Raw genomic sequence first — 137,521 nt, 5'->3', positions numbered from 1 at the left:
AGGAGAACATCCTAATACCTGAGCACTGCTGTCATGATATAAGGTACACCTATGGGCTCTTACTGTAAATCTTTGGATTTGAGAATCCCTGGGAGCCTTTGATTGTGTTGTTCTAATTTAATAATATAAATATGTAATAAAAAATAATATAAACAGTGTACTGTACTGTAAGAGTAATTATATATTTTTAACCCTTTTCATATAGTCGATGGTTTAGCTATACTGTATAACATAACGCTAACATGATAAACTCAAATAAGCAACCTTATTATTTATTTATTTATTTATTTATTTATTTGCAGACGCCCTTATCCAGGGTGACTTACAGTTGCTACAAAGTATCACATTGCAAAACATCACATTACACAATATCACCTAACAGATAAGAGCAGTTATAAAGTACAGTAAAATCAGTAGAAAATAAGGTCAAATTCAAATAATAGCAAAATAAAGAATACAGTAAACAGTTACCTTTAAGAGCGAATTCGACTAAGCAGTTAATAAAAACACAAACGTCACAACATCCTCACTCACATAGCTTGTAAATAGACTCGGATAACTCACAAGTAATTGGACACTATAAATCAACCGACACTTAATGACAACATTGCTACCACTGAGGTGACTAGGCTATCTTTAAATGGTAACACTTTATATAATTACCACTGTACGGTGCTGTGATGTCTAGTTAAGAAACTTTTAGAAGTGTTGTGTTTGTTAATGGTCACCTTTTATGTTCGCACTACTACTACAGGAGTTTACTGCTCAGTGACACCTGTGTCATGTCATTCAACATAACGACATATAATGAAGTAAGTTCCCGAAATGAACCAAAAACGCACACCATTAATGGTGATGTGGAGAAGGTACAGTATTACACTGCGAGAATGATATCATTTCAATGATGTATGGTCGCCGATTAAAAAAATTAAGACTTGCTGGAAAACATACAGATTTACATTGTTTGTGTTTTCTGGAAACAATTTTCAAAAATTGAAAAAGTTAGAACAGTGCCCCCAACTGAGCCACTTCATGGACTGCATGTCACAGACTCAAAGCTTCGGAGAACTGGCAACATCACTTCAGTCAAGTCAATTAGCTATGCATCATACCTTAGGAGAAAGAATTGGCTGGCATGGAAAAAAAGAGAGCACACCTGGATCATGAAGGAGGCGACTCGCTGAGACAGATGGATTCCTGATCTCTGGAGTCCAGATTGCTGTGCAGGCTTTGTTGAATATCACTGTTAAATATCTGGTAATTAAAAGAAAATAATAAATGGAGAACCCCCAGCTGTCTGCATTTCATTTCAGTCTGTTTAAATGTTTACATGCTTGATGATTGATTAAGTGCAAGAGGCTCCCCCACACTTGACTTCCATTCCATATGTCGCAGTACAACTTGGTAAGATTGATTGCAAGGTCTGGTGTCAAATTAAAGTCATTTCGTAGTGAGCAGACAAAGTCTGAGACCTATGCAGTGTACATGGCAGATTACCCACCAGATTCAACTTTAGTTCCTGGCACAAACATAAACTATTGTGGATAATTTATTCAGGCTATAAAAACTATTTTTTGCAGCTCCCCAATGATCATCATTATTATAAAACTAGCAAAAAAGGGCAGTTGAATTGTTATTCTGCGCTGTTTATGACTAGTTCTTGAAACATTCACATTGTTTTAAAGGCATTGAGCATTTTCCAAATGTGAAGGTGTTTATTTAATCTTTTTGTGCAGATCACAGCTCAATTTACTGAAGCTTCTTAACATTTGTAGTTTTAAATTACTACAGAAATTTAGTACAGTACAAACATATTTTCCAGCCATTGCATTTTCCTCTTACTGAACTGACTCCTAAAGTACAGAAGAAAAAAGCACCTGCAGCATGGCATCAATACTATACATTTGGAATTCAATGCTTTGTTGGCACTTTGGCATTCACAGAACAGCAGACATGAATGGATACCAGGATACATACGACACACTTGGCAGACAGACTATCACAGGATGAATATCTTATCTGGTACAATCTAAGAAGGAATGCATGGAGCAGATGTGAAAGAATAAAAACATTTGAGATGTAAAATCATTTTGCAAATTCTTCAAACGCAAAAGTTATTTGAGACGCGTCCGTGCTTGTAGACAACCTATCTTCAGCCCCTTGATTCCCATTTCACTGTGGGATAGATTTTCAGATCGGTCTAAAGTTTGATTCTGTTCCTTGCACATTTCTTGTGTTGGCGGTGTTGCTCTCTTGTAGAGCTGCTTGTCATGCAGTCTGCAGATGTCTTCATGGTCCTCCCATGCAGGATCCGCTTTGCATGCCCGTCTCCATGGAAATTCATTGGCCAGGCTTTTGTGTGTGTTATTTCATCGTCACGCTTAAGTAAGCCTACAGTTTTCACATCATACCACACTGACATCAAAATTAATTATCCAAATAAAGAGAACTCTACTAAAAACACACAGGTCCTCCTCAGGCCAAATGCCCTTTTCAAACTTATTTCCATATGTTTTTAGAGTCAGATTTTAGGTCCAGTGCTAATACCAATAGGCACCTGCTTGTAACAGTTTTTTGTTGCTGTTCTTCTTCTTCTATGTAGTATTCTGTTCCAGATGTGACTGTGAGGATTCTTCGTTAATGAAATTCTGCAGTATGAATGTGTTATGCCAAGGGTGTATGCAGTGGAGCACCTGTAATATGTAGCACCTTATCTGTTCTACACCTTGTTGGGTCTCTGAACCAAAGCGGGGTCTGGACTTTACTTCACCAGACAATCGGGCAGGATTGGCAGTCTCTGCTTGAGATGTCAGAATAGAATGGCAGTGGATGCACAGTACAGGGCAGAACCGAGGGGTGCTTGGAGAGCTGCAAGAGGAAGATCTCATGCCACCTGGCAGCATGGTGCATTGTCCCTCACCTCTTTCATGAGCATAAAGTTCACCAAAATGAACCAAAATTGCCTTGTAAGACGCTGTTTAAAATAACATAACACAGCACAGCTGCAGCAAACAATCGACATAGTGTTGTGTCCCAGCAATGTGGATAGAGAAGATGATACAGTGTGTGTTTGTAATAGAAGCAAATACAGAATACACGTGGACACATGCCACACTGTACATATGGACGCCATTGTACTGCGAATGTGCCATACTTTATGATAGTATTAAGCTAGTATGTCCATTCCAATATGCTGCATGTTGGTGATGTGGTTGGCATCACTGCTGACATCTGGCTGATTTTACAATTTGTAACTATTTCAATCCTATTTAACTGGCAGTACTGTATGTAGTGAGTGTCTAAGCTACTTGGGCATAAAAGCAATGATTTTTTATCACTGCAGACAAGCACTACCAAAGATATGTAAGCATGCATGTGTAGAGAAACTGTCTTCTAATAGGATTCAACTGCCCAACCACTCATCCATCCCACCAAAATGCACAAGCTGTATACACTTTCAGTGCCAGAGTGTATTTTAAAATGTCACACCGCTGAGTTAGTGGCACTTGCTGCGTTTCAGTTTGCTTTTACCCCTTGGCTGTTTAATGTACTGAACCACTACTATAGCTTGAGTTTAAAACAACCGTCAGGTGTTTGACACATGACAGCACTGAATTGCTGGGGAAGTGCAAATGGAATGCAGTCATTTCATACAGTAAATAGCATGATGTTCAATTTTTCGTTATTCATGTTTGTATTCATGTTGCTCCTTGTTTTTGATTATTGCAGACTTCCAGGGGTTTTGGCCTGTACAAAGTGTACTCATTATTCTTTAACCATGAAAAGCTCTAATGAGGCTGGACATTATTAGTTCCAGGCAAATGCAAAAACCTTGACCAGTCAAATGTACTTCCGAAAAGGGGCTGTACCCTTAAAGAAAAGTTTGAAGAATGCAATATGTTACCATAATAATACCAGTGTATTACCCTAAAGAAACCTTAGCAGGACCATACACAGACCACAGCATTACCAGCAATGGCCACATAGTCCAAAGCAGGGTTTAGCAGCACACTGGTAAAGAGTATGAGTGTAAGTCTGAACTGACCTATAATTGAAAATGCATCTTTTTTTTGTTTTTTTTTTGGTTCAAATATAGCATTGTAAACCTTTGTAAAAGATGCGTCTAACTATAATGGTCTAAGTGACGGAAATGGACTTCAACATATACAGTATACTTATGTGAGCCAAGAGTTTTACTTTTGCTTGTGTTAGCTACTCACTTGTTCGTTTTTTTTAATGTATGTATTTATTTTTAATTCCGGGAATGCAAATATTTCAAATACAAAGGTAGAACTGCAACACATAATAAATCAAATAAATAAAAACAAAAAGAACCAACACATCTTCACTGGAAAAAAACTAAGGGACCAGTGATAATATTGGAACACTTGGTGTGCAGTACTTGAAGCTTCATAACAAACCCGTTAAAATGAGTTAGCCTGGTTGATGTTTCGCTGGTACAGTGTGCTGTTGTTTATCATTCAAAGTGAGAAAACCCCCACTGGAAAAGAAATTCCACGAAACCCTTGCAGGCAGATTGTGCTACCTCTGTAGGGGAGCAGAGGAGAAATAGGAGCCAAGTGTTCATCATCAATCAGAGCTGTCAAATTTTAATTAGCTGGAAAGCAACCCAGAATCTGACCTTTTGAATTCTGTTTCTGCACCATGACGGAAAAGGCACCAGAGTGTATGGCAGGATGAGGGAGCTGCCCTCTGACAGTACAGAAAGGGAACATGTTATACCCACTGATTAAGTGCAGTTGCACAATTTAATATAAACCAATTCGTTAGTGGAACATTGGGGCTAGACAAGCTGTATACAAACTAAATAAGGCATGCTGAACTGTGCTGGAATGTTTTACAAAGAAATGATGGCATAACAGTGAATTTCTGCAAATTAACCTCTCACAGACCACCATTAGGTAAAGTAATCTATGATTTGTGAAAATCTGGGTCTGTGAAACCATCCTCAATTAATTTTTTACTTTATTTGGTAGTCCAAGATCAGCGCCATCCGTGTCTGTGAAACTAGCCTTAAAAACCATACAGGCAAGACCTTATTACAAGAGTTCCTCTTGTCAATATTGGAATGTTGGAATGACAGTTTGGTGTCCTTTCCTGGTTTTTTTTTTGTAAGTTTTGTAACATTTTCATATTTTGACATACAATACCAAAATGTATGATAGTAATATTAACCTAAATGCATCAGTTCCAGTAATACGGCCACTGTGAAATATGTGTTTCAAATCCAAAGCTGTTGTCTGCTGGGTTTTTTTGTTTGTTTTTTTGAGGGTTTGCAATGCACTGGTATGTAATGGTAACACAATGGTTTTGTTTCAAACTTTTTTTTGTAAGGGCTGACTGTGAATGAAAGCTGTTTTCATTTGTATGGACAGCAAGGTATTGGAAACAGAGCCAGCAACAGTACCCACCAATGATTAATACATTTTTCCCATGTTCATCCTTAAAAGAAAAACTTTACTACAACAAATAATAACATGAATAGAATACACTTGTATGCCTGCAGCAACTATAACTTGGACTGAACTATAATGTTGGACTGAAATCATTCCTGTTAATGTTGTATTGAACAATAACATGAGTAGGAATGATTATAGGATACTGAGAACATTTGACACAATATTACAGTTCTGCCTTGTTTGTGTTAATTAAATATACAGTCACAGCATTAAATTAATACAAATTAAAGCTAATTTATATAACAATTTGTATTACAACAAAAGTGTTCTTTCACGTTATAATGTATATACAATATTTTCATTTAGAAAAGCGTTATAGTGATATGAAAAGAAATGTAGCTACATAGGTAGACGCTGATTAAGATCAAAACGTTTTTATTTTCCTACTAAGATAGTGGATTACGATCACAAAGCACTTACCACATTTTATTTGTACAAGTAACAAGCTAGAAACAGCCATAGCAGAGGCTCTTAAATTAGCATCCTGACTTAATTTTTTTAAGCTTTGTAACACCAACATTTTGTTTTCTTTTTTAGAAAAATAAAACACGTGTTATTGAAGCACGATGGAAGATGCTTTGTGAATATGGGCCAAAGTACTTCTGAATCAGGTTTTGGTTGGGTGAAGACATCTGCAGTATATGTACCAAATACCCCTGGAGATAAACATAGCTGACTTTGATGTACACCAAATCCAATTTAGCACAGGGCAAAGCATTGAATACCAACTTAGATTTGGACGAAATCACAATAACTTAGCAATGGCCTTTTAATATATAGTATAAGATGTAGGACCAGGATATTAGAAATGGCATGCAATACTAGACATAGACTAAGTACGTTTGTAGAATGGTGTACACAATACTGGACTTTTCTATTGCCTTTTAATGTTTCTTTTTTTAATGAATCTACTCCAAAGTACTTCAATACTAATGCTGAATTTGTATTTCTTTTTTACTTTGCAGTAATGCTCAATGGTCATGTTGCTCATGCAGGACTGCAGCTATAGTACCCCGTGATCTGTTCAGTACTCAATTGTTCTACTGAAACGTATGCATAGCATTCTGAATGATCATGTTTTACAAGTGTTTTTCCAATGACACAAATAATTAAAGTCGTGCCTTGTCACCGGAGTATATTTATTTTAGGAGGGGTTACCTGATAGAATGTGCTCAGATAGCAGTAAACGGTAAATTCGTATTTCAGATAGTAACTTGCATGCATATTACAGATAAACTCAGCCAAACAAAGGGCTGCATTAAGCACATCTCTAACTTTTAACACAAGAAAAAAAAAACTGGCTGCAGCACAATAAATAACTTGTTTCTTCTTTTTAGTATGACATCAGGTGCATAAGGGTTAAAGCAAACACTTTAGCTAAGGTGCAGAATAACAACATTTTACCTTCAAGAAAGTCTTATTCTGGCATTGAACCTAGAGATAGAGCAGAAGATTGCAATATAGCAACCGTACACTACTTTTGACAGACGCATAAAGGGACTAAGCATTGATGTTAAATGTTTTCTATACCAATGTTGCAACACTTTTGCATGCATTCATGCTTAGACGCATGCTTAGCACCTGTGTTATTTTGCACATGTGTATTATATTATCATGTCGTTAAGAAAGCTCTTTCACATACTCGTTTTTGAGTCTGCTTAACCTTGTCCCGTGGCTCCTTATGATCAAAGAGAGGAGCTCATGTTTATCCTTTAACCCGACTGACGTATCCAATGTGCCTGACAGGACGCCGCGGGTGTGCACTATCATGTCCAAAAAGTCATCGTTGATGCGATGCTCCTCTTTCAGCTCGTTCTCCTGGCTCTGTTTGAACTTCACTTCCAGTTCGATTAAAGATTTCTCGGAATTGGTAAATGCTTCCCCGATCTGTGACATCTCCCTCCTCAGGTAATTGCTGTAGCTCTCTTCCCCGTCCAAATCGTACGAGATGCTCTTTCCGACTCCCTCCAGCACCCGCCCGGCATCCTCAATCTGCCGCTTTATGATTGTAAAGTCGTCTAGGATCACCGAGTCCTGGTCTTGCTCCATTCCACACTTTCTGTGGTCGGTCATTTTAAAAAGCATCTGGCAGGTCTCCGGGTCGTCGTTTTCCTCATAATTTCCATCTGGGACGAAGTAGTGGTGCAGAGTCCCGTTTGACATTTCTGGGAAGAGTGGGCCATTGTAAAAATCACAGCATACGGGCAACAGAAAAACACCAGCAGCCAACAACAACTTAAAGCCAAGCATTTTTGTAATTATCTAAATATCAAAAGTTTTAGTTTGTGTGTGTGTGTTATTTCTTTTATATGTTAAAACGCGTATAATCCTTATCAGGGTTTTAGTTTCAATAAACACACCGTTTCGAAATATTTAATAACGATTTGCTTGCAAAATACCAATAGGCTTTCCAGTAAAGTTTGCAAAAAAAAAAAAAAAACCCAAAAAACAAAAAAAAAAAAACGAAACGCGTAAAACAAACGGAAACAGGGTTTTAAGGTTTTAAGATGATTTCCCCCTTGATGCCCTCTGTGATAAGAATAATTCCTCTGGATAACAAGAAGAAGAAGAACAGCTATGGTTGCAGGATGAAATGTCTGTGTGTTGTTTTTTTCGTTTTTTTTTTCTTGGCTGTTGAATTTACCGAGGATGTTTTCAGCCTTGAAGGAGTAGAGAGTTGGATTGGGGAACGGTTTTGTAGTGTCTTTGGCCGTCTCTTCTGCTACTTCAACATCTGGATAGCGAAGGCATGCTGTCTTTGGTTGGCTAATGATATCCCTTGGATATGTCTGCTCTCAAATTACAGCACAGCTCCGTCACTTAAAAGGAAAAGAGCAATTTCTGAAAGAATCCTTTAAGTAGGACCCTCTTATTAAAGCTGTACCACATTTCTTCCCTCAAGGACATTACATTACTCAGTGTAAACGTTATAGCTCCTATATACACCTTTAGTTGTTCCTTGCTTGTTTCATCTTACATAAAAGGGGTGCGATTTTACATAGGATATGCCATTATGTAGGTTGATATAATTGCATTAATTTTCAATCAAAGACAAAACTAAATACAGTATCTATATAGCATTATACATTTAAGTATGTTTAAATATGTATGTAAAACACAGTATCACATGTCTCATTGGGGACCATATTTATAATATTATAATGAAACATGTGTTTATACCAGCATTATGAATACAGCTTTATGAATACTGCTGTGGGAGGCAAACAGTAAATGACTAATCTTTGTCCTACATAATGTCAAGCCAGGTCACATCTCTCAGCACGCCTCTACAGATTCAATCCTTTGTGTTTGTTCTTTTTTCAGAGAAACCGCATTCTTGAGCAGTGGCGGTGGCTAGTTCTCTGCCTGTAGCCCCAGTTTATCAGTGTATGCTCCTGGGTCAGCTTATACTGGTGTCTTAACCTGCAGTGGAAATCTAATAGGATCTCAGAGACTGCAGTGTGCCTGACCGGCAACACAGATACAGGATGCTTTTAAAAGAGTATTACAAACCTTTACATAAACAACTTTATATTCATATGGCCGCCTCATATCAGAGGTGCTACATCAGTTGAAGACTTTAACTCAAAACTGAAAAGGTACTTTAACTTTTCTTTTATTTCTATACCAATGTATTATATTTAGATGTTCTCTGTTTTGTCCTGCACAGCCCTTTCGATACACTTTTTGTATGAAAGGTGCTATATATTAAGTATTGATGGATTAATTTATATCAATCAATCAATCAATCTTTATTCCTTATACAGTGTCTTTCATGATACATTGCTTCAGAGCACTTTACAAATAAAAGTAGCACAACATTAATAATACCTTAATAATTTACCCTACTTGCCTTTACTGCAATATGCTTTCAGTATACTGTGGTGAACTTTTATAAAGGTTTAGCAGATCAAGCATCTTCTTCAGAGCCTTTTGTTTAGAGCTGTTAATCACACCTCAGAGATCATGTAGTCCCAGCACCTCATTTTGGGGAACAGCCCGTTTTCTTTAGTCCCAGTTTCTGACTATTTGTTTTTATTGGATCATCTTTTGGAAATTATCATTTAGCTTGCTTCACATTTTTTGGAAACCTGTAAATGGGTTGTATAGAAATCTGCAAAGTAATTGCTGTTGACCTGGGATGATGTATTCAGAAACAGCCTTGTTTTTGTCTCTCTTCAAATTTTTGGCATTATCTAATGGTGCTATAATTCAGCTAAACCATGCAATTGTGTGTGTGTGTGTGTGTGTTTGTGTGTGCGCAAATGCATTATACCTAGGGCTTCTGTTTTTCGGTGTTTATTAAATTGATTTTTCAGCGCTTATTTTTAGCTATTTTCGAGTTTTACGTAAATCACTTTTTTTCCGGGAGTTTCGCCTGTCTGTCTCTCTCTCATCATCCAGTCAACTAATGATTTAGCATGGAATTAAGAGCATTCTGCATTATTATTATTATTATTATTATTATTATTATTATTATTATTATTATTATTATTATTATTATTATTATTATTTGACACCAGTCACAATGCAATTTAATGACACACGTTACAAACATTTTTGGTTTTGTTTAGTATTTCAGCACTATTGAGTTTAGTATTTCTTTACATGCATATTCTTTTCAAGCTTTCTGTTCTGTTCTCAAACTATACACTTTTATGCAGTAGCACTGGGTTGTTAAATATTTTGCTGAATATACTTTATTAGTGTAATCTTGAAAATTTCTCATCATTTTTGTATGGACATCAGTACAGCTATCATTACCTAATTCTTTCCCATTATCGTAGAACCCCTTTAATCCAAACTACCCTTTTGCCACCTTTTCCAACCAGGTTTGGAGCAGAAGTTTCTAATTTAATCAGAATTATTATTATTATTTTCTTAAATATCAAAAGACAGGCCTTAACACAGAACAGATACCAAAATTAAACAGAGGTTCAATTGAGCCACCATAGCTATACTTTCATAATGTCTATGGTGGCGCTATTATTTTGATTGCATCCAGGCATGAGTGGTTCTGTGGACAGCATATAGCACAGGTTATAATGAAGGCATTCACTCAGCTGATCTGCACACTACAGCTAAGACAATGCTGATAGGGCCCTTGCAGTTCTGCAGTTATTAAAACACACACCTTCCTATGCTGCAGACACTCTTTCTTTTGTGTATTACTCGGCAGGCAAGGGCCTCTTTAATGGTTTAAACAGTAGAATGTGCTGCCAAAACCATTTGTGTGTGTGTGCAGAGGAGGGAGGGGGGAGCTGCAGAGGAGAGGAGAGCTCTAGAGGAGGGGGGGGGGGCTGCAGAGGAGGGGGGAGCTGCAGAGGAGTGGGGTCTGCAGAGGTTTTTGTTTTCATGTCTCCTTTTATTTATATAGAAAAGCTCTTGTCTGCTGTCTGTGCGCATTAGGAAGCTTCATTCCATTCCAACAGGACGCAGCTCCGTTAAATTAGTTAACATAATAAAAAAAAGGTCACAGGGCCGATGTCACCTGGGGATGAGGTGACTCTGGGCCCTTGTTAGGCCAAGTTGTCTGTGAACTGTTTGACACACTATACAAGCCACTGTATGATTCATACGCAAACCCCAGCCTAATTTTTCAAATTAACCTAACACTGGTTCCAAACAAGTCAATCCCGACTGTAGAAATCATGAGCTTCACTGAGCGTGCTGATGCAGTCCTGTGTAGGATTAATATTTGTAATGCACATGTGTGCTCTTTGTGCTTTTAGTTAAATATATGTATTATATGATGTATGGGTTAAACTGCATGTTACACCATGCCTACACTATATACTTGTCATCTTCATTATTTATAGTCGACCATGTAATTTGGGCACAGTTTAGACCTGGTTTTCACATGTCAATTGAAACGCAAATGCTAACACTTTGTATGTAAATGAGGACACTTCCCTAAAGTTCAGCCCATGGCTAGCACAAACGCTGACTTGCCGGGTGGGCTCTAAAACACGGTTGCTAAATCACATAGGTGGGCGAAGTCTGTTTGCCAACACGTGTGCCTGATTTTGGTGCGCTAACTTTCTATTTTGCGATTGCCTTAGGGGTTTGTGAATGTTGCTAAATAAGGCTTAAACAGTGTAATCCGGACATCGTCTCATTTAAATCAGACATGATCTCAACAAAAACAGGACCAGCTTTAATAAAACAGCTGTTCATAAAGTCCAGTATACCTGCTTATTTAAGTGAAATGAAAACACAGTAGAAAGGATGTCTCTCTTGCCAAGGGGTTTGAAGTGTGAAAAACTAGAAAGGTGGTTCCTGTTCTGTGTTGCATTCCGTCATGTACATTTTCTCTGAACAGAGGCCGTGAGCTTGGGCCAGATAATATCAACTTCCATTTTTTAATTCCTTTGATCCTGACGGAAGACTGACGGAACAAACATTGTTTGTACTTGTTAAAACATTTGTTTCTGACACTCGTTTTGTGCTTGTGACAAACTCTTCCAGAATTACAAAAGATATTGCAGGGATCTCGACATTTCAAACCGTTGTCAAGATCGCAAGCTAAATGATCTCGTGAACTAGAATAATATTTTGTGAATAATACTAGAATATTTTTTTGTGACAGTTTTTATTTTCCTTTCACAAAAATGGATGTAAATTCCTCATTTGAAAGATTTGTTTGTGTGCTGTGTGGAGTGACTATATGAAATCAGTTGCTATGATGTTATATAGCATTAGAAGGGTGTTCTGTGTGGTGACATCACTTATCTAGCCTTTACTTCAAAAAGTGTGCTGCGTTAGAAGCTCATTTTCAGGTTCAAAATGACTATAAAAGTTAGATGAGTTCAGCCAGCTTGATGTGTTATTTGATTTGTAATGGATTGCGCTGTGTAAATGCTCTCTGCTCAATATCAAAATATACGTTTTATTTCCACTGTTCTTTTATCAACACACTTACTTACCCATGGGTTCATGCTCCTTACCCAAGGAGCATGAACCTGTATACTTTGGTATCCCCAGCTCCTATAACACAACGATCACAGTAAGGCAAGAGCAGACATTTAGCTGGATGGATCATGCAATGACAAGAGGGAATACGTTGGGTGTGTCAGCAGCCAGGAAAGTGTCAGTAAATGAGGAGGCCAGATTTTCAACAGCACTTCAATAATTCCCTCAGCTTTCCATTGCTTCAGCTCCACTCCTTACAGGGGGTCTTGTGGTTCCATAGCTTCTCCTACTGTTAGACTCCACACTCAATCAATTTGCAAGCAGGAATTATTTTTCATTGGCATTGCTGGCCATTTCGGTCAAGCGAAAACGGATTTCGTTTTTTCAGTATTCCAGACCTGAATCCTTTACTGTATGTTGAAAAATTCTATCAAAAACGCAACAGGAATTCTATATTACATTATGCACATCCACACATGGAATGACAATTATTATTCTGCTGTCTTGAAACCCTGTAATATAGACATCTATATTATTATCATGCTACTCACTGTATAATGGAATATTTTTAACAGTATATCAGTATCTGAAATGAAATGGCAAATAACAAATTAGTGGATTCTGGGTTTGAAAATCTCCTTGGTCCCTAATTTAATACACACAGAGGATAATTAGGAGTGCTAAGATAGCAAACACTGATTGATGAAGGACATCATGTGGGATTGTCTTATGATTTAGCTTTGCATTGCCTACACAGAATCATCACGTTTTTTGTTTTTTTCCATCTCATTTTAAATAAATACCTCTTCTGTTTTGTTTAAAAAGGGACCTGATTTCTCACTTGTATTGTGTTGTGTATTGTTTCAACACCAGCACGCATACATAACTGTCCCTAAAATTCTTCTTCAGGATTTGCTCCAACCAAACATGCTATTTAAAGTAGAAACAGTATGAACACAAAGCTGTAAAGCTGTCATGGCGTTATTTATTGCTTTCAGCTTATCTCCTAGAAATGACAGAGAAACCCTGCACACGTTAATAATTTCAACTATATCAGCACTGGTGGTGTGCTGGCACCGTTTTGACGATATAGCTCTGACATGTACAGATTAAGTACTGCAAACAGTCAATTTCAAGCCATTTGTGTAATCAGATACCTTAACTTGCTATCTGCTTCAAATGTAATATAAAATATTCAAAGGCTATATTTAAGCAGCACATTCCTTAACCCTGGATCCTTATTTTAAGTGCGTGTCTTCATCAACATGGAATCTCTGAACTTTGTCCAATTGAGCAATTCTAGCTGAGAATGTTGGAGCACACATGTTTACTGGCTCCCTACTAGTGCACCAGCTTCATTATAAAGAGTATATTATCATCTGGCACTGGCTACCTTTGTGACACATTACCTTCTCATTGTCCCTGACTGACACATGACAAAGTGAAAGATCAAGAGCAGTGAGCTAGTTACACAGAAGAGTATAGTTCGTGTAAAATGACTGTCAAAAATGCCTGACCAAATTTGTGATAATGATGAAGAAGATAGAGTCATGCGTTATAGACTGCATGAATGCTCATAGGTGTCATATGGCAACATTGATATATCTTTGCACAAGACCAGGTGGGAGGGTGTGTGTGGGTGTGTGCATGTTTTAATATTGTTATTGTAATGACATTACCACATTCTAACCGTTACGCCACAGCTGTATTTAATATGAGAAAAGTGTTGGAAATGTGTTCCAGAATGATTTAGTGTACACATAGAGTACACCTGGACTGAACCTGAGTACAATAAGGATCAGCAACAAAATAAAACTACAATCATACAGTTTTTGTTTTGTTTTGTTTTTTTGGAGGTTTTCAGAGAACATGTCAATTTCACAAAGGAGAACAAAGCTTCCAGCAGACGACTTTAGCAGTGATGTATTGACCTGTTCAAGAACCTGCTATCTCCATGTGTTTGAGCGTTCAACAGCTTGGAAGAGCTTCACAGAGTATCCTGCGTTTTAATGATGTACGAGTTTTAAGGTCAAGTGACGTTAGAAGAAAAAAAAAAACAGTTTGTTCTTTTTGTATCTTGTAAAACTTCAGCTCCTACACAGAGTAATTGATGCATTTGGAAGCCATAACTCACAATGCTTTGGCTTGGTCCTATAATCTTGTGTATGAGCAAGCGAGGAAACAATGCACGCTTGGAATGGGGTCTCCATGCTGGCACAGCCGACCTGTGACCAGTGAGATCTTCAACTACCAAAACTTGTGTTTCTGCTCTGAGAATGGTGATGCTGTTCATTGATAATTCGGTTCTACTGCTTTGATCTTGGATTTCTGACAAATATTTTTTTTTATAGGTTCCAAAAATAAATGTAGCCAGGTTTGGTCATGTGACCAGGCCTGAACTACCCTTTAAAGAAAAACAAAGTTTAAACTGAAGTCAAAGTTATTGTTGTTTTTATACATGAGGTGGAAAATGGGCACTTTTAAAAAGGCGGTGAGTGGATGATATTGTACCGGTACATTCAATAAAGAAAACAAAATAAGAATTTCTAAATTAAGTGATTTAACTTACACGTAAGTGTGAAAAAAATTTAATTTTGCTAAAAGATTATTTTTTAGACAACCTCAATAAATGAGAAGATAGGATATTATTTTACCTTTCTTCAATGGCATATAGATTTCTCTTTATTCTGTAATCTAAAATAGAAATTGTCAGTAAAAAAAATAAAAATTAATAAGAATAAAGTGGAGTGTTTTGGAAAGATGCTTGAATCAAGTAAATAAGTAACTATGTGATTTGGGTACCAGCCAAGACAAATAATTGCTTTCCCTCTGCAGAAAAAAAATCTCAGGTTTCTGTGAGAAGCTACAGTAGGTCTCCTCATTTTGTAGCTTTTATCATTTAATCTCAGGAATATTTCATAGGAGGACTTTGGCAGGATTAAAGTGATCTGTTCATATTGCAACTCAAATCATATAGTGAAGCACCATAAACCTTACCAAAAATCAACGTGTCACAGCAATAACTGTTCAATTCCCAAGGGGAAGAGGAGGTTTGGCATGATGTCATTGGCTGCTCCGCAGTCACATAGCTGTCGAAGTGATTACTCAGCCTTGACAATACCACAGTGCTTGCAATGCTGTTTGCTACAGTGGAAACAAGTTGGAAAAGATCTGTGTTTTCCAATGCCATTCTAAATCAACTCCAAATGAACATCTGAAAACATGACATTGAATTCATGGTGATTTTTTTCCATAACAATATTTCCAAAGAAGCAGAAGGTTTTTTTTTTTTTTTCAGAGCAATAATATTGAGATCAGCTATTTCACGCAACTCATTTGGGTCTGATTATTTGTTTCACTATAGCTTTTCAATCACTGCATGGTAGCAGGCTTGATTGTTCAAAAGGCCTGACCATCACCTTTGAAACCAGTTGGTTAAGTCTTACTGTTTAAAAAGCAATCGCTTTTATGGTTCTTGCTTTTCAGACTCTAAAACCATGCACAATGTTATAAATTGCTGTACTAACCAAATAACACGAGCTGCTATCACAATGAGGCTGTTGTATTTTGAGATATGTTTGTACTGTATCTTGAACACATTTTGCTTTGAGTATCTACAGCACGTCTGGATTCTATCATGCACTGTTTGCATTTTGCCAGTTTCTAGCTTTTGCTCTCCATGGACACTATAAGAACTGAAACAAGCTGCTTTTTCAAGGATTTCTAACATATTTCAAGATAGAGAGTTTGGAATCTCAAAGTCAACAGACAAATAACCTGTCAAAGATTAAGTAGAGGAAAAAAAAAACAATGACAGCCTCATGCTTTGGTTAAGTTTTGTTTATAAAATAGAAATATTAAATGGAAGAAATCTACAGTAATTAGTTAACTAACTGGAATATTGCCAACAGGTTTTCTGACACTCACAAATGTGTTGTCTATGGATGAAACTCATACAGATTAAACTGCTTGTTTCCATAGAAACACCTGCGAAAATGAAAGGTCGAATCAACTGGATATTCTAATTGAATATAATTGGAGGGGGTCTGGTGGGATTGAGCACGATTTTATCGGAAAACAAAGAACGGCCAGGGCAATAATCCTCTTTCATTTGTAATGATCAGTTTAAAACCTTTCTGCAGTGGCTATATTAGATAATTGGTACCAAACTATTTGTATGGTTTCAAGGCTGAATTTGTTTCACAGTTATCACAGATTTCTGTGAAATGTACCCATTGCCGTGTAATATGTAATTCACTGTGAAAATTCCCATTTCTGTTAGAATAGTGTAATATATATTTTTATCTCTTAAAAATAAACACATCAAGTGTTTGCCTTACTGACAAACTACCCGTAACACTGCATTAGGAACCTGACAGACGCTTTAGTTTCATGGCCTTTTCCGTGAAACAGAAGTCTTACGCTTACAACTTGCTTCTTCAATAGCAAACAGGATATGGAAGGTATCAGAAATGTATTATTATTTTTGTTTAGCTTTTTGGGCATATTGATAGCAGAATGGCAGTTTATCATGCCTGTGTGCAATTAGGAACCACATGGCTAGGCTGGAGGGCTGTATGTCTACACTGAGGGCTTCGTGTTTTTAAGATTCCCTCTTACGATTCATTAAGCAGTTTTATTCATTTTATTTGCGCGGTTTTCAAGTCTTTAATTGAAGCCAGCTCAACCTGGTCCTTTACTTGAGCTTTTGTTTAAAAACACTGCAAACAAACAAAACAAAAAAATAAAAAATAAAAACCTTAGAAACACTTGGCAGAAACTGAATCATTTACTTCCCACTGCTGTGGCTGCAGTAATATGATAAATATTGCCACTAAGTTAAACGTAACGTTCTTAATGAGGAATCCAGAGATGATTTATAGCTCTTAATTATCTTATTTACTGAAAACATGCACATTTTATATGTTTGAGTAATATTATTTATCTACATTTTTTTTTTTTATAACAGCAAAATCAAAAGAGAATAATACATCAGTCACCAGTCACAGGAGAAAAAGGGGGAAAAAACTCTAGGATTTATTTTAAACTCGCAAACAAATCAATAGCTAGATCAAATAATCTACCACATAAATACATTTTATCTTTTCACCCAGACTGTTAAGTGATTTTGGTCTAATTCAGTAATTCATTTGTCTTCCTGTGTGCAGGACCCCAAAAGACTTTGCAACCAGGAGCTAGTGTGGGACCTTGGTCTGCTTAAAAGCCAAAATTGTTTGTTCCCCATCCAAAACCAACAAAGACAGTATTTATCTGCTACAACCAGATGCCATTAGAAAACTGTTCAACCTAACTACAACTACAACAGAGGAATTTAGATCTGCTTGATTACACAGTAGCGAAGTCAGGGTCTATAAAACGAAAAAAATCTTCACAGTTTGTCTGCTGGTATGCGGTTAAGCAGATTTTCGTTTTTTGTTGATGTTGCAGAGAAAGTGTTAGCTTGTACATTAGGGGGACAATCCAGTACAGGCTTTAGGGTTTGGCCAGCACTAAACATTGTTATTGGCAAGGAGCTGGAGCTAGATTGAAGTTGTATTTTATTTTGTTCTTTCATTTCTTCTGTGAAAAAAATGAGGTGGATTAGGACAACAGGAAATCCTACAGACAGGATGTGTAACTGGTGGTAATAGAAGATAGAGAGGTTTGTCTCAATTTCCTAAATGATGGACCTATCTTGGGTTCTGTGACAAAACTTAACAAGTGCAACCTGCAGCCATACTGGAAATCTAGAACACTTTGGAGCTAACTTCTAAGCAATTCTCAGATAGTAGAGACAGTTGCTTCACCTTGAGCCTTGGTGAAATGTAGAAAACATCTGTGAACTGAATAAATATGGTCATCACTAAGTACAGATGTTAATGCATCTCAAGAACATATAAACGCATTCATGAAATAACATTATGTTATCTGCCAGCATTCTGTTCAAGAAGATGTTTAAGGACACAGTGACTGCAACCAATATCATTAACTAAGTTTGAGAGTTTTGTTGACCTGAGGAATAACCAACAGTCTAGCATCCTGTGATCTCAGAGTGCAGTTTGGAAGATCAGTAACTCCTGCAAATAACTGGATAACTAACCCATTCAGGGCCTTGTAAGTTAACAGCAAAATCTTAAAATCAGTTCTATACTGCACAGGGAGCCAGTGTAAAACAGGGGTAATATGTTCACTTTTCCTGGTTTTAGTCAGAATTCTAGCGACGGTATTCTGAACAAGCTGCAAGAGGGATACCACACGTTTTGGGGCACCAGAAAACAGTGCATTACAATAATCAATTCTAGATGAAACAAAGGCATGCATTAGTCTCTCGGCATCAGATAGAGAAATAATTGGTCTAAGTTTGGCTATATTTCTCAAATGGTAAAACGATACTTTAGTAACTTCCTTAATATGAGAATCAAATGATAGATCAGGATCAAAGATGACCCCCAAACTCTTCATTTCTAGTTTAAGTTTTGATGAGAGACTGCAAGGGTAGAGCTCATGTAGTCCCACATTTCCTTTTAGTTGGTTCTGTGATCCCACTAGCATAACCTCTGTTTTATCGGAATTCAACATTAGAAAATTCTGTGACATCCAATGCTTGATGTCTGTAAGGGAAGTATCTAATAACACCCAGGCAGAAGAAATGTCTGGCTTTAGGGACAAATATAGCTGGGTATCATCAGCATAGCAATGAAAGTTCACTCTGTGTCTGCGGATAATGTCATCTAATGGTAGCATATATAATGAAAACAGCAAGGGACCTAGAATGGAGTCCCGTGGAACACCACAAACAACTACTGATAATGCCGATTTTACATCCCCAATAAAGACAAACTGAAACCTATCACAAAGATAAGATTTGAACCAGGATAGGACAAGGCCAGACAGTCCTATTGTGCTTTCAAGACGATTCAGTAGGATGGAATGGTCTACAGTATGAAAGGCAGCACTTAGATCATGAAGAATTAATACTGATTCTAGCACTTAATCATGCTGTAGCCTATCAAGGTGAAAGATAAAAGGAATACAGTAAAAATAAACAGTTAGGCACCTGTATTTTACTTGGCTTATACAACCACTACATTATGGAAAGCTTTTCCAAAAACACTTAAAAACTGTTTTAAAAGTTATTTTTTTCACGTGTCTCGCTTTTTAACAGTAAACCAATCATGGTCTATTTTCCGCTTGTTAAGTTGTGATTTCATACGAAGTTGTCAGTTCTGCCTCCTCAGCACAGAAAACTAGGAAGAAAGAAAGGAAATGGGTCTTATAATAATAATAATAATAATAATAATAATAATAATAATAATAATAATAATAATAATACTATTATTAGAATTCAAATCTAAATCATTCTGGGGTTGAGAGACAGGTCAGAATTTCAATGTCATTTGAGTATTTTTGTTTTACTTCTCCTTTGAGTTTTGTGTTAATGATTTCCTGTTGTGTTGCCAATGTTCTTGTGTCTAGATTGCCTCTTGCAGCGTCGGTACATGCAGTCTGATGTGCTTGTGCATACTGCTGAGCATGCAAGCCACACACCACACTGGGAGTTTACCATAGTTTAGCTCGGCACTAGCCATTCCTAGCACTTACACATATAAAGGCCCTTTGGCTGATCTAGCTTACATTACCTTTACATTAAGTGTCTCTAATTACTGTGCATTTACATAGTATTTACTTTGTAAATACAAGTATACTTACACATAATTACAATGTTATTATGCATAGTTACAATGTACTTAATGTGTAAATGTTTTTGCACAATATATGTAAGTACTGTACACAATTGTATCAGAAAAGGTTTAGGGTTAGGGTTAGGGGGGTTCAGATTTGGGTTAGGGTTATATTGTGCAAAAAGGTTTGCACATTAAGAACATTGTAACTATGCATAATAACATTGTACTCATATATTTACTAAGCAGCTACTATGTAGAGACAAAATATAAAGTGTACCAAAATAATTAATAATAATAATAATAATAATAATAATAATAATAATAATAATTATTATTATTATTATTATTATTATTATTATTATTATTATTAATAATAATAATAATAATAATAATAATAATAATAATAATAATAATAATAATAATAATAATAAAACCACTTTGAATGATTGCAAACATCACACAAAAGTAAGGGAACAGAAATAATTGAAGTATAAAAATGATATTCGCTACTTACACTTTAATATGGTACACTGGGCTACTGAAGAAAGATTCTGTGATGATGAGCTCTCATAACAAGTCACTTTTTATAAGACAGCTACATTTACAATACACTGCTATAAGTGTCAGTTTATGTGATCTTTATCCCTTTAGACCAAGTTAAACAGATACACACTATGAAATGTTTCTCGTAAAGTGGCTGACCAAAAAAAAAAAAAAAAAAAGAGTGGAAAAAATGACATCTAAAGAGAGAAAATAAATAACTGTTCCATAAAGCCAGTTGCCTGGGGCTGTCTTTTTTTTGTCTGTTTTTTTTTTTTTTTTTTTTTTTTTTAAATACCGCAAAAATATATTACACCGACACACTATTTGCCAATTTTTTTAGTCAGAAAGTATGTAATCTGTGCTGCTGCTTGCCCTAATAAATCATTTCTGATGGTGCTGGAGGAGAATTAGGGCACATATATGTAGGCAACAATAAGCATCTGTCTTTAATTGTATTTATTAAAGTGTATATATATATATATATATATATATATATATATATATATATATATATATATATATATATATATATATAATGTCCTTGGATGGATGCAAACAATTGTTTGTTCCTATGACCATCACACATGGGACAGGTGAGGCTTGGTGATCCAGTGGTTAAAGAAAGGGGCTTGTTACCATGAGGATCCCAGTTCAATCCCAGCTCAGCCACTGACTCACTGTGTGTGAACCTGAGAAAGTCACTTAACCTTCTTGTCATTTGGATGAGACGTAAAACAGAGGTCTTACTGTGAGTGACTCTGCAGCAGCAGTTGTGATGCACAGTTTACCCCTAGTCTCTGTATTATTAGTTTCTTAGCAGATGCCCTTATCCAGGGCGACTTACAAATATTGCAAGATATCACATTATATACATATCACATTATTTGTAAGTCACTTTGGTTAAAAATATCTGCTAAATGGCTAATAATAATTATCTTTAACACTTTAAAGATCTCAAAGCATTTATTTCAAAACAGAGCATAAGGTTTGATCACCCATATCCTCTTTAAATATAAGTAAAACAATTCTGAACAGGTGCTGACAGTAATTGCAGTGTAGTTAATGCCACTTAAATGAATGTGGTCCTACCAACATCTGCAGTGCTTTAATTAGGTTTCCTAATTTGTCAGTAATTTAGCATTACTAGGAATATATTAGACCTGCGTGCCTCCGTCCCCATGCCCTGCCTGCTGTGTAACCTGCAGCCTGGAAGGTTCTTAGGGATCCTATGTTCTTCTCATTGCCTTGTCTGCTTTGAAAGCTAATATATTCCATATGCTGATATTCTCATGCAAGGGTTCCGTGCCAAAGTCAAGAGACGTCTGTCTCCACAGAATATAAGAAGTGTAACAAGGGTTTGGAAACACACTCTATTAATAAGCCTCCTCTGTCAAAGTTTATTTCATCTGAACCAAACCTGATACTGATGTGATCCTTGCATATGGAGCCTATATACTCTTCAAAGCCACTTCAGAGATAATAATGTCTCACTGTATAACAAGGGTTTGAACATGGCTTTGCTATTTTATCTTAAGAGTGTGTTCCACAAGGCTGGTGCTCAACAGCTGAAAGGCCATTGATCCATTAAAACAGGTCAAGCAGACAGAGCCTACTCAGTCTTTTAAGTGCATCATCAGCATGGCATCTATGTACACTGTTAGAACCTGGCCGATAGCAGTCTTCAGTGTGATCCCCAACTTAGTGACTTAACCACTGTACAAAAGGTAGCTATTCTTCTGCCTTTATTTGTAGGATGCATTAGGCTTAGGACATTTTCCAACACATGGGGTTGTGATCTCTAATAATGTTGTACTTGCTCTGCTTACAGTCAGAACATCGAGTCTCTGAGGTTAGCGCTTCTGAGAATAAATATGTTTATTATACTTTGTGACCACAAATAGGCAGGGCCAGTACATATTTTGTGTGTCTTATGTTACCAAATTCAGTAAAAATAAATGGCAGAGGACGTGTCAAAATAGGAAATTTCTAACCCAGTCCCTTTTTCAATTTTCCAGGTTTCCTGTTGAATAATTGCCTTTTTGCAAACCTAAGCATTCTGCTTGCTGTGCTACAACTAGTGTGTGGCAGACATGCCTTTGAAGACATTTTTATTTTCCTATATGGCAGCATTAAGTAAGAACGCTGAGGTGAATTTAATAGCGCAGCAAGCACAAGAAACATGGGAGCACAAGCAGCACTGATGTAACCCTCACCTATTATGCATAGTTACAATGTAATTAATGTGTATATTTTTTTTGCACGATATAACCCTAACCCTTTCCTGATACAATTGTGTGCTTAAATATATCATGCAAAAAAAGATTTATACATTAAGTAACTGTGCATAATAACATTGTAATTATGTGTAAGTACATAAGAATTTACTAAGTAACCACTATGTAAATACACAGTAAATATAGACTAAAAATGTAATAAGGTTTAGAAATGTCGTAAAGGATTTTTTTGCTGCAAGCTAAATGTCCAATATTCTCTTAAAGTAAAAACTGGGCATTAACTGTTGGTAATTAGTTTTACCTGTGCTTTGCCCTTTCACTGCATCTTTGATAAATAAATACTATTGGAATACCAATATATTGCCTGTATGTCATATTGAAGAAAACATTAATTATACACTACTTCTGATGGCACCACATATTTGCCACTGAAGATCATTGGGTAGTCATAAAACAAATCAATGTGTCTGGGCTAGAAGGGAGACCATAGGCTTCAATAAGCGATGTAAAGCCAGCAAGGTCTGCTGTTCATTTTTATTGCTTCTGATCTTTATAATTAACTTCACATTTGATCCAGTACAAAATCAGACTGCCTTACATGTTGCACATGTTAGGCTGTCTGAAACATGTGTAGGAAACTGTTCTAGAACACCCACTATGTCATATACCGTGAACGAAACACTGCTGTGCAACTGATAAGGAAACAGCAACGATAACACAAAACAGTGATTATTAAAAATGATAATTAATGATGATTGATTCTGTCGATTTCTTCTCATTCTTGCGATTTCATTGTTAATCCTTTCAGATTTTTGTATTTGATTTAAATTTTGAATATGCAATGTTAAGAAACCCACTTGCAAGAGCATGCTTTCACAAGTCCAGATTCCACTGGCATGCCAACACTAGTGACAATTTAGGATTTATAGGGCTCTATCAAATGAACTGTGCCTGAAATACAGCCAATTTGATATTTTGCACGAGGGACATCAGTACGAAGCGTAACCCGGTAAACCCTAAAGAGCACAGTGCCCCCAAGGTGGTAGAGGACACAGACCCGTGGTATCCCATTGCAGAAGTTGAACGTAATATTCTGGGCCCTGGATTTGACACTAATGCAGTAATATTTGGATGTAATCGAATCTTACATGTGTTAAATGATACTCAAGCCAGTTCTGTGTTTAAATTTAAGTGGAGCTGTAACTGATCCACCTACTGAGAAACCCACCCTGAGATATTCTGTCAGAGTCAATACAGGGAGCTGCCATTAGGTACCAAGGGCTCTCAAGCTGCAGTTAATCATGTCACATCCCATGCAGGTTAACATGTGCACTGGAAAGGATACAATGCTACAACAGGGCAGATGCAAGTCTGATTACATTTCAACAAGTGCCCTTCATCAACAGAGATCAGAGGAAAATAAAACAGTATATTCAGCAACTATAGGACTGATGAGGGTCAAGACTCCCTAACTCCCTATGAGTCTTGCGCTGTGCATTGTTCTACACCTCAGAATGAGTTGAGATTGTTGATCAGAAATGACAGCAAGCCTAGCATCACATAAGAAACACCTAGATTTATGCTGTAGCCATCGTAGGAATCTAAGGGATGGTGGTGATTTTGTAGTTGATGAACTAACCGACTATAACGATTCAGCTCTGTGAGTTACGCCCACAGTGATTTTCAACTAGAAAGTGAAACTTTGCAGCAATGTTGCCCCATCTCCCTCTTAGTTATGCATAAGACATGCCCATGTAAGCATCCATGCCTCCTCCCTAGCCTGAGACATCGAGTCTCTCCTTCTGATATGTGCAATTGCCCCTGGCAGCCCAGAGGATTTTATCAACCAGGGTTTTATGTGGTACAGAGAAAGCATTATTGAACTAACCCAAACACCAATCAGCCAACACCATTTTAGAATGTTAGTGGTTTGGATCACATACAAACCTTTTTTTTATTGGTTCATTGTGTGCTTGTGTGTCCGCACATCTATTCAGTATTGAAATTGCTCTGAAGATTCCCTTTTGTAGTATTACAGCCAGCCAGGGACCTCTCTGGAATGCCAACTGTTTTCCAGACATTTATTCAAAGATATGAATCCATCCGAAATCGTGCCAAGAATCATAAACACAGTCTGGCAACTTGTCCAATGTAAATACGCATGTTGTCTCTGTTAACTTTCTTTAAGAAATAACTCCTTTTACAAACCTCGCAAATCAGTCTGAGGCAGTCTGGTCCTGAGCAGAGCACTGGATTAAGTAAGCTAGTACAACCCAAACCTCATAAAACTCAACTGAACCCACTATCTATGAATATGGGTTTTGCTATTTGATTTATTAAGCAAATGCTGTTCAGTAGTCTTTAGTGCATCTAAAATGTGAGCGTCCATATTGAATAGTTTATTTGTTGCTGGGTAAAAGACTGTAACAGAGCGGAGGCTGAGTGCAAACCAGAGACTCCGCGCACTGCAAGCGAGCATCTTAGCCACAATGCAAAAGAGCCAGGCTGGTCTGCATTCATGGTTTTAGAGCTTTTATCCTCATCTCAGCTCACCGACACGGGACAAAATCAGTAACGGCAGTGTATCAACACTGCCTGTTACATATGGTGCAGATCCTTGTTCCACAATTTTGACAGGGGTCACTGTATAGTTTATGAGTTGTGTCACTGCTGCCAGATGGTGATGTATTATCGATGTACTTCATTCAGTGATTTGAAATGGAGTGATGTCAAGGAAACTGCCCTTGGCACTGTATTCAGTTTCAGATGTACAGGAAGCAGATGTAGAACAGGGTGAAATAAGGAACTAACATACATAATCAGCAACAACTGGATTGTATCAAACTCCCAGCCATTTCACAAAGTCAAATCATTTATTAGGAAGCACGACTTTGCCAGGATGATGCAACAGTTTCCATTGTTGTATCTATCAGAAGGAACTTGGAAAATGCTTTACCTGTAAAAATACATTTTCGTGAGATGCAGAAGTTGGCGTATATACCCAGTATTGTTACCTGTACCCCTCTCGTGGCTAGGAGTGTTAAAACAGGATAATTGTCAGATTAATTTCCATCAAACTTACCTTGTAAATGTCTGGAACCGAAGATGCAGATATTGGCAATTTTTTTTCCTCGGAAAGGTTTAAACAAGAGTTTTACAAATAGATGTAAAAAAAAAGGAACAATTGTACATAACTTTATTGTTTACAAAAGGTTGTTCAAAAACTTCTAAGCCCACACATTGAATCAGAGTTCCACAACGCAATCCATCCACTGCTTCTGTACTGTGCTGATTGTCTGCTGGAAAGGAAGCTTCTGTCTTTTGATGTAATGGAAATTAATTTCCAAGAGGGGAGAGAAATGGTGTATGGAGACTTGTTTTGGAGAAGCAATGTACCAAATGCAATTGCCCCTCAACTGGTAAATGCATAGGCGAGAACAGAGAGGTACGGTAAAGCTAAAACTGGTAACCTGCTAAACTGCATATTGACTGTGCAAAATTACCATGGTAAACCCTAATATAGGTGAGCTTTTGTGTCAGCCTGGGAAATGATTGAAAAGCTGTTATGGCTGTACAACACTGCCCCCCAAAGGCTAGTGCACACTAACATACTGATAAAGGTGATTATTTTTACAGGATCAGCACAGTTAATAGAATTCAAGCACTAATTATGCAATACTGTTTTCAGCGTGATGTGCTTAATCCACACCACTGAAACAGAACATTCACCAATTCATTAGCATTACGAACAGAGGCTGCATCTGATTTATATAAAGCAAATCTTAAGGGTGGTAAGAATTCCAGAGTATTGTACTCTGACTGTGGGTTCAGGTGCGGTCCTTTGAACTCTAGCACAGGAAGTAAATGGAGAATGAAAACCAAGAACTGCCCTAAGTGAGTAGTTAAAAAAGAGGGGAACAAAGAAGAAAAAGGAAACACTGGAAATTATGCCTCTGTGTAAAATACCTAATCCACATCTGTGAATATTTGAACCTTTGTGAATTTCATTCCTGAGGTGCAATACACAGCTGTTACAGAAGCAGGGGATACAGTCCCATATACTAGATGTTCTATTTATTGAAGCTTGGTATTTTATTCTGCATTATGTGTTGTTGTATATATGTGTATATGTTGTTGTATTTACATGTATGTTGATTTTGAGAAATCTGTTTTACTACAATGGTCCTACTAAAGTATTAATAGTTTCATTATGGCTGCTTTGTGTCAGCTCAATGTTCACTTCTTGCTGACACACATACTGACAGTGCACTGGGGGGGGGGGGGGGGGGGCAGCGGGGGGCAAGTGTACACCACCTTGACTCGTTTCCCACACATTGACCCAATTGGTAATTGACTTTTTCAGAGAATAGCAGTTGACGGTAAGCAAAGTCCACTTTGTCTGCACTCAGCAGTTTAAAAATGGGTTCTGGTGAAGAATAATTAACCAATTGTGACCTACCCATTACTGGTTTAACTGTGTTGATAATTTTTAATTTTATTTTAACCAGGAATGGGTTTTGCTGTGTCTTCTGTACATAACCCAACCCCCACTTTCTTCTGCAATGAGTATAGAAGCATGACATGGGAAAGCCTACAGTATATATCTGCTATAAAATGTCCAGTTTGCATGAAAACAGTCGTATCTAGGCTATCAAGTGCAAATTTGACAATCAATAGCCTTTACCTATTTGAAGCACAAACATAACAATCGAAGAAAAAAAAAGAAAAATTCCAGAGAGCACAGAAAACAAGCCCTTCCTTTCACTGAGTATAATCATTAATGAGGAAGAAAAACTATTATCTCAGTAAGCAGCGTATCACATCATCACACTTTCCATTAACTGTACTATAACTACCAATACCTTATCCATTATGATTGGCACATTGAGCTGCTATATAAAGAAACAGCCTTCTTTTGATTGCTTCCAGTTTATATTAGCTCGGCAGGTGAGATCTTGGAAAAGCACCCTGACAATCTGCAAAGGGTTCTAGGTGCTGTTCACTTTGTCTTTCTGATCTGCGAGCGGCGTGCCCTTCCTACTTTGCACCAAACCCCCAGGAGAGGAGAAGCTGCACTCTGACGAGTCTTGGTTGTCTTGCACCAGGCTGCAGTTGTGAAGCCATCGCATTGTGAGATGCCAGAGTTTGTCAGTCCTGGGGTGGGTGTCTTCAGCACTTGGGATTATGTGGTGTTTGCAGCCCTGTTCGTGGTCTCCTCTGGGATTGGGATCTTCTTTGCAGTGAAGGAGAGGAAGAAGGCCTCCTCCAGGGAGTTCCTGGTAGGAGGGAAGCAGATGAGCTGCGTACCAGTGGCCCTGTCCCTCACCGCCAGCTTCATGTCAGCAGTGACCGTGCTGGGGGCCCCCTCTGAGGTGTACCGTTTCGGGGGGGCCTTCATCCTCTTTGGGTTTTCCTATTCCATGGTAGTCCTTTTCACAGCTGAGCTCTTCGTTCCTGTTTTCTACAGGTCTGGGATTACCAGCACCTATGAGGTAACTACAGCTTTCAAATGCTTCACTTTTTAAAGTGTCACGCAAACGCATTGGTTGAAGAGCTCAAATATGTAATTTCCTGTAATGTGATGCAATGTGACGAGTTCTTGCCATAAAGCTTTTCTTTCACTTTACTTAAATTGAAACTAAATAAATGGAACTCTGACATATGCACACGTGTGTAATATATTCATGAGTTTCATTCCATAAACTTCATGTCCCTCTTTTTTTTTTTTTTATAGTACTTGGAGCTGCGGTTCAATAAGACCGTTCGCATTGCTGCTACCTTAATCTACATCATGCAAACGGTAGGTATTTCAGATATCTGATGCATGTGTGCCCACAATGACCCTCCATTAAACTGTACATGTGGTTCTGCTTGCAGATTGTCTATACAGGAGTTGTGGTGTACGCTCCTGCTCTCGCTCTCAATCAAGGTAAGCTAATTACTGTACTCTGGTGGCTTTCAAGAACACTTAACTCATTTGGATATTAAAATAAAACTGTTTTGTGGCAGCTCTACTCCAGGACATCATAGTCATGTGAAAATATTGCACCTTTAAAGCCAAACTCCAGCGACATTCAGAATGGCTCACAATACTGTACACACTCATTATTTCATTATTTCATAACTTTATTTCTTTGTTCCTTACAGTGACTGGCTTCAATTTGTGGGGCTCCATATTTGCAACTGGCATCGTCTGCACCTTTTACTGTACACTGGTAAGTAAAGCAGTGTAAAGTATAATCAATACTTTACTGGAGATATGAGACAGGCAAATCAAGCCTAACAGTGCTAATCTGTCTCTTCCTAACCATTATGAGCAAAGCAATTAGTCATAGCTGTGCAATGTAGTATCAATGGAAGCTCAATGGACCCTCTCTGCTTACCGTTATGTTAAGTCCTTTATTGACTCTTGTTGTTTGAAAGGAGGCCTTGTCTCTTTGCTAGGACTAGGTGTCGGTAATGCCAGCTAGCACTGATGATGTGTTGTTTTTTAGGGTGGGCTGAAAGCAGTGGTGTGGACAGATGCATTTCAGATGGTTGTGATGGTGCTGGGGTTCCTGACGGTCCTGATTCAAGGAACCATTGTTAACGGAGGGTTGACCAGTGCATGGGAGAAAGCGGAGGCAGGGTCCAGACTGGGGGTCTTTGAGTAAGATACACCACAACATGACACGTCTCAAACCGAATGCCTTCTCTTTGTAAAACTTCTTGATAACTTCAAATCTGCAAAAAATTTTAGCCGATTGCTGAGTAGCTAGTGTCAAGCTATCCTAGTGGACCCACTGTCCCTTTGCAAGTTGCATGGTTTTACTTTGGTAACACTTTACATTAAGTGTGTCTAATAACTGTTTATTTATATAGTTGTTACTTAGTAAATCTTTTTACACTATATATCTAAGTACACAATTGTATCAGAAAAGGGTTAAGGTTAGGTATAGGGATCAGTTTAGCGTTATATCGTGCAAAAAGATTCACACATTAAGCACATTGTAACTGTGCATAAATACATTGTAATGATGTGTAAGCACACATGTATTTACTAAGTAACTACTTTACACAGTAATTAGAGACACTTAATCTAAAGTGTTACCTTCACTTTTAATAATAATAAATAATGTGTTTTTAGAGAAGCATACTGTGTATTTAACAAGTTACTTTTGTCAGTTTTGATCCAGATCCTTTAAGACGGCACACCTTTTGGACAATAACCGTTGGGGGAACCTTCACTTGGCTGGGAATCTATGGGGTCAACCAGTCCACCATCCAACGGTGTATCTCATGCAAATCAGAGAAGCATGCTAAACTGTAAGCGATAAACCTCTAAATAACTGCAGTAAACAAGCTTCTGTGTGCTTTTGTCAAACTCAAACAGGGACTGTAGCTAAGAATTTATAACACAGTGAATGAACGTGAATCGTCAACATACAGAAATAGACAATGCAGTCTAATTGCCTGCTTATCACACGGTGGTCGTGCAGTGTGTACAGTCAGTGTGTATCTGACGTGCCCTGGTTTTGTTCTGTTTCTCAGTGCACTCTATCTCAATCTCATTGGACTGTGGGTGATCCTGGGCTGTGCAGTGTTTTCAGGGCTCCTGATGTTTGCCTACTACAGAAACTGTGATCCCTGGACTGCCGGGTTCGTGTCGGCTCCTGATCAGGTACAGTACAGTGCAGTGGCTTGCGGTTTATAATAAGACCAAAATGCTCTTAATCATTTGGAGAAAGCTTGTGCTAAACATACGGCCTAAACGCTTGTGAGGAAAGACATGGCAAAGAGAATAAGCAGATGAAAAACAGTCGTGCCATTAACACTGATTGGGTTTTTGGAAATTTCTGGTTTTGTGATTTATTGGACCTGCTCTAATTCTTTTTTTTCCTTTCTTTTTTTTTCATTAAAGCTCATGCCCTACTTTGTCATGGACATACTGGGCAGCCTCCCTGGACTTCCGGGGCTGTTTGTTGCCTGTGCTTTTAGTGGCACATTAAGGTATGCATGCCTGCTGTACTCCTGTAATGTTGTATGATAGCAATGGCTCAACTGCAGCATGTTAACAAATATACAAGCAATGAGATACACACAGGAAGTGGATGCACTGCCCATGCATAGTTAGGAGGAGATCACTTTTTTCACCTACTGTGAAAGACCCTACTGCTGTAGTTAACCTATGTTGTCAGTATGCTGACACTTGCAAATCATGCTACTGTGATAAACCAGGTACTGTATTGCTAAACATGCAACTGATATTTCCACAGCACTGTAGCAGCCAGCATCAATGCACTCGCAACCGTGACCTATGAAGATTTAGTGAAGAATTGCTTTAAGAATCTCTCCAACAGACTGGGCACATGGATCAGCAAGGGACTGTGTGAGTACAGCTCTGCACCTGAATCAAGCATCTATTCTGTATCTATTAATGTGAATTGCATTTGGTTCGGGAGGCTCTGGTTTAAACCTCAGGTCAGAACACGTGAACGGGGTGGTGTGTGGTGCATTTGAAAGGGTTACCAGCTCGTTGTTGTCTTGTTTAATCTCCCAGGTATAGTGTTTGGGGTGGCCTGCACCTCAATGGCAGTAGCTGCATCACAGATGGGTGGAGTTGTGCAGGTAAGTGATACGCTTTGGGATGACGTTGTAAGCAGAGGGGCACTTCTCAGACACATTTGAATAAGTTGTTAGCATGCCTTCTTTGACGTTGTGCCGAACATTCCTCCCAGGCTGCACTGAGCATTCACGGGATGTGTGGGGGCCCTATGCTGGGACTGTTCTCTCTGGGCATCTTGTTTCCATGGACAAACTGGAAGGTGAGTCCTTTTTACAACATTAACTTTAACCATAAACCTAATCCTAACTCTATCTCTAGCCCTAGCCCTAACCCTAACCCTAGCCCTAAACCAAATTGCTTGAAAAGCTCAAGATGTTAATGTTTCTGTTCATTCTTTCCTTAGTCTATTCAAGCCCCATGGTTGTCACTGATATCCTGATGTATCTGTCTTTCCAGGGGGCTGCTGGGGGCCTGGTGATGGGAATTGCCATGTCTTTCTGGGTGGGAATTGGAGGATTTGTTTACCCTGCGGGTCCTGACAAAGCATTTCCCTTGCCGCTCAGCACCAACAGCTGCCTCCCACTAAACACCACAGACATCATAAGCACACTGGCACCCACCCCAGCCCCAGAGAGGTCAGTCTCATTTATTACCAGCATTAACAGAGATTCTGAACACCACAGTAAGCCTTGTTTTGGGAAGAATCAGCAGGCTTCTACTGTACTGTTTAATCTCTATTTATGCATTCACATCCCTTATAAAATTTGCATGTTTCCATAATCGTTCCATGGTAATACTATGCGTTTGCCATCATTTTTTAAAATATGCTTTACCATTCTTCACTGGGCTTTACAATGCTGCCTGTGATTTACTGTGCTTTCACTCCGCTTCTCTATGCTTTTACTATAGAAAACTTTTATAAGGGATAACTAATTCTACACATAACATGCCTCACAAAAAAGCAAATATATGTACTGTATGTTTTCTGATTATAAGCTTCTCTTTGTAGACCTGCGCTGGCAGATACCTGGTACTCCATGTCTTACCTTTACTACAGTGCTGTGGGCTGGATTGCGACTGTGATCGCTGGCTTGCTGATAACGTCATTAACAGGTATGCAACAGGATCATGTGTTTGTTACTGGAGAAGAGAGTGCCAGTGTACACTGTAGATAGCTCTGCTTGCCTGGCATGGTTAGCATGTAAAAGATTTTGCACACCCCTAATAAAGCGAATGTGTTTGCTAGGTCCTAACCGTGGTGAAGACGTGAACCCAGTCCTGATACGTCCGGTCTGCAACCTACTCTGTTTCTGGTCTGAGAAATACAAAAAGATGTGCTGGTGTGGGGTTCAGCACGATGCAGACTGCATGGTAAGCCCAACATAGAGAACTGCTGCGTCTGCAAGCGTATTGCACTTATGAACAGCATTTATTGTTAAGGACTTTAGCTCTGAGCTCAAAGCTGTCCAATGAGCACATAATGTCCTGCCTTGCACGATCTCGTGTTTCGATCTTTATTGTCTATATGAATCAGTAGCTGATCATGCAGATAGCACAGGTCTTGGTTGTTGTTACTGAAGCTTATTTTGTTTGACAGGAATTTCACGATAACGGTGCCTTTTCGATGAAACCAGAAACATCTACGAATAAAGAGCCACAGAACGGTTTAAACAAAGACACTGAGAACACCATGTCTGGTTACAACTCAGAAGAGAAGTCCTACAGCAACGCAGGGCTGTCGAAGGACACATATTTCTAATCATCCAACAGTCTACTGGTGACAGTTGACTTTAAAGCAAATCTGTTTCATCAGTGCTAGAAAAATGTTTACTTGGAACACTTTAAAAGGAATGTACTGAGGATATTGCAGTGTTTAACAAGGGATCGCAAACCTTGTACTACTGCTAATTGTTATTGAAATGCAAGCAGTGGATATAGTATTCAGGTTATGTGCGTTAATAGCATTGTAACTCACTAGGATTCACCTATTGTAAACACGATAAAGGTGGCTCAGTTTGGTCTGGACTCTGCACTATTGATTTCCTGTGGTTTGGGCCCATTTCAAACCCAGTTATTAAAAACGCCAATCAACAATATATTAAAAGGTTTTTTTAATAAAGACACTAAAAGAATGTAAGTAAAAGAGGGTACATTTTTATACTTTCTATGGTGCAGCATGCCTAAAGGTTTGATTGTTTTGGTATTTGCTGTTCTTTTTAGTGCTAAACAGACTTGGCAACTAAACAGACTAAATTATTTAATTTGTTAAGCAATCTCTGTGTAATAAAACTTCAAATAAAAACAGACAACAGCTTCCTGTATTTCGTCAATAATCTGTCTGTTATCAATGTCCAATAATAGCCTATATTTCTATTTGAATATCTGTACTGCTAAACATTAACAGTGTTAGATTTAACAGACATTCTCATATACAGATCACATACACATCACAAACACCACACCATAAAGATACAATCATTGCTTTATTACAGAAAAAAAGTGATATCCAAATCTGTATGGTACAGTTAAGTAGTTACAATTTTTACATGTAAACATGAATGAAGTAAACAATGGTCAGTAAATATACATCTTATAAGAACATGCATATAGGCGCCTGATAGTAAAAACCCTAATCCACTGTGCTTATCTACAAAATCTCAATCGGAAAAGCCCTGGAACTTAGAACTCATTGGGGTGTCTTTTGTGTTGGGGGGGGGATCTGGGTCATACCCGCTCAATGTCATCAGCTTCAGTATGTGAAACAGTCCCCCCCCACCCCCCACCTCCACAATGACTGGGGGAGTAGTGAAAACAGTACTCAATAGTGCTAATGGTAATGGCTTTTAAATTGCTAGCAAGGATACACAGGTTTAGAAAAGCACTGTTCAGTAGGATAAGGGCGGGGGCGGGGGGGTTATTTACAGCAGGATGGGGTCAGCTCTTTTGCAGAAATCACATCAAGCAATGCTGTAGTTAAAAGGCTATGTACCACCAATATCTCAAAGTTAATGGAGGGTCATCGTGCAAAAAGCGGGTGAGATTGCAGCACAGCACACCACTAAGCAGCACTGGAACACAGAGAAAGGTAAAATAGCACCCCCTGCTGTTTGGACTTTAAACTTCCATTGAATTGCATAAAACATCAAGGGACTACAGTAGTTTCATTCAGTGAGCACAAAATGATGGGAATTGATCATGCCTGACAACCCCCTTCCCCTCTCCCTGCCAAAAATCTGGATCAATGAAAATTTAATTTTCATTCAAGAGTAGAGGCGTTTTGCATATTTATTACAATTAAATATTTGGTCTGAATACAAAAATATATATTCAATATATGCATTCATTTTTTTTTTTTTTTTAAATATTTTTTTAAATATTTTAATATATATATTTGTATATTGAATTAAATAATTCAAATTATTCTTGTATACTATTTCCTCCTATTCTAGGGCTGCATAATAATCTCTAAATCTGATTTTACTCTAATAAATTAAATAATAATAATAATAATAATAATAATAATAATAATAATAATAATATTTTTTTTTAGTAGGTAGATTTTCCTTTTGGTTGAAGCTTCTTTCAATTTCTGTTTGCACTACTCTTTGCATGCAGTGTACGGTTCAGTTTTCATTTGCAAAAGGGGCTTCCACTAATGTAAACCATTGGGGCATTGACAATAACATGGACTCATTCATAACATGACCGGACATGACCATCTGAATGTTTGCAGTTGTGCTGACCATAGCAAGACTTTTTTTTTTTTTTGCACATGCTTTCTTTTAGTTGAATTATTTTAAGAGAGACGGCATGCTAATAAGGCTTTTTCTTCTGCAGAATTCACATATGCATCTAAGGCATGCAAACGTGGTTTGAAAAAAGGCTAGGTGCTCAATACATTTTGTTTAAGGGTTTAGAAAATACATTTTGCAGCAATCTGTCTTTCTCTCTTTCATTATAATCAGAAAAGCTTGCATGCTGCATGACATGTAAAGTCCATAGCCAGTTTGGAGAAGCCCTGAACCAGTCAAGGCAGATATTTTGTTTTCCACACACAGCAATTAATCTACTACTTATTTGTTTTTGATACAGAAGGCAAACACACGTGCATAGTCATTTATATGAGTGGTCTGTTAAAATGCACCGAATATGACACACCATAGAACTAAAACACCATGTAACGGCAACTTTTAGAAGTCTATTATATGGGCAAACCCCCTGTATGGAAATGGGAAGATCACTCTATGGTGCAGTTTGCTGTGTCTAAGCTTGAGACTTTTTTTGGGGTTGAAACAGGTGTATGTCCTCACTGTGTATTCTCTGGTTACTGATTTTGAGAAAATACAAAGTTTTGAATTGTTTAAAAAAAACCTATTGTCAGTAAGAGTCTAGTACTGTAGACAACAGGAGAAGGCTGAAATATAATAACGTCAGCATTGTTTTTAAGACAGTACAGACATCCCCTCTTCTAATTGTAGCATTGAGGATGCATTATAGAGGCTGCTATTTAACAGTTGCTGCAACGATATGCTTTTCTTAGCGGACGGATCTTTAGTAAGGCAAGACTCATGATTTTCACCCAAAAGAGTAGAAAACCCCAAGCCTGAAGGCAAACAGTGAATCTGACAAATGCATGTACTGTACACCTGAATGACATGCCATCCTGGGAGCAGAGAAAGATTTCTAAGTAATCTTCCCATTCCGACTGTACATCCTTTGAAAAAGACCACCTTCATCGCGCCTTGATTCTGTTTCCGAATGAAACCAGCCAGGAGACTTTCTCGGTCACAGCTGGTAACAAACACTATATAATTGGTTCAGACAAGAAAACAGTATTTAATCAGAATCATTATCAAGCTGAATGCAGGTATAACTTAAACTCAAGAAATATCTGTTGCACATGCATTGGATTTTAACCGACTCAAAGAAAAAAAAAGAACTGTACATCACCACAAAAATAACATATGTGCTTCTTTGTGTTCATATACATATATATATATATATATGCATGTAACAAAAAAACTGATTTCCATTTTTAATCATTACTAAAGCATGTGTTACTGTGTGTGTAATACAAGTCTTTGGGTCTTTTTAAACAGCTGCATTTTTTTTCATGTCGTAAATTAAATGAAAAGGATATAATGGTGATGTACAGTCCTTGATCTGCATAGTATACATTAAGATTGCACTCATTACCCTTCGCAGTGCTCAGATTGCACAAACAGGACAAGTCCTGAGGGACCAAGCTTATGGGAGAGCTAGCATCAAACACCTGGCCATTAGTGCAATGTGAAGTCAAAGCGTCTAAACAGTTTTCAAATGGGTTCTTTTATTATATTATTTTTTTACAAAGTTTGGCTAATTGTCAAACTGCTTCATTTATACCAAGTGACTGTTTCTAACACACTAATGCTCATTACAAGGCATGATTTTCAGTACATACTGTATATATGTTTTGTTTCTCAAAAACACACATCGGCAATAAAATAAAATCCTCCAGTCTCTGTATTGTCTTCCGCGTCATGCTTGGTTAATTATCCCTGTTTTGGATGCACTCTTGATCGGACGTGAATGTGGTTTCCAAGATCAGGTTCTTCCCAGTTGGATTCCAGCTCTTCTTTCTCTTCTCCAATGCTGTTCGAGTCCTGTGCTGTTCACGTGTACAGCTGCTCTGTGGGTGCAATGCTAAGGCCATTCGTGGTTGTAGCGTTTGCCGTTCTTTTTCCTCTCCTTCTGTAGGTGCTCCAGCTCTGCCTCGTACATCATCTCCTGGACCAAGTACTTCTCCCGCCTCATTCGGTCACACAGGTCTTTGGGCATGTCCGGGATTAGGTAGGCAATGAAGGATTTTATCCCAAACACCAGGTGCTAAGGAGAAATAAACATAAGAATACAAAAAATAAACCTTTTCAAAGGGTTGGAATTAAAAAAAAAAAAAAAAAAAAACACGCCATACTGGACAACCAGAAATGTTTTTTAGGGGCTTCTCTTTTTCTGCAACCCATATATGTATATTTGTTGTTGTCATTCTCATATGATTATTTCATGGTATTATTGAAGTAAAATCAGCTGTTTTGTAACCCTGTTAAATAAACAGTAAAAGAACGCAAACAGCCATTAAATGCTGACCTCAAAGACTATAATGAAAGCAAGGCGGGCTGCCAGCACGTGCCAGAACTGCAGAGTGAAATCATAGGGTGGGGAGCCCCAGGGAGGAGCCCGGTAGTCCCGATACCTGCAATGACACATCATGACATCACATTTAACCAATCGCATTGCTCCATTCCAGGACAGCAAGCACTGCAATCATAGATCACATTATGCAAAGTACAGAATGCAAAAATTGAATGTTATCAACCAGTACAAACCAGATGTGGGACCATACATAACACCAGGCAGCAGACATACATACCTGCAATAGCCTGAATTTCCATTGCCCAGCTCTGCCATGTTGAACCATGATAAACTGCTGTTCACATAGCCTCTCAAACACCTGGAAAAATAGCACCAGTGAGATGGGCACAGAGACATCACACACAATAACAGCAGTGAGAAGAATAGGTGTTACAAGAGATTCAATGGGATGGTAGAACTTGTTTTCCTTACTTTTCATGCCTGTAGCCCTGGTCCACACAGGGCCCGTATTTGAATGCATAGACGAATCGAGGGATGTAGTCTGACGTAATGGCTATCACAAATGCATTGGTAATCACAGCGAGGACTCCTATCCCTTCAAGAATTCCATACCAGATACCTGGAAAACAATGGGATCAGGCTTTAGTGGGACCCAAATGTCATGCCTTGGATTGTCAGGGGCTACAGCCCAGGAAGTCAATTTCACTCTAAAAATAGAACTATGCAAAGACAGGCATGATATTCTGGGTAGTTGTCACCCATGTCAAGTCATGATCTCAGTATGCTGGGAGATCTGGGGGGAGGGGGGGGGGGGGGGGTTGGGCTCACCTATGTCCGTAGCCCTGGCTGGCATTGGTCGTCTCCACTGTGTGACGAACTTGTAGGCATCCAGACGGATTTCAATGATGTTGTTGAGCAGAGCCAGCAGAGGCGCCAAGGGGAAGGCTGCCACGAAGATTGTGGTGAAACCGAACTGCAACACTGGAGAAAAAAATACAATTAAAAAGAAATAGTCCGGTTATAAAACATGGAAAATAGTTTTTTAACTGTGTGAAGCTGTGTATTATACAATACATATAGCACTGTGCAATACATCAATATATAGGTCAGATATAGGGCATTTATATATTGCATTTTCTGTATCAGCCAAATAAAAGGAAACAAATAAATAAAAGGTAAAACAGACATTTAGGAAATCAGATTTACAGAAAGCAAGCTGAAGAAAGCAACACCACCTATCCATCTATGTTATTATAGTCTTTCTGGAGTCAGACATTTCTCCTTGATGTATTAAAAGCAGGGTTTATAAAGCGTGATGAGCACCACTTGGTGGCAGAATTTCTGTATCCGTCAGTGTTACTATCAGTTACTATCGGACATGCACACAGAAGTATTGCATCATGTGCCTACAGAGAGACACATGTGTTTGGCAGCACATCAATACAGTGAAAACAGCATTAGCATGTCTTACCCATTTCCAAGTACTCATCCACCAGGCCATGTGGATTCATGGGCAGCAGGTTCCAGTCCTCATCCCACTGCGGTAGAATCCCTTTGTTTTCCATGCTCTGCCTGGGACTCCCCTTCTTAATCTTCCTCCGAGACCACCAGTTCTGCAGCAGCCTAGACCAAAACAAATACATGTCACTTACCTTCCTGTACCTTTTATTTGCCAAGGTGAGCTGTACAGTGTTTCTCAAATGCACCCCTCTCCTAATCAACAGTACAGTGGTGCTGGGAATGGTAACTGCTCTGCAGATTTCATTCAGGCCACTTCACTACTGAAGTCCTGGTTTCGGAAGCTTGAATGCTCTTCTTACTGCTTCCCTTGTGTTTATATTCCCTTCTATTGGCTGGTATACAGTAGTATAGTGTATGCCCCATGGAAAGAGTTGGTAAGTGTTTCACTCAATATATTGGCTTGAGACCCACCATATTAACTCATACAGCATAGATGTCTACTGACCTGCAGAGTTGAACCACTGGATCAGTTACACAGCGGATGATTAGATAGGAATTGAGAAAGTTACATATATTGGGAGTATTATGGAGTGCCTTGATTCCCTCTTCACTTTCCTGAGGCTATACACTCATGCTTGTGTCAGCGTGTGCTGCTCAGGTTCAGACTGGTGCCTCTGTTACTTACGGATAACCGAGCTCCATAAAATTGTTCCAGATTTGCTTTAAAACCATGATGATGCCCATCTGCATACAGAGGTCTATTAAGCAGCCACTAGGATGACACTAAAAACAAAACAAAAACAAACAAAAACCCCACATGCATTAAAAAAAGAAAATCGTATTGAAATGTTTTCAAATGTGTTTTCCGTCCGGCAAAATGATATTAACTATGTTCCAAATGTTACAGTAATGCCACAAACGCCAGAAAATAAATCCACTGGTTACAAGAAAATGGCCTTCTCTTTTTTTTTCAGTGTTTGTTTAATTTCGAACAAGGAAAAGGAAATAAGGCAGGGGTGTCCAAAGCTGGCCCTTCCACTCCTGGTCTTTGTTCCAACCCTGTTCTAAATTGTTTAATTGAACCGATTAAACCTCCATCCAGACCCTGAAGTGGTTCATTATCTCATTCTACCTGTTAAACCTGGACTGGAATAGCTCCCCAGGACCGTGATTGGACAGCCCTGCTCTAAGGAATGGTGCAGGTATTTTGTTGTATGAATTAAATGAAAAACACATCATATGACAAATTGCTTACCTCTTCTAACCTCCATCTCTCAAACAGTTTGTTATATTTCCCCGGCCGACCGGCAAACCTAGGAAACACAAAGCAAGACGAGGACTCATTCTAATATATTGACAAGCATGACTGATTTCATACATTTGTATTTTCCTGTAACTGAATAGCACCTTTCTTGTGTCATCTGTTGTCAGTAAATTGCTCAAAGCACGCTTCTGGTAAGAGTGTGTGGTGTGCAGTGGCTACGAATTACATTTATTTTAATTTATTATTCATTTATTTTCATATTAATGCCCTGTAAGCGGGTACAAATTAATAAAGCAAAGCGGTGGTTCAGACAGGAAACTCATTTTTAACTTGAAATCAAATCACGTACACATCAAGCATATTTTAGCCACTTCCAAATCATCAGTTGAATCGCTAGTATCTTATTTGTCATTCAATAAACAATACGATCGGCAATGAATGGATTTGTATCTTACCTCAATCCATTACGTCCCCCCTTTTTGGCTTCATCTAATGGGGGAGCTATCCTGCCCCCCTGCCCATGGCTTCCCTACAGTCAGCCTCTCCACTTATCTGTGAGCTAATTTAAGGGCAGGGGTACTTTGAAAGGCGAGGCCAAAGACCAATGAATGTAATGTGAAAATATGTATAATGTAGTAGTGTTGTCGAAATCAACAGTCTATCACATGAGTTTTCTGACTGAACTTAAATGATAGGCCACTTTTAACAAAACTCAATGAGGGAATTTTGACAAATCTAGTCTGCTGTGCCTTTTTGCATTCTGCATGCTCCTTCAAAACCATTAACCAATCAGTCAGCAAACTGTCACATTGAATGTTTTTGCAAACATAACTTGCCAATTCAGACTGAAACAGTTTGATATGTTCCAGTTATTACTGTGAGCTTAGCAGGATATACAGAGAAGCTCAAAGCAAAACAAAAAAAAAATGACTTGATTTGTTGCAGCAATTCCTACTGAAGACAGCTTTCACAGTTTTATGCAAATACATAGCAAGTCTATTATATTTTGTTGCTTTATCATTTTTTATGCATGTACAGAAATCAGTAGGAGAAACAACAAACCAAACTGAAATACATTCCCTTTAGGATATTCCGATCAATTTCATTAACTTAGGCATTAAGACTATTACCTACCTTCCCAGGAAGAAAGCAATGTAAAAGATGGAGCTGTTCAAGTTAACAAACTGGAACAAGAACATTTTGAGAGCAAAGCTGTTCTCCCATTCCGATTCTGTACGGGGGTGCTCTGAATAGACAGAACGATGAGTTATTCAATTTCATTTACACTATAAGAAACCTATTACTTGTTTTTGTATTTGTAAAGAAGCAGGTGCCCGCTTACCTAAATTTGTAAGGAGGTATGCAACTTTTTCATATACCTTAAAAAATAATAAAAAGAGAAAAAAAGCCAAGGTGAATAGGAATTCAAGTGAAAAACATATTACTGGAAAGTTCAACAGTTTATATACAGATATTGTACTTGATGTTATTGTCTCTCTTTGATTCCAAATGGACTTAGCTAAAGAGAATATAATGTTTTTTTTTTCTAGTTGCAACAATGCTATGCTTTGCAATAAAGGAAGGTATTAACATTTACTATGATTTACTATGCTTATGTCTGCTTTACCATGCTTTGCCTCTGCTTTATCAGTTATAATTCACTACACTGTTTCAACACACGATTAGTGAGTCTCTCTGAAACAATGCTTTGCTGTGCAATGCACACACACCACCCAGGAGTTCTGCAGTGGAAACACACCACGTTGAGTGACATGATGATCATGAAGTTGATGCAGACTCCGGTTCCTGACGTCGCAAACTGCCAGTTCTTCTTGACAAACTCCCATTTGAAAGAGGCAAACTGCTCCTTGGCGACCAGCCGGTACACAACCACAGCGAACACTGCGGTGAGCACCAGGGAAATCTGCAGACAGACCGACAGAGATTACATTTAACCAGGACATGCTGTGCACCGTCAAACCTGTATCACAGAGACAGAGAAGGACCTGTGTGTGCATGTATGAATCCCTGTGTGTGTGTGTGTGTGTGTGTGTGTGTGTATATCTCTCAATCATTTCATACATTATATAAAAAGTAAAAGCCCCCCCTCCCAACAAAAAAAAAAAAAACATTTCAAGGTCTCCCTAAAATAGCTATTTTAATTAATAAAAACAAAAAAAAAACGAAGCCCTAATATAAGAGCCCCTTTGACCAAGAATCCAGACACTGTACATCCAGACCTTGGGCAAATGAAAACATATAGTGAATGCAGTTATTGAACGGTCCACTAGAGGGAACTATTACTGCATTTACATCAACTGTGCCAGAGGAGATAATATGATGCAATGAAAAAAAATAAATATCATGTTGTGGCACTGCCAAAAAATATTTAAGATGCTGGATTAATATTTGGATCCTGTCTGCTGTCAAGCTGCTGATAGTTTCTGACGCCTCATTCAATTTGCAATGTCACCTTGCAATGTTACATTCAGCCAGCACTTAGCAGCGTGTGCTCCTGGGAGCCTGGTTCCTGGTTCATACCATGAGGAATATTCCTGAGACGGAGACCATGAGGCGGCTCAGCTTGTCTGTGAAGGGCTGGAAGGGCTCTGGCTTCCCGGTGATGGGATTGACTCGCTCCACCTTGGAATACTTGGCTTCAAACTGGGGCCGTAGCTCCTCCTGCCAAAGGACAGCATAGACGAAATCAGTATGCAGCTTTGTGACGGTTCACGGGTCTCCCTAACAGCGGAACATTACGGGATTATTTTAATGCCTTGCTGTGTTGAGCTCAACATTTGGGTATGGTTAACACATTGTGTTTGATAAATTCAACATAGTATGAAACCAACTGCAGTGCTTTTTTTTCTTTTTTCTTTTTTCTTTATAGAATGTCTATATGACTATATTACAATATATTATCACTATTCACCTGGCAGGGAAGCATTGTTCCTGTAATTTTTTTTTTTCCCATTTCCCTGTCACTTTAAGTCGTTTTATTATAGACTTCACACCATTATTGAACTGCAATGCACAGATCAAATCATTTACAAAACGGAACATTTTGCTGTAATTCTTTTCCATTCTTCTTTGCTGCTTATGACCTCTGGCGGATCTAACAGACATGGAGCGGATAATTCCTCTACCCCTTTATAAAGATGTCATTTCGTAAGACATGTTGGATGTGAAATGGCACGCGTTTTTTGGAACTGCTCATTGAGCCGGCTAGGAGTTTGGCCGAACAAGAGGAACATGTTAATTACCGACGTAAAGCGACTTTGTATTAAAATCTGTTTACGGCAGAAGCACTTCACACTATGAAGTGCCAAGCTTTCGAATGCAATTACATTTTAATAACAATTCTTATTAACACCACACTAACGCTTTAGAAATTAAATTGGAAGTCTTACATCACAATAATGGCATGTACATTTTATCAGCTCTTTTGGAACTGAAAACATAACCCCTATGCCCTTTGTCTGTGTCCAGGACTGATAATTGCACCCATTTTATTTACAACATTATCTCTGTATATCACTCAGACTTGCTCAGTCAACAACCATCCCACTCTAATAAGGAATAAGACTATGTTTGCATTCCAAGTACATTTACATCATTGTCATCATCATATAAGGAGCAATATACACATAATGTAATTCTAGTAGGTTTCCTATTGACCTTTTTAAACTACAAGAGTGCTACAGTACATGACTTACTAATGTAATATCACTCATTGCTACTACATTATTGTTATTGTTATCATGCTCCTTATCAAATGCCTCCTCGTCTTCCTCAGAAGAAGAAGAAAAAAGAAATCTTGGGGCCACCTCGACTTTGTGTAACGAAACTGGTTTTAAAAAGCTGACGCCAGAGAATTGAACGTTTACACCCTTAATAACTACAGTCTGCTGTAGGTACTGGATGACTGTAGGGCAGTTTATAGAAAACAGACGATTACCATATACTGTAATAAAATAAACATAATAATAAAACCATCATGCGGTTAGAAATGACCATCTCGTTACAAGCAGAGCTGTAGCCTTGTTATCATTAATATAATGCATTGATCTTGAATGCATCTGCTATAGTTTACATACTGTACAGTGCACTGTACAGGGGCTTGGCTATTAGTCTCAACATCTGATACAAGTAGGGCTTAGTTTGTTGTAGTACAGTGAAACGTTAGTCAAAACATTATGAGAGCTAATTAAGAGAACATATAAAACATCTGACTATTCATGAGGTGATTTATATAAGAGAACAAATTACCTTTTTATAGTACAAGACATTAAATGGCACACGTACAGTGCCCTAATTCTACTGTAGGAGGGCAGGGGACAGTATTTATCATGTTAAGTCACCTGTTATTAAGGACCTCGTTCAGATAATTCCTTGAGTAGTCATTATAACCAAGCTTGACTGTATATTTTCAATTTTCCAAAACGTTAAATCTCTAAACAGAACATTAATCATATAACCTGCCTTTAAAACACCTATGGGCCAAGGCCTTTATGCATGGCAAAGTTCTTCCTTCAATCTTACCTCCTCTTCTTCCCAGTCAATGAGGTCCCAGTCATAAGTGAGTTCTGCCCGTCGCCTTTTCCAAAACTCCAGAAACACGGTGGCTGTAAAACAGAAAGCAGACACTTGTGTCTCACAGATGACATTCTGATGAGAATGGAATCCCTCAAATGCATCATGTAATACATGTTGCAAGTCACTGCACTCACGATGGGCAGCAAGCTACCACTGCCATGTTGAAGCTACAGCAAATCACTGCTTCACGATTGATATATGTATCTTTTAAAATCTTCTTAAAGGCTCAGAGGTAGCTAATACCTTTTTTAATCACTGCGTTACAAATCACACATTTAGACACATCTGGGATTCATAGCTGGGCGTATGCACATTATAAACAGATTACTCAGGTATATTTGTGTTTTTTTGCAGTTTCGTGTAGCATGCATTCATTGAATCCTTTTTTGCTGGTAGGTGTGGGTGCATTCTGTTGGTTTCCAAGCAACTGTCTGTTTCTTAGCTTTAGATATTCCAGTTTGTGACGTAAAGGTATTGACAGTTTCTATAATTGTGTTTTAGGCAAACACCCTGTTTTGTTTCAGTATGTCTCAGATGCTGCTATGAATTGTCTACAGAACAAATCTTAAAGGAATGGATTCTGTCTTGTAGCTTGTGGCAGACTGCTGTTATAGTTGTAGAATGTATTTGTCTTGTGCTGACAGTCATATCCATATTATTTTACCTATTCCAAGATTAGCGCTAATCTAGGTCAGTGGGGATGCCCTTTACTCTACCCTGACAGTCAGTAGCTGGAACGTTTGCCTGTTTGAATGCATTTCGAGGTGAAAGAGTGAATTGTGAATATGCAACAACACTGCTCTTTCCACAGGGCATGTACTTCCCCATCTCTGGCAGGGCATCAGATTTGTATAAAAAAACTTTAAAAGTGAAACAGTAATAATAATAATAATAATAATAATAATAATAATAATAATAATAATAATAATAATAATAATAATAATAATAGCCAACAAGGTAAAGGTAAATATTTGTTTCATAGTGAGATGGGATTTCACGATTTCTGTGACATTTGTTGTATAATAATTGTAGAGAAAAAAGACCAGTTTTGAACGTGGCAACGCTATTTTCTTCTGCTTTAAAAAATATTATGTTTCATTGTGAAATATCTTATTTTTAGACCATGAATATGCATGGTTAAAGCAATTCCTCCCAGTTCTTAAAATCTGAAGCACACAGTGGAGGTGTGCCATTTTCAAGAGGATAGCTGGGAACTAACCAGTTACTAGTGTTGACAAACTCAATACAAAGAAATGAAACAATGCAACACATGAAGGCGTGTCAGGGCTGCGAGACTCTGCTAGTGATCATGTGATCTGATTTGAAAAAAGCCTGAAGGTTCAAATCACACAACAGGAAACTTACTGAATCATAAACTTCAGAGCTATTGTTTCCAAGGCTACAGTAAAGACCTTCAAAGACCCCAAAACACTCCTGATAGCGTACTGTACATACCAAAATGTGTTAAAGGAAGTGTCCTTAATGATTAAAAAATAATAATAATAATAATTTTGCAATATCAGTTTTATAGGCTTTTCAGATTTCTCCTCATAAATATGCCTTAATTATGATCAATCACTTACCTTGATTTATAATACAGAAGATGACTATGATTTTTTTTGTCATCCTTTTTAGTATGCTGGTTTCCTGCTCTTTTATTATTATTATTTATTTCTTAGCAGATGCCCTTATCCAGGGCGACTTACAGTCGTAAACAAAAATACATTTCAAGATATTGCAAGATATTGCAAGAGAGTGGAGGGAAGGAGATGAGTGAAGTTCAAAACAATTACTGCTATTTCTCTTAAAAGGGAAAGGCATGTCTCTTGTAGTCAAATGATGTAAATGAACGATCCTGAGGGTTTTCTTTAGATCTGATATACTGCGTACAACGGGGTTTGAATGAAAAATTGTCACAAAAAGCAACACACCAGCAATCTCACATTCTTAAGGTGCCATTTATGAGGCATCTCCAAGTGAAGTGCAATGCAGTAGTTGCAGACATATAGGTGTGTTTAGTGAGGTTAGGAAGTACAGAATCAGTCTGGGTCTGTCAATGTTACTTGTGCCATTTACACAAACGAGTGTGCTAAATACTGCAGGTGCTTCAATTTTGTCTCCAACCCCTGTTCTGTGCATAGACCCCCACAAAATTTCCTCTTGGATTATGATGTGTAAGCTGTGATGAGCACTATCTAACTGAGAAGTGGCCAATTATTCTCACCAATCACAAGCCCCTAGGGTTTTTGGAGGAAACCCAACCCGTCAGGAAAATACAGGACGTGACATTGTCACCCAGTTCTAGGTTTTCATAAACAGCTATAGAGAAATTAAATTCCACATGACTCCCAAGAGGCAACTCAGGTGGAATATACATTTCCCAGCATGCCCCGAGGCCACCACTCACACATGACCATTGTTTAAAAGACGAAAAAGATACTATGACACAGCAGCAGCAGCCTTAAAAATAGCCATGCAGATTGGGTTTCCAAATATAGCTGTTATGTATTCACACAGGTCACAGAGTGGCCAGGATATGATTTTGCAAAGCTGACAGCAAAGAAATTAGATCCCTGCTCACTGATTAGTGTAGATGCAGCCAGGCTCTGGAGGTAGAGTAGGTAAAGAAAGCAGGTCATTCCAGTTCTCAGACTCTCTCTTACGAATATCAAGCCTCACCTGCTTGTTCTCTCCAGTCTTAATCAAAACAGTTTTGGTTTGACACACTTTCTCTGATGCAACTTTAAGCAGGGCTCCCTGGGAATCAAACTAGATTACAGCTGCCTTTCTACAGATCAGAAGCACAAGGTAGGTGGCCTTTGGCTTCATAAAACAAGTGTTTGCTATTCTGTATGATATGACATAGACATATTCCACACTTTATTCTTATGAAATGCTTGATCAAATTGAATTCATCATGTACTAGACAGTGCAGCGCAGGCACTTGTTTTAAAGGCTGACCAAAACTTTACAACACCATACTGTAGGTGTTACTTTATTTATAGATATGTTAGCAGCAGAGTACCTGGGTGATCTGTATCTCGGCTATTTTTGCTATTTTTTTATTCTGGGTCCATTCATAAAGAAGGATGGTATGACAATATGAGTCATGAATAATAAAGGTGTATAGAATTGTTTCTTTTTTTATAATTTCAATGCAGCTTAAATCCACACTCAGAACTATTAATAAAAAAATGGGCTCTAATCACAAAGCATTTACAATAGCGCAGTGCTAAGTTGGCAGTGTTTTATTTTTATATCACAATTTTTAAATTAACCCAAGTTAATTTAAAACTGTTTTCCTTTCTACTTCAATTGCCTACCACCATTTTCAATATTTATTTCCCTGCCAATCACGTCTTGACTGTCATTTGTGCTTCCTCCCCGTCTCCGCTGCTGACAAAGCTCCTGCCTCACTTAACTTTTGTTTTGTTTCTTTCTTAATCACGACTTGCGAAAGGTTTCATTCCAAATGAAAGGGCCCATGGAGCTATGCAGGCTCTCTGTACAACCGCTATTGTCTCTGTTGAATTGAACAACTCTGACACAACACACTCTGTATAGTAAAATACTCCATGCCATGCGGCAAATATTGTCTTGAGTTCAGCATTGGTAACATTGATGTATTTCCGAGTTTAACAGTTAGACATCGAGAGCTATTTAGATTCTATTATATATATAGGGGTGTCCAGCGCGTTTAAGTGATCAAGCATAATTTGGTCTGGGTTTACTGTACATAACAGCTCATGTTTTAATCAAGGTACTTGGTGAGGTGAGCTCTGGACTTCACTAACAGGTTGAATATCAGACTGAATCGTGTTATTACTTATTTTAGCAAATCTGGTGACGTAAACAAGTCATCTATTTAAGTACACTCATTTTGACAGTCAAGCGAAGCTGACAGTTCAAACAACATGGCTTGCTTTTCCTTTGAACACAAGGTGGGGCAAACCAGAACAGCCAGATTTTCTTGAGTAATTTACAGATTCTGGAAATACAGTGAATGCATTCTCCACCCCAAGCACTGTCTGGCCGTCTCTGGGACCTACGCCCTACTGTACTCTATATGGAATTCAGTAGAGAGGACAAGGGTTAAACCGAGCTGGAAGTCTTTAAATAACTCATTCTGTTTAACAGGTTCTGTGCTGTGAGGGGTTGTGTTAAAAGGTATTGATAAGAGAAAGATACATTTGGATGTGGAGCGAGACTTATATCTGTATTCAAGAGTAACATAGATGGTAGTTTAACCCACCCATGCCCAGTCATCCCCTGGCTTCTCAGTTGAAACTGCAAGGGAAGGTTATAGTTGGGTTATGTTTCAGTAAATGGTGCCCCAACGGTTTCCTGATTACTTTCAATCAATAATTGCCTTTGGTGCATTGACGAGATTCTGTATAATCATTACGCAATGACAAGGACGAGATTCTGTATAATCCTTAGGCATTGACAAGGAAGAGTGCAGAAAAAAAGTTTTGGCAGGTAGCCTCTGATGGATATGAGACAGCAAAAAAAACAAAACAAAACAACTGCTCTTACAATGTGCTCCTACCGCTGAACCTCTTGTTCAGAAATATATTGTTTGATGTATTATTTACAATATGGCATATTCATTATTGTACTGTGTGTTTGTTTTTGTGTTCTTACTGCATGTTTTATTGTAAACTCGCAGTCAACATCCACACATGAACAACATGATGCTGCTAACATATTTCTATTGAGAGCCAATACAGGCCAGGCCCCTTGTTGAATCAAGTATGCACACTCACAGCTAACCTGGAGAAATATAATCAGAATTAGGCTGCGAGCCTGGAAATCAAATCATGCTGTGTTATTGCGACACCAGGTTATATTTTAATCATGATTGATGTTTCTTATTATTTATTAAAGGTCCCTGCAAAAAGATACCTTTAATATATATCATATGACCTACATTCCTGTTTTTCAATTCCAATTTCTTTTTTAAATCAATTCTCAATTCCAATTCCTTTAAAGGAACTGATATTTTAGAGACAACATCATTGAAGTAATGTGTTGACATTTTTGTGTGTTCATTTTTTATGAAGACAAGCTGTGATAATTTCTACAAGAACATTCCCTCAACACACTTGAATTTAATATTTTTGTTTCTTTTTTAGGTTCTTGAAAGAGAGACTATTGCTCCCAGTAAAGATGGCTTTTCCCTTGACACTTACCACTGCAGTGCTTTCGATCTTTGCCCTCCAAGGGGCCACACAATTCCAGAGTTCAACCTCCCCCCCCGTTGGTATATTAACCACCAATCCTGCTATAGCCATAGAAACCTCTTCTACAAAACCACTCCAGGACACAGTCCCACCAGCATCAACAACAGCAGTTGAACCTCAACATGCTTCAACCACGGAGAGAACAACCAGTTCCGAAAATTCATTTTCCACCACAGGATCCACAACAGAGTCAACAACAGCCCTTACTGTAGCCACTGAGATCACAACCCATGCCCCAGCCACGCTTAATCCAACAACTCCAGAAGGCAACTATTCAATCACAGGCGCCGTCTCATTTACCACCCCTAGCAGCAGAAATGACTCTACAACTCCAAGCGGTAACTTCTCCACTTCTACCCCAAGCGGAAACCTCTCAACTTCTACCCCAAGCGGAAACCTCTCTACTTCTACCCCAAGCGGTAACTTCTCAACTTCTACCCCAAGCGGAAACCTCTCCACTTCTACCCCAAGCGGTAACTTCTCAACTTCTACCCCAAGTGGTAACTTCTCAACTTCTACCCCAAGTGGTAACTTCTCAACTTCTACCCCAAGTGGTAACTTCTCAACTTCTACCCCAAGTGGTAACTTCTCAACTTCTACCCCAAGTGGTAACTTCTCAACTTCTACCCCAAGCGGTAACTTCTCAACTTCTACCCCAAGTGGTAACTTCTCAACTTCTACCCCAAGTGGTAACTTCTCAACTTCTACCCCAAGCGGTAACTTCTCAACTTCTACCCTAAGTGGTAACTTCTCAACTTCTATCCCAAGCGGTAACTTCACCACTACTACCCCAAACTTCTCAACAGCAGGTAACTTTTCGACAGCAACAACAACAACAGTGAGTGGTACGACTGTGAACACCACGCCCATGTCTACAGCTTATCCAGGGACCAACGACAGCAGTACAACACTCAATTACATAACTACCACCAACATTCCAAGAACAGGGAACCTATCCTTTCCTTTCAAAGGTAAGCCTTGTGATAATTGTACTTTAATAATAATAATAATAATAATAATAATAATCAATTTTATATAGTGCCTTTCATGTACAAAGATCACAAAGCACTGTACAGTTCAATAAAAAAGACATAGCAGACATTAAAATTTAGGGCTATACTCACATTTGCTAAAAGCTTCATATATGCCACCGGCTATTATCAAAATATGGGGAAAAGATCTAATCTCAGAGGATGGGCCAATTGATTGAGATACAATCTGGCATAATATGAGGGCAGCAGTGTGGAGCAGTGGTTAGGGCTCTGGACTCTTGAGCGGAGGGTTGTGTGTTCAGTCCCTGGTGGGGGACACTGCTGCTGTACCCTTGAGCAAAGTACTTTACCTAGATTGCTCCAGTAAAAACCCAACTGTATAAATGGGTAATTGTATGTAAAAATAATGTGTAAAAAATAATGTAATTGTATTTAAAAATACTGTGATATTTTGTAACAATTGTAAGTCTCCCTGGATAAGGGCGTCTGCTAAGAAATAAATAATAATATGTTTAATGTGTCAAAAAATCATAATCATCAGCTAATTCATTTCAAATTGTGCCACAGGACATACTAGACGCCTTATAAGAGATAACGTGTGGGCATCACCTCATACTCACTTTGTAACCTCTGTTCTCTAAAAACACCTGGCAGTTTAATGCACATGCTTTGAGAATGACTAACATAATTGGGGGAGACTTGCCATTAGATCCAGTTGTACTATTACTTAATGATGATTCAAGACTTCAAATGCTAGAGCACCAGCAGAAAATTTGGCTTGCTGGATTGACAGCAGCAAAGAAACTCACCACTCTACATAGACTACCTTTGCGGTAGTGGTGGTCATGTTTCAATGACATAGTGATGTTGGAGCTATCTACCGCCAGGATAAATATAGCAAAAACTGCCACTTTGGAGACTTGGAGGGGAGCGTTGTCTACCTGATGCCTAGTTCCTGTGTCAAATTACTTTCTTACCATCGTGCACAAGCGCCGAAACTGATAAAACCAGTGGCTTCCGTCTCCTTTATAAAACATCATTATGACTAAAACATAACGTCATGCATAACCTTTAAAAAAACGCACAGTATTATTACCTATCTTATTACCTATTTATCAGCCTTCTTTTTGACTAAAAAGCAGTGAGCAAAAACAGCTCCAATTAACTGCTGCGTTTCACTGAAAGGGGGAAAAAATGGTAAAAGCAAACAGGTGCCAACCTCAGAACACAAGAAGTTGACTTCTGTAGTATCAGACACACCAATGTCTTTGATTTACAAACAATAAAACCTTTTTTTTTATCTAGAGGTAAATACAGAGGGGAAAACAGTGCAGATACTATGAGAAAAAGCTTTGTGAAAGACAAAACAGCAAATTGCTCTGCCGTATCTGAAAACAACAGTTTGGTGTTGCCAATAAAGTGGGTTTCATTCCTTGACCCTTTACCTGAAACTAGATTAGTTTTCCAGTTGGATGTCCCTTGTTACCAGGGACAGGGGGGGAAGTGTGACTGACAAACACAAAGACCGTCGAGTTTCACCAGGCCCAGGGAGGAAGAGCAGCCAAGCTCATTCATGCTGGTTTGATTCTTTTTAATGGCAGAGTTTTATAAAACTGAGTTAATCCGAGGGGGGGGGGGGGGGTTGTCTCCCAATTTAAATTAAATTTTGTACAACAGATTTTTGGTGGTAAAACACAACCTCTAACCTGAAAACTAACGTGAGACCTTATCTATTCCGTTGTGTTTTTCAGATGCCACTCCTCACAGTAAAGAAAATGATGATGGTGTCGCAGTGGGGGCCATTGTTGGAACAGCCCTAGGAATCTCACTAGTGGCTCTGGTCCTCTACTTCATATTTAAGAAGGCAAAATCAGAGTCCTTCAGTCACCGCAGACTCTATGAAGACGTGTCTGCAGATCCAGGTACCGTTAGGAACCCTGATTGGTTGTAACAGTATTTAATACCGATTAGTATACAGGGATTAAACAACACCACACCATTTTACTTTGACAGCAAAGTGTAATTGCTATTCCATTAAGCTCTTCATCTGCTACCAGAGTGGATATAAATACGGGATTGTGCAAGTATTTGTTTATCACTGATGCACTTAGCAGCTCTTTAAGAACCCCACAGTTAGGTTCAAGAAGACTTGCTTCACTTAACTTCTCTAAACAACTAAGAGCTTCGTTCAACAGCTTTCACAAGAGGCAAGGTAAAAAAATAGGCAGCAGCCACGAATAAATGTCCAAATCAGCCATGCATTTTCCACAGCCGTAGAAGTACATTTCAACAGTATTTCAGCATCTGATTCACCTTTTAAAATATGTATTGGGTTACAGCTTGTTTAGCCAATGCATCCCTCAACTGGCTGCATTTTGCACAGAAAGGCTTTAATACATCTAGTGGCCCCATTAAAGCATAGTAATAATAATCTGATTAATTGGGCTGTTAAAGTACTTAGAGACCAATTATTCTTTCAGTTGGGTTGGTTGTTAATAAAAGTTGCTAAGCATTTTGCCAGTAGGAAATACTGGAAATGCACAAATGCGCTCCGACCTCAGTTTTCTCTCTAAGGGGTAGGTATGAAAGCTGCAGGCAATTGCGACACTTGCATCAATTTGTTAAGAACTTTTGAAAGCACGTTTTAAACAGTCGCAATTGTTGCTGGCATTTCCCAGTCAGCTTTTTCTCGTGCGTTGCCAGTTGTGCTCAATGCATTTTTGAGGCGAACAGCCAAATACCTATTTTTCCCTAAAAGCAAGGTGTATCTTTTCATCAGTATGCAGTGTCGTTAATTAGTTTTATCTCTTAGCTGTGCTTCTCCATTGAAACAAGGATCACTGCACTTCCCAGACATGCACACATTCATTTTTTTTTTCTTTTTCTCGCAGTTCTCCGACTGGACAGCTCAGCCGATCAACTTGATCTACGCTATGAGGGATCAGCATACTACAATCCTGGAGTCACTGGGGACTCTATCCAAATGGCCAACATCCACTCACAAGGGCAGGATGCTTAGTGGACCTGGACAAGAATGGGCTTACCTAAAAAAAATGAATGAACACAACCCAGATATTTATACTGCAACTATCTTCTTAGAAATAAATTAATAAACACCAAGTATCTGACAAGTTGGCTCATATTACAGGCTTAAAAACCAACCCCAAAACGTTCAATTAAATTTTCAATTCAATGTTGACTGTCGCGTTAGGAAAGTACAACTTTCCTTTGGCAAGAGAAACTGCCTTTCTGTAAATGTCCAAAGCTACCAGTGAACAGACATCTGCAAGTTTATTTAAAATAGGATTGAAAGCTAGCTTTAGAGAGACTGCTGTAACGTTCCCAGGCAAGAGCACAATATTTACTGTTCCACATTACAGCAGTGAAGTAGGCACTTATTGGAAATACCTGTACAGTAGAAATCAACAGGACTAATGGTTGTTATAAATGTTTGGGGGCATAACAGTCACTGCGTTCACATACCCTGTTTTATTTTAGTTTCATGGTTAAAACCAATTCACTAATTTTTAGCTGTAAAAAAACATTTAGATTTTGTAACTATTCACAATAATAATAATAATAATAATAATAATAATAATAATAATAATAATAATAATAAACACTGAATGCCTGTATTCTGTAATGCTAGCATTATGAAAACCATTTTACTGTAATGCAACACTTACGGTAGTATTAATACTACATGATTTAACTAGTGGTTAAATAGCATATTTTGGGAGCATCTTGCTTTCACACACACACACACACACACACACATTTGTTTGGTGTTTGTGTAACAATGAAATGCATCTGCTTTCTTTAAGGAATAAAATCCAACACTTTTAATGGGAAAGAATGGGGGACGGAACTGGGGTGAAAAATCAAAGAAAGGCTGCCTTACCCCATATCGCCATAAAAATCGCAAAGAAGACAGTTCCTCCGTTATCAAAAAGATGTGTAACCTGGAAGAACATAAATGAAAAATACATCCATTTTTTTTTTAAAGTAGGAAGCAGCTGTGTTCCAAATTTTAGAATTGTGGTTTTAAGATCAACCACTGTCCATATCATTAAAATACATTTTGAGAACTTCATCATCAGACAATGCCCTTGTAACAGGAAGATGCACCTTTTTACATATTTAATAATAGCGAAAGGAAAAGTTGTTAAAACATGATACCAGCACATCCCCAAGAAGTTTTTGTCAGCTCATTTACACACAAATGTGAGCTATTTATTTATTGCAGCCATTTCCATTGTTGTATATACTGTAAACATAGATTCATTTGTTTAGAAAAATATATTTTCTTACAGCAAAATGGAGATGCAAGTTTCTTCCTGGTATTACAAAAAGTTGCTCAGATCTGTACACTCTTTAGGGGGACGTGGGTTAAGAAAGTAATAATAATATAGTGGGCAGCATTAGTTAAAACAATTTCTAAATTAAGAATGAACTATTTTGTATATTTTCACTGTTTAAATAGATCTTAATTTTCCCCTTCTGTGTAAAATATACTATTTGTTGTGAAGCATGTCCCAGCTGAAAGCAGGACTGCATATTCATTAATGTTATCAGGAAGTGTTAAAATTATAAGAGGCTCTGTATTTTTCATTCCACAGCACAACTCATGCAAGCTTTCCCATCTGAAAAAGGTTTTGTATTCTGTTCTACAACATTGTAAAGGTCTCACCACTAGAGGGCATTCTGCAAACACTAGGGCTAGTTTGTACTGTCAAGCAGAAACGGCACAGCCTGCCTTTACAGGAAATGTAAGCCTATAGGAAGATAAATATGTTGCCTACATTTTGGTGTGAATAAAACAATGCTAATCCCAGTTGCTGTGGTTTTGTTTTGTTTTAAAATGATATTACTAAGAAAATGCCAGCTTAATTGTAAATAGAAATAACAACAGGCAGTTTCTATAGAAACCAGATTACTGGTAAACAGAAAGAGATTGAAAATAAATAAATAAATAAAATAAGGCCAGGTTTTACATATTACAGATTTAAAAGATATGACGTTCATAAAACTGTGACTCCATTCATTTCTCCGGAGTGACACTCATCAGTTATGAGGCTATAATTATGCATGTGCTAGTGACTGGGGAGCTTGTAACTGAGTATCTGCATCAACACTACAGCTCCTAATGGAGACTGCATGGCAATGCCCTCTGCAACATGCATCCCATTTCCCAGATCACTCGACACTGTAATGCCTATTTTTAACTTATAACGAGGAATACAAGATGAGTTCTAAATCACAAATCAGATTCAATTTTCACTATATATTTCTTTATCTTTTCTGTACACATAACAACATGCTGGAGTTTGCTTTAATTTAGCTTTCAGTACTTTTTAGAACGGAAGGCAGGAAGCACTTTTTTTATACAGAGAGTTATACAGGCATGGAACAGCCTACCAGGTGACATAGTTAGGATCTAAAACACTGGGAACATTAAAACAACACTAGATTCTGTCCTATTAAATGAGATTCCCCCTAGTAGTGGCGAAGGGAGTGCTAACAAGGGCGAGAGCCTTGATGGGCTGAACAGCCTTTTCTCTTCCCCAAACCTTTCTTACGTTCTTATGTTCATTTATTTATTTAACATAAGATTATACAAATGGCATTATTATTGCTGTAACGTTTATGAAGAAAACATTAAAATGTAACTTCCTGCTGATTAATGTTCACTACTCCTCACTTGCAGTATGAGTTTCACAGGCTTACACAGATGGTGTTTGAGATGCATGGCGCTGAGAGATCAGACTGCTGGCTGGGGTTGTACATTCTTAGAGGATCTGTTCTGCATAACTGATGAGAAGTGTTATTTTATGATGATGTATTTGGATTAAAGCTTCTACACTCACACTCCTTGCTCACTGTCACTGCCAAGCTTAATCATTTTAAACTGTAGTATAGCAGAAATGTTTTTAAATAAATTTCAGGGCTGGAAATAAGACTCCCATTGCATAGCAGTTTCACCCATTCCAGGTTTTACTATGTGCTTGATTAGCCACAGCGTATAGGTAACAAGCTCAGGTGTGTCTTATTAAATTCATAGTAAAACTATGAATGGATCAAACTGCTGTGCAATGGGAGTCTTATTTCCAGCCCTGCATTGTCCTAGTCTTACAGTAATTAGCCTCAGTAATTTTTCCAAAGCCTGTGTGAGTGTGTGCCCAACCCCCTCTTACCATCTCCCCTTGTGGTGCCAATTCAACAGCAAAATATCCCAATCTACAGTAGTAGCTGCAATAAACGAGGCTCGGGCTAGGGTTGCCACCTCTGAGGTACACAAAACCGGGACACTGGAACAGAAGGGTGGTTGTTAAAAGTTTAAACTCTTTAGAATTCCTACAGTCATCCAATAGTTAGTATTGATAATAAGCCTATTACTACAGGACTGACACCCAGTTCATATTGTGCATCTATTGCTTAAATAGTATCTTGATTTATTTAACTTGTGCTCAATTTAGGTTACTGCTGTAGTAATCTACATGGATGTGGATTAAAATATTAGATTAAATATTGGATTAAAAAACAGGATATTTTAGTGTCCCGGGAAAGCATCCTTAAAACCGGGACGATCCCGAGAAAACAAGGACAAGTGGCAACCCTAGCTCAGGCCCTGCATCTGAAGTAATGGCTCACCTTTGCGTACACACAGCTATCACTGAGCTTCCAGAATGAACAGTTGCGTTCACACATGGGGCACATGATAGTGTCGTTCGCTTCACAGATCTCCTTGCTTGAGGAATTAAAACAAACAGAAACAAGATACAGGTCAGGACAGCATGAAGCAGGTCGAAGCGCTTTTATAGCAAAGAAAAAAAAAGGTTTGTTATGCCATCTGTGATCCCTGCGCTAAAATTGAACAGTGTACTTATCCTGTTATCTCAACAAGGAGTCTGAACCTGCTGTTTGTAAAAAAAATAAATAAATAAATAAATAAAAAAAGCAGAACATTTTGCAGCTGGTTCTGTACTCTACTGCTGTCACTATCGTTGATTTTGTTAACATACGGTACTGTAACATGCAGGAACTGGGGATAACCATCCACATGTCTAATTTTCAATTTATGCTGTTCAGATTGTGAAGCTGTTTGGGGGTGATTCTAAAAAGACTATTGTTTCAAATTATATTATAGAAAATTGCCAATCCGATATTGGAGTAATTACAGCATTTTAATTTAAATAAATCCTTATACTAGGATTTGTTAAACCCGGGGGTTTAACACACAAACCATAAAACAAAATAAAAAAATGAATGGTATTGCATTAAAATAATGAAACCAGTCTTGTTTGATTTGACTTGTTACTGATTGTTGTTGTTGTTAATTTGGCTGTAGTGTTGTTGCTGCTTCTGCTACGGCTGCTCCCAACAGGCTCCTCATGAAAACCAAGTAAATAAATATATAGATAATCAACGGGAAGCATTTGGCAGCCAGGAAACAAACCTAAAACAGCACACTGAAACAGCACACATATTTATAGGAAAGGGGTGAAGGGAATAGAATTTGCATTGCTTTTTTAAAAAAAAAACTGTGCAGCTGGTTGATGCTGCTGCTCAATAGAAATTCAAAGATAGAAGTGTCTTAATTAAGAGCTGATGATACCTTTTGGGTCAATTACTTATATACCGTAAAAACTAGTGTATAAGTCGCAGTGCTGTATAAGTCGCCCCCCGCCCCCCCCTTTTTGAGACAACAATTTCAGGAAAATAGTCTATAGGTCACACCGGTGTATAAGTAGATCCTCCCTTTTTAGGACCCCTTAAAAATACCTAGAAAATAGACTTATACAAAGGTTTTTACAGTAAGTATTTTTACAATGGGGTTAATATAGTTAATTGCTTAAGTGCAATACCTCAATGAAAAGCTGTCAACAAATGACAGAACTGTAGCAGTGCTGATAACCTCAAGCACTGCGATGCACCTGTAATTTAACGTTGTTGTTACTTTGGTTTTTAGTGGATTGACAGGGGTCTTGAACTTATGGAAAGTAAGTTTAGGATGCCTAGCAGTTCCCTACTTTACTCCCACAGGGCATTACAGTGAAAGGTGTATCCATGCAATGTCTTACCTGACTTGGCTTGAGTCCATCGTGAAGAGCCCGTAGAGAAAGACAAACAGCCCAACGAGAGCAGCAGGGATCAGCATGCCAGTGTACCACCCCAACCAGGCGAAATACAAGCCGATCTTCTCCCCGAAGTACCGTCTACAGGGAGGTAAACAATAAATACACAGGCAGCGGAAGAGCAGCAGACAAGAAGGTTTTAGGGTCACTGTTTCTAATCTCCATTGACGGATCAAGTGACAATCTTGGAAGAAACATAAATCTTGCAGTTTGGTGAACTGAACAGTGTTTTTTGCTTTGGTATTAGCCGCTGTGTAGTCACCTATACTGGGTCTATGTACAGTATGAGATTATGGTAGAGCTAATCACATGCCATGATTCCATGCACCTCCCTTATAAAAGTCTTCCATGGTATTTTTGCACAGCATTTTTGCACTTTTCCCATGTTTTTCCTATCGTTAGACTATGCATTTACCAAAGTATACCCTGGTTTGCCATGGTTTTAGTATGCTTTACTATACCTTTCAGTGCTTTACAATGCTTTCCTATGCTTTAAAGTTCTTTTACTGTGCTTTATTACACTTTACAGTGCTTTTACTATGTGACATTTTGGGCAAACAAATGGATTTCAGATAATGAGGTCTGTGACCTTTTTTTCTAGTGGCAACAAATATCACTATCAGCAACATCAATGCATGTTGCATATTTATCTGTTGAAAATCTCTATTGAAACACCCCTATCCTATAGTTAAATGGACATGAACATATTGAATACATTTCTTAAAATTTCCTATTTGAATGATCAGTAATCTATCTTTTTTTTAAAAAACATTTAAAATCTTGTGATAAAATATGCATTAAGAAGTGTCTCTAAGGTAAACGAACACGTTGGCTAGCTTGCATGTCAAAGACTCTCCACCCAACCACAACCCAATAATATATTTTGTAATCTGTGCAGTGTGATCCGAGCTCCTATCTTACCTTATTCTTCTTACCTTATTAAATCCAACGGCTGGTACTTGTACCACATGCCCCACCTTGCCCATCTCTCATACAGTAGATGTCTATGATTCTGAGCTCCGTGAGTTTTGATTGGATGTCTGCTTTTGTAGCTGCCCTGCAGGGTTCAAACCACACAACTGTCTATTAGTGTTTTAACAATAAAATTACATTTCATTTGTACAGTTCCTTTCACATCTGTGTCTCATTGCAGTAGTAAAGTTTAAACAACAAGCACAAGAGAAACCAGTCAGAGAATCCACTGAGCGAAATAAATAGGTCTTAACACAGAATAAAAGCTGGCCAAGATTTCAGCACCTTTAATTTGGAAGAGCATTTCTACTCCACGGTTTGAGCAGCGATATGTAGGGGTAAGGAGAAGGATAATAACAGATATTTTCTATTAGATAGAAACCACTAAGCTATTACAGAATGTTACAGATAAGCATGTGTATGGTGAAAAGTGCCATTGGAAAAAAGTGTTCCGATGGATACATTGGGAGTGAGCAAGCCACTCTTTAGGAGAATCTTTTTTTCCAGTGGAAAATCTAAATCAACACACTGGTAAATAAAGTCATGCTTAATATGTAGATCCTTCTGCAAGACCAGTGCTACTGTCAGTATTACAGTGACCTTGAGAGTGATCTAGTGACATTTGAAACTTTTTAACTTTTCAACATAAAAAAGTAGATATTATTATAGATACCTCATGAGGAGGAAAGGCAGCTTCATATGTCCCATTGCCAAGTAATCGGTTTATACCTGAATTGCATACAATAAAAATGACACTTTACTGTAATGGAACTCTGCAAATAACAAAGCCATACAAAGTTATAAAGTTCTACAACACATTGGGTAAGAGGTTCTACTATTTTGACCACTCTATAGAGGAGGCAGCAGGCTGAGAACAACTGCATTGCAGGGATGGGAATAAGACTCTCATTGCATAATCAAGCTCAAATTAACACCTGGAATGGGTGAAACTGTGTGAGTCATATTTCCATCCCTGCATTCAAACATGTTTTAATACTAAGATTCATCCATGATAATGGAAAGTGCTACATCGGATCATATTAACTGAAAATGTATTTAGTGCAGCGTCCCTTGATATTAAAAATGCCATCACAAATGGATAAGCTATAGGTCCATCATACGGTCGGCCACTGCTGATTCAGACAAAGCCATGGTAACAATTTATCAGGCCCCCTTACCCATTTTTGATTTCCCATCTTCATACTTTGTCCTCTGCAGCATGTGATGGACTATCCTACTCCTTGTAGAATTACTGAAGAATGTTTCTTTGTTGTTGATTGTAAAACTAGGGAGAAAGACCAGGCTTTATTGAAACATTCCACTAATGTTAAAATTACCTTTTCTTTACTTATACCCAAGTGACTGTAGAAGTATATTTAACCTTGTAATGCCCAAGCATTTTTTAAATGAGAAAATCTACTTTATTTAAGTAACTAGATTCTGTTTCTTGTACAAAACACATATTTTGGTGCTGTACTGCACACTTTTTTTTTTACCAGGAATAATAATAGCTAGGAATAATATTAAGGCAGATTTTACTATCATCACCAGTACGATTTCTACATACTCTGAATTATTATTATTATTATTATTATTATTATTATTATTATTATTATTATTATTATTATTATTATTATTATTATTATTGCAACACACAAAGAGCTATTTCTAAAGAGGTGACCCCTCTTGTGGTCTCGTACTGGTGCATGCGTGCTCGGCTGAAGGGCGCAGTGTAGCAGTCTGTCTCCTCCAGGTCAGGTAGGGCCTCTTTATCAAGCTTCATAGGGTTCCTCGGCAGCCAGCTCTTCAGCTGTCTCAGGTTGCGCTGAAACCTGGAGGAGGGAGAGGAGAGACAGCATGATAAGCAGCATTACCGGAGCATACTTTAATCACAATCACACTGCATACTGCAGGGAAAAGCAAGAGGTCCAGACAGAAAGATGATATTATTATTATTATTTATTTATTAGCAGATGCCCTTATCCACGGCAACTTACAGTTGTTATGATCTTGAGCTTTAGCATGTACTGTAAGTCTCAGTATTTATTCATGGCATGGCATTTTGTGCTGGGAATGGTGCTAATTTAGCATCACAGGGGACTTATGACCTACATAGCAGGTACGGTTGGTTTGCAAAGGGATGCAGGCACTTCTTAACTAGGCTGTATTATATAAGCACAACAACTTCCTGTACAGTACTCTGCTCACTATGCGCCATTGAATTTGACTCTGACATATAGTTCAGTGAGCTGCAATGTTTTAAGTGTCCAGCATGCAGTGCTAGTGTACAGTGCATGCTGAGAGCTTGGCTGGCTGGATTCTCCATCAGCAAACAGGTAAAGGACTGAGGACTTGGTTTTGCATTGAAACAAAATAGCCAGATTAATGTAATACTTTTGTATCTAATGCACAGGTCAGTCTACCTCTTCTACTGCTCTTGCTCCCAAAATAACCCAATACTTGAAGGAGAGGGGAATCATATACCTGACTCAAGGGAGCCTTCAGCGGTATTGTGAGAATCTAAGTATTGAGTGCATTCTGTCCTATGGGAGTGTAACATCCACACCACCAACAAACTGACTTCATTTTATTTTGTTTGTTTTACAAATCTCAAGCCAACTGTACTCATGCACAGACCCAGATGCCTGCAACCCTTCAACATTTTCAGATTAAAGGGAAAACAAACCAACACAACCCATCATTCTCTCTGTAGTGTCTAATTAGTAAGACGGAAAAAAAAAAACTATAATTACCAGCTTTTGGTAAGATGCTATTAACACTTCAAAGGGGTATTGCAAAGAGAGAGCTGAGATCTCATATTAGTGCTTAAGTACGTGGTTAAGGATTATTTCTGCTATTGTCGGTATGGATTTAGAGGCAGGTAAGGTGCCAATAGGAGAAAAACTATCCACTGGTTTAAAGCAGGAAAGAAAGGACAATACAGCTGGCATGAAAATCTACGCACTGGGTTTCATGGGTCATTGTGCTTGAGAGGCAGCTGGTAAATGCACATTGGCACAGCTCCTAAATCCGCTTAGCGCTGCACGAGGACGCAGAGAGATCAATGCATAAATATGTGTTGCTGAAACAGCCTCTGGTTAGTAGTACAGTGTTACAAAGCTAAAGTACATCCCCTACACCACTACGGTATAAAGCAGCCTTAGCAGGTGGGTGTTAGTGTGGCAGCAGTTACAGCTTTGTAAATGTGGAATGCAATTTAAAAAACAATTCAGACAACATTTACATTTGTAATGTGTGATCTGAAATGCATGCAGGAGAATAGTATTGGTGATGTGGTGGAATGCTTTTTAGAAGAAATTCATAGCAAGTTCAGCAACTGGTGATTGCTGCAGAACCAACCATTTAAATATCATACCAGACATTATTTTATTTTATTACAGTACTACAGCACAATGATTAAGCATACCACACAGGGCAGTACTAATTATCAGTTTATTGTCATATAAATAATGTTCTGGTTTGCTTTAAAACACTAGCCTACCATCTTTGGAGAGACCTAGCTTATTTTAAGGTGAGATCCCCTTTTATTTATTGAATTCAAAGTCACATAATGTTTATGTGCATTACCACTTCATATAAAACATAAATAAGGGGAGCTCCTTGTAGAATTTAAACACAACCCTCTTTATGCATTGCTGCCATTTAAATGATTGACTTTCAAAAGCAAAGCAGCGATTGGCTTGCCAAGCTTGTTCACTGTACCTTCCCTCTGTCTGTGTGGCCTTACATAGAATGGGAAATTGTGGTTGAAGCACACGCACAGATGCTGACATGAAGCCGAGTGTTAGAGGGGGCAAGCACTGAAGGGATACAGTGTCCACGCAAGTCAGCAGTTGTAAAACCACACTTAGTATCCTTACCAAATGGATGCTTTATGGCTAAAGTCCAATTGCATGCCTGGCTGTATGTTATCGGGGCGAATTGTGAGGGCACAGTGGCAGCGCTATTTTTATTTTTTTACCATACATTCCCATGTATTGGCAGAGCTACCATACTAATATAAGGGAGGGGGGCAAGGCAAAAGGAAGCATGCCTAAAGTATAAGGACAAAATGTTTTCAGTTCCAAACTTATTGTCATTAAACATTTACATTTTATTATTTAAGAATACCAGTACCTTAGTACTTTAAAAATATTTTAGTACAAAAGGAGTGTTTCAAGTCAAGAAAAACAAACATTACATTTGTAACTTAAATGTGATTTTTTTTTTTTTTTGTTCATGGTTTTACATCTGCTAACAAGGGGATTTTTGTGCTGAATGGTATCTGGGGTTAAAAAAATTAAATAAAATACAATAAAATAATTGCACAGCACCCACCAACCTGCCCATGGATTTGCTCTTCCAATCAGTGAAATAACATTTTTTCCTGAAAGGACAGCAGAAGTCAGTTAAGTGTATATAAAAAGACCACTGAAAAGTTATATTACACAAACTGGCATTATAGCAGTACACATTCCTGCACTGTCCAAGATGGATTTGGTGTGCAGTATATCAAATAAAAGATGTGACATTGCATCATGTACTGCAGTGTGATTTCATTTATCACTCAGACACATGCTGACATGTTCAGTAAGTAATGAGATCAAAGGAAGAACAAGCACAAAAAAACAGCCCTGTCTACAACACGTCGTATCATTGGAATATGCTTTAAATGTTTGTAGTGTACACAATATATACCAATTCCATCAATTTTGAACCAGTTGTTATCTGTAATGTTCTCCAAACAGTGGGCATTTCTTTCTGCAAATGCATGCAAATTAAGTTTTTTTACTGATTCGTAAGCATTTAAACAATGACATTTATTCCTTAAGACTGCTTGGTTTCTGCGTGTGATACAGTACAATACATTGAAGTGCCATGCAGTTCTGTTAGGCTTCTCCAGTAAGGAAAATGCCTGAGGAATCATCCCTGCACCTGACTGCCGTGTATTACCTGAATGGCATTCTGATGTTCAGCTGATCTGCATATTTACAAAGTGTCTCCCAGGGAACATGGGTTTTAACAAACATGATGTCACTGTTTGTCAAAGATGGCTGCGAGAAAAAAAAAAAAAAAAAAAAAAAAATTATATAACTAAGTAACTGAAGCGAGACACTTCAGAACGTTGGGGAAAGAAAAAAAGCATGTCATTGAAAAATAAAGCTCCAATATGCACACTCATTGTCCAGCTATACTGGCAAACTATAGATTTTTTGTCAGTCCTCAGGTATAGAACTGTATCAAATCAGAGGTGAACCGGCAACCACGCAACCAAAAGGCGAGCGTCTCAACCACTATGGTTTGTCTGGTTTGTCAACCACTATGGTTATGGAGCTTTTAACCTCATTTCATCTCACCAACAGGGGACAATCCGTAACGGCAGTGAATCAAACAACACTGGCCATTACACAACAGAGATGTTTTCGCTTTCCCCATTAAGAGGTTACTGCAATCTGAAGACTGTCTTACCTCTTTTTCCAACATCAGCCCTTCTGCTCGCAGGTTCTTCTCAAAGGTGCATCTCTTTTCCACTTGCAGGCTGGACTTCTTGTACACTAAGATGTAGTCAATGCGCTTCTTCCCATCCCTAAAGAACAGGCCTGATGGTGCAGTTGGGTTGTTATCCTAGAGAAAGAATTTGCCATAACTATTTAAAGTTGAAATACCTTTTATCGCTACACATTTTTTTTTAAAGTAGCACTGGGCTTAGCAGTGAAGCAGTTAAGAGATTCTCAAAGTAAAATGACCAAGCTCTGTGAATCAGGCTATTTAAATCGAAAGGGTATTTCTAACTCTCATGCCCTTTGTCTGACAAATCTTTGATCGATAACCCTGCTAGAATAAATGAAAAAGCAACATGGGGTTGAATACGTCTCGGTGGCTGCCTTTTAATAGGAAATTTTCTTTATTAAGCTCCCATTGAGATGAAAAACTAAAGACATGTTTCCCAGGTAGATGAAACAATTCGTCGATCACAAGTACAAGCTTACCAGAAATCATACTAAATCGTCCAAAATGTTTATAAACCCAAAAATACATTTACAAAATGTTAACTGTAGTGAAATATTCATAGGACAAACAACACAGGTGACTCTCCAACAGAAATACCTTTTTTTTATGAGGTGTAGCATTTCAGTATCTTGGTTTCTGTTTTAATTACTGTATATACCATGATTTTAAAGTGCAGCATTACCGGAGAGCATACTAAATTGCTTTACATAACCAAAAATGCTTACCGACCCGAAAGAAAACTTTTTTTTTTTTTTTTTTTTACAGAAAATGGTGATGAGTTGACAAATGGGGAACTTCTTCACATTACACACCCGTCAAACAATTTGGTGTAAAATAAAAACCAGACGCAGTATTTATACTATTTTTTCTGATCCTACTTCCTGAGAGTTGTGGCTACCACTCAGAGGCTTACAGTTTTTAGGTAGGAGATCACTAAATTACACTTATGGAGACATTTCTAAAGAAAAATGAATTTTCGAGTACATTTTAAAAGTTATTTTTTTACATTCAAACTAGGAAATCTTAGGGTATATTTCATCATAGAATGAAAACATTATTCTCTTGATAATCTTCAGATTCTCAGCTGTTTATAAATGTATAATACGGTATACTTTCGATGGATATTTGTCCTGATACACAAGCCGGAAGTCACGTTATGTCAGTCAGACCTCAAACAGGTCAAATGTTTGCCAGAGCAAAAGGGTTAAGACTCACAGAAATCAGTTATATACTGTAACTTTTGTCACATTTCTAAAAGCTTAAATCGTTTTTTTCCCCCCGACAATGGTTTACAAGCAAAGCATTTGATTTCAGTGTCTGTTTACAGTGTTTGCTTTCACACTCTGTCTCTAAGGGCTACATAAAGAGTTTTTCATTAGGTTTTATGTCACAGTACCTCTAAGGACTCTGTGCGGCCTTCCAGTTTTGGACGGTTCAAAGTTTTTTGGATCAAGAGGGACTGATCCGTCCGGAAGTCGTAGTTTCCTTGTTCCGATTCATCTATATACACATCCTTTCCTCCATCTGGGCAGAAACAGAGATCAGAGGCTGAAGTCAATTATTATCATAATTATACATACAGATAAAGTAAATATTATGTTTCTTGTGAAAGTTCACACCACCAATACACACCCAAAATAACTCCATGTGCATTAATCAAAAGGGCAATACACCTTAGTGTCATCATGGAAAGCCTCTAAAATACACACACACATATATATATATATATATATATATATATTGTAACTGCTCTGATATCTTATAATATGCTTAACAGCCAGCTCCAGAATTTAGATCCCTGGTATATTCCTGTCCATCCTGTCCAAACCCTTTCCACTACATTATCCAGACCAGACACATGTGACACCTAATAAATTACAGCTTCTTTGGAATTCCTTTCCATGCTCCAAGCAACTTCAGCATTTCTTATTTGCATTTGTGATAAATATTGATGGATCTCAGTCCTTTAAGCCCATTTTGAGCTTGGTGTTCCTGGACTCTCAGTTAGTTCTGACGCCATTATCATCGTATTAAAGAACAGATTGTCATTATGTCTATGAATTGATTACTATGCAAAAACAAATAACTGTAATTAATTCTGTGCACTGGTAGATGTTCAATAATGAAGGCCATTTCAAGATAATGACTTTTGCTTTACCATGTCAAAATAAAATGCAACATAATTCATGGGTGTGTATGTCAGTGTCACCACAGGAGACTGATTTATGTTAAAAAAAAAAAAAGACAATCCACAAAAGAAAATGTCTAGTTCTTCTGCACTACTATTCTGGAAGCACAGCATCAATGTCTGAACTGCGGGAAGATTTCAAGATTACATTTCCATGCTTGGGGACAGCAATTTAGGCTTGACAAATGACTAAGCTGTTGCCAATCTAATTAAAAAAAAATGTTATTTTGCAAAGCTAGAAGAGAGCAGCTTCGATATTAATGCCATCCTAACCAACAATGCCGCATTGTAGCTGCAGACTTCATTATATTCTCTTATAATGGCCTTCATTAGAACACTATTACATTCTTCCCCACCCCAGTGACACAGCTATAAACAGAATATTGCTCTCTTTATCGCCAGTAAAACCTCACAGACATACCATGGTTGTCTTCTGCAGTAATTGGAAACTTTGTCTATGCTTCCACCTTTTTATGAAATAAGCGTTGTGTTGAAAGTGAGAGCTCGGGGATGGGTGATCTGAACTAAGCTATTTCCAAGCTAAAGTGGAAAAAATGGACGGCTGGTATTAGTATTTAAGTATTAAATATTTAAGGCACCATCCTTTGTTGTAAGTAAATGGGTATGCATAAATCTGAAGCCTAATTCAAAACCCTACCAAAGTTTCTTTGGGATCCAATTGGATGAGAGAGGGAAAGTGTAAGGTTTCTTTGTGCCTAAACCACAGTACCAATTGACTGGCTGGAGAATGTAACAGTTCTAAAACATCCTATATCCCATATTGTTCAGTCAATAACTGATCTGACAGCACAGACAACAGCAACTACTAAGAGCTACTGCAGTATTAATGTGTCTTATCATTGCTGTGCATTGCCTCTTCTCTGTGCTAAAGCCACTCTGAAAGAGTATGTGAATGGTGTGGTCTGTTTTATGATCTGAACAATGACAGATCTAAACACCACTGCTCTTAATCTCAGTATTAATCACCCAGAAATATACATTTACAAAAATAACTTTAAAAAAATCTGATATTAATTAAAAACAAAAAAAGTAACTTTAGGCTTCACAGAGATTTGGAATCTTCTGAATCAAAATCAATTTGCCTCAAATGAAAGACATTCTGGAAATTCAGCCACGTACTGTAAAGGGCCAAACTGTGCTGCACAATCCCATTTGTGTAAAACTGGCTTTGGAGGCCTGCAGAGCTGTCAGACCTACAGAGAACCAAGCATTATTAAAAACCTAATTATAACTACAGTGACAAACCAGAAAACATAAAGGTTGGGGCCTGTGTACAGTAAATTTACTGCTTGAATTTAAAATCCACATTGACCAGGAGTACTCAACTCCACTTTAATTAGTTCAGTTTAATTTTTAAGGACCTCTTCAGAACAAAGACCTGGACTGAAAGTGCGGAAGTTGCCTGATCTAGAAAGTGAGATCTCCATTATAAAGAAAATGTAATAGTCTTAAGAGGAACTTAAATGCACAGTGACGTCAATGATTCATACAGTACAAGCTGTTCTGAATTAAGGATTATTAAAAATGTATCGTCCACTGAATTCACACACACTGAAAACTGTGCCATTACACACGGGGGAGGGGGGAGGGGGAGGGGAATCCCAAGCTGAATTTACTGAGGAAGTGAATCCTATTAATCTTCTGTGTTGTATCCATTTCTACCCAACTGCACTTGAAATACAGCAGCACGGCTGAGTTGTTTTTTTTTTTTTTTTTTTTTTTTTTAGATCTGCTTGTACCCTATGTCTAACTTTAAAGGTATGGTTCTTAACACTTTTCTTAATTACTGCTTGCCACCAAAATCAAGTCACAAAGTGTGGGAATAACACAGTCAAATACAGACGAGAAAAGCCTTACACTATGCATGCAGGTTTAGCAACGAAACAAATGGGTTTCAAATCATACAGTTCAAATTATACTGGGGGCACATTGCGATTAGTAACCTGTGGAAAAAGACAAAAGTTGAAACCAGAAAGTTCCTACATTCCTTGTTAATTTGACCTTGGTTGAAACGGTTAAGGCTAGGACTACAGGACTACTGATGTATTTTTCAACTAAGCCAAGCTCAGCTTTTGTTCTGTCATCCCAATATATATTATTTTATATTATATAAAAATATTGAAACACTCTTTTTGCAAGACCTGTTTGTCTACAGATACATTTTTTAAGTGCAAAATCACAACAATTTGAGATTCTGATTTAATGATGGTACGTTTTAATAGAGTAATGACAAACACATATGGCATTGTCCTTTAGCTGTCTGTCCCTTCATCAAAAACATTACTGTGTTCATTTTTACACATGTTTGTATTGGGGCGTAAAAGTCCACACAAGGATCTTTTGTAAGCACCATTATCGAACGTAAGCTGCTCTTGAATTATTGATTGCAGAGGCTGAAAGCATGATATTCCTTTTCCTGAGGGTGGGTGAGCATTGACATATACCTGCAAAATGATTTTGAGGTTTACAAAGTTAATAACTCACAGTAATCTCCTGGAGTCTCGCTGATTACCTCCAGACATGTCTCAGGAAAAAATGACCACAAAAGATACAAATAATTCGTACAGTGCCTGACCACCACCTAAAGAGAGTTATCAGACACGTGCCAGAACCACAGTACACTACAGTCTGCCGAAAGACAAACAATATGCAGTGTCATTAAAAGGCATGTCTGAATCGTTTGCAATTTCCAATTGATCCTCCCTGCACTCAGAAGTGTACAGGGCTAAATCTGGAAGTGCTGAAATATGATTGAATCATACAGTACATGTCCCATATCACTAGTACAAACAACCCCTTACAATTATCAGTGCCATGACAAAGTTGTCTTAATAAACATGTGTATGTGGAATAGCTCTATCTCAAAGTTCAGATTCCAGATGTTATTATATACTTTATATCTTTGTTACCGAATCAATATCTGACTCCTCTCAACCACAGTGTTAGTTTTCAGCAGCTGAACATTTCCTTAGACACAGATCCTTCATGCTTTGTTGAGCCACCTGATACTGCTTTGAGCACTGCCTGACAGAATGAATATTAAACCAACCATATACTGAAACCAGTGCATATGGCAGCTTACACTCTAACCTTGAGCTGCTGTGACATCAAGGTGCGTGTCTATCCCGTCCTGCTCCAGCTGCAACGCATTCTGTCAAGGACACCTTGCTTTAACAGGAAGGCATCGACTTTCCTTCCGTCTTGTTAAATAGCATTAAACCCTCCAAGGAGACTGTGCTTACAGAAGCAGACGAGTGAGGCCATGTGAGAACTGAAGAGTAAGGAACTCTTCATCTTGTAAAGGTCGTAGCGAGACACATGGGCTGTGTCCGTGCAAAGGGCATGGAGCAATGCATTCACTGATCCACAGTCAAGCTGTCTCGGAAAACTGATCTTAATCAAGCAGGCAAATGCTGTATAAAGGAATTGTGGTAGGACTGTGTTCATACACAAATCCAGTTGTCAAGTACCTCTTATGTAAGAGTAAAAAGGCATTAGCCGAAAGGTTTGCTTATTTGAGTTTCTTGTAGGTTTCACCTTTGAATTCTAATTGAGCATTTTAAAGTTATGAATAATTGCATGCATCAACTCAAGACACAGACAGATAAAAAATAAAGACTAACAGAAACTACTACAGTAAAAAGTTTTCTCTTGAAGACATTGATAATGACATTCTAGTCCGAAAGGACATTCTAGTCATAACGTTTGTCAAGGAACTTTTGTATTAGTATTAATGATGTCTTATTTAGTAAACTTATTCTGGAAGGTCTCATTTACAAGAGTAACCTTCTTCTAGGTATCTGTCCAATTATACAGTACATTCAGCACTACAGCCTAGTGGGTAATTAATTAGAGCACATTCTAGTCTCATTCTTTCCTCCTGTCTGTCGAGTGCTGTAATTGTAACACAGTGATAGCTGCTGGACTGACCTTTCTCACAGGAGATGTTGACGGAGGATGGCTCGGCGCTCTTTGCCTGCGGCTGGGTCTGACTGGGCTGGTGCAGGGACAGTTTGTTCAGATTCTGGGGGTGAGTCTGGCTCTGAGGCAGGCAGGGCATGCTTCTCCTGGATGGCCTCAGTGTCTTGTCTTTAATGATTTCACTGATACTCGTGTGCATGCCTGAGGAGAAGAAAGGACAAACTAACGTTAACATCTTGACACTGACACTTGTGGCTAATGTCTGAGCCTTAACAGAGAATATTGTACATTTATGGTTGAATGAATGAATAAAGTAGTACGTGAAGTTAAAGTTGTCATTATCTGTGGGCTTTTTTTATCATCACTTTTTTTTAATGTTTAAAATGTATACCCCCTTTTTTAAAGCCTTACAGATTACTTCCTCATAGCCGCACTTACAATACTAATGCTGCTTGGGTCAATACTCAGTAACGGCTGCCCTATCACTACAAATAATAAATACAATGTAATTGTCATAAATGCCAAAAATCCCTAATAAAAAAATAATAATAAAAAAGCAAACACATTTATCTGTACAGTGGTAATCCTTAAAAAGTAAGTCACATCAGCATTATCTCCCCTTTATAAAGCTGAAAGAAAAGAAATACATCTCTGGGGATTGTACCAGTATACAGTGCCATGGATAAATGGAATAATGGAGGTTGCCTCCAGCCAGGCTGTAATATTAGCTTCGATATCTGCATCAACAGTGAGCGAAATGCAAACTGAAAATCGTATTAGCATTTTATTACCGGTACAAGTGGCTGCGTTCTGGGTTTAGAGCAAAGAAAAGATTTCTCCCCTTTTTAACAGAAAGGCATTTGGTAATTATCTGAGCACACACAGAAACTCCATCAAACTGCTCCTGTTTTCATTTTGTTCAAACAAAAAAATGCAGTACATGAATAAAGACGTCCACGTATATCCATTTTTATTTTGACTTGTTATCGAAGAGATTTTTAAACAAAAAATTGTTCCACATCTGCAGTCTTTTTACTGCATGAATGTATGCTTTCCTGATATCCCAGATAAAAGTTAATTGAATTGGACCCAGAATATACTATGAATTGTCTGATAGCAATGTTACATTCCATTTGTGCAGCTTGTATCACACTTCATCATTAACTGCAGAGCTGTCTTCCAGGCCCAGCATGAAAACAACGTTTTGACGTGCTGTAAAGAAATAGGAGTGTCAGCGGTTCCTTTCTTTAACATCCCTTGGCACTAAACTGCTGGTTTGTATGCTGCAATGCCAGAAGGATGCTTGAGGTGAAGTTAGCTGTGGGTGACTGAGGTGAGGCTGTAGTTGCCTGTTCTCTTTATGACCTAATTACTAAATCCTCATAGTAGACTGCCGCACAACAAGCAAGCTTTCAGAAATGACTGATTCTGATTGTAATCCAGTCCTCTGTTAAGATGTGGGGTTGGCTGTAGAGCTCTGTTATTACAGTCATGGAGAGTTAAGGGGTCAAATCAAGGCTGCGGAATTGACATTCTTGCTTCTCAGTACCACCTACTGCAAACAAAAACCACACTCAAACATTTTTCACTAACTTCCTTTTTTTTATAGTATTGCCTCACATAAAGCATTACATTCTAAAAGCCCATCCCATAAATAATATGTCTGTAATTAATTATCTAATACCCAGATACAGTCTGATATATTTTTCCCAGAAATATCCTTATAGCCTCTCTCTCCAGTTGTTAATTTCAATAATAGCAGGCCAAATCCAGATTAATGCTTTATAATACTCCAGTATTAAATCCCATTCTCCCCCATCTAATCTCATCTATTGATGATAATTATTATTTTTTTGGAACAATGCTATACCACAGCTGGCTCGTTAACCTTCACAGCATCTGCACAACCAGAGCCAGAACAGAAATCCATGGAAAACAATTTACCAGGATATTCCCCAAAGAAAACTATCCCTGGGATGGATTTAGCAATAATCTGTGCAGTGTATTATTACACAATAGTCATTCACATTGAATCACATGTTTTTATGTACCTGTATTTGTTTTATCATCTTAACAGAGTGAACTGTTAGAATTGAAAGATGTCCAGAGTTCAGTAAGAGGTTCCAGAAAACTACCATAGCAATTACATGATTAAAGACTGGGTTTATATAAAATGTCTTCATAACTTAAAACTATGGTCTTGACCTCAGCAAGCAATATCATTATTAAGATATAAAAAAAACACCTTGTGTGTCTTATTGAAAGGATATCAATCCCTTACTATTTCTTCTTTAGGACTAAAGGACAGCCCTAAAGCTCTAACGATTAGTGTACCAGTTTATTGCTTTTAGCTCATGTTAAACACTGACCATGCGGCAGTTCGACCGTGATGATTTATGAGTGGAGTATATGTGCCTGTGCTCTGTGACTGCATGCAATCTTGCTTCCAAACACTAGCAGAAACACCCCTATACAACTCCAGCATCTCCATGCAATATACAACACATGCCTTAAAAAATAACTGACATTACCTAGCCATTCCAGACGTGTATCTATTAAACAAGTTAAACACAAGTTTTGCTTAGAACGTTTTCATGGCACTTCATATGCAGCACTCGCCAGTCGCCACGTAATATTATGAACTAAGTGTATCTCAGAAACAGCCGCAGATAATGGTTTACCACCCATGCTGTGTGCAGTTGAGATGCACTGCTTTGAATCAAGCATTCAGTGAACACACTGTGCTTCATGCATCTCCCACCACGTCTCCCACCACTTGCATTGTTAGTAAATATCAGGTCCTCCACCCACCTTTGTAAAGATGACTGCATTACCATGTTAGCTCAACCAGCAGTTAGGAGTGTGTGATGGAGATTACAAATGAATACGCACATAGCCATACAGTACATCTCCCATGGAAAAAAATTAATGAACCTCTATTATCTCACTGAATTAGTGTGATTGTTGCTTCGATAAAAAATGTGGGTTTAATGACAAAGGAGAGGAGTTGCATTAATTGAGTTGCAGCAGCTTAAAGCAACACATTGTGAAATAAATCAATTTTGTTTTGCTCAGTCAACAGGCTGTTCTGATTTGTTTAGGCAATTAAGCCCAGGCAGAATCCTGTTAGTAAAGCGTCATGGTTATTATATGACTGCCCTCATCAGGATCGTCACAGGATGGCATCAAACACCCCCCCCCCCCCCCCCCCCCAGCCCCGTAGAGCTTCCATCCTACTGACTGGTGTGTGGGTTGCAGCGGAGGGGTGACAGTTGGGTACAAATACAGGGGTAAATTTTTTAGGTTGTGCTCTGGGGGCTGCCTAAATCAGGAAATTCAGCTTCTACCATAGGTTTTGCTACAAAAACGATATTTTAGAATGAGGTCATCCTTTTCCAACATACTGCAGAATATTTAACATATAAAGCTTACTGATATAGCAAAACATTTCTACGATTTCAAGGGCACTGGCCAAACTTATTGCCTCTGCCAGGTCAAATCAATCGTGCTTTAGTGCAGACCTCTTTCTACCACCAGTACTATTACGAAGGAGTTCAGTAAATCTTCCAGACTGCATGAATGAAAACATCACTGGGATTAATCCGGAGCAGTACAGTAGGACCACCACAGTTTAGATCACTGTAATCAAGCTCTGAGCCTCATTTGATGTTGCAAGTACTTTTGTTTGGTTCCATTCTTTTTTGGAATACATTACTTGATAATGTTATTTCATAAATTAGCATTGGAAATAACATCAAGCTTTATAGAACAAAAACTCCTCAGGGTTTTTAACAGTGGAATGTTTTTTAAGTAAAAAGAAAAAGGTAGTCTTTGTACATCAGGAATTTGGATGCTGGCCAATTCTTAAAAGACTCGAGCAAGATAAAAAGCACACCTGTGCTTGAAGACAACTGATGCTAACTGTAGTATTGTGCCTCAGAGTGTCTCACTGACTTCACTTCAGCACAGTCCATTGCAGGCCAGGTCTTTACATAACCCACTGAATTATTAATTCGCCTACTGATGGAACTGCGCTAGCTAAAGGCTTTGCCTGCCTTGTGGCACAGCAGCATAGCTATGGCATACAGGTAGGGATGTATTCTTTTTAAAACACCCTTTGCTGTTGGATGTCAAAGATGAATATGTAGTGTAGGAGAAAGAAAAAAAAAGAGATATTTTGCAGCCATCTGTTGTAGTTGGATTTAAATCCACACTCCAAAATAAAAGTTATTCTTCTTTGATGAAAAAAAAAAAAAGAAACAAACAAAACAGTTGAACCGTTTCATAACTTTACCATGTATTAGAGCAGGGATTCCCAACCCTGGTCCTGGACCTTTTTACTTTTCAGCTCTTAAATAGTTGCAGATATCGAGTTAGCTACAATATTTGATAAGTAACTTGAAATCTGCAACTTTTTAGGAGCTGAGAACAATTAAAAAGTTGAACCATTTCATAGCTTTACCACGAGTATCAGAAAGAACCTTACCCTCCAATCAGAAAGCTCTGTTTCAGGGTGCACTACCGTGGAATATCCAGATAGAATATCAAGCCTTAAAAAAATGAAACTCTGAAAAAGTAACATTTCAAAATGTAAGAATTCAAATGGTTGCAATACTTATTAAAGCACTGTTGATCCGCTACAAGACAGATGCTACCTCCTGCATTTGTCCGAAAGTAACCACGAAACATGATTAAATACCACACACCAAGCTACAGTCAGCACGCTGGCACATCACTGTGATGAGGAGTCGACAGACATACAGACTTTGATCCAGGTTTAATTGGTGTCTGTGAAAGACTGTATACGATACTGTGTTTGACACAATATATTGTGGTTTGCTATAATTTGGAGCTGCTGGATTCTTTTGTAAGTGCGTAGGGGACAGCCACTGAATATGTTAAACTGGAGTGCTGTTTTTACTGCATAATGAGCACTGTGATTTCTTTTCAGCTTTTGAAATCCCTAATGAATAAGTATGAACCGGCTAAACTGATTTCTCTACCAAAGCATCACATTACCCTCCACCACCCAAAGACATCAAGAATAATTCTTCCAACTGCAGTAAGTGGGAGATTAAGGTTTTTAAGCCCTACTCACAAAGCTTTAACTCATGAATTGTAAAAATAATGATGAATATGAAAATGTTTTCTACTCTTGCATTATTTTAAACAAGAGCCTAGAAAAATGTTATACCAAATATTTTATTAAACACACACCATGAAAATAGATGCATTCACAAATGTGCTGATGCGCAGTTAACCTTGGAGGTGTTTGGTTTATTATTTCTATAACATTAGTACAGTAATTCTGTTAGACTCAGTTACGTCTAAAGAAGCCACAAAACATCTTTAAAGTACTGAATCAGATGGTTCCTAGGTGATCTTTTTATTATTTCTTAGCAGACGCCCTTATCCAGGGCAACTTACAATTGTTACAAGATATCACATTATTTTTACATACAATTATCCATTTATACAGTTGGGTTTTTACTGGAGCAATCTAGGTAAAGTACCATGCTCAAGGGTACAGCAGCAGCGTCCCCCACCTGGGACTGAACCCACGACTCTCCGGTCAAGAGTCCAGAGCCCTAACCACTACTCCACACTGCTGCCACTGCTTTTTCCTGTAAAGGTCATACTTGACTTAAACATAAATGGAACAACAGCAAAACAAGTAAAAAGCAATTACCTAATATAGTGTAGTTACTTGTAATATAGTAACAATGTAATACCTAGGCTGATTACTTGAAGGGTGACTTGGATCCATACTAATGGCTGGTTAGAAAATTGTCACATGGCACCATTGTGATGAAAACCAGTGATTTATGTCTTTTCAGTCTCTGGGGTTTTTGGTAGTGTTAACTGATGTGAGCTGTTCATTGTAATTGTCAATTAACAGAATGTGAAGTGCTGCTTTTTTGGTGTCAACACTTATTTTGTTGTTATTTTTTTGCTGAATAACATTCAGTGGTACTCTGATGCAGGAAGTTAAAAATCTCCATGGCATGAATGAAGTAAAAAATTTCCATGGCAACTGAAAAAATCTATTCCAAAGAGTGTACAGCACAACGAGGACCAGACGCATGCCTGGAAGCTGCATTTGACTCTGTAATGTCTGTCTGTTTGCAATGGGGCCCCAAACTATATACTGTATTAACACTACAAGAATGGGTCTTAGAAACAAGGATATACTGTGCAACCAAGCAGTCATAAAATAGCTTTTCAAAAACGCACTAGAACATTTAGACTGCAGTATGTGATCTTCTGAGATCAAATACTCCTTACTGAAATCTCCAGTGGGCAACTAAATTGTGCAGAAATCCACATCATGAACATCATGAGGACAGGGGACCTTTGAGTTTGAAACCAACATACCTATACAGTATCAGGACCTTAACTTTACATCAGAGATAACCAGCAATCAAACCCGATAGGCTGCAGACACTCATTTCCTGGCTTTTTTACAATAGTCATTTTTACCAAAAAACAGTGCTGGGGTTTCTGTTAAGAATAACTGTGAATTTAAAACTGCATATCTGAGAGGGAAGCCTGGTTACATACTACATACTATAAGGTGTTTTATTAATTTTTTTAATGACCTGTGACTTAGAGCTACTTCAGTTCATCACTTGTGTTACAGTATGCCCTGCGCATAACGGCTTTTCAAATTGGTTGCTTTTATCGTGACATGAATAAAGCTCTAAAGAATCCACGAAAGCTTAAAACACAACTCAGAGCACAACTTGACCTCAGTCCTTTCTTTTGATAGCTCCATGTACCCGAAATTCATTTTTATAGAACAAATTACAAATGTAAAGTGCCTAAATAGCCCACAGTAGTTTAGACAGCAAAACCTTTTGAAAAACATGTATTTATTGCTATGCATGAGGTTTACTGGAAGAGTCCCATTTAATACTGCAGTGGAAGAAACACTTGTACTAGTCAATTTCACTGAACTTAGATACAAAAGAAGCAGATTGTATTCCCTGCAATTTACTTATTCATTTTTATTGCAGCGACAAACAGCTGTGCTGGTTTTCCACCTCGCTACTTTGTGAGCACTTCAATTCATCCTCCATCTAGCCAGGAGGAGAAAAGCAAGTATTGGCTATGGGGAGGCAGATGCTGCTTCTGCCCTATACTTGAAGTACAGCAATGATGAAGACAAAATAAGAGTTCAATAAGCCAGGCCCCTCCTTCCAGCAAGATTTGCTTGTTTATTACTAAAACAAGCAAGTCCATGATAATATCAGTGAGGGCAACCGTGTCAGGGGGGCAACAGCGTTATATGTATTTTTTTTATTGATTATATATATGCATCTAGACTAGAAAAAAGTCTGTATTCAGAATATGATGTTAAACTGCCTTTGCACTGCAGATCTCCTTCATCGGTGTACAGTACTCTAAACCCCTGCACTGACTCAAGCTATTTGAGTAGTTTGCTTAAGATATGGAATGCGAGTAAAATAAACAGGGTCCACCAATTTACATATTAAACATATTCAGGCTGTTGGTGTAGCACTCTGCAACATCAGCGACAATACTGAACAATTACTAACTCATGTTTTGCATTTTGCTATTGCTTTACCCGAAAGTGTTGGTCTTGAGAGACTATTTTCTAATTACAAAAGCGTCATGTAAAAACCTGCACCACACCAGTCAGTTCTGACCTGCAGAGCTAAAGCACATAAAAATAACGAAGACAAACGAAGAAGAGCAGAATGGTGCAAAAAAAAGGGTTATTTGCAGAAACTCGTTCGCCTGATCTCTAATAAAACTGTGTTTTTAAGACATTGGCGAATAATCTATGGTTGTATATTCTAGGGTAGAAAACAAGAACAAATGAAGTATCTATTTAATAGAACAACTACATATATTCTATTAAATAGGGCAGATTTTTTATTTAGATTCATAGCAAATATCTTGTTACATTTTGGCAGGGTTTTTATTTTTTGTAAACTGATGCAGCACAGCCGGTACTACAGTATAGCACAAGGTGGATTTACAATTGGTTCTTTAATATTATCAAATATTTGATATATGTCAGTTATTCATACTTGGCCTACATTGAAACCCATAATGCACCAGGGCAGACATCAAAGTTTTTCCTCGGTTGCCACCTGTTGCAGATCGACTGAAAATACACATCATTCTTCATCCTTGGAGTGCTGAGAACACGGGAAGTACAGCAGCACTTCATTATAATTCACTGCAGAACTCTTCGTTTTATTTTAGTTCTCTTGACTTTCCCAAGGAATTGGAAGCCCCCAGAAGAATTCATTGTCATATTAAAGTAAAGGACGACAGCTTTATTGCTCTGTAAAGAGCTAGCGCTTTGCAAGCTTGCATCGACTGTACCAATAATGCAATTACAGGCTTCCCCCAAGATGGCAGTTTCTGTGCAGAAGTAAAAAGGACTGGGAATGAATGTTAATCCCTGACACCATGCCTGAGGCACACACTTTTATTGAATGCAATTTCTGCAAGTCTTCCCAGTAGAGTGGTTATACCGTGCCTCCCAGTAAAGTACTAGTTTCTATCCTACATTATAAAACCCTGCCGTCCTCTTTGTTGATAACTCCTGGAATCTGCTGAACAATCTATAGAACATTACTTAAGATTCCAAGACATGTCAAAGAACCTTAACACAATTCAGAGAGCTTAAAGCTATTTGGAGGTTTGTTAGGAGTTTTTAACAGCCTGTTGCAATGAATACAACCAGGTTTGCAATGCATGGAACCTTTTTTAAACTATACCAAGCATCAAAAGAAACTTATCACTATTATAACACATTTATTTTCGGGAAAAAAGGTATATAAATGATGGACATTGACGAAATGTTTTTGGTTTCTTTTTAATCACTCGATCATTCATCCTTGACCATGGCATGCTTGAGTGACTATGATTGAAGCATATGCACTTAATCACCTAATTAGTGAGACAGTTGATTGGACACTGGATATGGAGTGATTTCAGCTGTTGAATTGCAAGTTTGAATAAAAGCAATAAAGAAAATCACAGAAAAAAAAACAATATGTCACGTCTTTCAAGAGAGCAGCGCCTTCATGCAATTGGCATGTTGGAGGCTGGACCAGGGCAGTGTACTGTGGCTCACCGTCTTGGGTGCTCACAGCCAGTAATTTCAAACCTGACGAGACCATCTTCGTGAAGTGACTGCACCTGCTCTAAAACAGTGTTTGTCATTTTTCGATCACATCTAGTGAATTTTATCCAAATATAAGTGATAAATCTAAGTTCCTTTTGATGCTCAAATATAAGTGATAAGTTTCTACTGATGCTCAAATATAAGTGATACGTTTCTTTTGATGCTCAGTATATTTAACCAAAAAAGCGCTATTTAACCAAAGACAATGTTTATTAACACTCAAAAATGTCCCTTAATACTGTTTTGTGTATAAGGGCCAGTTTTACCCAATCTCAATCTTAAATACATTCATGTTTAACACCCCAATAATATTTAATATCTCATTTATGAGCAGAAGAATGGGGAGTACGGGAGTACTGCTCATAAAATGTATTAATGGTCACATTATGGCTGTTTCAAATTATTATCTCCTCCAGTCATTCACTCTAAATATTGAATACAACTGCAATAGACGGTAAAGAATGAAGTTGCAGTGCCATTTTACACAAAGTTATCTGCCATTTTACACTGAAATAGGATACATGGGTGGTAACAAAGTCATTTTAATTGGACACCGCGCCTTATAGAATAATTACCACGACATCTACGGTAGGTGCTTTTTATTTTGTTTTCATGCAATCTTTTCTTCAGGCTGGCAGCCTGTCAAGTGTGCAGCTGAGCTCATCAGGAGTTAAAACGAGCCACGACCCTGCAAGCATTAAACCGCTCAGCTCTGAGCAAAGCATCTCAAAACACGCAGCTTCCATTACCTTGGGGCACTGAGCAGCAGCATCTCATATCCACAGCCTGACTGCCGGCCCCCGTATCACAAGTGACAGGCTGCTCACCCTGTGCACTGTAGCCCTGTGCTATAGCCCAGCTTCTGAAGCACTGCTGCTTACTGTATGCTGAATGTGTTAAGAGCTGGTATGGGGTCTGTTTTAACAATCTGCATTGTGGCCGCCCTTAAACAAACTGGAACATTAATGTGGAATTAAAGAGTGTCACTTTTTAACTCTGACACCTATTCAATTGTTACCAAAAAAAGACCACTATGTCCCTTTTTGTATCGATTCAGACTGCCTGAATTTTTTTTTTCCTCCTTAAATTTACTTGAACTAACCTACTTATGTTTTTTGATCGACTGCTCATTTCGTACATGCCCTTTTCACTTAGTTTCCCTTTTTTTGTAACATTTTTATGGGGTTAAGAAAGCACTTACTTAAAAGCCTCTCACGTTGACCGTTGTCCTACACCGCAACTGTATGCATCCAAACTGACCTTTCTTAAAGACAAGGCTGCCCATGTCTTGTTGAAACTGAAACCCTGATAGTTTAAAAACAGTACTTCTGTAATTACTGGTTATGGCAGAGATGGCAGCCAGCAGGAGCACTGATTAAGATCTGCTCTGGGGCTTTTGATTTACTGTGGTAACTCATAAGAATATAAGAACATAAGAAAGTTTACAAACGAGAGGAGGCCATTTGGCCCATCTTGCTCGTTTGGTTGTTAGTAGGATGGATTGTGGGTGATGTCAGACCAGGAAATGAATGGATCCACACACCCACTGCGAGTGAAGCACTGATGCGTGTATTTATTGCAAATAATAATCAAATAAAAAGTCTGAAACAAACAAAACCCTTTGTAAAAGAAAACAGCATGGTGGCCAAAACAGACAGACAAAAACAAACACTGAACACACAAGTATCGCACTGGTCCAAATCCAGCACGAGTAGCAATTGCTTATATTTTATCATTTTTAGTTCTTACTTTTCTTTGACTTCTCTCAACAACCAACCTCGAGTGAGCGAAAGCTGCATGTTATCATATTGTGGCCGAGGGATTAACTGGCTATCAATTACCTAGTTTATCCCTCGACCACATTCGGCACGGGCTTTCTCATATGCGTGGTCAGCAGCCAGTTTGTCAATGATCACTCGCTGTTGACCACACATTCTCATGATTTTATCTGGATGGGGCATTTTAACCCCACACAGGCTGTAAAACAATAATAACAATAAAACAGCATTTAAACTAAACACAAAACAGTACATTTAAATCATAATAATATAAATAAACACAGGGACGGGGGTACCCTATCACAAACCCCGATTATATCAAGCCATTGGCCTCATTGCCCTTACCCCTTACCCAATACAACAATGATTTCATGCTTAATCTAGCACTGTTCTTTATTAATGCAGCAAAGAACAACATGTAAAAATGTACAGCTTGATCAAATTCAATTTCTTGGTCATTGCTTCTTCTATATAAGCACGGCAGCCCATACATTTTTGCATTCATTGTATCCCCAAGCATAGACTGACTGGAACAGTGTGAAAAGAGTTATATGGCTTTGGTCCAGCCTGCTGTTTAGGTTTGATCCAAATTATGACAAAATCTGCTGCATGATTTATTGTTGCTGTAACCGGTTTTAGCCCACACACACATATTAAATACATTGAATGCGTTTTGGTGCAATTACAAAACTTCATGCATCCCACATTACAGCAATACAATATGCTACAGGGCTGTGGCTTTCTGCTAATGAGTTTTGAGGCAAATAACCTGCCCCCTACTACTTTTAGGATTCCACATATGCCAGCATGGATTCTTAATGTACAGTATGTTACGACTTCTTGTAAATAAAATGACATTCTCCAGAGTGTAATTGATTCACTGGCACTTAAAATATGTAAATAAGTATTTGCATAAGTGTTAATGTTCTTTAGTGACTTTGGATTTCACTCTTCAATCAATAATGGAATAAAATGCTAAAGCTGCTTAATGTTGCTGAAAAGGTCTTTAGCGGCTGTTTCCCTTCCAGTGTTTAGTGTCTGCATGTTATCCCTGCTGTAGTATAATTGGATGAAGCAGGTGATAACTCACTCCTGCCAAAAAGCTGTAACCAGGGCTCTCTAGCCACTTGTGCTGGTGTGCTACCTTATGAATTGCTCTTTTCATGACCACTAGAAGAGTGCTAACTGCATGCTACAGCTGTACCTGTATGACATTGTAAAGTGATGTAATTGTTCAATTTGGAAAACAGAACTTAGACCATACCAAACCATGACTAGTTTTAAATGATGAACAGAACATTAAAAAAAACTAAAATGTTTCCTGAACACCTTTTACTACTCACTGTTATTCCTGACTGTCTGTGGCATAAAAGAGCCACAGATTTCATCTTAATCACACCGTGCAATTTTCTGTTATGCAACCACTGAGGGTTCAGAACAGTGTTAAGCTTCAAACTTCAAAAACACTGTATCCTAGCAGCGGACAGTTACAAAACAAATGATTGTGAGATAAAATAACAACAATCAAGAGGTTTTATCTCCCTCCAGGCAATGGGAGAGATCCTCAGATTCTTTAGCCCTGTCTGTAGCCCTTCTTTTATCCCTGTACCCCTCTCTCATTAAAAATAGAAAGCTGCCATCAGCTCTGAGTCGTGGAATTTATTCAGGCACATAAAACAATTCAATTATACTCCCAACGTACCCCACTGCCACTTTTATAGTACAGAGCACTACTGCTGGAAGTAAGTTTACATGTTTTGTTATAGTAACCACTCTGATACAGATCTCATGTCTAAAAAAGAAGCTTGACGATCAAAGGATTTAGGAAATGGTGACTTTCGACCTTTTCTGTAATGTGACAGAAATAGACATCAGATATGAAACATGAAGCAGCATCATTTTAAAGCAAGTGTCAAATCAGCTTATTGTCCTTTGCTGCCTAAGCCTGACAGGTACAGTTACTGTACAAAAATACTGTACAACATCAGGTGAATCCACAAATGCACAACGCTGCTGATGTGCAGGCTGCTGTTTCTCAAACACACACTTAAACTAATACAGTACTTAAAAAACAATCGCTGTTTGTGAGAATGTGCAAGCATCTTTAGCCTAATTCTTACGAGATTAAACACAAGTGACTGCACCTTAATTGAAAAGATGAATCTTGAAGTCAACAAACCATTGTAGGTTTTACTACAAGCTTTTTGAACCAGGCTTACTTAAACAAGTAACACGCTCAGTTGCTCTAGCTAAGTCGATTTTGGCTCAAACTATGGAACAGCACTGTACAGTATATCCATATGTATCTATTTTATGTTCAGATATTATTTGAAACCGTGTCAGATGGTCAATTTAAAAACTGAAACAGTTCAGAATCCTGACAGATGGCAACATTGAACTACATCTACTGGAAAGATATCAGTTGTTTACAAAGATTTCCTTTTTTACTGCACAGACATACAGCATGCTTTTAAATAGACACCTGCTTGTCACCCATATAGCTGCTATCTGCAATTCAATATGTGTACATGTGGACTCTCGACCTTCTGCCGGTATCCCGTGGGAAATTGGAAGTAATAAAACTGTTTTATAAACATATCAGTAGAAAAGTATAAACATCATTTTGAGCTTTGTAAATAACAGCCCAGGATACGTGTAGGCTACAAATCAGTGGAGGTACTGTACAGTCTACAACAAAGTCTCTGAAAAGCTGGAATGCGACAGAAAATTATGTTACGGTAGCCAGAGGAAAACTGTTAAACGGTAGGTGTGATTTAGTAATTACATGTAACAAACTGAAACTAAGCACAATTATATAACATATATATATATGAATTTAATGTTTTATGGAATCACAGCTTAAATTTGAAAATGTATTTACTACTACTACTACTACTACTACTACTACTACTACTACTAATAATAATAATAATAATAATAATAATAATAATAATAATAATAATAATAATGTACGTACTGTAGTCTATCTAATTGAAACAAAATACTTTTACAGGTCGACTATACCGAATGTTCCCACTGCGTTATTTAAAATAACCTGGTCCGGATGTGGAACAGTAATACCCAAAACAAAATCCGAATAACCACGCATAAAATAAATAAATAAATAAAAAGCAGACGCAATACACTGCTTCTAGCAAAAACGGAGGACACACAAAAGTTTAAAGAATTCCATTTCGATCTAGAATTTATTTCGTTTGCATAAGGCGTTTTTAAGCAATCTTTAATGCTACTGCTGCAACGCTCCAACTTGAAGTACCGTTTGGACTGCACCGCACAGAAATCTGAACCGGAATGCTACTTCTTGCATAACCAGCATCCCTATGTACCGACGCAGACCCGCACTGTAAAGGGCATACCTTGCAATCCTGTCATTTCACGTATAGCAAACCAAACCTATTCCGAACTGACCTTTTTGCTGCTTAAAGGACTGAATGGAACACGAGTGGTGCACCATCTTTCCGGTTTTAATGAGCTCCTGGTTCACAATAATCCCCTTTTCATCAAGTCTAAATTGACCGAAAGCGCGCACACTCAGCTCAGCTCCTCGCTCGTGGAAATCCAGGAGGATTGTGGAGCGCTGCGCAACCCGAGCACCTGCTTTTGCTAGCAGGATCTTCACGCATTTGTCGTTGTCATGACGACGCACAGCAAGGGCAATCCAGCATCACACATGCCTTTGTGGCCACTAGCATAATACTGACAGCTCCCTTAGTTTACAACGGTATTTTTGCACAGTAGTTTTCACTTTTGCAATGCCATCACCATGGCTATACTATGCGTTTACCATAGTTTACCCTAGTGTGCCATATTTATTAATTTTCTTTACCATACCTTGCTCTTCTTTACCATGCATACCTATGCTTTACTATGCTTTCACTATGTTTTATTACAATTTGCAGTGCTTGTATTATGGCAAACTTTTATAAGGGTAGGGATATTGCAGAGTTAACAAAACAGGGACTGCATTATATAACTTCTTCATTAGAATAGGATGTAGCTATCTCGCGACTAATTTGACGATGGCATTAGCAGGTATCAGAATGCCAGAAGCACTATGCCTGTTAAAATGGGTCTAATGTGGAGAGACAAGCATGGTGTGTCAGATAAATATTGCACCACGTTAGCTCCACCTTTTGCATGATGTTATATTTTTCCCAAACTCATACACTGTGCATAGCATAGTATGATTACAACTGCTATTTTTTTCTTGCTTCCAGACTACATACACAGCAGTATTTTGAATCAGCAGATTTTTTTTTCAATTTAACTTTTTTTTAAAATGGTTTGTTAATTGTCTATCAATAAATGCTAACTTAATTCACTGATTAAAAAAACAGATCAATGCTTGCTTTTGTGCCCAAGTGAAAACCTCATCAAAAACAAGATGAGTCCAGACACTGCCAAACCCAATGCCCTGGGGTTTGTTGTAAAGGCAAGCTCATTCACAGCTACTTTAACCCTCTCTTACACAGTGTTGGTGGTGTTTGTCAACACGCAGAATGCTGTGTCTCCAACAGCAATGTAAAAAATGATTTTTTTTTTGTAGAATGGATTTACAAGCAATGCCCAGACCTAGATTGCAATAACCAAGGACATTAATACAAATATCAAAACAACTGCGCTACTGCACTGTATAGCTAGAGCTTATGATGAACTACATAACAATATCAATCACATAGTTTTTTCCAAGTACCTGTCTGCCACATGTGGTTTACACATTTATATAGATTGTCCCTCCAATGTTGATATAGAACAGCTACACCTCCGTTTGTCACTTTCAGTCACAATGGGCAAGACAGCACGTCTGACAGAATTGGACAGTGGGCTGATTATATGGGCTCGGTGAGTTGGGGAGATTATGGATGTTTCACAAGGACTTGGTCATAAGCATTCTAATTCAATATAACATTCTGCAGAACAGAGCTGGCTGGTTAATCCTAGGTGGTGCTCATTAATCAAGGAAGGCTCATGCATCCCTCCAGAACAGTTTAAACACCTTGTAGGACTTGATGCATTGAACCAGTATGCTCCTGGCAGCTACTGATAGTGGAGCACCATTCTGTTCTCATAAGTAACTGTCACCTTATGTTGAGGAACAGATGTGATCATTGTTACTGTGGTTTACTGAAGTGTGAAATAACTTTTAAATAGCATACTGAAGCATTTGAAGCCAAAACAAAATACAATTATCAGATACATCTGGAATAGAGCTATGATGTCTATGGCTGGTGCTTGCTATAGAAAATAACAATCAGTCATGTAGAGTATATATCAATTTTATTACACTTTAAGACAATCGTGCATGCCATATTAGATACTGCTAACTATATAAGTTAAAGTTGCACACTAGTACAATCTATATGAAATTATATGAAATGAAACATTTTAATCCAGGTTCCTATAATGCTATAATTTTTTTTTTTGATGAGTTTAGATTAGCCTAATGATTTTTCATTTTCTTTCTGTACTTACAAAGAAAAGAAAAATACCTCTTCAATCGAAAATATAATTCTGTTGCTTTGGAGAGCAGTTTACAAGGGATATACACTGTTTAATCAATGCTGACCATTAACAGGATGGAAGTTATTGTACAGTACAGCTGGACACAGTTCCAGTTCTGTACTGACTGCTATTTCATATTCCATGAGATTCCATGACAGCATTTATCACCCTGCTGATCTTTATCATTGTCTGAAGCCTACTGTATACTGTGCTTTATGATTAGTGTCCTGTTACAGGGTCCGATGCCTCAAACGTTACTGTTCCTATTCGTTTTTACGATGTTTGTAATCGCGCTGACGTTATGTTGCTCCAGCCTTGAGGTTCAATCATCTTTCTTATAGATGTCTCCGTTCGCAGTGAACTTGCTTAGAAATTCTTTGTTATTTGGTCCATTGTCTTCATAAAGCAATGAAACATGTGAAGCCACCAAACTTTAAGATTCTAAGGCTCCCCCGCAAAGGGCACAAATATCACCAGATTCTAAAAGTGTTATGGCATTAAATTCTTTAAAGACGATATACACTAGATTGTAGCACCGTAATTCAAACTTAATCCCAGTCCTTGGTTTATCCCACAGTGAAGTAAAAATAATTGGTTTTGCGCCATGCACACCGATCACATCAGCAACAACAATAATCACATTCTCCCCAAATCCTAGTTTTTGGAGTTGATTTACTCTTATCATAAGATCATCCATATCACACCAGCTAAGAAAGCTGGTCCTGTTTACAGGATTCTCTGGTTTGGGAATTCATAGCCATGAGATAACAATGAGCCTGAGCTGGTCTGTAAGAGGGTGGGTGCAAACCAGCAACCCAGCACACCACAAGCGAACATCCTAACCTCTATGCAAAATATTCTTGCTTGTCTGTATTCATGGCTTTAGAGTTTTTAACCTCATCTCAGGGGACAGAATCTGTAACGCAGTGTATCACACAACACTGCCCATTTCACTCGTCCCACTCCTAACCCCTCTCTACCTTAAATTCCACAATCATGAAGCACTTACAGCAGTCTTCTAATGCACAGCAGTAGAGAACATTCCCTGTAATAAAACAAGCCAAGTTCCTGCTTGCATCCTGTCATACTGACTCAACAGGGAAATAATACACTGAAATTACTGCTAGCCTCCCTCTGCTGTATACTGTTGTTTATAATCTACTTAGAAGGCCATGCTAGGTTGGAACATATCTAAACAGTGGCGTTGTACAGCCAAGGCTTAATAAAAATCATCCTTTGCACTCAGATACCCTGAAAAGTGTTGTTTTTATTTAGCTGATAGGCAGAATTGTGGTTAAGGAAAGAATTGTTGCAGTGCAATATTTTGGCTACTGCAGGTTTAGAGCAGTGTAGTTTCAAATTCCAACATGTAACTCTGTAACACAGTAGCCTCCGGCTAAGAGAACACCCCTCAGGAAGCAAGCAGAGTGTTCTTCTAGCCAAAGTGTTCTCTAAGACGGAGTTAACCACCGGACACAATATGAATCAATAAATATGTATTATTTGTCATGACGCACGTGCATCAACATATGGAATAAACTGAATAAGTCAAAGAAAAGCAATAGGCAAGTGTATGTTAATAAACTATAATAATAAAGTAACAGACAAACTTAAAGACGATTAATAAACTTTCAAACTAAATTAACACAGCACACATAAAAAAATGCAGCAGCAAATACACAAGACATGCACGTTATTTAAGCAACTCACCAGAACAGGAAACATCAAATGGTTCGGCGACTTGTGTCTGATTCAGGGTTTTTTTTTAAGAGCTCGAACGATTTCCAACTTTTTGTAGCAAGAGAAACAGCAGTGCATTTTGGGTTTGTTTACATGCCATTTTGTAAAGATGAGGTGCACTTGTGGAAATCAGAATACAAAAGGAATCAATGATATGACAGGGGTTCTGGAAAGATTGAATAAACCAATCAGTGTGCCTCAACACACTCTCGCGATGACAAGTCGCTTTAGGAAAGACTGAATAAACCAATGTAATTTAAGTTTGATGATGATGAGTTATCAGGTTACAAAACAGTACTGTACCCGAACCAATCGCTATTGGTGCCAAGAAAGTGTTCTTTTAACATAGTTCCTGTTCCTTTAGCCCTAGCATTTACAATGGGAAAAATCAGTTTCACCACAAGGGTGTTCCCTTTGGCAAAGTGTTCTCTTAGGAGGTGTTCCTATACGCGGACACTACTGTATTCGTGAGGCACTTTTTGTACAGTATGTGTGTATTTTGTCATTTCTTTATTCATTTCAGAATCAACACGGATAAGAGGTATTCCGCCAGAAAATTGTGTTTTTATGCAAATGATTTCCTATTCAATCTGAATAGAAGCAGTTGGTAAAGAGAGGAGACAGATGCAGGGGGATATGTGAAGAAATAGAGCAGCATTGTCATGTCTGTGCTCAGTCTAGGGCATGTATAAAACATTAATTTGGACGGGTATCATGTGTCATTGAAGCAACTCAGCCGGAGAGAGGTAACACTCACTAATGATGTGACTACAAGCTGGATCGTTGTTAAAATGGTCTTTATTAAAATGCTGCAAATACCCTTGCGATATCAGGCCATTATGGTTGAGGAGCCAGTATGCAATCAATTTCATAGTGAAGCATCACTTGAAATACTATGCTGGGCTCTAGTGGTCACTTGAAAGGATTACTGGGCTTTCTCTGATGAATTAATGAGAAAATAAGGTCTGGAAAACCATACAGCAAAATGACAAGGGACTTGAAAGAATAATGATTTTGAACTGTGTGAAAAAAAGAAACATTACTAATCATCTGAAATGTGCCGACTGAGAGGCCACATCCCCCCCCCCCCCCCAACACACACACTCCAGTATTAGCACAGTACTGTATCACAACACTTGCATAAAGAGTAGTATTTGAGAGTCGTTTCCAAGTCAACACCAAAAACTGGACATCCTTATCAAGTAACCCACAGTTAAAGCACAGCAAAGTGTAATAAATCACAGTGAAAGCATGGTAAACATCAGAGAGGCAGGAAAAACTATGGTAACCATGGGAAAGCAAAAATACCATGTAAAAACACTGTGGTATACCCCTTATAAGGGTACATGAGTTATTTGTAACTCAGATGACTTTTCCAGCAAATACAATTTTAAATACATTTAAATATCCATCTCAGCTCACCTTCGCTGCAGATGAAGCTGGCATTAAACTTTCATTTGGAGTCCTGTAAAGACCCTCCCCTGGGCAATGTTTGATGAGAGCGGCTTTATACCTTCGTAATGGGTTTGACTGCACTCACCCACTGGTCCTGAGAGAACTAGGTTACCCTGCTGAGAGCTGCATTTAAAATGAACACACACGCACTGCCTGCCCCTCTCTCTGGAAGAACGGATAGCAGTGGAGATCCAGTCATTCTGCTCAGAGTCCCCGCAGCCCTCAGCAGAGATAATCAGCCCTAGATTTGATATACTCTCCTGTTCTATTAATATCACTAAAAAAGAGCAATAAAGGCCCATTAAGCCTGCTTTTCACAGTGTATTTCTCAAATATTTTCAGTAGCATACCTTTTCCCCAATCATTATTTAGTTTAACTACAGCAATGGCTTTGGGAAGATTCTCTGTTGGGCCATTGTGCAAAACAGATGTTTTTGTTGCAGCTGTTCTGAAGGAATCAAGTAATCATACAGGAATATCTATGCATAGTCCTCCCTTAAACCTGTCAAGTTGAATTGTTACTCTTCAGGCTGCCCATGGTGGTGGCTCTGTTGAAAGAGTTACGACAATAGTTTCTTTTGTCCATCGCTTGCATAGCACAAGAATTTAGCAGACTGCAAATCAGCAATATATTTTGCAAAATGTTCTGGTTTCCTGGCCAACAATACGAAAGATCAGTCCCTGTCTATTGCAATTGGAAGCTGAAGATCACTGGGTCACTCAGTGAAAAATGCATGGGACCCAATGAGGAAATGACAAGTACCTTAGTGAAGCTAGGCAGCCCACAAACCATTGATCATGTATATACCCTGCAAGCCTACGAAGAAAGATTTCAGCGCCAGTCAAAAAAAAAAACAACCTTCAACTAGATACATAATTCAAGTAAATCGATCAAATCTATTGAACTCTTATGGCTGGTTTCAAGGCAGTACAAAATGAGTGCTAAATCTGGGGTCTGTGAAACCAGCCAGCGATTGATAACTTTGCATGAATCCTATCCAAGTCTTGGTTTATTCTTATTCCAAGTTCTGTGTATCATGTTTACACTGATAATGAATTCATAATGCCTCTGAAGATTCTCCCCATAATCAATACCATTGAAGGTCGAGTGGTGACAAAAAAAGGGAATCTGGCAGGTGCGTATTGTCATTGATACAACTAATGAATACTCTGGCAGCTTCTGAAGACTTGAGACCTTGTTCCAGAATGACTGCATATTTTGACACTGGAAGAAATCACTGTTGACGGTGACCCCTGTAATTGTTCAAAAACACAAACTTTCAAGACTGTATTGTTTAAAACTGAAGAAAATACTTCAAACCCTGTGCAAAAACTCATGGACACCAATCTTTGATTCGCTCATAATAAAGCTAAAGTGTGAGTTTTATCAATAACGCCTCCAATAGGGAGATAAAGTTAACAAGTGTAGCTGACCCTTCTTAGCATTTAGTAAAGGACAAAAAACCTCCCTGACACGTGTTAGTGTCTGCACAATATCAGGTGATGAATTCCTTTCTATTCTGAAAGGATGGAGCCTGCAATTAACCTTATAAAAGTTTACCACTGTATTTGTGCAGCTTTTTCCATGGTTATACTATGCATTTACTGTTTTCTAATATGCTTTACCATACCTCTCTGGGCTTTACAATGCTTCACTATGCTTTACCATGTTTTCCCTATGCTTTACCAAGCATGGAGTAAAAAATACAAAATTACCATGCAAAAATAGCGTGCTCCACTTTTATAACGGAGACAGGGGCAGGGAGGGTTGCCTGCAGGCACAGGATAGGGAGCAGGCACACAGACTGCAATAATTCTCCTGAATTAAAGGGATCAAAGCTGCAAAGGACAGCTGATGCTCAGCTAGACATTAATGCTGGGTTAGCGCCTCTCAGTCTCTTCCTGTTAATTAAGTATGGATTAATGAACGTCATATGCAAGACGTGGGATGCTGTCTAACCTTGACGTGAACAAGTGGCACAGTGTGTTAAAAGATTTGTATAAAATAAAGGTTGCACAGATTACTGGCTAAGCAGTTAGACCACTCAGATCAGGTCCAGCAGGGCTGCTGCAATTACCTTGCGTCAAATCATAGACGTCTAAGACCACTGGGGCGATCATTAAACAGACACCTTAAGAATTGCTTATCGACTGAGACTCAAACTTCCTAACAGCTGCTAGTGATTTTACCATAAGTCATGAACAGTCTCTAAATACTATGAAACTATCTTTGTAAAATAAGTCACCAGCAACAGTGTATTTACAAAGTAATGCACAATACACATACTGTCATAATAAAGCCATTTATAACACTGTGATTGCATGCCATGTGTAGTTTAGTTACTGTGTAATTACTATCCAACTTGATGTGTAATTACAAAACAAAAGTGCATGCAGTATGTTTTTTGTTGTCTGTATATATGAATAAATACACTTTGACATTCATGTGCTAGGAAAAAGTTAAAGCTTTGTTCTGCGCAATAGAGCTGACCCAGCTTTCTTTGACTGAAGCCCCTATGTGTGTCCTATATCACCACATGCTTATCGCCACTGCTGTTCTGACTATTAAAACTTGCTTTGCACAGCAGCCTACTTAATTAGGATTCTTCTGATGAGACAGTAATTTAGTCAACAGTGCCACTTTGCTCAGTTCAGAGAGTGTTGGCACTCCAGTTTATCAACCGGAAAAGTTGGAACCTGTTTTGTCTTTTAAGCGAGATAAGAATATAAAATGGGAATGCGCTCTCCTTCATGGTCCATATATAATGTATTATGCAGTTATCTCAACAGCTAGGGTGCTTATGTGCTATCAGAAAGTAGATCTCTATCATTAATCATTCAGACCCTGGATAAACAGGTGATACAGAGATACAAAATGCTAGCGGTACATATATTTTCTATCGTATTACCAATCCACCGCAGTTAAGCTGTGGAAGCAAGAGCTAGGAACATGGACATGTTGCAAAATATTTAAACAAAGTTCCTGGTAGATCAAATGTGGTTTCTTAAAGGGAAACGTGATATGGGCAGGAACCATTAAAAAAAGGTTTCCCACAGTAAAAGCACAGCAAAGTGTAATAAAGCACAGTGCAAAAGCATTGGCAAGCATTGTAAAGAAGAGAAAGGTATGGTAAAACATATTAATAAATATGGCAAACCAGGGTAAACTATAGTAAATGTATAGTATAACCATGGGAAAAAGCATGGGGGGAATCTGCAAAAATACCGTGCACAAATACTGTGGTAAACATTTATAAGGGAACTATCACTAACTTGACTTGTTCTTCTTTTTGTCATGCAGGGGTCACCAGGATATGAAATGGCAACAGAATTATCAGACACATGGCGGCACGTGCAGGCATGTGGGCCGCTACAGCAATAAAGAACAGTGCCACAGAGCCCTCTAGTGGCGGACTAATGCTATAGCACAGATACCAGCTGTGGCCCACAAACCTGGGCGCTGTATTCACTTTAACGCATGACAAGTTACTCCGAAACACCCACTGACATATTAAGAAACAGATTCTGGAGTATTGTACATTTGTGGAACCCTTTTTACTAAAATGCTGTTACTGCACATAAAACTGTGTATAAATGTACTGCCTTATTTGCGTTACATTGGAGTGCAGTACATAACAATGAATTATGACCGCTGGGATAAGGTGATTAAACATGGTCTAAATGGGTTAGCTGTAACTCTCTCGGATGCTTTCTCTTTCATTACGGTTGAGGAATATGCTGCCATATTGTCACAGCGTGAAAGTGCTCCGAAGATCTTTAAACACTGTGGCTCCCTGGTGGAATACCAGCAGGGAAGAAATCTCTGCCCAACGCAACCATCCTTGCACGATTAGACGATTACATTACACTATATGATGTAATATATAAAAGATGCATATCCCAGTTACAAGTTGTGTAAGGCATCTAACAGACTCTGAGAGAGGGTAGATAGCATGTGCTCGGTTGGCAGGGGGTTCTGCATCCCAAACTTGACAAATTACTGATGCACTGTAATCTACAGGACATGGTCCCAATAGTGAAACTCGTGATCAGGGTTAGGTTTTGTGGTTAATGTGCTTGTTTTGGTTATTTTTTTCCATCAGACTGTGGCTTTCTTGGAGAGAAGGGAGTTTATGGATATAAAGAAGCCCTGAATCATGTCTCTCTGGGGAACCTGCTTCAGATCTTGCTTGCGTAAATTCCTGTTCTGCCTGGGGAGATTTCCCCCTCAATCCTAATCCCTCAAAGATCACCACTAAACTGATGCACAGTGTGATGACGAGATGCAGGAAAGGACTACAGCCTTCTGATGGCTCATCGTCCATGAGTGATTACAAAGCTGGAGCACAACAGGTGCATGCTGATGAAGTTTGGGATAGAGCAGCCTTCTGTTTGCCAGGCAGGGCAGTCATTCATTATCATCAGGCTCGTGAATTACACCGGTCAGGGGTGGAGGAATGATCAGAGAATGGCTGACCTCCAAAAATGATGACAGCTGTGCTGGGCTTATGAAGACATAATGTGCTTACCACGTGCTTGCAGAGCGAACTGGTGAACAATGAAATTGTCTGAACTCTCTTCCGATGGCAGTAGTGTTCTGGCTTTCTGTTTATATTATGCTTACTGTACATCAATCCAGCCATCACTGCAAGCGCACTCAAAGGAAGTGACTTACAAATACTCATGCAAATCAGCATTCTTGTTGGAGCGTTTAACAGGGGATTATAATAGTGCTTTTTAATGCAAGTAATCAACTACTCTACGTGAATATACTGTATTACATTTGTAGATATTTTCTGCTGTAGTAGTTGATACAGTCAAGTAACTGTCTAGTAATGGTCAGTCATTTCTTCTAATTATTAGCAATTATTAGCAATTAAAGACGCCAGTACGGATATATGATTGTCTTCCAGTTTCCAGTCTTTGAAGCATGTGACTTAGAACCAGGACTGCAGTTTCATATGCCAAGTATAAAACTTCTCTAAAACTTGCAAGTAGGAGCCTATTAATAACATTACTAGTTTGTTTCCCCAACAGAACAAAACAGTACAGTAATAACCCATATATACAAATAATAATTATTCTAATAGTAATCACAACAATACATTAATACCATAGATTATTTATAACACATATGAATATTTCATAAGGCGGTAGAAAAGGCAAAATAAATCCAATTAACAAAGATGGTGATTGAAAAATAACTAAACGGTAAAATTGTCTACCAGCAAATTAAACATGTACAGTAGAAGCAAGCCCTGCTTGATTTGTTTTTTCCTCTCTTCTGTTGTCCTCTTAAGTCCTCTGTACAGTCTCGATATTGTCCAATCTCTCGTCTCTCTCTTTTTTTTTTTTAAGTACACAGCACAAACAAAAGCTGTGCATCACAAACTGTCGCAATGCTGCCTTCAAGCATTCCACGACCAAACGCAAAAATGCGAATGCTGTCTTTCTCTCATTTAAAAAACGAAATTTTTTGTTTATCCGTTTGAGAGATGCAAAACCATGAAAATCCTAGAAGTGTGGCTATTACAGCTCCTGCTGAATGTGTTAGATCTGAAACTGTGAGGCAGTTTTGTGAGGCTGGCTACTGTGTAGCTAAGTTAATCACATTTTTTTTTTTTTTGTGACCAGAGAAGCCAGGTTTGAAAGGTTAAAGGTTAAACTCTTAACACACTCTACTGTCTCGGCCCTGCGTCACTTGAAATAGAACCTTATTTTCTTGTGTGTTTTCCATGGTTAAACTACAGCAAAGTAACACTTTGCTTGTTTCATTTAACAATCAGCGGATGTATATTTCTTTCAGGAAGTGTGTTCCAGCTTGCAGATTGATAACGGCTGCGGATTGATAACAGTCGCTATACTGTGTAAATGTTTCACATAACACAATGATAAAAGGGTTACGGAAACGGGTGAATTTCCTGTAAACACAAATAGGCTGTGTTGAGTGCCTAATGAAGTGTGATAATAGAATCATTCGTGTTGATACTTGAGAAGTCATGTTAAAAAGGTTCAAAGGAAGCTCTTACAAGGCACTTACTGTAAATGTGGGCTGCTGGCCTCTATAAACTTTACGAAGTTTTTAAATGATTACGAAGAAGTAATCTTGCAACTAATTATTAATATTGTCACAGTTCTGCCCCAAGAGGGCAGTAGAATCCTTCATTCTGTTTAGTTGGGATGTTTTAAGACATCTACAGGAAAGTTATAAAGACCTTACTGTACAATATCAATACTGTAAGTTTTGTTTTTATTTCTATTTAATTTTTTCAGAAATATAATTTATTGCATAATGTGGTGGGGTGCCTCGCCCCTGTGCATATTTTGTGTTATATGTTGTATGTGGTGTGTTATTGTTGGTGAAGGGATTGGTACACAGAGTGTGGGTTATGTAGCACAGGGGATGTAAAATGTATAATTGTATTTAGGCACAGGGATTGCACAATCACTCCACATGCAGATTACAGTGGGTATTAGTATGGAAGCACGGAGAGTACAATTAGTTCACGTGCAGATGGGCCGAGATTCCAATTGAATGATTGATTAGTAATCGAGTCTCGGTACAGCTGCATAAAAGGGTGAGTGCTTCACGCACAATGGGTTGTGTGTTCGAGAGTGGAGAACGGGAGGAGAGGGGAGGAGAGGAGAGGAGAGGAGAGGAGAGAAGAGGAGAGAGGAGAAAACTAGAAATAACAATTGCTAAGCGTGCTGGCTTTTAAACCAGCAGGATACTTGTTTGTTCATCCACTATTTGTTTAGTGTTAGTCCGTTTGGTTTGTCTTATTATTTTGGCTCAAAGTGCCGTGTGCTGTTTTTGTTCAACTGTTTTATTTTCTCTGTATAATTAAAACATTTCACTCCCAGTGCTGTGTGTGTTTCTTCCGGGTATGACATCACCAATACAGCCAGCCTGTTCACACATGCCAATAATAATAATTAAAAAAAAAAAAAAAAAAAAAAACATAATTGAATAAATACTTTTGAAATCATTTGACAGCGGGTTTAAGAGACTGACACAGAAAAATAAAGTTTAGGAACAAAACAGGTGGTGAACTTGCCCACTACACCCTGTCAGTCATGTATGAGGCCGAAGGTGGGGGTGAGGAGGGGGAGTGTCAACAGAATAGATATTGATTTCTGGGTGCGATGTCAGGTGCAGTGTTCTATAACCCCAGGTCCAGGGTTTCGCTACTCTTGTCTGTGTGTCTCCAGGGTTCTGTAGCTCTTACCTGTGTGAGTCTCCAGGGTTCTGTGGCTCTTACCTGTGTGAGTCTCCAGGGTTCTGTAGCTCTTACCTGTGTGAGTCTCCAGGGTTCTGTGGCTCTTACCTGTGTGAGTCTCCAGGGTTCTGTGGATCTTACCTGTGTGAGTCTCCAGGGTTCTGTAGCTCTTACCTGTGTGAGTCTCCAGGGTTCTGTGGCTCTTACCTGTGTGAGTCTCCAGGGTTCCGTTGCTCTTACCTGTGTGAGTCTCCAGGCTGAAGGAGCGGGTGGTCAACGAGGATTCCCAGGACTCGGAGCAGTGTAACCCAGCAGGTCTCAGCAGCGACTGGCTGCTGTCCTCATACCCAGTGTGCCCTGAGAGGAAGGGGCTGGAGTAACGCTTCTGCAGGGGCCAGGTACTTGACAACACTGCAGCGAGAAAACAGAGAGAGGGGCTGTCACTAGGGGAGTACCAATTCATCACGTATCGATACATCATGAATGGATGGATCATTTGATGTACAAGTAGTCAATCTGGACCATCACATGTATTGTGATAAATATTGTATTGTGTCCTGAATATCATAATACATATGGTATTGTGACATCAGTGTATCGTTACACCCCTATCTGTCACCCACTGCACTGTCACTAGTGCTGTACGCACATGACACCCTAGTGCTGTACGCACCTTTGATGATAAACTCAGAAACTCAATACACCACAACTCAGTCAGCAAACCGCAGCCAGCTAATAATAAAGTAAACTGTTGTAATCAGACTGCCCCATGCTGATCCAGTGAAGACAGGCTGTCAGGTTTCTAATTGCTAAACCCCCTCTGTGTGGCAAGAGCAGAACACAGAATACAGAATGCAGAATGCCTGTGAACTTGTGGGAAGCCTGTTCAGTTTTTGTTGTTCTTTATGAAATGTCATGGTGCTGTTGCTGATTGTCCTTTTTTAAGGGCAACGGAATGGTTTCCATAACCCGGTCAATTTAGCAAATGCTTGCCGCAGCTCTGCAACTGCAGTGCATTACAGTTTACAGCATTCTCTTTAGCAATGCTACAATGCTCTGTTGCTGTATCTGCAATGCTACAATGCTCTGTTGCTGTATCTGCAATGCTACAATGCTCTGTTGCTGTATATGCAATGCTACAATGCTCTGTTGCTGTATCTGCAATGCTACAATGCTCTGTTGCTGTATCTGCAATGCTACAATGCTCTGTTGCTGTATCTGCAATGCTACAATGCTCTGTTGCTGTATCTGCAATGCTACAATGCTCTGTTGCTGTATATGCAATGCTACAATGCTCTGTTGCTGTATATGCAATGCTACAATGCTCTGTTGCTGTATCTGCAATGTTATAATGCTCTGTTGCTGTATCTGCAATGCTACAATGCTCTGTTGCTGTATCTGCGATGTTATAATGCTCTGTTGCTGTATCTGCAATGCTACAATGCTCTGTTGCTGTATCTGCAATGCTACAATGCTCTGTTGCTGTATCTGCAATGCTACAATGCTCTGTTGCTGTATCTGCAATGCTACAATGCTCTGTTGCTGTATCTGCAATGCTACAATGCTCTGTTGCTGTATCTGCAATGCTACAATGCTCTGTTGCTGTATATGCAATGCTACAATGCTCTGTTGCTGTATCTGCAATGCTACAATGCTCTGTTGCTGTATCTGCAATGCTACAATGCTCTGTTGCTGTATCTGCAATGCTACAATGCTCTGTTGCTGTATCTGCAATGCTACAATGCTCTGTTGCTGTATATGCAATGCTACAATGCTCTGTTGCTGTATATGCAATGCTACAATGCTCTGTTGCTGTATCTGCAATGTTATAATGCTCTGTTGCTGTATCTGCAATGCTACAATGCTCTGTTGCTGTATCTGCGATGTTATAATGCTCTGTTGCTGTATCTGCAATGCTACAATGCTCTGTTGCTGTATCTGCAATGCTACAATGCTCTGTTGCTGTATCTGCAATGCTACAATGCTCTGTTGCTGTATCTGCAATGCTACAATGCTCTGTTGCTGTATCTGCAATACACTGCAGTGCCTTGTTTGCTGGTCTTCCTGATGCCTCATTAAACAGGTTGCAGTTAATACAAAATGCAGCAGCAGGGATACTTACATACACTAAGCTTATTTGCCGTATTTCCCCAGCTTTTAAAGTCATTAGCTCCCTTTGAATCAGTGCATTGATTTCAAGACGCGGCTCCTCAATTACAAGGCTATTCATGGTTCTGGCTGTAGATCCCTACCAAAGCACATGGGTTCTAATCAAAATTAACTCAGTTATACAGCATATTCTGTGTAAAATAGTTCTAGTTTTTGCTACATTTGTATAAAATACATTAAGCATGGTTATTCTTCCCTTATCATTATAAACATACTATACTAAACTATACTATATTGCAGAGTGAGTGGAGCTAACACAGTACAAAATAACAATGGATCACATATTAATTGATAATTCAGAAAGCACACCACATATTCTCGTATAGTTTGTCGGAAATCATGTTAAGCTGCATTAACTGTAACTATAGCTGGACTCTTGAGAGGCGACACCCTTACTTACAGTCTCACTGGTTTTTGCCTCTTTGTTTGACTCATGGGAAACGTGCTTAATGATTTCCAAATTGCGTAAAGAGTTAAAGGAGAAGCATGCTGACCTCTTGTGCAGCCGCTTTGCACACCGTTTATGAATCGGCAACGTCCCGCGATGAATCAAAACATTTACACTGCAGAGCTTAACCTCTCCCCTTCCCTGTGCAGGCTCTGAACCTTTTACATGTCTGCTCTCTGAAAATACAGTATGCTTAATACATGTTAAACCCCAGTCCTCTAACAGATACCATCTCTAGTCATTCTTCAAACAGCATTTGCACCTCAGATTCCCTTTAAGCAAACAGAGTGGTTCAGTATTTTTTTTAAAAGGGTAAATGCATATATTTTGAATGCCACTGTATAATAATAATTTACAGCACCTACAAGGGGAAGGGGCAGGGCATTTTGGCACCAATATCATATATATATTTTTCTTCGCCAGAGGTACAACAAAAGGACAGGGTATGATTCCTTAGGCAACCAACCGTAGCGCTTATTGTATAGAGAACTGAATAAGCAGGTAAGGTATCATTCCCAGAAAAGTCCTCCTTACCCAAGTTTATTCATTAATCTTTCTTGCATAGGATAGTAAAAACGCATTTCAAATTGCATTAATTTACAAGAGAGAGAGCGATCGTTTCAATGACTGCCCCTCCCTCCTTGGGGTCCTGCTCTTGTAAATGATTTAGAATTTATTAATAATAATAATAATAATAATAATAATAATAATAATAATAATAATAATAATAATAATATGTTAAGTTAAATGATCCCCATTAGAGGAATTATCAGGGGCTTGATCTTTAAAGAGTAAGCCACTACAGATGGGTGGAGAATAATAAGTTTTTTTTTTTTTTTTTTATTGATCTTTAATATTCAGGCAATAGCTTTTAAGAGAAAGAAAAGCGCAAGCACAGTTCTGAAATACCTACTGCAATGCGCAACATGCACTTTGCAATGACTGTATATTGTACTGTAGATACAATACAGTTAGAATAGCACTGTGGTAGGGTTAGAGTTATTATTATTATTATTTATTTCTTAGCAGACGCCCTTATCCAGGGCGACTTACAATTGTTACAAGATATCACATTATTTTACATACAATTACCCATTTATACAGTTGGGTTTTTACTGGAGCAATTTTAGGTAAAGTACCTTGCTCAAGGGTACAACAGCAGTGTCCCCACCGGGGATTGAACCCACAACCCTCTGGTCAAGAGTCCAGAGCCCTAACCACTACTCCACACTGCTGCCCAAGTTAGGGTTAAACTGGGGCTACAGTGGTGATGTGTTGGTCTAATGCAGCCACTGTGTTGAGGGATGGGCATCCATGCCCCTGTGAAGTCACTGAGAGCCTTTTCTATTCAATTCATAGCACAAAAACTCCTCATTCTTCTCAGCTAGTTTTGTTTTCAATCCTCTACAGCAAACAGAGTAATTATTTCTGATTAACAGCCATGATAAACGCTGTTGATACTGTACATCTCCATCTGGGGTTGGATTTGAGAACTCTGGGACGATTCCCAGCTGATTTTAAAACCTCAAGGTACAGCACACTGATAATGCAAGCAGAGCAGGGCAATCCCACAGGAAGCTCTCCACACAGTAACACCATTCTGTGCTCCATGCTTGCCGACTCTGCTGGTGCGACTTATTTTATACATCCTGTCAGGGAGCTGGGGAGGGGGAGGGAGATGTGTGTGTGTGTGTGAGTACGGGTGTGTTTGTGCCTGGTACTGTATGCTAAACAGCCCAGTCGGACTCCAGGAACACCTCTTTGCACTGATCTGCAAAACATCGAACTGAAAACTGAGCTGAAGCACCCAGCTCTTTCCAAACACTTGATGAGAATGCATCACAGTGTGAACTGAGGCTCTGATCTGGTATAGCAACATTCTCTCTCCTTTGGTGGATTCAACAGTTCCAACATTATCATCCATTATCATCCATTAAGTTGCTTGTGCAATAATCCTGCTGCATGCCAATCTCTTGTTTTAAAATCATATTAGCTGATTGCAATGGTGTTGGCATCAGTCCACCCATGTACTGTACCTGCCATAAGCTTGATTATGAAATGCACAAAAGATACCACGCAAAGATTACTATTGTTTAGCCCAGTGTAATTCAACTCCTTAGCATGTTTAATTTAATAATGTAGTACCTCATTTAATCTCTGTAGAAGGCTACACCAGTCACACTGATAGTATATGATACTACCGTACTGAATTGGTTCCTAGCATTGTCACACCACTATGGACACTATGGACAAATATGAACATGTTACCATTGTGATACATTAACCCATACTAGTGTAGCTTAACCCACCCACTAACTCATCATTATTAATTATCATTAATAAAATATAGCGGAACTCTTTAGCGTGAGTGTTTGATTTCAGGGCTCATCACAGTCTGCTTGTTTCACCTGGTGACTGTAGGACTGGCAAGCTACACTACAGAGTTCAGTGAAGAGACTACTTTACTGGCATAAAATATAAATAAAGAAGTTTCACATGAGCAGCAAACTGCACAAATCACTGACGCTAAGCACCACATGTTCAAATCCCAGCCCTACCTGAAACAAACTCAGTCTAAAGGCCAGACTGACCAATGCAAATTCCAGACCTGTTTAACTATTTTACCCGTATGATTCTGGAGATTAAATAGCAGTGACAGCATTGCTCTTAAAAATGTCCCTTTTCTGTTGTGTGAACATGTCAACTTATTTTATAGCAGGTGAATGGAGCTGACACTGAAGCGGGTTTCTTAAACGATAACAGCAGTACTTTCTAAACCACTCACCTGCTATTCACAGCTCAGCTGCGCTCACCCTCGCTTCAAAATAACGAAATCACAGTAGTGCGCTGTTATGTGCATCACATCGAATGACTCGGAAGAGGTCATATGAGGATCATTCCTTCTCCTCATCTCCGAGAAACAACAAACGCAAACAATAAAGGAGGCTGTCGACAATGCCAAGGAATGTACTGAGCGTGAGGAATATCAGCCCACACTTGCAGCAAAGAGTCTCTGAACTTTAATAAGGACTTTGCCAGCATTGATTCATTTGAAGAGTATCCTGTTGGACACTCACCAGGCTCTGGCTGGCATTAGCAGGGATTGCTGTGCACTTACAGCCATATTGTACACTTGATTAGAAACACATTTACCAGTGAAGTAATGGAGTCGTTAGCTCTGATTATGGATATATTTCAAACTGCATCATGTTTCCCAAACCTAGTATGCTTGTTTACTGTATATGGATATTATAACGATGAGCTGTAACAGGTACACATCTGTTAAGGATTGGGCCCCCTGGGTTTGTTTGTGACATCAAGCCCATTCCTCCATGCTATCTTCAGTGTTTACTCAACAACTTAGACTTACATGTAAAGAGGGCTATAATGCATATTTGTGTGTATTTTTAGAGCACTTATAAATAATAACGTTTTTTGATTTTTTTTTATTGCAGTACATTCACATTCCTTTTAGACAGTATAGCTGACACAAATGATGTGGTAACTTCCCAAGTACCATTAAAGGTGGAAACAGCAACCATCTCTTTCATCAAGGCTACCATTCCTGTCAAGGATGTCCATCGCTCTCTGATTCCAGTGCTGCCAATTGCTTGATAAAGGTCCACCCAGCCAAACCCTCAGGGATAAATCTGTATTTTATCAAATATACAGAATGGTTCAGGGTTCAGGCTCTGGCTCTGGCTTTGTGCCAATTCAGACATTAAAACTCAAACCTTGCAGCAGCAACAGGACTACAGTATAAAGCCGCTTTTAGAGATGTTCTTATACAGTTTAAGTTTGGCAGGAATGGTTTTAGATCATTATGATGATACTTTGCCAAAGCAAAATGCCTGTAAAGCAGGTCACAATGCCTAATGATGATCACTGTGCCTTGAATGATCACTGCATAATCTAATCGCTACTAAAATTTTTTTAAAAAAGCAGATATTGTACACACAAGTTATGTTGGACATGTTCAAAAGGACATATTTTGTCTTTAAAAGGGCATTACTTTTATTTTTTCTTCTCCTTTTCTCCTATTCTTTTTTTTATATCTTCTGCACACTTTCCTAATCTGTCCTAGCCAGCAGACGGCAAATTAACACAAAACAGGTGAACGTTCGGAATTTCATATAAACTGTGAACAGGAAGTGGGAGAGCGAGTCGTTCACACACTTATTATTTATTCGCTGGCCTGCAGAGACCTCCGTAACTTTACAGGCTGCTTCCCAAGCCAGTCCATTAGTCAAACAGTTGAATGCATCTCATGCTGTGCAATGTCAGACAGACAGCATGTTGGCCTGGGATAAATGAGAAAAGGGTTTTCAGACAATACGTCTGATTAACCTTTCATTAGGTAAAAACTGTAGTACTGAGATATTTCTAAATCCCTCTTTAATAGTGATTGCCTCTTGGTTTATGATATTGAACGATGCTTTTTAATTGAGTTCTGCATTTGTATTGGTATGCCCATTTTCTAGTGCGCTTGCGATTGATTGATTGATTTATTAATTGATCAATAGTTAAGCAGACAAACTGCACTAGAGCTGAAGATCAGGTATAATGTTTTTTTACATATTGACCCTATATTAGGGGATAGTCCTATCTGGGATATTGGAGTCCTTTTCATTGCATTATAATAAATTATTTAACCCTGACAATGCAGAAGATGCATTATTCATTATTACAGTCATTTCACCAGACTGACTCTGTTTCATTTTCCTCTGTAGCTCAGGGTCAAATTGATCAGTCTATACCTACTGTGATAAGCCACTGATGGATCTCTGGTTTACTTTGCAGCATCAATTATTTATTTAGAGGTAATCCTGGGTTAACAATGGATCAGGCAACATGGTCATTTCTCAATGCCGTAAAATACTCCATCAGTGATTCCCTCCCTCGTACAACACCCCACACAATCCTGATTGGACAATCAAACAGACCAGCCCCAGCCCCAGACTAGTTCACTTCTCATGCTGTCGGTGTTTGCATAATGAAGTCTGGAATACATAAAGAAGCTGACGGTATGGTGACAGAGTCTATCCAGCACTGAACGTAAGCAATCCCTCAAATTAATAAATTATTAGCAGTATTGTAAGGACTGATGGATGGTTTATTCTGATAAGTCTGCGCTGGTGATACTGCTGCACAATAAACTCAGTTTTGGGTGTGAACTGAATACCCTGGTATAGTTCATGGTCCAGGTTTTAGGTTCGTAGACACCATGGCACAAAAAGACTTCCAATACCGTATTTTAAATGGCGTTTGCAGTACCAACTGTATGCGTGTTCTTGTAAACCCTTCTTTTCATCAGGGACTGGAGAGTTCTAATGTACATTGTTACTGTCAAAGAAATAGCCATATCCTAGGAATTCAGAACTGCACATGTTTTTCCTTCAAAATGTCCTGTACTTTTTGAGAAGAAAATCCAGTTTGAATCCAAGGGAGACGCAGATGTTAAATATGTTTCATTGATGGAATTTCACAGAAGTTAATATTAAACTGGCTCTTGCCAAAGGTGGGTTGCTATAGTTTCAGAAATATCAAACTTGTTTTTATTCATAAAAGCATACTCAAGAGGTGTTGTGAATGTAGCCCAATGTGTGCAATATTCTATGGGTACTCTTTCTCAGAGAAACCATTCTGATTACAATACATGTTATCGCCACACTCAGGATCAACATTAAACAGGTGTGTTTTTATATTGAATTGTGCTGCATTTTCATTCTGTGAGTGCCAATTACAATAAAGGTGACATCATAAGAACATTGGCCCAATCTGAGCTGAGCTAACACACTTATCAAAATTGCATTTTATATTTTCTACATGCAATATTTCTATGTCTCCTGCAAAATCTAATCAAAAAGACAAAAGCCCTTTTTTTTTTTTTTTTTTTTGCACATATATATATTCTGGAAGTTTTCCATAAAAAAGCCAAAAAAGGCAAGACATAAAGAATTGGTGTGGGTCTTCTTGATAATGCTTCTGACAAGTGTATGCATTAGGACCCTTGTAAATTAAACAATTTGACCCAAAACATCCCATCAAATGTACCAAGTGATTCATTAAAACTGAGCGACTTGGCTGTAAAAAAAACAAAAACCTGTAACCTGTAAACTTTGAAAAGCCTGTGCAATTTCAATGACAAGAAAGAGCTCTTAATGATTACACCATAGTGCATGCCATTGATTGAGTGAAACCTTCCATTAAACAAGCTGGAGCATTGCCTCTTAAATAAGCAAAGGAACTTTTTTTCCCTGTTCTCATATGGAGTATCTATCCTGTTATTAATATTAATATTATGTTTGGCTTTGCTTTATAGTTCTGAGTGAAGAAACATCTACCCCTTAAAACATGATATATAGAGGCTTGCAATTGAGATGTAGAGGCATTAGAGCAACAGGGAGCCTTTATATATTTCATAATGCATGTTGTGCACCATTTGCAAGTGACAGACATAGACCATTGTAATGTATGCTACAGAACGCAGGTTTTTTTTTTTTTTTTTTTAGGGTGTAAAACTAATAAATGTTGGACCGCCTTCTCTTTTTGTAAAAGATAAGAACTCTTCTGATCTGGGATAGAAGCAAACCCCCTTATTGATTTGTCAGTAGATAAACTGGCAGGGGCTGAGCCTGGGAAAGTGTATTCATTGCATCTGCAAATTGAATGCATCCTGACTTTATCCCAGTAGGAACCTGGCTGCTCTGTATTGTAAGTGCCGTGTAACAGCACCCCTCCCCTGCCACCGGATCACAATTCTATCAGCTCACAGAACAGATGAATGCTGGAGAGAGGAGGCAGTGCGCTTAATCTATCATTGTGCACTAATCCAGGATGACTGACAGAGCACTGAGAAACATAGCTACAGTATCCATGAACAAAGGATGGAAGCTGTTCATCAAAATCTACACAGTGATTAAAAAGTCATTAATAAGGCTGTGGCTTGCACCCTTGCTTTGATAGTACTTACAGTACAGTACAGTACAAAGGCACATGTGCTTTACTTTTAATTAGTATAAGCATCATTATAACTGGTCCTTCTAGTTTTAAGTTATTTTTTATTTCTTTATTTTTTGCTTTGATTTGAAATGAACTCACTTGATAATTTTCTTTGTTGTATTTCAGCTTCAGTTTCTATTTGGGAAGTGATTAGACACCAGGAAGAATCTGTTTATTTATTTATGTTTTTTTTTATCTGCATCACATATCTGAATATCCTAGCTTAACGTGTAAAAATAGCAAAGAGCCAAACGCTCTTCATGCCGAGATCAAAAGTGGGGGCAGTTATAATTCAGAGCTACATAAACAGAATGAAAGTGCGAGTGTGTGTGAAGGTTAAGAAGTAAAGGTGTTGCATCAGTACCTGCAGAGATGTTTTGAAAGCAGCAAAACATCTATACAATATGTCACTACTGCAATTCATTTAAAGGGATTCATACAAGCCTAACCTCAATGCTACTATGTCTCTTAATCTTAACAATCAGAGAAAACAGTACCTTTATACCTAGAGAAAAGCCAATACTAGATATCCAATCCAATGCTGAGCTGAGACCACTTTTTAAACTCAGGCTTAGGTATAGTAAGCTTTTTGCAAACACAGAGTGTTTACAGTTACAGTTGTTTAATAGTTGTTATCCCTCTCTAGCTAATCATGTGACTGATGTCAGTCCCCAGTGGAGAGACCCAGTCTGTGCTGTCTTCAGGAATGCTATATTTACTCACAAAACATGGTTCCTATTCAGCATTAGCTGGCCTGGTTGATGTCTAGACTGTGACTGTGGGGCAATCGCATGCTGATGAATCATAACTCATTACATGTGTGCAATGGATGTAAAAGAAAGCATTTTGCTCTGTGGGCTCCATGGGTAAAATGTCAGCCGTAAGGTTTTATTTTGAATTCTTGCATGCAATGATCACAGAACTGCATTTCCCAGCAATATACCAACCATACTCAGCTTCCACATGTTTGAGGTTTTGCAAAATGAAACGGTTCCTAATGGCTCAAGGGACCTCTGGCAGACTGGTTACCCACTGATGACTGCACAGGTACTTATGACAGTGTACTAACTAGAAGGTCTTAAAAAACTGTTTTTCTCATCTGTGACCTTAGTGTCTAGCTACTCCCCTAAGGATCAGCTTGGGGTAGTCTTTCCTTTGGGTCAGAACATAAGCCCTGGTTAAGCGCTGGAGGACACTGTGCAGTATAGTGTCTATCTCTGGATCTCTGGACACTGCACATGGGAGTTCCCAGGGCACATGTTTTTAACAAGAGCAATAGGGGTAAACCCAGGAGTCATGGCTCATGACTAATTTTCAAATTCCAAGGATGTTAACAGTGACTATATCCCACACAAGGTATGTAATATACAAGTTTAGTGACCTAAACTTTTAAAAAAAATAATCATATTGAAGACTGATAAAAGGTCACCATGGTATTTTTGCACAGTATTTTAGCAATTTTCCCAATGCTTTTCCTATAGTTATACTATGCATTTATCATAGTTTACCATTGTTTGCCTTTTAAAAAAAATAAAATAAAATAAGCTTTACTATACTTCGTTATTCTTTACAATGCTTACCTATGCTTTGATGCTTTCACGGGGCTTTATTACACGTTGCTATGCTTTTACTACAGGAAACTTCCATGCGGTCATTGAGAAGCCGCTAACACACAGCCTTATAGCAACATCGTAACTCAGCACCTTTGTTAAAAGGTTGTGTGTCAGTGGGAACAAAGTAACAGTTGTTTTATAACAACATTACATTGTATTGTAAACCCTCAAGTATAAAGCGAAAGTATTATTACGGTATTTTTATATGCGCTGGTTAACAAGGATACGGTCTGCAAAACGCTGGAAAATGAACAAGAAGTACGAATTTGTATTTAGAGCTACCTTTTCAATAATAATAATAATAATAATAATAATAATAATAATAATAATAATAATAATAATAATAATAATAATAATACAAACTTCTAAAATGTTTTTCAAAAATAATGATTTGTTTAATCTCAAACGTGTACATTGTTAATACAACAAAACACGTTACGGCAATTATTTGAAGTTTTACGGTACTATCTTTCTTCTGTGTACACAGTAGACTGGGCAGTCCTTTTTTTAACTAAAATAATAATCATCATCATTCTATGAACATATTTTAGAATATTAATAATAATAATAATAAAAAAAGTAATTTCCAGAGTTTTAACTTACCAGTGGTAGTGGATTTGGATGATGGACAAGGGGAGTCCATGCTGTGCGTGCCATTGCTGTAGTCACTGGAAGTCATACTCTTCATAATATCTGATTGTAAAGGTTTGCTAGCTTCACGTCTATCTAGAGACAAATCCCCGAGTTCAACATCCATACCTGTTCGTTAACTTCACTCCAGCACTAAGACTGAGAAGAAATGTTCTAGTTAAGCACAGGAGAATTAAACCAACTTTATTGAGCAGTTCTGTGATGAGAATATTATTATTATTATTATTATTATTATTATTATTATTATTATTATTATTATTATTATTATTATTATTTTGTACAGCATTCAAATTGAAGGCAAAAGCGAGAGAGCGAGAGAAAAAAAAACGTATTCCAAGTGTACGATGAGATTCTAAACCTGTTGCCTCTCTTTATCTGTTAACTACCGCACAACAAAGTTATCAGTTCCATTAACACTGATAAGAGTCCCAGAGCTGGTCTGTACTAGAACGTGACATTCACTCGCACTTGCAGAGTTCCTGGCATTAGCAGTGTTATTAAAGCGAGTCAGTTCAAGCTGAAGTTCCACTTGTTATTTGCCACCGCGTTCACTCTCATTCACTTTTGCAGCCAGAATGAAATAACTGGGTGTGGTTTATCATCCAGATATCCAAGCACTACATACATCCATGCGTTAGGAAAGCCGACCTGTGTAGACCACAGACAGAAGTGCGGTGGTTGCTGGCAGCTGGTCGCTTGTGCTGTTTCTCCACATTATATAATTATTATTCAATTGTGCAACAGTCTTGTTAGTCGGTGAACCAGGCTTTCTCGTTTATGGTATTCTTCCTAATTCGTTTCACTGGGGAGGAGCAGCAGGGTCATGCAATAATTCTTTAACGCCTGATGTTTACTGGAGATCTGAGCTCTGATGGCATTGATAGGAAATGGATGAATGAAACCAAGTTTTAATTTTTTATCTTTTATTTGGAATAAAGACAAAATGTAACAATGTGACTTTGTTACATTTCATCACAGATTCCCCTCTGCAAGAAACGCTAGGCAATACAACTTTTGCGCTTTTCAGCGACCCCTGGTGGACAATTCTTGCATAGGTTGCTGTTGGAGAGATACTGTACTGTACAGCTTAATAAGTACACGCTAGTGATAAGCAAGATGACCATGTCAAGACCTCTGACAACACACTCCCTATTCGATGAGGTCAGTATAAAATGTGGACAATCCAGTCTAAAAGAAAACACCAATGAATAAATAACAGCCTGGTATGTGTTTAGAAATGTGCTGCCAATGCTTTTTGCAGGAAGCTGAAAGCCTGAAAGCCTTGTATCCTCTGCATGTATCGCTCAGTCATGTACTGTAATATCACACTTAAGATAAACCTTAAAGGAAAAGCATTAAGAAATATCACACTATGCAGTAACTGCTGTAAGAGGGAGTTTAATTTCAAGGTATCCTAAAAAAGGGATGATGTTATAAAAAATTGTATTAAAAAACAACTATGCTATGAAAAAAATGATACAATAAGGTCTAAGTCAAACAGTGCACAAAAGGGGCTAAAATACCCCTCAAATTCTTTATGTAACAGGCACAACTATGACTAATGATGTACTTGACTTGTCCATTTTAATCTCCATAGTATTCTCAGCAATCAGCCCCATACTTTCCAGACCCTGGGTACTCACCTATAACAGGACCTGGCCATGCTACAATAATAGCCTTGGATTAGAACATATATGCCTGTTTCTTTTTCTCTTTCTGTGAGTCAGTGCTTGGTAATTCTGGCCTGTGATTGGTTAAAACCTCATCATAAGGGCAAAAATAGATTTAACTATTGCCCTCAAATCCTTACACCACCGGGCAATAGTCTCAGTCTGTCATGTGATTGGTACACACCACTATCGGTCGAGCCCCTTTTCAAAAGAACACCTTGCACCGCCACTCCTAAACAACAAGATACAAATGGCTAAATGAAAGAAAATTGCTGAACGGCGATTCTGTGACAGAAAATGAATTACAAAACATACTACAAGAAAGAAAGAACAAAACTTGTGGTATGAACTTCAATTACACTTTCTGTTATTTATGTATTTATAATATCTTTAATTTTATATAGCGCCTTTCATAGTGGACCACCATGACAAAGAGCTTTACAGAGGTAGGCTGTGAACTGTGCATTATATGCAGAGTCACTTACAATATTTGAACCTAAGTCTTTCTGGTTACAAGCCCTGGACTTTAACCACTGGACCACACTGCCTCCTTGATATGTTATTTACTTATTTACTTATGCTGTATCAGCTATATTTAAACAGAATACTGTAAAGCCATAAATATTGAAGACCAGGATATTTGGCGAATCAGACCCATAAAACTTATTTTGCTCCAGAAATGTTAGCGCCCTGTTGCACTGGTAGTAGTATATTACTTCATTATATGTTATATTAAGATATTCGTGCCAAAAATGTTTACGTTTTTTTTTCATATGCCAAAAAATCATAATAAAAGGCTCACAAATATTTATGGCTTTACAGTATATAAAGTCATATTTGCCTCTATTATTATTTTGACTGACTCATATATTAAATATGTACTGCAGACTCAACTCATAGTGGAAAATTAAATGCCACTCTGGAAGACTATTGTCTGCGGCTTCAGGCATTATAGCCCCCTGTCAGTAACAATAGTCTTCCCTCGGGTAAATAATTTTCCACTATAGCCCTCCTCTCCAGTCCATACTTCATATTTATAAATGTCAGCACTTTGTATTCTTTAGTACAGCATTTGAATGATGCAATACAGGAGATAGTGCTGCTATGAGACAATGGACAATACAATACAGTGCAGAGGCATCCCTCTGGCCTCATCATTGCATACTTCCAGTACGCCCACTGCTTAGTTATTTATGCAGTTCCTTCTTTCAGCGATGATTTAGGATTTCACTTCACTAAGGGCTGATTTAGAGAACCCTTAAGCATTTGCTCAGAAGCATTAACAACACTGTTAATGTTTTAATACAAGAGTAAAAACCACTTACACTGACTCATCAGAATTAAAGAATGGCCGAAATAGACTGGTTAGGACCACATCTATTTAAAAAACTGGGTGGGGAAAAAAAAAAAAAAAAAAAAAACATTATTTCAGTTAACCGATTATTAGATGAGGAAGGGTTTCCTGTCTTACTCAAGATTTATGGAAAAATATAACTTTCCGGTTACTTGCCGGTCTAAATTTGGGTATATTAACTGGAAAAGACCATGGACTCTAATCAATAAATATCCTTTAACTTATAAGATAAATGAATTATCCTTCAAAATACAGTACACCCTCATTATAATTAACCTGTTGGAGTCCAAGCCTTTTTGTTCGCTATATCGAGGTGTTTGTTATAGTGAAAGGATAATCAAAATGACTGATAAACTGTTGGAGTAAATTAATGCTGAACAAGCCAAAAAAACAGAGTGCTTTTTGACAACCTATATTCATGACAGAGATACATACCTGCCAACCCTTTATGAGCCCACCTTGTATACCAGAGCTTTCAAACCCATAAAGAATTCAGCTCAGACTCGAAAATCATAGTAACAAAAAATATGAAAGAAAAATACAGAACTTCTCCCAGTTTATTAATTGAAATTTGCAGAAAAAAACGTTTTTCATCATGTGCTGTGTTCATTATTATTAACATCTTTAATAACATAATGTAACACAATATAACATTTTAACATTATTAACATCTTTAACATTACTACATTATAACCACTGTCTTATGAACATGAGTCAAGCTGAAGTCCAGTGTATCGTGGTGCAAGTGTTAAACATGAGCTTTGTTGCAGTCACTTGTAACTTTCTTGGCTGTTTCAAGAATTGCTGGGGTTGCTTTCAGCTTGAAGCAAGAATCATCACAATTGATTTTGCATTTCAAGAAATTCGGGTTTGTTCTTCCATTGCTTAAGGTACCGTCCACTGTACAACTTTCCAGTTTTGTGTTTTTTTGTTGGCGGTGGCATTTTTGCGAACTTCTTCAGCCTTTTTAGAAGGAAGCAATCAGTGATGCGTGTGCCCTGCATCAAATTGCACGCGTGTTCTGAGTGTTTTCCCCTGACAGTAAGTTTTTTATTTGCTAGTAAGATTGTCATCTTGAAAACCTTTCGGAGGCATAGTTACACAGCACGCACTTTTTATTAAGACAAAACAGCTGACTCCACTGCGGAGGTGGCATCCCGTGCGTACAGACCAGGATGTTGACAGTGTGTGTTTATATGATCTTTTTTTACATTTTTTAATTTGGGGTCCATGGGGCAGGGTCGTTATAGCTGAAGGTTTGTTATAATAAAGGCCATTAATAAGGGTGTACTGTATTGCATAGATTCTAGATAGCAAGAATACACCCATATACAGATAAAGTTTGTTCTTTCTGCGAAAGCATTCCTCGTTTATTTTTTGAATGCTGCTCTCGATTGATACAAATTTTTAGAGGAGTGCATATAAATCTTAAACTTCATTTAAAAGATATACTATTTGGTTTACAAAATACAAATCTAACTGAAAATAATTTGATAGACATTATAAATCTGTTTTTATAAATGAAATACGATCTGTTTATAAAGAATGTACTACCCCCATGTAATATTTTCATAGTATGTTAATTTGATGTTAATTTCTGTTTTTAATTTTGATGTATAAATGTATGTTCTGTATGTCTGTTTTTTGCATTAAAAAAAAGATTAGGTAATATCGCTTAAATGTTCTCTTTAACTATCCTTTAAAGAATTAAACGAATGTGCTTTTGTAGGTTCTACAATTTTTTCACTAGGTGGCACTATTCCCAAATAATTCCCTTTTACATGCACGGGCTAACACAGTGGTTTCCAAACCGGACCTGGTTTTCATTCCAACTGAGCTCTCAATTACTTAACTAGACCCTTAATTGAACTGATAATTTGCTTAATTAGAACTTTTTTTGTTGTTTTGAGCTATTAACAGTTGCATATTTCAAGTTAGCTATACCATTTATAATAGTATTTCAATTTAAATTCCTGTGCACGCCCCTCAGTGGCGTGCAGCGGGTTTTCCAGTAGGTCATGCAGCAAGACTATATGAATGTAACAATGACAAAGGTCGGCACTGGTACCCGAAAACTGGGTGCTCGTCGGAGCTAGCACAGCATGACTTGAACATAGCACAACGAATGGAGCGGTCCGCGCAATGAACACGCGTTAAAAAAAGATAATATAAAGACAGATAGACACATGTTATATTGTAGTATTATCGCAACATTCTTAGCTTTCTGATTGGTCATGCCGTGCGTGATTTGCATGCGCTGAGTGCATGCCACTGACGCCCCTGGTCCTCTCTGGCATAATCTGCAATGTCTGTCTGATGAATCTGCGGTTCTGATGAATCCTGGATGAATTAGTATATATTAGTCTGAGAACTTGGAACATAATGCAACTTAATGCAACTCATGTGACACTATAATAGTAAATCTGAATTGTTTGCATATAATAACACTAAAATAAATAACATCTGGGATAGTTAAACTGTTCAATAAAAGGGTACATAAATGGTCTAAACTAAGAACGTTTTAAGTTATCAAAATCCTATTATATTGATGTGTTGCAGGGGAAATGTGTGACAAAACCTATGCCAGATATAACATAATTGTGACATACCCAAGAGTACTGATGCATTTTATATATACCTTAAAACAGAAACAATTATTATTATTATTATTATTATTATTATTATTATTATTATTATTATTATTATTATTATTATTATTATTATTATTAGTTTATTTATTTATTTATTTAGAAACTTCAAAAACAGGCACAAATCAGATACCTGGCTGACAGCCTTATCACACGTGGTGCTGGTCTAGTCAGATCTTAAAGTCTCAGCATGGCTTAGCTTGAACTTCAGGGAGAGTCAGGTCTGCATTGCGTGTGTGAAGTGTATCTGTGTAACACTAGGGGGAGCGCTTTCCTCTCCTTTACAGTTACAGGAATAGTGTTAGGAGGGACTGTGCTGTCAATGATAGATAGGACATGCTTTAGTTTAGGGATCCATTTATAAAACAAACGTGTACTGTACTTTATACAGTCTATACGTTTATTAAAAGGTCATTCTAATGGCACATTACTAGTGGAAAGCTGAATGGTTTATACAATTGCATGGCTATAGATTGTTATTATAAGTAATGGCCGTCTAATATTGTTTATAACAATCCATATAACACATGTGTAGATGCTTTAAACACAGTCTATAACAGATCCTTTTACTAAAGTGTTACTGACTTGTTAAATGAGATCTATGGAGAAAAACAAACATCCCTTGATAATAATAATGTTAAGTATTATACAACTTAAAACCCTGTCAAGAGATAAAGCCACAGGAAAGGTAAGCGTTCATTCATCAACCCAGCGGGACAAACCGCAGATGGACTTTTTAAGAGCATTGTGCAGTCAGTTTCAAAATCTGTTTAATATGGATTCACATTCTAGTTTTGCCTCAGAATTGATGACATTCCAACTATTTATTTATTTCTTTTAATTTTCATAAATGACGTGATACAACTATAAAAAAAGTGTCCCCTCCCTGGTTAATAAGCATTTCATGCACAAAATGGTGTTATCTGCGGTCCCAGATATGACTATAAAGTTCAACAAATTGTAAGTACCTCTTACCAGAAAGCTTGAAAGGAACGGGCCACGGGGTTATTAACTGGAATAAATCACTGCGCTCTCTTTGCAACAAAGAGCAGTGCTTTATTAGGCTTTGTGCTGTGCTGTGGCTCGTGGGGGATTTTATGGGTTATTACCTTGAACATGTCTCTTCTTTATGTTCTGGCCAGACATGTTTAGTTTTTCATTAGCTTTGACTGTGTTATTGCACCCATTTTGTTGGAGTTTTTTTTATTTTTTTATTTATTTGATAGAAAGCACAATAAAAAAAATGATCGAAATCATTCATGCACAAAAACCAGATACTCTTGGTAAAAAAATAAATAAATAAAATCCTTTCCCTACAGAAAAAAAAGACTGGAATTAGATCCCATGCATTTTCTATAAGGGATAAAAGTTTAAACTTTTATTGGACTGCCTAAGTCCCTAAAGAGTTAGTACTATGCAGCCATGACCTACACAGTTTTTCTGACCTGCAGAATCACAGGCATGCATTTTATTCAAACTGGCACTTTTATGTTATTTACCATTTAGATATCTGAATATATCCCTGACATTTTAAAGTGGATATTAATATTTGAATACCTCCCTAAAGAAAGCAAGTCTTGCTTGTAATAATGTGTGCGTGCCTGTACCATACGCAAAGGTAAGGGAATTATATTAGTTCAGTGAGACCCGATGCAATGCAGTGCGAACATAATGAAAAATGGTGGACACACATTACATTGATAGAACTACATTTAAAAAAGCATTACATCCCCATCAGCCTATTTAAATGACAGAATGGTAATTCTCCAAAAGCATTGTCCTGTGCACAGAAAACCTAGACAGGCAGGAAAATAAATAACTATATATGACCTAGCTGGGTGACATAATCATAATCAGCTGAATCTTTGTGGTCATTCTTACCAGTGTTCATAAAGACTCTTCCACAGTCAGATAAATGATTACTGTCCATTCTGCATTGTAATCCCTATAGGCTGTTCATGAACCTCGATATCACAGTGCTAAAATCACAGATGATGTGCTCATCTACTGATTGGCTGATTGCTTCTGATTGGGAATTTGCAGCTTATGCTCTTCACCGTGATTCTCTCTGCATTGTACACTGCATTGTATACACATCATGTGGCCTCTCTCCTGTTCTAATATACACTCCTTCATACCAACTGCTACAGCTAATGCACATGTAGATCAGGGTAAAGGCTATTAAAGACAATAGAGTCACTCACACCTTTCAAAACAGACCATATACCATATATATCCTGCCCACCATATCTCAGCATCAATATATCTTTGTTAGATATTGATGTTTAGATCACCTTGTTAAAGTCAACTCTAGTATACTTTAGTGATAACGTTGAGTGTATAAAATCCAAGACTAAGCAGTTTTTATCCCAGTCGGGTAGGTATCTGTTTCCAGGCTCACTGGGTTCGTCCTGTTCATAATACAATAAGCTGACGCTTCGGCTTTTTCTTTTTTAAAGTCCTGTATTTTAATAATAAAAAAAGTTATGTGCTGCTTACATTATCAAGTTAAGATGAAAACCAGTTCAAGAAGATCATATAAAATATTCTCACTGAAACATCAAAGGGATGCCAGTGTTTTGAAGTACTCGGGTATGGAAATACAGAAGGTTGTGCATTGAACGTATTGCACAATAGCGTAAAGCTTTTAAAAAGTGCTTTAAAGCTGTGGCCTGACACTTCTTGTACTTTTTCATCTAGGATTCATCTAGGATTCCGTTTAATCCTGAGATAGGTCAATGGGAACTGTGTGACACCGAGAGCAGTGGCAGCAACAGCAGTTCAAAATGAATGTCATCCTTATTGCATGACTTGCAGTTCTTTGAAAAATAAGATGAGACTGCAAGATGAGTTTCATGTAATAATTTAAATGAATCATGTAATAATTTATATTAGAACATTCTTGTGCTAATAACAATAATAATGCTAATAATAATAATAATAATAATCAGTAAACAGTAAAAATTACTATTTACTGATTATTATTTTTATTAGCATTATTAGCAGCGTTTTTGTTTTCATTGTTCAAACAAAAAATAAAAAAATAAAATAAAAAAATGTGTTTTTATCTCTATATTGAACATGGGTATGTAGTACACAGGAGCATAAAGGGTTAATGAAAACAACAGTTAACATTTTATAGCAATTACAGGTTTGAAAACATTATTATTATTATTTTCACAATCTGGTACCTGGGATGGGGTTTCATTTTCACATCTGGAGTTGAAGTGGTTAAGATACCATGCAATATTACAGGACAGTGCATTACAGAGCAAATCCATTATGTCATTCAAGGCTATCATAATAAACATTTGATTAACTTGCAACTGGTTTGAACACTTGACATGTTTGCGTTTCTTTTAGCATTGCCACCTAGTTAAAACACAGAAGGTCCACACTGTAGGCTTTTTGCCTTGCTCATTGTGCTTTCACGTGGACCCTGCACATTGACCTTATGCAAGGATAAACACTGTAAGTGCATCTCCAGAAGTGAGGTTTTTGCAGCTACGGCCCTGGGTATTCACAATTTCCAAGAGGTATTGGTCTGCGTCAGGTTAAAAACCTAGAAATCGTTGCATGTTAGCGAAGCCTTTCGAGATGGACAGCCTTGTCAGTAAAAACCAGGCAGACAGCCCTTGAAACGACAGTCTATCCCGGCGTGGATTGTGCATTTAAATAATGCAGAGTTGCTTAATGCCTATATTGGACCATCTATTCGTTGAAGCTTCTGCAAAAGTCCTCTTAGATAGGAGCTCATTTCCAATAGGGTATAATGATCTCCAGACTATTGCTCCCAGGACATTTGCAATGTATTAGAGAGACTGGGAGCTTTTGGTTGAAACTAGCTGTCAGGTTTTTAATATAACCGGACAAGACTTATATTGATGCTCAATTACTCATCTTTATGCGGTAGAGTGGGATGCCACAATTCACCTCTCCTTGTCCCCCAGTGGTTTTTAGTGGAAACAAATAATCTCGGAAATGTATTCTCTGCAGGGTGTATAATCTTAATGCTCTAAATCAGCTTGCATGACCCCAGATCAACCCTGCTGTGTGCAGCCTAGGGAGAGGATGTGACACTACATGGACAGCTGCAGACTATTTCACAAAGACTGAGTTAAGTGACACGAGAAAACAGCTTGTATCGTGGTAGCAGGCAGTGAGGTTTCTCTGCCCCGTGATATTTTCAACAGCTAGTGAGTGCACCCCTGTCTATGTAATTTGCTTGTATGTGTTTCAGGGTTAATGACACGATTCAAAGGTCTGATAATGGTACAGCATTACAGGATCTGTTAATGGATGAAAACACTGGTGGGTCGCTCAACATCATCTGTAATTCATTGTGTCACAACCCCCTTGGAGTAAAAGGAACAGTGTTGTGTTCATAAATGTATCGAGTCACCTTCTTCATAACAGCATGACAATGGAACTGTATCTCATCCCTCGTCTCCACTTCTGTATGGATTGAGCCATCAATGAGTTGGATTTTTATATTATTCAGGAGCCTGGAGAACAATGAAGCATTTTTTTAATGCAGGTTAACCTTGCTAGGATCTTCACAGAGCAGTACAGTAAGAATTAACCCACCTTCACAAAACACTCCAGCATTTATTTGATTATCGTTTTACTGGCTACTAGTTTCCAAACTGATGTTTAAAATGTCGAAGCAATCAATTATGTTTTCTTTGTTTGTTAAACAGGTGCATTAAAATCCTGTTGCTTCAAAGCTCAATGGGACAAACGAACAGGTCATCTTATTAATACGACAAGAGTAGGTGTCAACATTTAAACCAGACAGACTCAGCCCAATAAATCAATTGAAGGTGAATTTATGTTTAGCTCGATTATGTATTTATAAATTGTTTTATTGAACTTTACTTTTAAAATTACATCAGCCTGTCATAGCATAAATCACATTTTCGAAAATAGGTAGGCTGTCTGAAAATAGGTAGGCTGTCTGAAAATAGCCCAATTGCTTTTGGCATCCATAACTTGGGTTCCTAATCTGTCACGATATCCGAAACGCAATTATTTAGCAGAACTGTGAAGTGAACATACTTAAAAAGTAATCATGCTGTGAAATGGATTCAATAAAATTACCCCTGTTCACAATTAGGGCTTCTTTTTACTAGGCTCTCAAACGGTATCTCCTCTTGAGTTTTATTGCATGATCACTGAAGTGCCTCGTTCATGTGTCCAAGGTGATTACGGTTCAGCTGTGCAGCACACTTCGTCTTTAAATGAAATGCGAAGCTGATGACTGGCAGGTCTGTGCAACAGATAAGATTACAAAGTTCTAACTAGATTTCCTTTTGTTTGGTTTTAGAACCGGTAAGGTCAAATGTAAAAGCAAAGTTAGTAAAGACTTACAGTACATATAGCTGGTGCAATCAAGCCATTTGTCGTCTTTAAAAACCAAAGGAAGAGTCAATGAAGAAGTATAGTAATTGAAAGCATCCAACTAAGGTGCACACAAACATTAGGCTAGTGCCTTTGTGGATGTTTTTTTAAAGCATTAGTTTTGTTTTTCAATTGTGCCTAATGCATGCAAAACTATAGAGGTTTTCTCAACTAAAAGTGTTGTTTGCAGGATGTTATTGTAAACAGAGCAAATAACCAAGAAAAAAAAAACACACAGTTAAGATGCAATCATGAAATCAAGTCTTTGTATGGGAGGATTATGACAACCGAGTCCATGCGACACACTGTGCCATATGACAAATTACTTGGCAGACAGACAGCTAGGATAATGTCACGCGTTTAAACCCCATAGGGAACAAAAGAGGAAAAAAGCCATCACAATTAGAGTAGCGATAGCTAATTATCAGCAGGAGCCCTGCACAACTGGTGCTACCAATGCATAAACAAAATGTTATAATGCATAATGCATAGTGTGTGGGAAAAAAAGATTTTCTATCCATGGAAATATAACTATCCAATTAGATTAGACCACAGGTTATTTAAACACTTATTCCTTCTCCCTTTTTCCAACTCTGCATCCCTTTTGATATTAAAGGCCAATATTAGGCCAAAAGAAAGCTAGGAACACTTTTATAACTCTTATTTGGAGAGTGAAGATACAAATGAATTGAACATGTTTCAACAGTTTACATGGTGTCTCTAACTACACTGTAATTCAACTGTAACGACACAGTAATTACACATACACTGCTGTAGCTACAGTGTAATAGCATGTTTATGGGGTGGTGTAATAAAACAACTGTTTGCTCATCTCTAACCCTTTGCAGTCCATTGTCGGACTGGGTCCGACATTGCAATTATTCCTCACTGGGTCCGACATCATTATAGCAACGCAATAAACGGGTGTTTAGTCGTTTTTTCTCCGGAAAAAGCCGAGAAAACCATTCAATTGCCGAGTGGGAGCGACAGGAGCCGAGACAAGTCGGAAAAAGAAAAAAAAAAGCGTATCTCATGAATAGTCATACATGGTATCAGGTATCAGATAACGGGGCGTTCATAGTAAACAAGCTGGCTGAGTGCGTCAGCGCACAGAGACTATCATGGACATTTGCAGAGCTTTTTTCAGATGTTATAGTAATAAAATAATGACTTGGATCGCATTATTGAGGAGTTTGGTGATAAAACGAGTGATCCGGAGATGATCGATCGGTATGTACGACTATTATTATTATTATTATTATTTATTTCTTACATAGCTGAACGCTATAGCAAACGAAAGGGTGGGGCGGGGCTGGAGATGCCTAGTGAGTGCTTTGTTGATATGCAGGGCCATTTAAACCCGTTTGACTGTGAAAAAAAATACTTTTAAACAGCACGTATAAAATTAACTGCGCGTGTGAAAATTAATTAGACCTGGCGTGCCTGACGCGCAGTTAATAAATGGACTGCAAATGGCTAATCCTGAATGCCAGCAGTATGGTTCGGTATGGTTTTGACTTTCAGTATAGTGCACACCTAGTAGATAATGAAACCGTTCCAAACCAGGGGTACACAATTCCGATCCTCAAGGTCCGAACCACCACAGCTATGTTCGCAATTTCAATAGCATTGTGTATTCCTTGCTGATCAACTTACAATGCATGTACAAATCAACTATTACTGTGGCCACACACACACAGTGATCAACCTTAACCTGAAAAGAATGAACAATCATTCTTCAACAGACATTACAATCTATACTTTATAACAGTGCAGAAAACTTCCCATTTCCCCCTTTGCTGTGGGGCATGTCCGGCAGACTGTTAATACACTGGTACAGGGAGTTTAAGACACTGGTCAAGCAAAGAGCCATTTTATGAGAATCAAATTCATTAAAAGAGCTCTGCAGTCGGATGGAGAACATTGAATTTGATATTATTGCCTAGCTCTGTTTATATGTGAATATCATAAAAAATGTATAACACATCCCATTCATTCACTCTTTCATGGGTATTATTTATATCCTAAAACTGGAAAACCGTCCAAAAACCATTCAGCATGTTTCCAAGGGAACCATTTAAAAGCCCATTATGAACATCTTCAAATATGAACTGTAAGTTTATTTTACAGTGTTTTGTAAAATCTTAAATTTATGGCAAACTATTTTGTTCTAAAATAATAAAGTCTTTTGAATTATTAAAGGAGTCCTTGTTTTCTATTTCACAAACCTGATGTTACACAAAAATGAACACATACGTTTCTATGAAACACTAATACAATTTTAACATGAAAGTGATGGGTTAACTGCAGTGCAGGCTGAGCTCTGTTGGCAGCATGAAACATTACTGGAATGTCCTGGACCAAGGTCTGCTTCGGTTGTGATTGCAGCGTGTTTGCATTCCACGTCCTGTATGTGACCAAGGAATTAAGTGGCAGACCGTAGATTTGTGTAATACGCAGATGAGATAAGGTGACCTCGGACTGTAGTGTATACTGTCAGTGATCTATGGGATTTTTTCTGTGACGTCATCGCCGAATCTCCTTGATAAAGGGTTTTGAAATCTGAACATATTCAACCTTGTTTATTCAAGGAGATCAAGGTCAGCTTTAACAGTAGCTTTTACGAGAGGAGTGCTGCGCTGGAAGCTGATTTGTAAAATGGATAAGAGGAATCCCAGTCGCCCACTTTGATAGAGAATATAAAAATATGTTGTTGCCAGGCCAGTTGACACTCTTCTGTAACTTTACAATCAACCAAGCGATTGCTAGTTTGAACATTTTAAAGATACGTTTTAAAACCTATTCTAAAGAAGGGCCTTACCTGTGCTAAAGAAGGTCCTTGTAATGTTCTGGCCACTGGTAATCCACAAGTCGTGCTCATACAGATTCTGCTGATTTCTAAATTTGCAAAGAAAATGCTAAGGGCTGCTATTTTCTTTTTTTTGTAACAAGTAAAAGTAAAAATGAAGATGATGTGAATTATTAGCTGCGATGGAGCAGGGTTCCTGGTGGTGGAGATAAATCTTGAGTAAATAGCACCGCAGATAAAAAGCAAGGAAATGAATAGAACGCTTTCTTTAGAAGTCTGTATTAACCTGTAATTATGGTCTGCTCCTGTCCAGAATGATATGCCAATTACAGGTGCCGGCATGGCAGCTCTGTGCGTTATAATAACTAGAGAGAAGGAACTTCCTTTCTGTGGTTTGCCAATTCTGAGGAACAATTAAAAGTACTGTGTCAGCTGTTTGTTTCTCATTTCTGTATACACCCATTCACTTTTCTTTGGGGGGGGGGGGGGGGGGGGGGGCTTTCATAGTGGACCACCATCACAAAGTGCTTTACAAGATATGAAACTAAGGTGGGTGGACTATGCATCAGCTGCAGAGTCACTTACAACAACGTCTCACCTGAAAGACGGAGCACAAGGAGGTTAAGTGACTTGATTAAGGTCACACAGTGAGTCAGTGGCTGAGCTGGGATTTGAACTGGAGACCTTTTGTTAATAAGCCTGTTTCTTTAACCACTGGACCACACAGCCTCCTAGACTGTATAAGAACTAGGCTTGACAATACTGTGCAGGTGGCTTACCTGGGTACAGAATGTTACTGCAGTGGATGGATGAGCACAATACACTTGAACCGCGAGAGGATCTCTTGACTTGAGTCTGTAGGTGTTGTATGAAAGCCCCTATTTATTGTACCTGCCCTGCTCGGTGCTGGGGTTGTCATTTTAATCTTTTCCATTCATGTCTTTGAGCACAGGGTATGTAAAATAACAGCTTGAGTATAGTATTCGGCACACTTTTTAATTCCCCGACGAACGCTTTGACAATTATGGCACTTAAGCATATGTGAGTAGAAACAAGTCCTGGCTATCAGGTTACTAATTATGCTTCTGTCGCAGTATGTGTGGATAAATCATATTTATTACTCACTTCACCCCATTTCATACAAGAGATGCAAATTACTTTTTTTTGTTTTACTTGCTCTACTTAGCAGTATAATGGCTTAGTAAAATTTCAGTGTCTCAGCTAAATTTGAAGCTGAGTATCAAGACTTATGCTGCTGGAGGAGTTGGTCAAATGTCATGTATTAATGTATTAATGTAGAAATGCAGAACTGTACTTTTTCAAAATATGGTACAGCATTTTGCTATGTTACAATAATGTTACGCCACGGTTATCGTTGTAAATTAGTGTGAAGGTACTTACAATGACCCATGTTATGACACCTTTAACTTTACCCTTCAATACTGGGATCATTTGGTGTCCCCTGACAAATAGGCAGCATCTTGCTCTTGTATCTGTATCTTAGATTGTGCACTCTTCCTTTCTCTAAAGGCCAGTAAACAGTAAATCAAAATATTTATCTTTCTACATCTCCGATATTAATCACTGAAACCCTTGCCAACCTACAAAAAATAAATAAATGAATAAATAAATAATAATCTTTGAAAGACAATAATACATTTTTATTCTTTGGGGGGGTGGACTGCAGTTAAGAATTGTATGGTAAAGCATTGGATAAATATGAGGACAATCAAAGAACAGAGAAAGCCATTGGTGTTGGGGATTTACAGTCATGCTTTTCCTTAGATTGTGGTGATGTTAGTTAGTTTGATGCTCAAGTATGCACACACACACTAAAAGCAATATCCTTTTGTTTTTCTATTTCAAAAGTAATTCATCCAGACGGATATAGATTATCTTCATAAACACAGACCATGGTATTCTTGGGATTGCTCTAGCAAACCTGCGTGCAGTTCTTTCTGACACCAACAGAACCATTCATTTCATAAACTCCTATAATAGGTTGTTGTTTTTTTTCCTTTCTTTGAAGACAAATGCGCTGTGGATGGGCTGGCATAAACCTTTTCAGTTGCATTCTGTTCTCCACTATTTACAGATAAATACACCATCTCCAACTAACAATAGGTGATAGCAGTGTTTTCAAGCTATGCTGCATATATTTAAATGTGATTTAGGGGTCAATTCTGCAGGCTTTATAGAACTCATAAGTCCATGTCTTAAGCTTTTGTATGCGCTGATCATTATTTAGCAAATATCGTACAGCAGCTGAAAGCATCTACTTCAGATCGGCTAATTGCTTCCTGCCATTTCAGTAACATATATATATATATATATATATATATATATATATATATATATATATATATATAGCTATCTTACCCAAGCCAGTTTTATCTTAACTCAATCATAGGAAAGTTACACACAGAGGAGAGATTACTGAACCCACACTTCACAATAAATGCCTCTCTGCAATGCAATTAAAATTGCAATGAAGTATGTATATTATCGTACTTGTAAGGAATTTGCTAAATCACTGCTGTAATTATTATTGTAGTCATCTAGTCATATTCCTTATTTAGTGGCAATTCCATGAGAGTAGGTGTTGATAGGATTTTCACAATAAAACAATATAATCGTTCCATGATAAGAGCTGGGGTGTGTATGAAGGTAGAACCTGAGGTTTTTGCTTCAGCTTCATATCCAGTACCACAGGGCCGGTGTCAGGGGGGGTGCAAGGGGTGCAACTGCACCTGGGTTCATCCTTTGGGGGGGGCCCAGCCTCGAGTCAATTATTACATTTTTTTCTATGCCCACTTTAATAACGTATAAAATATAGAGTTTCCCGAGTTGCAGGGATTGCAGCATTAAACTGGGATAAAAATAATAATTGCATTCTAAATTGGGGAGAAAACCGGAGTAAAAACCATTTGCAATGACTAAATTAATGCATTATGTGACTAATTTGAAGCTATTAATATGTTTCAATATTAACTACATTGAGTTATTAATCAAATTGATTAATCTTGTTACATAATTGATTTATTAAAATGTTTCGATATACTGTTACTTGATTGATTACTGTCGTGTTCACAGTCATCTTAAAATAACCGATTCACATTTTGATTGTCGACCGATTCAGATTTTTGTTGCTGATGTATTTATTTTCAAAAGGTTGTCTTTGGTTATGCTGCATTCTTTTTTTTGGGGGGGGGGGGATTCACAGTCCTGCACCAAGGCCCAGTAAATCCTAGCACCAGCACCGCAGTGTCAAAAGATTCTCTACCTGGGCTTGCTTATCACAATACGGCAGACACAATGTATAAGATTTGAATAAACCGAAATGGTCAATTATCTATCTGTATGCCAAAGTTTCATGGGGGTTAATATTGGTGTGATTGATAAAACAGATAATAACAGAAGTAATAGAAACACATGTACTGTGCAGTATTTGACATAGCTGTTTTTTTCTCTCTATACAATTCTCTATCAAATATATGTCTTTAATAGACAATCTTGTTTAGTCCAGTGTTACGTGCCACGGCTCTTTCTTTTAATGGTTTGGCCTTGTCACTGCTCCATATCAGGAGATCAATTATGTATTGTTTAAATCAATAGGATGAACATAGGATCTCAGCTAAATCGAGACCTGGATCTTGTCCAGTTGGATTATAATTGACAGACTGGTAGTTTATCCATTAGAAAAACAAGACTCAAGGTTGATTGGTTGACCTCAGCCGTTTTTACATCTTTCAGGCTCAAATCGAAATGAAGTTTTAAATTGGGTGTCACTGTATTTTGCAGCTAGTTCAATACTAATCATCACACTTTACGAAAATGGCACTTTCAGTAAAGAATCATCACTGAACCCTGCAATATTAGCAACAAAATATAGATGTGTTGTGTCAACATACAGTTGTATGAAAACCATGTGCTTTTACAGCTGGTATTAAACATCAGGGAACCAACCAACTGGGCCAGTTGTGTCTCACGAGGACGGCAGCTTGTATCCCTCCATTCAAACTCCTCAATAGGCACAGGGCTGTAACACTGAGGCACACTGAGTTCAGGTTTTGCTCAGCTTTATGTTCCTGATGTGCCTTGAAGAACATTTGATTGATTTGCTTTCATAAACAGAAGCCAGACTCATAGAACATAACCTCACACAGGCTGTGAGATCTTGTCTAACGCAGGGTGGTATTCAAATAAATGAAGGTAACACTTTACATGAAGTTTGTCTAATTACTGTGTATTTACATTGTAGTTACTTGGTAAATACATGTGTACTTACTTATAATTTCAACTTTATTATGCATAGTTACAATGTGTTTAATGTGTACATCTTTTTGCACAGTATATGTAAATAGGAGGCTGTGTGGTCCAGTGGTTAAAGAAAAGGGCTTGTAACCAGAAGGTCCCCGGTTCAAATCCCACCTCAGCCACTGACTCATTGTGTGGCCCTGAGCAAGTTACTTAACCTCCTTGTGCTCCTCGGGTGAGACGTAGTTGTAAGTGACTCTGCAGCTGATGCATAGTTCACACACCATAGTCTCTGTAAGTCGCCTTGGATAAAGGCGTCTGCTAAATAAACAAATAATAATAATAATATGTAGGTACAATTGTATCAGAAAAGGGTTATGGGTACGGTTAGATTTACACATTAAGTAAATTGTAACTATGCATAATAATATAATGGGAAATCATATTAACAACATTATTTCACTGACATCAGATAGAACTGTGGCTATTGATGACAGAAATAACACAGTAACTTTAAATATCATGCAAATGAGGATGGAATGGCAGATTACATATTATTTAAATAGAATGAACAGGGATGTACAATAAATGTCATACTTGTGCTTTCTTTAATTTAACTGAGTCCATGCATTCTGGTTCATTTGAACCTGCTAAATGCTGTGGGTGTGAATGGCTCTAAATACGTATGTTTGTGTTCTGCTCGCCATATAACGACCCACCTTTGGCAAGAGTCAGTTTAATATTAAGTTCTGCAAAATTCCATCAATAAAACATATTTAACATCCGAGCTTTGCAATAATAAAGAGATGAAGTCATATTATTTGATGTTCTGGTTGGCTGGTGCTCTACTTTCCTGCCTAATAGAATATTGATTTAGGTGGGTGAGAAGATATTCTGCACAGCAGAAACAACATTCTCAGAGCGGGGTTCTCAGTTGCTTGGGCAGCGCTGACAAGCGGGAGGATTGGCAATCGCTGTTTGTGCTTTGCACTCTGCAATAAGTTCTCTTGTTATCAGTCCTTGTTATCCCCTCTAGAATAGATGAATAGCTGTTTTTCTTGTGAGTTCACAAATGAATCCCTGAATGCCAAGGTAATAAGCAACCAGTGAAAATGATTTCTATTGAGTCCTGGACAAGTAGGAAAAGCAAATGCATGATTGTAAACATGGCTCAATAATAAACGTTTGGCTTCATCCCTGCTGCTATATGAGAAGAGAAAAGGCTGCTTAATAGAGCACGTCATTTCTATTCAATGGGAAAGCAGTCTAATTGCTTCACCTCAAAAGAACAGCTTCATAGGATAGAAGTTCTTTCTTTTTTTATTTTTATCAAGGCTAATTTTGAGTTTCTTGAAAAATTGCACACACACACAAAAAAATCTTAAGAAGTATACTGTATCCACAGTCCTTGTTTGTATATGAATCCCATTGGCCACACTGCTTCCTGTGTAAATTACAGAAAGTGTGTCATTTTAAACTCAAATTTTAATAGAGATGGTGCCGCAGCTTCGAATCCAGAAACAAAACTGCACTTCGCTCAGTCAAGAGGTTTTAAATAAAGGCTGTAAATCATCACAGCGAGCTGAATCTTTCTTGGTTAGATGTACATTTAGGGCAGCTTGTTTTGAAAAACACATATATTTTTTTAATGGTCTAGTGCCAAAGTTTTCTAATATTGTTCGGAAGTACAACAAGCTGTATGTCACCAGTCCCTTTCTGTCTGCATATTTTTTATATTTATTTGCTATTAAATTTAACGTCAGCATATTAAAAACTGACAAAACAAAAGTGATACATGACAACAGAGAATGAAAGACTTTTGAAGTCCACAGCACTGCTGTCTAGCATTACAATGTTTTTGATGCAGGTGCTTACAAGGCTGAATCTTTTCTAGTTGTTTTATGGTGTTATTTTAATTACAGCTTCAAGCTGACTTTGAGAGAGCTGAGCAAGAGATGTGGGATGTGACTCTTAAGAATGTCCTTTAAGAAAGTCAGGATGCAGACAGTATTATAAGGTCGGGGTGGTGCAAACTGGATTATTATTATTATTATTTATTTATTTCTTAGCAGACACCCTTATCCAGGGCGACTTACAATTGTTACAAGATATCACATTGTTTTTTGTTTTTTTTACATACAATTACATTATTTTTTACACATTATTTTTTCATACAATTACCCATTTATACAGTTGGGTTTTTACTGGAGCAATCTAGGTAAAGTACCTTGCTCAAGGGTACAGCAGCAGTGTCCCCCCACCTGGGATTGAACCCACGACCCTCCGGTCAAGAGTCCAGAGCCCTAACCACTACTCCACATTGCTGCCCTTGGATCTGACAGCATAGTCTGGGATTCATGTTGCACGTCCTTGATTAAGTACAGCAATGTTCCTAGTCAAGATAATTAGGAAATGATTATCTTCAATCAACTCTGCCCGGCATGAAGTCCAATATATCCATTTATGATTCATGCAAAAGTCATTTTAAGCTTAATTATTCTTCTAATTAGCATGCAGCAGTTGAAACATGCCTCCTTGCTTTTTATTTAACCAATCTCATGTTGTGATGTTTTTACAATAAAGGAGCCCTTTATGAGGATCATGAACACTGTGAAATCAGAAAAGCTTAATTTATCTAACAATTTTTAAAAAATCGAGCTTTTGAACATCGCGTTTCAGATTTATTTATATATGTCAGGGCAGAATTGATTTAAAGTGTTCATTTTCTTAATTACCTTTACAAAAGAATAAATCCTTAAAATCAACCATTTAGCTACCAGATGTTCTTTATCACCTATATGGGAAAAAACGAGGGATCATTACTATTCCAATACATGAAGGCTTTTATTCAATAGTCTGGATGTAGCCACTTAGCATTAGTCCCTCATTGAAAACCCTTCACCAAGGACACACTTGTAGTCTTACAACGTAATTACTTCACTGTTGCCAAGATTGGCAAGAATGTTAATTACAAGTTATTGTGAGGTACCCAACCCCCCCCACCCCCTTCAGACATCTAAATTAGGATAGATGAATATATTATTCTGAGAGTTGACTGCACCAATGTATATGACAAAGAGACAGACCCCACCCCTCATTCCTCTATGCACAGTTGTCTGTGAATACTACAAACTCAATGTGTTACAATACATAAAACTGACTGTCACGCAGTGTATACCCATATAAATAATATATAGTACAAGACCAACTCTCTTTGCCCAGCTGTCCATTTCCAATCATACCCTCAAAGCCACAGTCAAATCGGGAACAGGATAAACGCCTGCCCATGTTTGGGTACCAGTTGCTACCATCTGTGATTGCAATATGGATCAGCAGCAGTGTTTGCATAACCCATCTGCACATTGTGGACACAACTGCAGAGGGATGAGGAGACAATTCCCTGAAACACAGGTTTAAGAGCAGGCATGCTAATGTGTAGGGCTGCCACCTCAGGGGTACAAAAACCTGGACATTTAAACACATGGGCAGATGTTAAAAGTCTCAAGAAATTGTATAGTCATCCAACAGGTAACATTGATAATATTAATATATTATGGTATTGACAACCAATACATATTGTGCGTCTATTGCAGTAATTTGCATCTTGATTTATCTAGTTTGTGCTCAATTTACAGTATTGGCATTGAGGTGTTGCTGTAGTAATCTACATGGATGTGGAAGCATATGAATAAAAATGGGATAATATTAAAATTTCAGTCCTAATCCTTTCAAAAGTGCAACAAACAGAAACCCAAAGGCCTTTAGAAATGGTTGTTGTTGCCTGTGCGACGCCTTCCTGATGAAACGTTTGCATTCACATGTTTGGTATTTATGGCTTTTTTTTAATCAACGGCCATGGGGCAATGTTAATTGAAGCCAATTGTAATCGAATGTTAACGACAGTCAATATTTAATAAACCCTGTTCTTCTTTCAGATTACTGTTGAGAGTTTTTATTTCTGGATTTAAAAGACGTTCACAGTCAGACATTGTTGTGGGCATGAAACAGACACCACTGATGTCCCAATTAGGCAGCAAGGTGTCGGCATAATTTCTTAGTCCTGGGGGCCGTACAGAGCAGCTCCGAGTAGGGCCCAGTCATTAGTTCAGGATCACAGAGGGGAATGTAATACTTGCAGGAGGTGGCTGTTGCTGTTAGCCTGTTTGTCTCTTTTTCTTGGGGGTTTGAAGATGTATAGGATGTACAGTGTACACAGAGAATGAAAACACTCATTAGTTTCGATGGATTGATCATTGCTACAGGGCAAACAGAAGCCCTGACATCCCTTATAGAAGTTTGCTATAAATCTGAATAGCTATGTTACAGTTTCCTGTGTATTTATTCCGCTTTAACATGAGTGACCATGATTTTTTATCATGCTTTACCATACTGTGCCTTATAATACTGTGCAGCAGAAAACTGTTGTAAAGAGATATGAAGGCATGGCAAGCATTTACTAGCAGAGGGAATTAGTCTTACGTGACAGGCAATCCTCTCTTCCGCTATTTCCCTGTGATACCTATTTGCATTCTGGAGAAGAGTGTCCAATCGATTTGCTTCACATAATCCTTTAAATCTTTATTCACAAGATTCTAAGGTCACATGATTGAACAGGTTTCTTAACGTGTGCAGTCGGTCGGTGTAGACACACTTACATGTTGATTGGAAGTAAAGACTGAACCTCACACGCAACACATAATTTGATGTTAATATCATGAGTGACTATAAATTAGTTGGGGTTGTGCACATTATGTTTGTTTTGCTTTTGTATTTATTGTATTAGTATTTTTTTTTTACACGTATTATGTTTCACATTTTATTTTGTTTATTACCCAATGTGAGGCACATTGTTGCTAATTTTGTATTTTTTGTGTTATATATTTATTTGTTAAGTGTGTGTTATTATTTGTACAGCAGCACGGGTGAATAGAAGGAGAAAATAGTCCCTTTCGCCACAGTCTAAATGCAGCCAGGTGTTTTCCAGTTTCCAGTAATACAGGACAGACAAACTCTAGGCCTTTTTGAGGCCCAGGTGAATATACTGGAACTATCATTTCATCAAACTGTTGCTTATATTGTTCTGGTCTGCACTGTGGTAATGTATTGTTTGGAGCTGAATAATTGTAATATTAATACCCCCCTAAACTCACAAGTAGCCTGCTAAAAATGTTTGATGGAAGGTTTTAGTGGTTTTACTTGGTGCAGAGTTTTAAGTGTTTTTAGGATAGCTTTTGTACTGGGATATACTGAAAGGCGTTTTGAAGAGGATATTTTGTAAATCATCTCAAAGTAAGCTGTGTTCAATTGAAGCTGTATTAAAGCAATCGTTATTTTTTACTTACCTGTTTGTGTGGTTTCTGTACACTCTTTTGGAAGGTCCGGCTGGTCAGTTGGAAATCCAAAACAACCTGCGGGCAAAGGGTTATAAAGATGATTATAAAAAATGTATGCTTACCTGGAATTAACAGCATTAGACCCTGACATTAAATTACACATTACACACAACAGCTGACATGTACAATTCACAGTCAGCATATATTTAAATTAAAAAAAAAACACTGTACCTTTTTAAAGTGCAAGTATTGATACTAAAGTAGGCCAAACACTATATCTGAGGAAGCATGTTAACGTTTCACTGTGCACTGAATCCCATAGTCGCATCAATGTGCACTGAAGTCTGTCCAGCACTAATATGTTTCCCCACCCTACAGCAATCAGCCTTCAGCAGTTTTTTTTTCTAAAGGGATTTTTGCCGGAATTCTTAGAAACAGTAGAGAACCATAAAAATAACACAGGTTACTGAACAGGTAAGCACCCTTTTAAGGAGAATTGAATAGGGGAAAGTACTGCTTATTGCTGTCTTTTTTATAATTGACCAGTTATTACATTTGCTGCTGTTGTTTCAGCTGTTTCATTTGCCGTTTGAATGTACAACGGCACTCCCATGGTTAACGGCAGCATATCAATTTCAAAACCTGTTTAGCTGGATTCCATCATGTTGCTAGTTTAATGGGATAGATGTATTTTGCTCCTGTTCTCTGATGAAGCTGACGTGTTGGCAGCCTGCAGGTCTATTGCAGTATGTTCACTCACACTTTGGGGAGAGCAAGGGGGGCTTGCCAGCCCACTTAAAGCATTTGAAATGCCTTTAGAAGCCAGAAAACATAGATAGAAACTAGACTATATTTTGATGGACGCACATAATCAACACAATGGCCCCAAAGAGCGATTTCAGAGAGAAATGGCTCCTAAATACACCAGATCTAAACTCCATTGATTATTCCATCTGCAAGCTGTCATAGTGTGATTTAAAATCCCAACCTTCAAGACAGCATGAAGCCCTGTTAACAATAAACAGGTCAGTGAAAAATATAAAGAAAGAAACATTGGCAGCACCTTAGATTACGAGGCATACATAACCGTACAATGATGTGGTAATTACTGTGCAACTACCAACACATCACTCTCCTACATGGTAACCGTAAGCAGAATATGCTTGTAATTAAATGGACATTTGCTTGCACCATACTGTTACCATGTAATAACATTAAGTAATGAGGTGTTGTTAACAAGTCCATTTTCATGTAACAGAGTAAGAGCAGAAACTACTAGTAATGATCCAGTTATTACAATGTAATTACATGGGTTTTCAGTTCTCGTAAGCTGTTGTAGGGAATTGCTACTGTGAGGAAACATAATTGGACATTCTATAATTGTATAATAATAATAATAATAATAATAATAATAATAATAATAATAATAATAATAATAATAATAATAATAATAAAAACCAGAAATCATTGAGACAAACAAGATACACATAAGATTTTAGTTTGAAAAAAAAGAAAAGCAACTTGTTTGAAACAATCCCTCAATGACATTCTGCAGTAGTTATGTATCAACCTGTATTAATAACAGGGCTATAGCCAGCAACTGACTGACAGAGTAATACTGTGAAATTATGCATAACAGTTGTTTCTTGTAAGAAGAAAAGCACAATGGCTAAGCAGAAAACAATGTTTCTCAGCCCCCTTTCTACCAAATGTGCAAAGATACTGAACCTTGCATGTATCTCCTTGTATTATTAGATAAGGCAGACTTGCCCCAGCTGACAATAAATCAAAACAACAGAAGCAATGGGGTGCTCTAATACATTTGCACACTGCTGTATATATATATATATATATATATATATATATATATATATATATATATATATATATATATATATATATATATATAGTGCTCAATATAGAAATACTAAAATAAACCTGACAAAATCATCACCAAACGTTTTAGTCTAGAAATCTTTTTTTAATGTCTTCAATGTTGACAATGAAAAAAAGCAAATATTGAAGACATTGAAAAAGACTTCTACCCTAAACTTTTGATTTGGTTAGATTTCTTTTAGTATTTCTGTGGTAGTAACCCCACTGCTCTTGAACCTTTTATCCTCATTTGTTTGATCATTTTTTGTTGCAATGTCAAGGCATGGAAGAGGTTACCGAGTAAAATGAAAACCTCAAAATCCAATTATTAACAGCAAACGAAAAAGAACAAAGATGAAAAGAAACGCAGTCTTTTCATTATCAGGTTATCAGGTCTGTGAAGGCCAAATATTTTCCTAAGTCTGCTCTCATTTCTTTTTCTTGTTGGTCTGTTTTACATATATATTAGGAAAGGATATTTCTTCTCGCCAAGCCATTGTAAGAATGAACTTGTGCATTATAAAGCATACAGAGTATGCTTTGTTGATGGGGAATCCAGATCTATTACAATATTATAGTTAGGATGTCATTGGAAATATTCTCAAGAACACAATGACAGGCAGAGCTGGGAATGAACCTGATCCAATTTAAAGCAATATCAATTCAAAGGGCTCTTAGAAATGGACAGGCAGCGCTTTGCTATACATTGTTCGACACTATGCAATGGGGTGGTACCCGACAAGGAAAGCATGGTGCTGCACCTTCCCAGATATTTCAAAGATGTTTTAAGTTGAACAACTGTATCCAATTATGGGAGAGGGGTTGTTGTGAAAAGGGAACTGATTCGAGCTGGGAGTAGAAAATGTGTTTCAGTGATACAGCTCTATGCATGTCGAAAAACCCTTCTTTGAATCTCCAGCCATATCCAAACAGGGCTGCGTTGTCACTCAGCACACCCACACAAAAATATCCTTTCTCTCAGACATTTCATTTGATCTGATTCTTGGAACTGCAAATAGCTAAAGTGATACGTTTCCTCAGCAGTATAAATGACAATCTAAACACTGACGGACTGCCTCACACATTTACTTAAGCGATGTCTACCATTCTCCATTAGTGTTATATTTTATCAACCAGTGAATCCGATATCTTTCACAATAAAGCGATGAATAAATAGTCTTATTAGTACATACAACAACTGGTCTGTCTTTGTTCGAAGGCTAGGAGTCAACTGCTGTATGATAAAGAATTATGTTATGGTTAATGAAGGCTAACCTAATTCCATTACTTCTCCCCCTATCTTAATCTTAAAAAAAAAAAACTACAACAAAATGTTCAGCTCACAAACTATACAGAATCTCCATATAAATGTTTTATTGTAACTTATATTGCTGGGTTCTTTAAGCTAGAAAATGCAAAAAAGAAATACATTCTATTAACATACATAATTCTATTAATCTCAGTGGATGTCTCATAGACCACAAATAAGGGTAGAAAGACCTCAGTTACTATATCTATATTATGCCTGGTCTACAGAATAGAGCACCATGCTATTACATGAGACCCATGAAA

At 38.0% G+C, this 137,521-nt stretch overlaps 4 protein-coding genes across 5 annotated transcripts; 2 read left to right on the top strand and 2 right to left on the bottom strand.

The window, feature by feature from the left end:
- Nucleotides 1–5,838: 5,838 nt before the first annotated feature.
- On the bottom strand, nucleotides 5,839–8,302 carry LOC117434797 (fin bud initiation factor-like). The gene has a single exon (XM_034057457.3). It carries the CDS (start codon nucleotides 7,728–7,730, stop codon nucleotides 7,101–7,103), a length of 630 nt encoding a protein of 209 aa, XP_033913348.1. The 5' UTR covers nucleotides 7,731–8,302; the 3' UTR covers nucleotides 5,839–7,100.
- Nucleotides 8,303–27,181: 18,879 nt separating this feature from the next.
- Nucleotides 27,182–33,708, top strand: slc5a12 (solute carrier family 5 member 12). Its single transcript, XM_034057817.3, has 15 exons — nucleotides 27,182–28,346; nucleotides 28,589–28,654; nucleotides 28,732–28,783; nucleotides 29,002–29,069; nucleotides 29,349–29,503; nucleotides 30,019–30,159; nucleotides 30,385–30,514; nucleotides 30,755–30,843; nucleotides 31,110–31,222; nucleotides 31,394–31,461; nucleotides 31,572–31,658; nucleotides 31,856–32,034; nucleotides 32,409–32,512; nucleotides 32,646–32,770; nucleotides 32,997–33,708. Exons 1-15 carry the CDS (start codon nucleotides 27,990–27,992, stop codon nucleotides 33,156–33,158), a joined length of 1,896 nt encoding a protein of 631 aa, XP_033913708.1. The 5' UTR covers nucleotides 27,182–27,989; the 3' UTR covers nucleotides 33,159–33,708.
- A 155-nt stretch (nucleotides 33,709–33,863) lies between these two features.
- Nucleotides 33,864–111,159, bottom strand: ano3 (anoctamin 3). 2 transcript variants are annotated; one of them, XM_034057815.3, is made up of 27 exons: nucleotides 110,556–111,159; nucleotides 98,961–99,131; nucleotides 71,848–72,039; nucleotides 67,105–67,232; nucleotides 65,667–65,822; nucleotides 65,151–65,251; nucleotides 64,540–64,584; nucleotides 61,898–62,029; nucleotides 61,376–61,482; nucleotides 60,871–60,926; nucleotides 60,161–60,282; nucleotides 59,172–59,306; nucleotides 57,742–57,838; nucleotides 54,992–55,052; nucleotides 44,802–44,884; nucleotides 42,801–42,941; nucleotides 42,019–42,183; nucleotides 41,602–41,638; nucleotides 41,394–41,505; nucleotides 40,251–40,308; nucleotides 39,681–39,778; nucleotides 39,006–39,157; nucleotides 38,363–38,515; nucleotides 38,006–38,153; nucleotides 37,812–37,892; nucleotides 37,529–37,634; nucleotides 33,864–37,267 (listed from the first exon to the last, which is right to left on the bottom strand). In XM_034057815.3, the coding sequence occupies exons 1-27, from the start codon at nucleotides 110,707–110,709 to the stop codon at nucleotides 37,085–37,087; spliced, it is 3,174 nt and encodes a 1,057-aa protein (XP_033913706.3). In that variant the 5' UTR covers nucleotides 110,710–111,159; the 3' UTR covers nucleotides 33,864–37,084. The 2 variants fall into 2 exon arrangements, with proteins under 2 accessions (XP_033913706.3, XP_033913707.1); XM_034057816.3 differs by lacking the exons at nucleotides 98,961–99,131; nucleotides 110,556–111,159 and adding an exon at nucleotides 86,212–86,370.
- LOC117435000 (uncharacterized) lies at nucleotides 47,481–54,998 on the top strand. Its single transcript, XM_034057818.3, has 4 exons — nucleotides 47,481–47,663; nucleotides 49,991–51,069; nucleotides 52,842–53,012; nucleotides 53,982–54,998. Exons 2-4 carry the CDS (start codon nucleotides 50,025–50,027, stop codon nucleotides 54,107–54,109), a joined length of 1,344 nt encoding a protein of 447 aa, XP_033913709.3. The 5' UTR covers nucleotides 47,481–47,663; nucleotides 49,991–50,024; the 3' UTR covers nucleotides 54,110–54,998.
- Nucleotides 111,160–137,521: the final 26,362 nt, after the last annotated feature.

The sequence above is a fragment of the Acipenser ruthenus genome, chromosome 28, assembly GCF_902713425.1.
Source record: "Acipenser ruthenus chromosome 28, fAciRut3.2 maternal haplotype, whole genome shotgun sequence".
In the NCBI taxonomy this organism is placed as follows: domain Eukaryota; kingdom Metazoa; phylum Chordata; class Actinopteri; order Acipenseriformes; family Acipenseridae; genus Acipenser; species Acipenser ruthenus.
Note: the sequence above shows the minus strand (reverse complement) of the source record. Positions and strands in the feature narration are given on the sequence as shown.

What these genes read in the sequence shown, in the direction of transcription:
- ano3 (XM_034057815.3), bottom strand. Translation starts at nt 110,709, where the DNA reads ATGGATGTTGAACTCGGGGATTTGTCTCTAGATAGACGTGAAGCTAGC. An exon ending in ATCCAAATCCACTACCACTG is followed by an intron (nt 99,132 to 110,555) that starts GTAAGTTAAAAC and finishes TTCTCGCTGCAG; the next exon opens with TGTTGTCAAGTACCTGGCCC. An exon ending in GGCTGATGTTGGAAAAAGAG is followed by an intron (nt 65,252 to 65,666) that starts GTAAGACAGTCT and finishes TTTTTCTCGCAG; the next exon opens with CCATCTTTGACAAACAGTGA.
- LOC117435000 (XM_034057818.3), top strand. Translation starts at nt 50,025, where the DNA reads ATGGCTTTTCCCTTGACACTTACCACTGCAGTGCTTTCGATCTTTGCC. An exon ending in CCTATCCTTTCCTTTCAAAG is followed by an intron (nt 51,070 to 52,841) that starts GTAAGCCTTGTG and finishes TGTGTTTTTCAG; the next exon opens with ATGCCACTCCTCACAGTAAA. An exon ending in AGACGTGTCTGCAGATCCAG is followed by an intron (nt 53,013 to 53,981) that starts GTACCGTTAGGA and finishes TTTTTCTCGCAG; the next exon opens with TTCTCCGACTGGACAGCTCA.
- LOC117434797 (XM_034057457.3), bottom strand. Translation starts at nt 7,730, where the DNA reads ATGCTTGGCTTTAAGTTGTTGTTGGCTGCTGGTGTTTTTCTGTTGCCC.
- slc5a12 (XM_034057817.3), top strand. Translation starts at nt 27,990, where the DNA reads ATGCCAGAGTTTGTCAGTCCTGGGGTGGGTGTCTTCAGCACTTGGGAT. An exon ending in GCACCTTTTACTGTACACTG is followed by an intron (nt 29,070 to 29,348) that starts GTAAGTAAAGCA and finishes GTTGTTTTTTAG; the next exon opens with GGTGGGCTGAAAGCAGTGGT. An exon ending in GCTTTTAGTGGCACATTAAG is followed by an intron (nt 30,844 to 31,109) that starts GTATGCATGCCT and finishes ATATTTCCACAG; the next exon opens with CACTGTAGCAGCCAGCATCA.